This window comes from Polyodon spathula, chromosome 15 (genome assembly GCF_017654505.1).
Source record: "Polyodon spathula isolate WHYD16114869_AA chromosome 15, ASM1765450v1, whole genome shotgun sequence".
NCBI lineage: Eukaryota > Metazoa > Chordata > Actinopteri > Acipenseriformes > Polyodontidae > Polyodon > Polyodon spathula.
This window is the reverse complement of record NC_054548.1, coordinates 21,278,463-21,422,641: the sequence shown is the minus strand read 5'-3', so window position 1 is coordinate 21,422,641 and position 144,179 is coordinate 21,278,463. Positions and strand designations below refer to the sequence as shown.

Here is a 144,179-nt window from a genome sequence, read left to right as displayed (position 1 = left end):
GCCAATTATGATTCACTCCCTTTGACAATATGGAGATACATTCTTTCAAAATCTCCAGTGTATTGACAAATATAGATTTAAATACAAGTCCAAAAAAATGATAAAATAAAATAATTCCTGATTCAGGAACAGGTCATTCATTCTTAAACAACTTGAAGAGGCATGTTTGTCGAGACACAACTCTTGCTTGGTATATACTAATATGAAACTATATAGTAAGCCACGGTCTCTGCATGCTGTCTTTGTCACAAATATCCCCAGGGGATCACAAAGTCATGTGCTTCTCAGGTGCTTGCTTATGTGCTAGGTAGAGGAATAAGATACTGGAGAGTGCGCTGACCAGGAATATGACATCAAACCAGCGGTGATAGAAATTGAACTGCAGCTCCCCAAGCACCTCCGTAACGATAGTCCTATACTGCAGAGGCATGCTCATTCTCATCAGCAGAACAGAAGAAACAAAATACATCCCCTGCAGCAGAAAACAGGACAAAAATCGAACAAAGCATACCATACACTTACATCAGACTTGCCACACACTTGACTTTTACAGGTCACTGGCCAAACTAACCGTTCCTGTTTAGCAAAACTGTGCAATATTATATAGAAAGGGTCCCCTTTTTTAACATCATATAACTATATTATTTTCTATATTCACATTGTTGATTTTTTTCTTAATACAAAAGTTTACTGAATTACTCTCACTTGTTACATTTTCAAGTTAAAGAATTGTATTACTTTACCACAAGTTTTTAAAAGGTATTTAAGCTATATGATTTAAAAAAAAAATCTTGGTTCGACTTTGGGAATAAAAAAAGATGACAGACTAGTAGTTACTTCTCTGTCCTTTCAAAAAAATATATGCAATATATGTGTGTGTGTGTGTGTACATACATAAATACATAAGTAAAAATGCTCACTCACCATAATTTGTGCAAGAACAAGCACAATGACATTAGAGGATTTGCTGCTTGAGATGGCATAGAAGAACTGAAGAGTAAACACAACAATATTTCATTGCTTGGAGAAATAGGAGTCTATTACAAATCAAAAAAAGCCAACACCATTTAAATATAAACATAATGAACTAGGGTTAATGGAAATAGCACATTGTATTTTATTACTAAGACTGTTAGACTGCTAAGAAAGTGTTATTAGACTTGTAAGGGCAAATACAAAATTGTTATCTGATCTGGTTTTTCAGCTCATTTGATTATACTAATATATGCAAAAGTACACCTACCTTAGTGAGTGTTATTAACAAACCTCTAATTGATGTAACAATAATGATTCCAACTAGAATAAAAGAGATATGTTGGGACCAGAACGTTACCTAAAATAAAATTAAAAAAAAAAAAAGCATGATTGAGAAAAAAAAGCTTCATATATTCAGTCTGTTTAAATATACAGGTTTTATTATGTGCATTTTGGACACACCTGACTGCCTAACTTATACATGTTGGCTAATAAGACCCATAGTAAAGCTGAATTAATCAAGCTTGTATTATTATTATATTATTATTATTAAAAACTTGCAGCCGCTGTATTAAAAACTAAAAATAAATACGTATGGGCGCTTCCCCCACAGTATACAATCGTTAACTGCAATATTTATCTCCAGCCAGAGATAATAATGGTTTTCAGGTGTACAAGGTGCATTGACACGGTGGTTTTGTGATGCGGAGAACAATCAGCTGGAAACAGTATTAATATGATGACTATAATTGTCGCAGATACTCATTTTATCCACTAGTTTCAGACCACATTCCCACCCACATAGCTCAAAATATGTTTGCTCACATCAAACTGTATGCCTAGGTAGTTGACAGTGATCTCTATTCCACGAGTTACTGGGTCTGTCTTTCCAACTCGATCAAACACAATGTTAATAGTGGCCTGTAAACAGAAACAACACATGGTTACTTTTCATTCAGATTAGCATTTTTTTTTTTTTTTTTGCCACTACACTAGATTTTGAGTTACCAATCTCCCTTTGCTCCACATAGGGACAGTGGTGGATAACACATTACCACTGTATAACTAAACTGTATAGCAACAGGTTTTGAACTTATTAGAAGGATAGTAATGTGTGAATGCCATTACTTACATTCTGGAAAAGCAAATTACTACAAAGAATGTGTAGTACAGTGCAGAACCACAATCGTACTGTTAGTAATTAAAATCATGGGTGGGATCTACAGTAATACAGAGCCCTCTACTGTGATTCGTGACTTACACATCACAAACTGTGAAACACTGTAAAGTGTAAATTCGTGAAGGGCCCTTACACAGTCAAATATAGTGCATGTGCAAGTTACTGTCAACATGGACTAACATGGATTAACCACATTTGTGACTTATCTAACTGTGAAATATTGAGTGAGCATAGCTTAAATATTTCAAGAACTAAATTACCATAAAGATCTTCCAGACGCAGTAGATGGAGAAGAAGTAACCAAGAAAGTTGAAGTATTTTCCTTGAAATGTTTTGGAATATTCTATTCTTTCCTGGTAGAACAGTAAACAAGAAATGAGTAGCTTCTCTGACATTCGAACAACATGTTTTAAAACAAATCTAAAAGAAACTGTTGGCATTCCGAAGCTCTGGCACATTAAGTGTTAACAATAAGACAAGATTCAGAGGACTTCTGAACCCTTGCTTTCATGAGCCTGGTCAATAAAAACTAGCTTATGAATATACAGCAGTAAGAAAACCTGTCACCAGCCCACAGGTAAAACCAGGGCAATTCAATGTCAAAATGAACAAAACATTTGTTGGAAAACAGGATAAAGACTAACAAAATCTTTGGGTTCAAAATGTTTATCTTGAGCACCATTAGGATTGCAGTTGTGGTTCATTTCACATTTCAACAAATTAACATATTTTGAGAGTTCATTTTATTAATATGACTCACTACATACATTACATAGTACCAGAGAGACACAGGATGTGCTTTCAAACCACTGTACATATAAATGCAGCTGAATCTGAAAGCCTGCCAAACTAGGCAAACGCTGTGTTAACTGAACTTTCATTTCACTTCATTACACTAAATTACGGTTTTAATAAAAGTGATCTCTAAATACAAACTTGACATGCACCTGTAATCACCTTGGAGAACCTCCACACTGCATCAGTACCGAAGCTAATTACTGTTGCGGGTCACATCTCTGCTGTAAGTGCTGTTGAGTACTGTACTGTACCTTGGTCGCATGGAGGTCCACTGTTTCTAAGAAAAGCTGTCGACTCAGCTCCTCCAGAGCATCCACCTCCTGCTGAATAAGTGAGAGGTCTGGGTATGAAGTCAAGGAAAGAAATACATTTGGATGGGATGACAGAAGTCTTCAATGATTCTTATAGGGAAAGGTGGCTATTAGTTAGGAGGGTGCAGGACAGACACCCTGGTTTGAAAGCTACCAGGGAAACACATTTTTACTGCTGGGTCTAATAGATATTCTGCAGGAAGGATACTGGGAGAGGGAAGGCTAGAACCAATAGCAACATAAGCCTACTTATGCCACTGTGTGGTATATGATAATAAAAGTACTTGGTTCCAGCATAGTTCTGTACATTCACAGCTGTGGTTGAGATCATACTATCACATTCTGCTCTGTACGCTCCCCCGAACACACCATGTGTGCTAAAAAAAAAAAGAAATCAGCTCTGCAACCGGAAACTAATCTACTGGTTAAAGCTTTTATCTCAGCAACTATTATTTTCTCTATTGTGTGGCTACTTTGTGACATCCTATTTGTGCAAACATGAAACCTGAATGACAAAAACACTGAAAAAAAGTATGTCAGTACAAATTTTACTTTCTGTTCAGTATCAGTAGCATGCTTAAAAATGTCCTTAGCAGATTTCATCAATGTTTGTAAATAAATAAAATTATAAATACAAAGGATACTCTCACTGCCAGGGGGTGAAGACGTGACGCTCTTTATCATCCCCCAGAAACCTGTCTGCTTGTTTTGGTCGTCACCACGCTGGTACATCATTCTTCTTGTCATTGCGATCCTAGGTGAAGACACATTCGGTGTTACATGTAGACAACAACTGCAGAAAAAGGCCGGGGCGATACTCAGCAGGGCTGGGTTGGTAGGGCACCAGACAACAGTTTGACAAAAACTGTGAACAACATAAATTATAAATAAATGATAGCCTTTATGGGAAAAAAAGCACAAAGTAGCTACAAGTTATTTATTTACTTTGATAATTGATACAGAAATGTCTAGATCCTCCTGTCTTTATGATAATGTGCATGTACTGTATTTGTTATGATGTTACCTTGTCACCTCTCTTTTTTCTCTGTGTACTGGGTATTACTTAGACAATTACAATTGTACAGCAAGCTGAAAAGCAATTCTCAATAAAATATTTGTGAACCCTATGGTTATTTACAGCATGTAGGGTTATGCTTTATTATTTTTATGTTAAGTAATTGTAATAATACCATGCTTGCTGTGAATATTTTTTTTAAAGATCACTCCATTGAAAAAAAGGGAAATGGCTTCTGATTTTATACCCAGGTACCAATGGTATTGAATATTAGGACCTAAAAAATTATATACATTTCTAAACTAGATTGTCAGGCTACATAGTTTTTTTTTTAAAAAAATGATGGTTCCTTTTTTATATGGTGGGGTTTTCCATTTCAACTGCAAGTTAGAAAATAGGGCAAACTCACTGCCACTTACACCACCGACATATGCTACACCACATAATCATGTCCTTTAGTTTTTATTTGTTAACCACTGTACTCTTACATTTCTTTACAACAGTTTTACACAATAGCACAGAGCACTCAGCACTGAAAACCTTGTTTTCTCAGCCACAGGGCCACATTCAGACATCGTGTAAAGCCAAAGTTTCACAGTTTGGCTCCTATACAGCCCTGCAAGAATGCTGGGCCCTCACAGTTCATTTGTGTCAGCAGAAATAGGACAAATAAAAAAAAGGTTATTGGTGTTTTTGTGAACAAAACCATATTTAATCTAACTCATCAATAGTATTGTTTTAGTCTTATAATTTCATAAGATTTCAGTGTTTGAATTGACTTACCTTTTTTTAAAAAGGCTATGAATCAAACACTGCTGTGCATTGTAAAATATCCAAAACTTAAGCACCAAACATACAAACCACAGATTCATAGTTTTAAAAAAAGGTCATGAATTACAAACCACCTCCTGTTGCAACAGACAAACAAACAAAAAAAAAAAAAAAAAAAAAAAAACGAAGACTGCATGGTCATTTTCATATTGATCAGTAAAGCCTTGATTTGTCCTTACCAAATTCCAGTTTGAAAGTAATAGTGAAGCTTTCCTACTTTGGGCTATGTATCGTTACAACAAAAATAATTTACACATGCTCTACTCTGATAATAAAAAACCTGTACTAAAGAAGGTCCAACCATCCTATAGATGTAAAAGTATATCACAGTAGAACAACAGCAGTCCAGTGCAACAAGAGGTGTCAGCTTTCCATCATATCTATTTCTCTATCGTGTTCTCTGAGCCTACAATGAAGAAAAGCTGGACAAGAGACCAGTACGTACCTACCTGTCTAGTTTAAATTTAAGCAGACAAAGCACTCATATCCCTCCAGTTAAAAGCAGACACATATTCCTCTGGGTTCTCTTACCTCTTCTTTTTGCTGACAATCATGTCCATTGTCTGAAGCAGCCTCCTCTCCAGCGCAAGTATGTCACTGTCTGTTACGTTCCTAGAAGAGTTTGCAATGCAGCTGAATGTCTTTTAAATTTTAATCAGTGTTAAATATTCAATTTAGGAGAATATAATACCATACAAAAAAAGTTGAGGAAAAAGTCAGGTTCTAAACTGGAGCTCTTGATTACTGGCATACAATTAAATATGTATCTACATTACATTTTTGGGGATTGGAACATTTCAGTTAAGTAAAACTGAAGAATATTTATTCAGATGATGCTTATAAATGGTGACAAGCACCTGGGTTTTCACAATTATTTCCAGTAACACTACACAATGTATTTTTTCTTCTTTTGGAAACATTTCGCAATCTCATTCTATTGAAATCACCTTGAAAAGTTCAACACATTCATCAATCTTGTTTTCCCCCAAACAGTTTTAACTTTTATTTGTATTATTATTAATAAACGCACACTCAAAATAGCACGGTTTTGCAACTGACGAAGACAACTGAAATATGCTTGCGTGTATTTATGAAAATAAATACAAATAATAATTCACAAATAATTTCCACTGTCTGTTGTCATACATTAAAAGTACTGGGTGAAACCAGAAATGAATAAACCAGGAACATTTCTAAGGATGACCCATATCGTTTTGCAAAGGTGAGCAGCGACATACCTTAAAAAATACGACATATAGGTATAAGGGCAATTCACTGCACCAAAACCAGAGAGCAGAGCCATTAGTGTCACCCCGATAACTCCAACACGGCTGATCAGCTGTTCAATAGACAGGATTCCTAAGAGACATTAAAAAAGCACACATGCTATATTTATACCTTTAAAGACCCGGTTCCCTTCTGAGGTTATGTGACTTGGTCAGATCCACATACTTTATGTCACATGGTATGTAAAAACATTTTTGCCTCCATGAAGAATATTCTGTAGACAGCAGATCCAATATCTCTGTCCAAAAGTATCACATTTTCAACAATGTTACTCACCGTGCTTTGGACTAAGAATGGGAAATGGATCTCCAAGCTTCCAGAAGAAATACATGAAGGTAAACCAGACCACACAAGCAAACAGCAGCTTTTGTCTCTGTACTGAACTCAGTAAGATAAGAAGAAATGAAAGTAATTACTGCAAGAACTTGCAGGATGTGTGCCTACTACTTTAAAAGCAATTGTGTAAAAAGCCACCAAGTTTCTTCTCACTATTGGTTGGCTTTCAAAAATCTGTATCGCTTTCTTGTACTGTAATGGAAAAGGGGGATGAATGAACTGAATATTAGCATAAAATTACAGATTAAGAAAGCGTGTGGCATGCAATGTTGTGTTTCGTAACAGTAAATGAAAATAGCTCAAGAGGGTGTTTATTAACTGGTAAGAAACGTTCAAAGATCTTTCAAATGTAATAACTGTCATTACGCCTGAAATTAACATAAAACTCACGCAATCGGATGTTGCTGACCACAAAGTATCCAATGTAGAAAGGCACTACAAAGATGAGGACAAGCAGAATGACATACAGGTTCACTTTCCAGTGGAAATACCTAGAACTAAAAATAATAACATATTAATAATCACATGCATGTAAGGTAAGGTCATATCTGATATTTATGTGAAAGGTCTCAGAGCATGCAGGCTGCCATTAGATATACCTGCTCAGTGGGAGACAATAACCTACTGTAGTGATGGAGGCAGCTAACAGTTTACATCATGTTAGGTGAGGGAATTGAATAAGCACAGAGACCCACAGCCACCTCATAAAGAGTGTCAGGCCCTGGTTGGGGAACAGCGGCAGGTAGGCCTCATTGGACAGTATGGGCCATATTTTCAAAGTGTTTCCTCCATTCTTTATTTGTTGATGTTACAAAATCAAAAATACAACTTTTTGTGTTTTAGAGAACTTGACAAATATAACTTTGCGGTTTGGTTCTAGTTTTGTAAAATTAACAGGTGAAGACTGGAGTAACAGCTTTGAAAAACATATACCACGAATAAGTAAGTAAACACATAGATAATTTTAAGTCAGTTTGGACATATGTGTGAGGGGCTCAATCATTATGTAACATAACACATCCAACACAGCAATGCAGTTACTCACCTGCTGCTTAAAACTCCCAGTATCTCAAATATAATAAGTTCAAACATGGTACAGGAGAATGCAAAGGTCACAGAGAAGACAACTTGCACAACATACTGTCGAACCTGTGGGAAAGAAATGATAACCTTAATGCACGTAGAACAGCTACTGTAATACCAAGCAGATGTATGTCAATAATATTTATTGTAAAAAATCCCAATGTTCATTTTATGGAAATAGTTCTATGGAAATCAAATATCTTACTTATAATCATTACATGCATCTCTTTTTTTTTTTTAATGAATACGTGAATAAAGTGTCTTTCTAGTAAGCAAAGCAACATTTTGTTTGTGTTTGTGAAAGGTTGTCAACATTACAAATAAGCCTAGATCTCATGATCTGGTGTGATTAACAAGCCTTTAAATATCTGCCATGTAAACTACTGTGTGAGGAAGAGCAGTTTGAAATCATTTTAATTTGGAGCATTTTCTGCAGTTTTACCTCATAATCTTTGAATAACCGCCGCATAAAGAACAGCCACCCAAAACCAAAAAACAGCACCTGTGAAAGACAAGACATTCCCCCCCTGATAATCTTAACAGGACAAAAGTTTTCAAGTAACTAGCAAACTAACAAAGGTCTCAGAGACCTGCCTGGTTTGAGACTGTCAGTGTATTTTATTTTATTTTTATAATTTTCAGAAAACTTTTTGTTTTCAATCACTACCTGTAGTACACATGCACATTTACGGGTAAACCGAATCCTGGGTAATTCAATGCAATTCCAATCAGCATTTCTCCGGCTATTGTATTTTACACAACGACTTGGCAGAGAACTGTGTTTCTTTTCATATTTATGGCATTTTACAAGGTGGTATTTTCCACATGTGCATTTAATATCATCTGTAACACAAATGGATATTTGCAAATAATACGATGACGCATGTCATACCTTTTTTTTTTTTTATCACATATTTCCAATAATTGTCAGTTCAAAGCATATACTGCATAGATGATAAGTGTTAATTGATTAGCACGTTTGTTGTTTTATTTTTTGCTGTGTTACCCTGTACCGTTGTTTATCATGTATTACCTGGGAGGTGAACATAATTACGGAGTCAACAAGAAATGACATCTCGATGTGTGCACGACGAGTGGTGGAAGGGTTGTTTTTGTATCTACAGCAACTACGCTTCTGTTGTTATTTTTGTTATTGAATAAAAACACATTCAATTAAACAATTCAATTCTCCCTTCCCACTTTGCAAAGAATTACAGCTCAGGGTACACAACCAATGCGTCATTCCTAACCCGGATGTGCAAGGTGCGTCGCAGAGTGATGTAAAAACCATAGACGTTGTAGATTCCTGTTAACAGATTTGCCTTAAAGTTATTGTCTCTCTGTCCTGCCACCTAGCTGAATTTAAGAAAATAGTGTAGGCAGGCAACAGATTTTTCATTTGCAATATAATTCACAATCAAGTTAAGCACTTGACTTCACAGTTTACTGAATTCGTTAATAAGCACTGTGGGAAAAATAAACAAATAAATAATAAAATCTACGTCAGTCACACTTCGCCCTTGGTAAAAATAGACCTCCCTGGGATCGGCATATTAACTCAGATGCATGACGATCGTAACATTAATTGGGTGAAGCAGATAATAATAATAAAAACATATTTTTAAATACTTTTTTTTTTCTTTTAGAAGATGTGCTTAATTAAAGACACGGTTCCTAAAAAAACATTTGAAGAGCTATTACATTCTTCAGCATTAAATGAAATCCATTTTTGTTTCTTGCTAAACTGTCTTTAAACTTACATTTAAACTAAGAAAGTCGAGCAGACTGGACTTTCTTTAACCTAGTGTAGTATCAGACGTCTGTTTGAAGATTAAATACTTTAACCAGTATAATTGCTGAAACGTTAAGTGATCAATCAAATTCCTCTCATTTTGCTTTGTTTAAACATTGTTTGCTTTAGAATTAAAAAAAAAAAAAAAAATCAATACATGGAACAACATATATCTCTGGGGCTATATGAAAGCTACACATATATGTAACCACTAGGTGGCGATCTGCACAATGGACCTTTTTATTAGCACTGGCAAAAGCACATTTTCAAAGAGGATTAAAACAACACACTCGATATCAGAATAAAAATATACAAGATATTCTATAGTGATATTTGACAGACAACTAATATATTTCAAGAATAGCCTATGACCGGCAGCCACATTAAAATATTTTAAATAAATATAAAACAAAAAATAATATATACTGTATTGCAAAATGATATTCTATATTATACAAACAGCTGAAATTATTGCCCGAGGGATTCTTAAGAGTATTATAAAAACATGCCACTGTCAGTCATATTTTTTAATATTCTTTCTACTACAGTGTAATGTGAAAACGTAGGTTCATATTTTCTTTCAGTATTGCACCCCTCTGATTTCAGTTACTTATCAGTTATTTAAACATATTAGTGTAAAAATGAATAAGAATACCTTAACTATTGAACCTTAATGTTTCCACCCAGCCTTAAAATATTTGATAAAAATCAGCATGTATTGCATATAAAATGAATACTTATGGACCATTACTGTATACTGTACTGTAAAATCTCATCTGAACACTAATATTAACCCTATACATACAACCCATTATGTTGTTGTTGTTGGATAAACAGAGGACTTTCATTTAATGTTACTATCAAGGACAGCCCCAGTTTGATATAGGAACATGTTTTTGCAGACTGGTTTCATTGGGCAGATGGAGACGTGGCATCTTTCTATCTCATTCCAGGACCACTGAGCCCATTCTATTGTTGAAGGTCCAGGAATGAAGTACCTACATCATTAATAGATCTTATTGCAACTTGTTTTTATTATTATTATTATTATTTCCTCTTATAAAGGTGATGATGATTATTATTATTATTATTATTATTATTATTATTATTATTATTATTATTATTATTATTATTATTATTAATAATAATAATAATAATAATAATAATAATAATAATAATAATAATAATAATAATATCTGCTTCTGTGTATTCCAGCTTCCCCAGTGTATTTTTGGCATGGTTCAAATGAATGCAGTATGAAAATCAGATAAGCCTGTATTTAACCTAATAGTTTAGAATGGAGATATAACGAGAATAACACCATCTGTGATGTGTTTGTTTGACAAGGCTTGTGCAGCTTTTGATGCACAGAAAACAACAGTTTGACATATCTGAAGAAGCACAGAATTAGGAGTCAGTCCATCAAGTTGTTGTCTTTCGGTGTTAAAGCATTGCTTGTGGTTTTCCCTTCCACAAACTCCTCCCACAGTATCCCCTTTATTAAATGTGTTAAAAACAGACTGTAATCCTTGAGGAATGGCTTCATCTCTCTTTCTAATGCTATTAACAGTCAGGCTGCACATCAGTGGGGCACCTCTCTGTGGTAGGGAGGGGGGATGGGTAAGAATACAGGCAGGAATTTTAGGGAGGGGAAGCTGAGAAGGTCTTTGTTTGTCAGTGTAACTTTGATAAACCACGTTGAGGCTGCTGGGAGAAATCTTACTTTTAAAGGGGAAGCTCCCAGAAACTAAATATGCAAGTTTGTATGACACAAAGGATTCTTTCCCAATATGCACATTCCTTTGCTGTTCCTCCACCCGCCCATCCATCAATTCAACTATCTCTCTGTCTGTAGAATGTCACTTGATCTGCATTCATTCAGTTGATTGCTCACTGTGTTACTAATGTGCACAGTTTGTACAGTATACAGTCTAAACACAATAATCCGCGGCATGTTCTGAAAGGGTCCCATCAACCAAAAAATGTATAACTGAAAGGGGATTTCTACAGTGTGAAATGTGATCATTTGCTATTTCAATCTTCTTGCATCCTTTTATGTGAATTCTCTAATTGCTCTTGTATTTTTGTAAATTGTAATTTCTGTATTGTTTTATAACCTATTAACTTAGCTGCCTCCAAAATATTGCACGATTCCATAATTCATGAATTTGGTTAAAGAATAGAAGACATTATGAAACAACTGCTTTTGTGGCTTCAGTGTTCTAAACTATTGGAGTGCTGGAGCCAAAATAGCAGAAAAGCCATTTTCGCATGAGACGTAAAACCGGAGTGGCGACCATGATGGAAAGGATGGACACCATGTTCCTGGAGGCAAACCGGGGGAGGGAACTGGCGACTGAACCAACAGTGCCCTTTCCGAAGGTAAGGGTGATGAAGATGTTACTGTAGGATGATCCCGAGGCCTATCTGGTAACCTTCAAGAGGCAGGCAACTGCAGCACAGTGGCCTCGGGAGTGGTGAGCTACCCATCTGGGACCCAATTTGATCGGGGAAGACCAGGCAGCCTACCAAGCTCTGACTAATGAAGACTCCCTGGACTATGATCAGGAGAAGCAGGCCATTCTCAAGCAACTAGATATCATGGAAGAGACACACCGTCGCCGGTTCTTTGAATACCAATGACCCCCAGGACTGCGACCTTGCATGGTGGTGCAACAACTTGCGGACCATGTGACCTGGTGGCTCTGCCCCTGCACCAACAATGCTGAAAAGATTACAAAGCTCATAGCAATTGAGCAGTTCATAAAGGTGCTGGGGCCAGACACCTAGAACTGGGTCAGCCGCCACCGTCCCACCACGCTGAACGCAGCAGTCAGATTGGCTGAAGGGTTCGAGGATGCCCTGCCCACCCTACATCTGTCCCTGCCTCCAACAAGCCCGACTGGCAGGACCACCACCACGCCTCACCCCCACAACCCACGGATCAGCACTGCAACACAATGGAGATCGAGGGCAACCCCCAGCGGGGTAAGAGCTGAGCACCACTCCCCGCTGTCGAACCGGCAGTGGGACACGCAGGCTCCGTAGGCGCCCTTTCGCCCCACTTGTTACCGGTGCCAGGAGGTCGGCCATCTCACCAGGAATTGCCCGGCGGCTATGGAATGTGGTGTGACCTCCCATTATGTCCTGACAGCACCAGATAAGTCCAGGGGTAATGAACGGGAGGGGCCTTGTATTGTTAATGTATGGGTTGGTGATGCAAGTATCCACACATTAGTGGACTTAGGATGTGGGCAAACTTTAATTAGAAAAGCTCTATTGGCAGGGGTACCTTGGTGGTCACGTGGGGTTGTGGTCATTTCCTGTATCCATGGGGATAACAAGGACTACCCCCTCACTAGATTAGATTTGATTATTGGATGTCATACCCACCACGTAATCGTGGCTATGCCTGAAAAGTTGCCATATCCAGTTATTTTGAGTTGAGACTGGCCACATTTTGATACTATGATTAATAAAACGGTAAAGCCAATCTCCAGTAAGACCTTGGGAGCAGCAGGGGAAACTATTGGGGATATTTTTCCGCTGCACACTGATTTGTTCTATTCCCAATTTCGCCCAAGAAAAACAAAAAGAGAGTGAAGGGTTGAAAAATGGGAAGGAATGTTAATAAAACAAGGTTTTCAAATCAAATGTAATGGAAAGGGGATCGGGACTCAATGTGACCTGCAGGGGCGGGTTACTGTGGCCCCCAGTGATGAAGCTACTTTAGCTCCGCTCAATATCCCGAAATTCTGGGACCGAGATGTGGACCTAACGTTGGAGCAAAAGAACGACCCTTTGCTGGCACACATCTGGGGGGCAGGTTTGGTCTATCGAGGGGAAGGAAGTAGAGGATACCACCACATTATTGTCGGGCACTTACTGTATCCCAAGTCACGAGCACAAGTCAGATTGTAACACAATTGCTCATTCCACAGTCTGTTCGACGTGAGATCATGCGGTTGGCTCACAATGTCCAATGTTTGGGCCATTTAGGTAGCGATAAGACTCGGGAACGAACACTGGCTCGGTTTTATTGGATGGGAGTTTTTAGTGAGGTGACGCAATATGAAGCGGAGTGTCCGGAATGCCAGCAAGTAGTGCCAGGGCGGGTTCGCCCGGCCCCGCTGGTCCCACTGCCCCTGATCTCAGTTCCCTTTGAACGCATTGCTATAGATATAGTGGGTCCATTGAGCCAGTCTGACTTTGGATATATGCATATTTTAGTAGTGGTGGACTACGCGACCAGATATCCAGAGGCAGTACCATTGAGATCCACTAGTGCTGCAGCAATTGCTCGAGCGCTAGTACATATTATAGCGAGAGTAGGGATTCCAAAAGAAATCCTCACTGATCACAGAACAAAATTTGTCACAGTGTTTAAAAGAATTATACAAATTGTTGCAAATTAAGTCCATTCGAACCTCTGTTTATCACCCTCAGACGGGCGGTTTGGTGGAACATTTTAATCAGACTTTAAAACATGATGAAGAGGTTTGTCAACCAAGAGCAAAAACATTGGGCTAAACTCCTCCCCTACTTGATGTTTGCAGTGAGAGAGGTGCCTCAGAGCTTGACCGGGTTCTCTCCCTTTGAGCTGCTGTATGGGAGGTATCCTTGATCTTGTGAAAGAAGGGTGGAAGGAGCAAACAAAAACTTCCAAAAACAGTCAAGTATGTAATTATGTTGAGACTGCCTGGAATTGGCTGGTCGTTCAGCACAAGAAAATCTAAAACTAGCTCAGCCTCGCCAGGAGCAAGAGTACAACAAATAGCCACGAATTCTGACTTTTTGGCCAGGTAATAAAGTACTGTTGCTTCTTCCCACATTGGAATCTAAGTTGTATGCTAAGTGGCAGGGGCCATATGAGGTGATACGGGGAATTGGTAAAGTAAATTATGAAATCAGACAACCCAATCACCGAAATAAAACCCAAATTTATCATATTATGCCATTATTACTCCACCAGGTGTCAGGATTTGGCAGAGACTGTACCAGATCACGGAGAGTTGCATAGGGCCCGTTCACAAGTAGGTGGAGGATATGCTCGAGCTTGGAGTCATTGAACCTTCCCGGAGCGAGTGGAGCAGCCCGATTGTGATGGTGGGCAAGAAGGATGGCTCCACTCGGTTCTGTGTGGACTTTCAAAAAGTTAATGTCATCTTCAAGTTTGATGCGTATCCAGTGCCCCGAGTGGATGAACTCCTCGACCGTCTGGGTAAGGCGCGGCTAATCTCGACCCTGGATCTGATGAAGGGATACTGGCAGATTCCATTCATTCAGAGCTCGAGAGAGAAAACTGCTTTCTCTACCCCAGATGGCCAGTTCCATTTTCGGACCATGCCCTTCAGGTTGCATGGAGCCCCTGCCACCTTTCAGAGACTGATGGATCAGGTCTTGGCTCCCCATCATCAGTATGCAGCCACGTACATTGATGATGTGGTGATTTTTTTCTCCACCTGGAAGGAGCATATTATTAGACTTTCAGCCATCCTACAGTCCCTAAGGGAGGCAGGGCTAACAGCCAAGCTGGGCAAGTGTGCATTTGGCAAACAAGAGACCCAATATGTTGGCTACATTATGGGTAATGGCCGGGTAAAGCCAATCGCCTCCAAAGTCTAGGCGCCGGTGGTAGATCTGGCTTAGCGCTGGCTAACCCCAATAGATCACTATTGGGGTTAGCCAGCTATTATCACCGTTTTATCCCTGAGTATGCCACCATAGTCAACCCCCTGGTAGATCTCACCCGAAAGGTTGCTCCAAAATTAGTTAAATTGACAGGGCAGTGTCAGGAAGCATTTATTATGATTAAGAAGTGAATCTGTCAAGCCCGCACTCTGATTTCACCAGATTTCAGCAAAGGATTCATCCTGTAGACTGGTGCCTCATACATTGTTCTGGGGGCAGTCCTGTCCCAGCAAGTTGATGGGGTAGAACACCCTATTATTTATTTGAGCAAGAAAATCGCTCCTAGTGAGATTAACTACTCCATCATTGAGAAGGAGTTTTTAGCCATCAAATGGGCTACTCACGCTATTCGCTATTACTTATTTGGGTGTTCTTTCTCTCTTATCACTGATCATGCTCCTTTAAGGTTGTTACACACGATGAAGGAAAATAACACCAGGATAACTCAGTGGTATCTGGCGCTACAGCCCTTCCACTATACTGTGAAACATTGTGCGGTAAGGAGCATCAAAATACAAATTTTTTTCAAGGGAGGGGGGACCATTAGGGAATGTAGAATTAGCCGAGTGTTCCTTCGGCATCGCTCTGAGGGGTGAGATATGTGATAGAGAGCGAAAGAATCGATGTTGTAAATCTCCCTCCCAACGAGAAAGGACGGCGTGTAAGGACAGCAGTACACTGCCTCCTAGATGGACCGCCTTTATGGTAGGTGGAAACCGGAAGGTAACCATATTAGGAGAGGCGCGTAGTTGCAAGTACCTGGAACGACTACATTGCAAACAGCTGCGGGATGGCCCTCTATTGGAGGAACCATGGTGATGGGTTGTTTGCAGGGAGGAGTGTATGGGTAGAAAGGGGAAGCAGCTATGTCGGTACGCTGCCTTGCATTGAGAATATAACTACCGGCTGGAGGATTGTGTTAGTTTTGTTACGTGTTTGTTTTGTTATGTGTTCGTTTGTTGTCTGCAGAGGAGGAATATGGAGCCAGCGGCTGCAGCCACGGAGCCAGCCCGCATCACCAGAGCACTACCCTCACCACACGACACCAGCACCATCCAGCGGATTAAGAGCACACTTTCGGGCACAGGATTATTGTGGAGTGTTGTGTTTATTATTTTGGACTGAAAACCAGCCATGTTCCCCCCAATACCATTGCTGGTATAGTGGTGGTTCTTTGTCTTCTTTTATTAAAAACACAGATATTATTGGGAAAACGTAACTGTTTGGATATTGTTTTATTCACCACACCACTCACACAGATCACTCACATACATCAACAAACATCCACTTGGGTCCAACGGGGACAGGTTAATGGTTAATATAGCAGCTAAACTTAAGCCCCTTTCACACTGGCATTTCTATCTGGGTTCTGGCTACCCGGGTCACTATCCTGTGTAGTGTAAAACCACTTGGCTGGGTTAACCCAGGTCCCAGCAACCCACCACAGGATGTGGGTTGACACACTTTGACCTCTGTTGAGCAAGACAAAATAAATGCATGCCAGCCGTTCGTAAACTGACAAAATAACAAACAGCCACACCTGCGTGGAGGTTTCACTTCCTCAAGGAAAGTTTTTGTTTGTTCTGTTTAGCCATATTTTTGTTGCTTGAGACAGATTGTAGCAGGGATTAAGAAACATTTGGCGTAATAAAAATTTGAGAAGTTTGTGAGAACTTCCAGAAGTGCTCACAGCCAGCAATTTCAAACCTGGCGAGACGGTATAACCAGACAAACTCTGTCAATGACAGGCCACAAACTGGGAGACCAAGAGTAACAACACGTACCCAAGATTGACAGATCATTTTGTAGCATCTTCATGATTTCAATTGTTAATCAGCACAATAAAAGGTCACTGCACCTCTAAAACAGTCATTTTTCGATCAAGTGAATCTTATCCAAATATAAGTTTATTTTGATGCTCAGTGCGTATATACACTACCAGTCAAAAGTTTTAGAACACCCCCGTTTTTCCAGTTTTTATTGAAATTTAAGCAGTTCAAGTCCAGTGAATAACCTGAATGGTGGATTCAAATTCGCCATTTGACAAAAAAAAAAAGGTTAAAAAAAAAAAAAAAGTTTAGGTTACCAAAAACTGAAAAATAATGTACATTTCAGAGTTATACAAAAAAGCCTTTTTCAGTGAATAAGTAATGGGTTAACAACTTACAGCTGTTCTGCAGCAATGGAAGTAAATTAAGCCTTGAAAGTTGATGCTAACAATTCCTACAAGTGTCCCAACTTTTGTTGATTACTTACAAACCCTCTGTCTGTATAAAAGCAGTGTTAGAACAAACTGTGTTATTACACCCTCTTAAGCATTATTTAGACAGTATTGTACTGCAGGAAGTAGTATATTGCTATCATAATGGCGAGAAAAAGGCAATTAACAAAGGAAGACAGACAGACCATTATAACCCTTAAAAGTGTAGGTCTTTCCTTTAGAGAAGAAAGCCAAGGTGTCAGTGAGTATAGTTTCCTACACCATCAAAAGGCACTTGGAAACTGGAGGAAACTCTGACAGGAAGAGGTCTTGCAGACCCAAAGCCACAACAAAATCAGAAGACAATTTTCTGAGAGTCAACAGCTTGCGTGATAGGCGGCTCACAGGACAACAGCTTCAAGCACAGCTTAACACTGGCCGAAGTAAGCAAGTCTCAGTTTCAACTGTGAAGAGAAGACTTCAAGCTGCAGGTTTGACAGGTCGAGTGGCAGTAAGAAAGCCATTGCTAAGATGGCAAAATAAGAAAAAGAGGCTTGCCTGGGCCATGAAGCACCGCCAGTGGACTACTGAAGACTGGAAGAAGGTCTTATGGACCGATGAATCAAAATTTGAAATCTTCGGTTCATCACGCAGGGTTTTTGTACGCCGTCGAGCAGGCGAAAGGATGGTTCCTCAGTGTGTGACACCAACTGTCAAACATGGAGGAGGAAGCGTGATGGTCTGGGGCTCTTTTGCTGGATCAGAGTCGGTGACTTGCACAGAGTTAGTGGCACCCTGAACCAAAACGGCTACCACAGCATTTTGCAGTGCCTTGCAATACCCTCTGGTATACGTCTAGTTGGTCAGGTGTTCATCCTACAGCAAGATAATGACCCAAAACATACCTCCAGGCTATGTCAGAACTACCTTAGAAGAAAAGAACAAGACGGTAGGCTTCAAATCATGGAATGGCCAGCACAGTCTCCAGTCTTAAACCCCATCAAGCTGGTTTGGGATGAACTGGACAGAAGGGTGAAAGCAAAGCAACCTACAAGTGCAACACATTTGTGGGAACTTCTGCAACAGTGTTGGGAAGAACTTTCCAAGCAATATTTCATTTCCATTGTAGAAATAATGCCACGAGTGTGTTCAGCTGTTATATCTGCAAAAGGTGGCTACTTTGATGAGTCAAAAATATAGATTAAATTTTGTTAAACAAAACGATTCCATGATTTCTTTTTCATCTCATATTGTTTATTTGTTCTATGCTTTAATTTCAGAGTACATTGAGACATTAAACTACGTAAACTTCAATAAAAACTGGAAAAATGGAGGTGTTCTAAAATTTTTGACCAGTAGTTTGTATATATATATATATATATATATAGTAGCAATCCACACACAGACGAAGGATGGGCGCGAATCCAGGACCTCTCGCACTAATGCATAGTGCTGATACCGCTGTACAAAAGAGCCATCTCCTTTGCAAGAAGTGTATATTGGGCTTATGTCTTTGTATGTGATTACGTCACCTACCAGCCCTATATATATATATATATATATATATATATATATATATATATATATATATATATATATATATATATATATATATAAGCCAAGTTTGATATAATGGCTGCCATAAATAACTTGTACGTGCTTTTGGCGAACTATTCTCTCCACCTTACAAAACTGACATGCTGTTCGGTTTCAATTGAATAGCTAGTCACATACTTTCAAAGCTCAAAGCTCTTTCAAAAGTTTATTTATAGTAACTTAGCAGGATTTGCATGCAAATTAGCGAGTGGTGTATATTGTTCAAGTTCTACAATGGATTCCCTTAGGCACCATTAAATCTGCAACTGAAGCCAGCATTGCTATATTTTCATGATGAGCCAAATTCATAACTTACAAATGTACTTATAAATTGATATAGCACCTTTGATGGGCAGAGCTTGTATCATACAAGTGCCCTTTCCTGTATTCTCTATATACTGGTAATGTTTCATGGTCACTGACAATGCAATACAACAATTAGAAATCTCCTCGTATCGAATAGCTAACATCACTTAGCACAAATAAATATAAAGTATGCATTACATATATATTAAAAACAGGACAAAAATGTCACTGTGTAAACCTGCCACCTAATATAATGAAAACAATTAGTCTCAAATCAGAAAATGCTGTTTAAGGACATAATAATAATAATAATAATAATAATAATAATAATAATAATAATAATAATAATAATAATAATACATCTGTTTGCTCAAAGGGCACCATCAATTAGGGTGAATTTAAGAACTCTCTTTAGAAATTTGTAGAAAAACAAGCTTTTAGAGCTTGGAAAGCTTTCATTTGCTTTCACTGTCTGGAAATCCAGTCTCTCCACGTGAAATTGAACAGCACAGACACCATTTCAGCATGCTGGCTCACTTTTAAACAGATCCTTCTTGGAGAGTCCAAATATATCTTGTAAAGGAGAATGGGACTTGAGACTCAATTACGTTGCCTTTCTTCAGGAAGTGTTAGGGGTTGTGATACATGCAGCACCTTAGCTTCACATCTCACAGCACATTGCCTTCACATAATAAGCTTGGATACTAGTCAGTGGATTATGTCCAGGATATCCCTAAACTGGTTTCAAAGCAGTGACCTTCTGACCCAGAAGCATGCACTCTACAGACTGAGCTACCAGTATAAATACTATTTTCAAGAAACAGATTCCAGTGAAGAAGAGAGTCTTTAAACACTGTCACTATAAATGTTAATGTTACAGTTAAAGGAGTGATAGCCGAAATATACCCACCTTTCATGACATCACCACAACCTCCCTCCTTATGCAGTATGTGGTTACAATGTGTCTGCTAGCTATCAAGCTTACGTAAATGTTTAAATTCATACTACAAAATATTTAGCAATTTCAAGCAAAAACACTAAGTAAATATAATTATAATGCATTTGTTTGAGTAGTTATAAACCATAAGCTTATCACATTTAATTAGTAAATTTAGCATTTTAATTATACACCTGGTCTTAACACTTTCACAAAAAACAGACTTCAGCAAATTTCTTCAGAAACCCGCTTCTACTGAGCAAAGACTAAATAACGCCTTGACTGATAAAAATACAACATTTTGATTGATAAAAATACACTGCCTAGATGGCCATTACAGGGTATAAGTTAATTTTTCTGAGAAAATGGTTAGTTAGAAAAAGTCACCAGCTCTTGCTTAATTTATAAAAAATGGAAGTGTTGCTGCTTCCACAAAAAGGTGTTAAGAGAAAAGACAGCTACAGTTCATCTTTCAGAGAAACTAATGCTAGTGACCAGAAAGCATAGGTTTATTTTTAATTGTAGAAAATGGAATGTGGAACTATATGAGAAAACTATTTATCAACAAGCAAGCTCTTCTCTTCAGGTCAAGAGGGACCCCATCCTTTAATGTTCTCTTCTTCCTCAAACAGTAAAGCTCAACCCAGACATCCAGTATTTTTCATCATAGGTATGGTAATCTCTCTCTGGTTGGCACCTGTACTGCAACTCCCTCAGTAAGCTCCCTACATTGCAGGCATACTGTGCTTCCCATGGCTCTCCACTCTACTGGCTGTTTACACTTGAGGCAGGTTGCTCTTATTATTTCCTTTCCATTGAAATTAACCACTGGCTGTCCTGAACTAACCTTGGTATAAACATAACATCTTCTAGGGGAGCAAACTGTACAAACTGTCTTTTTAAATGGGCCCTGTCTTTGCTGGCACTTGTCAAAACTTGCTGGCACTTGTCAAAACTTCAATCTGGGTGTCTCGTTTATTCCTGGAATTTATTAGTCTAAAAGGCAAATCTTTTGGAATCCCCTGCAGGACAGTTATGGAAAGTCCCGTACTTGTCCATCTCATTCTGCTCACATACGTACACTAGTCTGGGAACACCATGGGCCATTTTAATGTCTCTAATATAATATGGACTTGCCTCTATATCTGCCACTTTCCACTCCTCTGTGCTGTTTTCAGTCAGTGGGTATTTGCAACAACAGATCAGGCAAGGACCCTACCTGAATACCAGTATTTATTATATATATTCTCCACACTTTGCCAGGCTCAAGGATTTTGATCAACTCCATGACAGGATGTTCCCTCCTCAAGACAAACACCTACTCTGTGTACAGTGCCTTGGCATGGAGCACACCTCCTCCACCTTAGGGGATGAGACGTCACGGCTCCCTTCCAGTGCTCCTACATGGGACAAGACGAGGCATTGTTGTTCACCCGTGACCTAAACGGTGACATGGCGGTCCTGATTACCATTGCGCCACGAGGCGACCTGAGGCATCACCTTCAGGCTTCCACAGCAGCTAACCAGAATCAACTGCAAAGATGGGAAAATGAGGGACGTGGGGCCCCAGTGCAGCAGCGCACAGGGAGACAGCCCCAACACCTCCATAGGCAGCTTCCAAAGTAGGCTCAGCAGCCCTCAGCCTCAGCAGCCCCAGCAGGTCCCCTGAAGACTTGTGGCCTCAGACCCACCCTTTTTCACAACACAAACTACAATTCTAGCGCACTTGCACCTCAGATACTTGGGTGCTCGCCAACATACACACCAGTTACGCACTGCAATTCCATGCAGGCCCTCTTCCCTTTGGAGGGATCACGGTCACATCCATGAGCAACCCTCTCTGGCAAGAAGTAAATACATTACTTCTAAAACAAGCCATCCGCCTCGTAGAACCCAACTCTCAAATGGAGTAGGGGTTCTAATCAAGGTAATTTCTAATGCCAAAAAAGGACGGCAGCCGCCGCCCCTCCTAGACCTGCGACACCTCAATGGGTTCTTGAGGGTGCATTCTGCAGTCTGTCCAGCAGTGCGACTGGTTTACCACTGTGGACTTAAAGGATGCATATATCACCGCTTCGCTTTTCAGGGAAGTGCTTCCCAGTTTTCCGAGCTGCCGTTCGTCCTCTCCTTAGCCTCCCTCATATTTTCAAAGTGCGTGGATACCATCCTAGCCCCTCAAAAGTAAAGAAGTCCTCTGTAGTATTGGCAAACATCAAAATTGAATGCAAATGTAAAAGGTTAACAGCCTATAGTCCAGGGACCACTTGTGGTCCTTAGGCAAACTCAAGAATTAGAATGGAATGGAATGACTGTTGGTCAGTGAAACTGTTCTTCTATCTGCAACTTTGTTGTTTCATAATGTATTGGAGTCCAAATATTCAGAACCAGGTTACTGTTAAGCATCAGGAACTTGGAGTACCAGAAGAGCAGGCATGAGGGCAGCACACATGATAGCACAATGCAACCTCATAAATGGGAGACTACAATTACATTTGTTTAAGTAAAACATTCAACCCCTTCCCTTAACAGAGCGCTTTGGAATTGCAGTTTTTAGTGCACAATGACAGCTTTCATACACGAAAATGACATCTGACAGCTGCTTATGTGTTATGTGTCTATTTTCTCGTTAAGGAGACAGGGTTAAGCAAATCACTCATCTGGAGTGTTCCAAGGTTTTTTTGTTTTTTTTTGTTGTTTTTTTTTAATGTATTTATTTATTTCTGCTGTAAGTTACAGCAAGAGCACGCTGCTGCCATTAGGAAAAATAAACAAACTGGACAATAAACAAACTAACTAAAGAATGTTTTTAAATTTGAACTAAGCTACATACCCAAGCTACTGTACATATTCCTAGTTTTGTAATATAATTAACGCAATTGGTCAAAATTGGGCAGAATTTAAGTATGTATTATTTATTTATTAAGTCTAAATCATAGTTTCCCTTAAAAACAAGTACTTTTTGGAGCTTTTAACATGGGTTTATAATATTCCCCAATAAAACATTTTGTTTTTCCTGACATCATATTTTTTACTTGTACAACTTTGAAATGGGGACAGTGCAGTTTGCAGTGTTTTATTTATTTATTTTTTATTGAACCATATATTACAATCTCTCAGTCTCCAGTTTGTATTGGGTTAACTTGTATATGCAAATGTGCCTGAGCTGTGTCTTCAAGCCAGGTTTAACAGCACATCAACAATAAAATATGAAACCCCCTGCTTCTCAGCACACAGTGGTTCAGCACAATCTCTGCCCCGCCTCCACCCTCCTCTCTATGTCAGGAAGGCAGGGAGCTGCTTTAATGCTTAACCCTTTCCTCTCTGGAGCCTAATTCATCTGCAGACCAGGAGCATCACTGGGATTTCATATCCATTACTGTGGGACATCTGTGCCATGATCATATTGATGTATGATTTGAGAGTCCTTATCCAGCATATTTTTTATGGTTAGATTTTTAGGGTTCACCCTCAATTTCAGATCACACAGACCTTTTAGATTTAACTCGAGTCATTTCAAGTCTTTTTCTGACATTCATTAATTAAAGGTATACTTTATACCATACATTTACCTACATTTCATTTGTTACCAGTTTATTATCCCATTGTTATTATCGAACATGCAAGGAATTAAATGTGATGCTATAAAGTGTCATGCACTTCCATAAACTCGAAATGTTAGAAAATCAATCTGCAATCAAAAAGTTATTTGAGGTAAAGTTTAAGAAAGTGGCCTTCTTTACATTAACACAACATGTGGACATAACTGTACTTTACAGATTCTCAATAAAATGTATAATACAGCATCATACATGTCGTGTATAAAAGTGAACGTTAATGAATAAAGATAATGAATTGTATATTACAATCTGGCTCCACTGTGAAGCTCGATCGGTTGTCCTAATTCAAAGAAAGAATTTGTAATATCTTTTTTTTCTTTTCAAGATACTGTCCCAGACCTTACCCCCCCCCCATTAAGAGGTCTATCTTATTCCCAATAAAGGAGGCCCCTCACCTATCCCTGGTCCTTGAATACTTAGGAAGGGTGGATCTAAACCTTATTTGCACCTCCAGTTCATTCCAAGTTTGGAGTCCTATAATTAATTTCAAAGAGCCAAACAGACACAAAGCATTGCGATTAGGAAGGTTCTGTTCCAGCTTTCCTGTTGTGTGTAAGGGTTGTTAATACTTTTGAATCATATTAGCATTGCACATACTTTAAACCCAAACAACAACACCGACTAATTTATTACACACGTACAGCTTTTCAAAGGGAATGGGAAGAACATCTTAACTTACATTAAGTGTGTCATATAATCTAAAGGTTAGTTTCTGTTCCATTAACACCTAGTCAGCTTGCCAATGACAGCTTTTATTTCAAAATGGTCATTTCACAACAGAAGCCAAATAAATTTACACAGGTTGATGTTTGTCATACTTATAAGTAGAAAGGTTATTCAGAATTAACACAAAAATGTCTCAATAAATAAACACAATCCACTAGACTAGCTTGATGTTTTATATTTAGACCACTACCTTAAGTGTGTGGTCACCAGTTCTGTTCCAGTTCAGTGATGCAGACTAGACAAAAGGCATTTGAAGCTGTTTTAGACCCTTTGAGAAGTCAGCTTCAGTGGTCTCACCAGAGCTACCTTCGCTTCTAAAATACACCTTTATCTCAAGGATTTTGTGTACAGTCACCATTTTTTAATCCTGGCTCTGTATGGTAGATGTAAAAACAATTGTTGTATGTGAAATACAAAAATAAATTATTTCCTTGAATGGTACAGGTGATATATGTTTCTCAGATAAACTTTAGCTAATTTATTGCATCAATTACTGTTGCGTTCAATGTGGTGCTGTGCTGTTGAAAGCAGAGTCCATTGCATGAGATGTATAATCAAGTCCCGTCTGCTGTGCGGATGGTAAAAATCCCACAGCTCAAAGAGGCTCACCACCCCCACTCCTCCCCAGAATGCAGAAGGAGAACAGGGCTTCTTTGTAAACAAGCATCCACGCTCAAAAAAGGCTGTCTGTATTTCTGTATTAATAGGCTGAACAACAGGAAATATGTTTAACTTAAAACTATAGTTGTTATCTCAAACAAAAACATTTAAACAAGAAGGTAAAGCAGTTGCAATAAGAAAGAGCTGGATTTGAGAAATTGTACAGTGCTTATTTGTTCTTGATTTAGATGATTTTTGTTAACTGTAATTTTCATTCTGAGTGAACACCCAGTTCTGTTTATCATTTAAAAAGAATGCATTCTAAACAGAATCTTCTTATGCAGTTAAATTCCATTCTCCTTCCCACAAAAGGAATTTAAGAAAGCGTTTGCTAGTATGAAAAACCTTTAAAAACTTTTTTTTTTTTTTTTTTAATTGGTATCAATTCCAAAATGTTACTCCTGCATTGATTTGCCAAAAAATGCTATTGTTTTAATGTACACAACAGCAATGGCAGCATAGATAATAAAAAAAAAAATCAGCAACCAAAAGGTTAAAACAAAATTACGCCGAGGAACATATATGTCTAAAGAGCCTCTGGTTTTATTGTTCACCAACCAGCACTACCACCCCCACCCCCTCCTTCGATCCCTCCCTCCCTCTCCACACACCCTGCTGTAGGAGCGTGACTGGAGAAACAGCTCCACCCAACCCCCCACTTCTCACCTCTCTTTTTTTTCAAAGGTCTGGCTTTAGTGAATATACAAGCTCTAGGCTGTGTATGTGGATCCCAAAGCTTTAGACAGGGGAGCTGTGGGCTCAAGCTAGTTGCCTGCCTGTCACAGGAGTTAGGGAGTCTCACATTCTGAAGGAGACCAAGGGAGGGAAAAGGGGGGAGGCTGTCTTGTTTGTGGCTTGTCAGCAATTGCCTGAGACAAGCTTCTCTTCCATGTGTGAAAGCTACTTGGCATGAATGCCTGGGCTGTACCAAGTGCAGCGGTACTGGGAGGGGGGAGGCACAAGAAAAACAGATCAGACCAGACCAGACAATAGGCCCCTCAAGTGTTCCCCCCAAGTTGCTTTGATGTTGCCCTAGTGTCTTGATGCTAAGGGGCCAGAGATTGCAGGGAAAAGGGTCTTTGTGTGGATGTGTGCACTTTTTTTAACCCCTCAGCACAAAAAAAAGATATATATTTATAGATGAAAAACAAAATGAGCCTGTAGAATTTTTGGAGCAGCATCAGCAGCAACAGAAAGGTAAGATATGCTATTCTTCATTGCTTTTCTATATCGGTGGGATAATGCTGAAGTTGGATTGACTGAAGGGGGGGTCCGGGGGGGGGGGGGGGGGGGGGGGGGGTGTCCTTACAAATCACTCCATCCCATGCTACTTTTTAGCCCTGTTTTGTTTTTTGTTTTTTTTGGTCTGAGGTTGGAAAGTCTCACTAATAGCTTAAGAATGGGATGGCCTCCTTTCATTTGGACCCCCATGCATTTTATTCTTAATAGGAGGGGGGCTGATTAGAAGGTTTGTGTTCTTATAAAGCTTCTCGGGACTAATGATAACCGCCCAATACAAGTCTTTCATTTCTGGATTTAAAAAATAAATAAATAAATTGTAAAGGAGTAGCTTTTTTGGCTGTTTTCATACAAAAGGCTACTGAAGAAAGCTGCAGTGAATACACCGTTTTTTTTTTTTTTCTTCTGCTGTTTTACGTCAAGGGCTGCCTGCCCCACTTAGCTCATAAGTGAAGAACTTAAAGTGATCTTTTCTTTTTTTTTTTTTAAAGCACACATGTTACATGTGACCTCTATGTATTATTCAGCTAGAATCTCGGAGTTGGTAGTAGCGATAATAGTTTGAATGCTAGAGCTCTGGTGTGCCTTTAGCCTGCTTTCGGCTTTAAAAAACTTGCATTTGGAGGTGTGTTTCTGTAAGGCAAAATTAGTGAATGTGAAAAACCTAAATATTTGACATTTCTGTTCAAACTTATGTTTTTTAATATTATTATTATTATTATTATTATTATTATTATTATTATGATATATTCTATATATATATATAAGACATATAAAATGTGCTGTGTAGGAAAAGCCCAGTTAAATTTTATATTTTAAACTGCTGGTTATCAAGATCACCTGTACTTTAGTTTTTATGCAAAAAGTAGACCTTGTTGACAGTCCATTTGTTTACATATCTCAACTCTTGAATGCTGTTTCCTACTACAGATCCACCAGATGTGTTTGCAGCAGTGTGAGTTATACATAATTTATATAAGCTCTGCTGTTGTTGAGAAAATACATTTATTTTGTTTAATCACTTTTTTTTATACTGATAACATTTAGCAGAAAACACATGGAGCTTTTTAAAAAATCTTTACACATCTTGAAACATACACTGTGTGTGTGTGTGTGTGTGTGTGTGTGTGTGTGTGTGTGTGTGTGTGTGTGTGTGTGTGTGTGTGTGTAACTGTTTGTACTTATTTACTGCTAACACTGCATAAAATGCTCCAAAACATACATAATCTTCATCACATTTGTTTTATTTTCTGTTATTGGGTACTTTTAAAGGCAGCAGGATAGTAGCTCCATCATTTAAATGTAATCCTAGGGTATAGTTTAGATACATAAAATAGCAATTAACTGGATAAAATAACACACACACACACACACACACACACACACACACACACACACACAAACATGGGATTTACATAACTATTTAACACGGCAAAATGGAACATCCTTGCTGGCTGAAGTAAAGTTAAAAATGACTGTGTAGTGATGTTCGGTAGTTCAATGTTTCTCAAAGCAGAGGTTTGAAGCAAACAATAACTATTTATTTGCCATATGATATGGTAGTTGCCTGTTTAAAATGAAAAGTACTGTATTAGCAAATGAGGAAATAACTACAGCAGTATTATTAAAAGTGTTGCAGCAAACCTACGGACACAGTTGCTATTGTACATCATCCTCTAGATACATATAGAAACCAGGAACATACTGTATACTGTATCCCCCTAATGTGCTGGTGATAGTCATAAAGGTCTGGTAGCACAGAGCATGAACAGTGTTTGTTGTCTGTGTTGCAAAGGCTTTGTTGTTCTTAGCCCTGTTGTTCCATGCACGTCATATACTCCCCCCCACCTATTCCTACATAGGCAGACTAGCAGCTGGCTGAACTAACCAGCACCCTGCTGTCCTGCTACCAGCCATTAGACAGCATGCTTTGCTCCAGGCCACTCTCTACCCTGCTGACAGACTTCTGCTTTCACATTCAGTGGTTGGCACGCTTGATGCATGACCCAGCACTCTAGCCAAAGGAGCTGCCCCGTGTTCTTCTGCTGATGCTGCCTTTACAGTTTCCTTTTCTTGGCTTACCTGGACGTGTCAAAAGTGGGTTACAGGCAGTCAGAAACAAGTTGTCTAGTCTAAGAATGTGTCAAATGCGCCAACACAAAATGTGCGTACAAACGCATGCAAAAGCGATGCACAACAGTAATTTTTTTTTTGTCTGACTCCCTTCCCCTTTAAAGGTTATTGCTGTTCACTATAATAAAAATGTAGAAAAGTGGAGTAGAGCGTACTAAAGAACAGTAAAACATGGTTTAAGCATATGGAATTATTGCAAAGTAATAAATTATTGTGCAAACTAATCACTGTAAACTTTTTTTTATAAGGGTTGCTTTCATTTTAAATGTACTTTGTTGAAAGTTTTTTTTTTTTTTTTTTTTTACCAGGGTACACCCATTGAGCCTATTGAAGGTTATTAATTTGAAAGTCTCTGCCCTATGTCAGGTGTTCTGCTTTATTAGTATTTTATCAGTATTTTTACATAAACTCAAAACACAGTCCTCTATTTAATTTCTGTTTTTTGGGTCTCAAGATATAACATGACTTGGAGATGTCATAGTTAACCTCTTATTTCTAAAAGCAGAAAGGGGAGCGTGTTTTTTTTTTTTTTTTTGACATAGTGGTAGTGACAAGGTTTCAACAGGGGAGGAAAATTGTGTCTCCCAGAGTCAAATCTGTGTAATATAAACAAACTGGACTGTCCCTAAAGTGCAGTGATAGAGAATGCAGAAGGCTAGACTATAGAACATTGTAATAAATAGACATATTTGGATGTTAAATTTAATACAGTTGTGAACACTACATCTTCTAAGTGATGCACCCCCAGTTTCTTTTTGGAAAATTCCAGATTTTGCAATATTATACACACTCTCTTAAACAGTGCGCCTGCAGAATAAAACAATGCCCAACACCACATCTAACAGCCACCCACTTCAACGAACTTTGCATGATGTGAAATCCACACTCACTTTGAAAAAGCTCCCAAATTGTTTTCTAGCATGCAGAAATAGCCAACTTATAATGGATTTCTGTTGTCTTTTAATTAACAACGGCAAGTACAATATGTTACAGCAGTCTGACCAAGGTTAGTGATGGAATTGGATCCTGGAACTAACATAGACCATGCATCAGGTTGTTTAGCTTTTTGATGTAATACTTGAAAGATACTGAATAATTTCATTTTGGTACTTATGAATAAAGTGATATTGGACTGTATAGTTCTTAGTGCCTAAAGCCACTCTCAAATCCACTATTAATGATTCTTTTAGTACATTCAATTTAGTTTTCACATTTAATTTCTCTTCTGGGAGTTTCTATATTCAGGAATTCAACCAAGTTGTTATCAATTAATGATGCATTCCATAATTACTCCTATGTCAACCCCTGCCTTTCAAAGCTGCCTCGATTGTAAAATGTGGTCCTAGACAAGTATATGCTGAGGCTTTTTTTATTATTATTATCATTACCTTCCAGCACAGGGCTACAACTGCTCTCCCACTGAATACATGGCGTACATTGCTGAGCTGTCAGCACGAATGCCTGATCCAAACTGGCAGTAAGGGACTTCTGATGAGAATGATTTTTTTGGATATAGGCTGTGCTGCTTTGGCATTCCTTTTCAATGATGGGGGATGTATTTATCATCCGGAATGTTGGATGTTACCATGTATTATTTAAGCCAGACCATATCAAGGTTTTCCAAAATCAGACGAGCCCTAGGTAGCACTGTTGTCGAACCTGCTTTTTCTCCAGACCTACTTAACCCAGATGTTATGATTTGGCAGGCCATGGGTACTGTATGTGCATGTTGCCTGACTTATTTAGCAAGGTTAGTCCACAGCAGGAATGTCTGCACTCAATTGCTTTAATTGGCAGACAGAAGAATCCCATGGCTACGTGTTCAATTTGTTTAAGATATCATGCTAAATATTGAATTAAATTAAAATTCAGTAACAGTTATACCAATGCCTTAAACTGTACTTCCCTCCAAGATGAAAATGAATAGCAGGGAAACCGTGTTCATTTGGGCTGAAGTCCATAGCTGTAACCACTAGGCCACAACACCCTTCCTGGAATAATATCAGTCTTTAGAAACAATTCAAATAAACTGTCACTACATTTCAGTTAATGGGAATAGTACATTAAGTGCTCCATCAGCATGACACATAGGTGCCTACACAAAGCAAGATTTTCATGTATTTTTTATACCACAGCATGTTTTATTTCAAGACCTTCAGTGCACATAAAGGCATCTTGTGGGAAGTTGGGAATCACACACAGGCATGCAACAGTCAATCAAATGTATATTTAATACATTGTGCTATATGCCTATATATTATTTAAAAACATATAACTCTTCTTGCAGGTTTGCCCTTGGATCAGTAGTGATTGGTTGATAACTGAGCTACAGCTCCAGTGAAATGTGTCCACTTTTCAAAAATTAACATTTTGAGATTTCTACACCAACATGTCATTTTTCATTGGTTTGTTTGTTAAACGTGGACTATTTGAAACCGCAGCAGTCACAAGTGTTGTGTCAGGGTGACAGCCCTGCCGGTGCACAGGTGTGTGCGTGTGTGGGGAATATTGGGTTGGCAGGGAAGGGGTTCAATTCCTCCCTGCAGAAACATGTGGGAATGTGGCTGGAGCTGTAAATTAAATAAGTGATGATTAATTAAGCTCCAGTCATAGGGTATAAATAGGGTGTAATGGTGTTAGGTAGAAAGTTAATGTGGAGAATTAATGTTGGTGCAGGTGAGGTTAGTGTATGGTGGAGTTCATGGGTATAGTTGGTGTTTAGGGAAACCACAGGGTGCATTTAAAAGTGTTTGTCTTGCTTTGTTCAGCTGTTTATTTTGCCCACCCGGCCTCTGCGTGTTTGTTGTTTTTCTTTGTGATTATTTGTTATTAAACGTGCACTCATGCACATAAACCTGCAGCTTCTGTGTCTGAGTCTCTCTTCCTGGCAGTAACAACTTGAGCCATGACGCTGCCATGTCACCAGCGTGCACAGCATTCCAAACCCACATGTCCTGCAGAAGCTGGGTATTTCAGTTTCTGACATTAAAATAGGTCATTCGTTGTAGTTTTTATACAAATAATTTAGACTAGGTCTCAATTACACTGCTGGAAAACTTATTATGCTGAGGTGTGCCTTACCTGCTGCCAAAAGCTATATGCCCTGAATCCATATTACCAATATCACCAATTACATGTAATACTTTAATTGACATTTGTAAAAATTCAGTTTTGCCAGTTCTAATAGTCCAGTCTTCATTATACAGTATCTACAGAGCATGATTTTAATTAGTCAGATATCCAAACCCGTACAATTATTTAACAGGTTGTCTGAAGTGGTTGTGCAGCAGCACAATTCCAATTTATTGCAAAGAAAGCATCTGAAGGCACAGTATGCTGTTCGACTTATACTGTTCTGTAGATTGCCCTGAACCTGTAGAACATTTGATAGCCACACACCTTCCCATGTGGAGGACAACTTGACCTACAAGAGGGAACATCTGAAACAGCACAAGATAAAAGAAGCAGCGCTGGAATACAGCTGTCAAAAGAACATCATGTGCTTTAACACTGAGTGCTATTGCTCTGAAGTGAAATAAGAGATAACACTGAGGAACTGCTTGAGTGACAGAATAGTAATAATGATAATAAAAACTTGTTTTAAATGACATGCTTCCATGCTCATGATTACATTTTTTTTTTAAGCAATGGGGTTCTCATTATTAAACAGCACAATTATTTTTGGTTTTGCCCCACATTAGAAAATGTGGGTTTTATTAATAAATATTTTGTCCATTTAATAAATGTATTGATTCCTGTAAGACAGAAAGCCTGAGACAAATCTATAGAAAGCTATTGTTATTGCTGTCTGACTTTTTGGGAGCAACAAGATGACATTCCAATGATTTCCCAGAGTTCAGTTCCGTGTCAGCAATCTTGTCTTTTTATGGAGATCAATGAGTGATTTATCTTGTTATTGTCAATTAACACATAATATTTCTCTCTGGATGGCCAAGACCTGTATAAGTATTTCCAAGGCCTAGCACGTCTGCCTTATATGTAGGCCTATTCTCTTTCAGTGTTTAACACTAAACTGGTAGAGATGGTTTTTTAACAGTAAGGCTACTGCTCCAGTATGTGACATCTGTCTTGCGGTTATCAATTTCAATGTTCCAGTCAAAATTGCAAACCCAGTTTGAGTTGTTGAGTTGTTCCATTGACTAGCAACCATAAAAAGGAATTGAAATGAAAGCAATTTTTTTTTTTCTGCTGGAATTGTACGTGTATATCCTTTCGACACCAAAGTGAATGACTAAGTTATTACATTTTGTGGCCTCTAAATAAGTAGTCTAAATTTATATTAAATCTGTTTTGTATTTAAGTTATGGGGATGCCGTCTCTACTTAAAGGAGGCATTATGTACAAAATATGTAAACCCGTTTTTTTTTGTTAATGGATTCAGGGTGCTAGGAGGAAACTTTGTTGTTTTTAGACATTTACCATGCTATAGAGTGACTCATATACAGCGGGGAGCTATGGTTTACAAAAAATATTCAATGTGGACAGTCTCTGTGAAACTAATGTTCTTAGAGTGTGAACAGGTTATCAAGGTCAACCATAACTTGGATAAAACCAAATCCCATGTGGTTTGTTTTATGTATTCCACATGCTTAGTTCTCAAGTAGAAGTAAAACCATTGAGATTTAAAAACCACAGGCATTCCATCCATGCGTGTGGTATAAATTCACTGTACACACAGTTAACATGCTTTGTATAGCCTGCTACTGCAGCTTAGTGACTTACTGGTCTCAAGATCATGAAATTAAACTTTCAAGAACAAACAAACACTATTCATTTAATATTAATTGAACTGGTGTTGTCAGCTTGCTTTAAACCCTCTACTTTTTGAGGTATTCAGGTATTCTTTAATGCAGTAGGCCATGATGAGGTCAATTGAAATTAGAAACATCATTAAAATTCTATTTGATATAAAGCATGAGAGGTTTTGAGGCAGGAAATCTATAGTACAAGTGCCTGGTACAGTCATTGGTTAATCTACAAGCCTGTTACCAGCAAGTTCCAATTAACCTGTACATGTATGTGTGTGCGTGTGTATGTATATATATATACCTATGTTTGCAAACTTGTCATACTTTCGAATTACCACCTCCTCCCCAACCACCACCACCTCACTCCCAGCCTCGTCCATAGGGGTGGAGTATACGATGCTCCGAGGGATGAGGCTGTGCTCCAATTATTTATTTTTTTATTCACCCATTGTTTGGCTTCAATGTTTTTAGAAATCTAATATTTTGTTTTATAATAAAGGTGGTTATTTAAGGCAAGAGTGTCCTGACTGAAAAGCTATTCACTGTAATAATCATCTGCAGACTGAAAATAAATTAAGTAAACTATATTAATCATAAATCAAAAAAACATTCCCAATGCATCAAAAGCATTCTAAAAGTTAGTTAAATGGAATTTCAATCGCAATTCCACAGTCCACACAAAAGCTGCAAATATGAAGGGCATGTTTCTATCCTGTTATGCGATGCAACCTTTTCTTGTAAGTAAAAGTAAGGATATACTGTCTGAAGGAGCATCAAAAGAAAGGGGTAATGTTTGAGAAGGAGACCACACAGACTCATTACATGCATACTAACTTTTGAAAAGTTCAAACAGAATAGTGAGGTGTGGGCTCCCTGTATTAAACTGGTACAAGGCTTTTAAAATTGACACACAGTAATACCCTATACCTGATATTCTCAGAGGAAGACTTCTACATATTCAAAACAGTGTCATTACATTTTTATCAGAATGTTTGGAATATTGCATTTCTCTTGGGTTTACAAAATTGAGCACACAAATTTTTTTCATCTTGCTTAACACCACTTTCAAATGGGGAGGCATTGTTGACACTGAACAAAATTGTTTTTGAATAAGCTGGTTTTCTGAAGTGAGTTTTGAGGAGCCATTTCAGGAAAAAAGAAAAGAAGAAGTTTTTTGCTGGAATAGTTAACAAGCATAGCAAATAACACTGAGAACACAAACAATAGACTATAAGAAAGTAAGAAACCATCTCTGTATTGACAAATGCTGTCATCAGGTAACACACCACACAATCTATCTATCTATCTGTCTATCTATACCGAAAATCAAAAAAGACATCTCTATTATAGCACATTTATTTCTAAAAAAGGTATATAAATGATGAACATTGACAAAATGTTTCTGGTTTCTTTTTAATCACTCGATCATTCATCCTTGACCATGACACGTCTGAGTGACTATGACTGAAGCATATGCACTTAATCACCTATTTAGTGAGATAGTTGATTGGACACTGGATAAGGAATGATTTCAGCTATTGAATTGCAAGCTTGAATAAAAGAAATAAAGAAAATGACAGAAAAAAAAACAGTATGCCACTATCTGTCAAGAAAGCAGCGTCTTCGACCAAATAGCTCGATTTTTGTTTCATCATTCCACAAAACCTTTGACCAGAACTCATGTCCATCAGAAATTGTCCTTGTGATGTTTTCCTAAGAGTGGCTTTTTCCTTGCCCTGTGACCATTGAGACCTTCACCACGCAATACTCGCCCTGTGATTGAAATGGAAACCCCAGTCACACTTGCAGTCAATTCACTTTGAATATCTTTGGCAGTCAATCTCAGATTGTTATTAACCTCCCTCACAATTTTTTGACTTGTTCTTGGCGAAAGAACCTTCTTACAGACTGAGGGAGCGTTGTGACAGTACCATGAGTTTATACTTCTTGATAATAGAATCAATAGTTGAAATTGGGATACTTAGATGCTTGGAAATCTTCTTGTATCCTTTTCCAGCTTTATGACAATAAATAATTTTCTGCCTAAGCTCTTCAGATAGCTCTTTACTTTTTCCCATATTGACTTATTGGTAATGACAGCAATCATCCTATGCCTAACCCTTTTATATTCTCTAACAATGTTCACCCACAATCCAGAATTTTCTAAAATTAGGTTTTGCATTATCATGTTGACATTTCTAGCACCTTGTAGACAATACTATCATAGCATCAAAGGGTTTGAATATCTTTGTATTAGCGTTTTTGGAGTTTTACAAACAAATTGCTGAAATAAATAATTGTAGGAACTAGTTCTTGTAACTTTTTTTCCTCATCACTTGAGGCGTTATAAACATTTGACTACAACTTTAATACAATTCCTTTGTAATGTAACATTTGACTATATATATATATATTTATATATATATATATATTATATTATATATATATATATAATATAATATATATATATATATATATATATATATAATTGTGTGTGTTTTATGCGCACACACACACACACAAATTTTTCCTCATTTTATAATTTAAAGCTGTCAATTATAACGAGGTGCTTTAGTAAAGTACTATTTTATTTAATTTGTTTTTTTTTTTTTTTTTTTTTAATTATACTTAATAAATAATAAAGTTCAATTGTCTAAGTAGCGGTTTAGATCTGTGATATCCCTAAGGACACAAACGTTGAGGTTCAGTTAGATGTGTTTTCCTATAAATATGTGTAATCAGTAAGAGTAATGTACTGTTTGTTTTGTAATTACATCACACACAACACTATTTACAGAATGATGTGGTACTAAAGTATATACATGGATGGAAATAAGACTGCCATTACATAGCAGTTTGATCCATTCCTGGTTTTACTATGAGTTTAATAACACACACCTGAGCATGTTACCTATCTACAGTAGCTAACCAGGCTTGTACTAAAACCTGGAATGAGTGAAACTGCTATGAAACAGGAGTCATATTCCCATCCGTAATGTATGTTCATAACATTTTTAAAAATGTTAAGGCTTAAAAGAAAATGCCTTAAAAATAGCTGATTACAACAACAACAAAAAAAAAAAAACAATTCTAATCATGTTCCTTTCTGTTAACAAAACAAACACAACATACATCTGATAAAGACACATTGTGAAGCATTTGTCACCTATGGGTTTTTTTTTTTTGTATATACATATACAGCTGATCAGTTGTTTGAGCAACATTTGAATTCAATGTTGATTCAGGGTAGCTCCAATTAGAATTTGGTGTAAGCTTCCTAGAGGCACATCACTAAATGTGTAGTTTATTTTTCCCTTTTTTAGAGACCCCTGAGATTATTTGTGTGCCATCTTAACCCTCCTATTATGTTTAGAAATTAGGTACATCTGTTATGTTTAGGTCATATTGACCCGATGCAATTTCAAACTAATTTAAACAGCCTTAAATTGATTAACTGTTTTTATTTGCAAAGGTTATACTCTTTTATGCTCTTTTAGTCCAGGAGCTGTGATAAAACTTATTTGACCTCCAACCTGGGCGCTCCTCGTTTTGAAGTGTCTTTACCAGTGAGATGCTGTTGCAATACTGACAGAGAAAATTAGGCTCTGCCTTGTAGACATATATTGTTTGTTTTTTGTTTATAAATATCCCCAGACAGGAGCAGCCATTTCCAGAGATAATAACACAAATATAATAATAATAATAAAATAACAAATTGCAGAAGTTTGTGTTATTCCTGCACACAAATCTACATAGATAAAAATAAACATCTTATTTGTGTAAATATCTCAAAGGTTCTATTTTCTGTGTATAAGTTCACCCCAACTTAGGAAAAGTCATAAAATATTATACAGAAAATGAAAAGAAAAACAGCATTTAAGCTAATTGGAAACTAGAGTCAGGTCAAATAGACTTGAAACTTAATAGGAGGGTTAAAAGCATATTCCTTTTAGAATGGAATTAAACCAGAAATGAAATAGCAATGTTGACATATTAAAACTCTTAAATAAACACAGTTAAATGTAGCTGAACTGCTGTCTAATCTGTATGAGTGTTTTAAAGTTATTTGGAAGAAAGCAGTAACACAGTAGATCTATGGATCAAAAACGGGCTCTTGCATCTGGTTGAGTCATCTGGTTCAGTTGATCATCTTTTTGTCTCCTTCAAGACATTATTATTATTACAACATTTACTATAATAAGGATGGCTTAGCTAATTTACTTGTGAGAAACCAGCATCCAAGAAACTGTAAACTACAGTCCAAGGGAATTAAGGCTTTTTAAATAATTAAGTGTTGCACGTTGTGCTTTTAATCTCCATTTGCCATTCTGTTTGAAAAGCAGGCCACTGAGTATTTCAGCAGGGAAGGATTCAGTGGGGTTTGTTCTCCATCGAAGTCCTTAATGCCAGTTGGGCAGCATCAGACACATTGTTCTCATCAGGTCCCTCTAAAGATGCTTGCAATACAAACAGCAGGAACTAATACATTTTAAAAACATTTTCAGGAAGAGTTTTTATTATACAGCTGTTCTTTTTCGTTTGAAAGGAACTATGTTTTTTTTTTTTTAAGTCAATGAATTTCAAAAACAGTTTCTTAATCCCCACCACCACTGCCCTCCTTAACCTGTCTTTGATAAATGGTTTCCCCAGGTTTATGTTTGTGGAAGTAGATAGCTGAATAAAGATTGTATTTACAGCATTACATACACAAAGGGAGATAAACTCATACATGGACAAAACATATAAAACTTTTGGAATAAACACGGTTAAGGCTGAGAGTTTACGAGCAGTTGAATTGTTGTATAGATATTACACGAAAAGGGGGGTTGATTTTTTAGGAGCGGTATACACACATTTTCTTTGACCTACAAATTGTAGGTTAAATTTCGGAGTTGCAAGTGATGCATCCTTCTACTGTAGTGTAATACAAAAAAGGCCAGAGTGGGAGAGGCAGCTGTGGGTTACTCTTCCAGTTCAGCAACCAGGCAATGCCTTATCTAAAGGTTGTTTTCCCATTGCCCTGTGATACCAGATTTAACCGTCAAACAACTGAGATCCTGAAGCTCTTTACATTCTTGTTATGTTTTTTTTTTTTTTTTTTTTAATTTAGTCATGGCTAACCATGCAGCCACCTCAGAGCTACAGTGTCAGAGGACAACGCAGCCCTGGGCAGCTTACAGGAAAGCCTGCAGGTGCCTGGCCAGACCACAGGGGTTGCTGGTGTGCGATGAGCTGAGGACATCCTGGCCGACCTAGCCCTCCCTCCCCCCGGGTGGTGATCGGCTAATTGAGCACCACCCCCTAGGAATGCTCAGTCACGGTTGGCAGTGACATAGCCTGGTTTTTAACTTGTGATCTCCAGGGTATAGGGCACATCTGCGCAGATCGCTTTTACTGGATGCATCATTTGGGAGGCCCTCGTCATGGTTTTAAAAACCGCATCTCAGCCTTGAGCTTGTAGTTCAAGAGTGTAGAGTAGATGCGCTCCTGTATCCTGAAATTATGTTTTCTAAAGACCTTGGCAAAAGAGCAACTGGAAAGTGTACCCAAAATTTCACAAATCTCAGAATGAAGACAAAAAGACAGTAACTGGCAACATTTGCTCATCAGTGCATTCCTTTCAAGGCAGTATTACAAGTTTATCGTATCATCTTAGTCACAAGATTTATCTTGTTATTCAGCATAAGTTACCTTTGTTAGTCTGAAACTTGAAGCCTTACGGTATACAAAAAATTGATTTGTTAAATACAGTATTCTAGTTTGTAGTGCAACTGGTAATTTACAGTAATGCGCTCTTGATTAATTTTCAATTTTTTTCTTTTAGACATGGCATTTGGCTGAATGACACACAAAAGGGCAGTGCCAGCGCAATAGAAAATCAGATTGATTGACGATATATTGGATGATTAATCTACCATTGGAAAATGGCAAGATTAAAACCCCTAATAGATAGATAGATAGATATTTGGATTGTTAAAAAAAATCAAACCTGTTTGCATTTTTCCTTGACAATCATCAAATGTTCTGATGAAATTTATTCCAAAAGCAGTTGTTACCGTGCTTTCTCAGCCAATAATAAAATAGTCCAACAGTTGTTTTTATTTTTATTTTACTACACCGCAAATTTGTGTTAATCTGAGACCAAAAAGGTGTTTAAAAAGCAACAACAACAAACAACACACACAGATGCAATGTATGTATATAGAGAGAGAGAAATGAGAAGACTCCCTTTCAATAAGACAAGAGTCTGGTTGCTGAACTGGAAGCACAGTAGCCATTGACATATATTGTCTACCTCTCCCAGTCTGGACTTAATATATTATTTTTGTAGGAGTTTGACAAGAACATAGCTTTGGGTTGTTACTTTATAATTGTTGTTTGTCATATTATGTCGTTGTGTTAAAAATCGATGCTGCAAATTCTTGTATTGTAATGGCTGATGCTATTGAATTTTCATTAAGTCAATGAACTCAGCCCATGAACTGTCTAGATAAGCATTGCACTGTGCTACATAATTCACTGCCCTCTGCAAACCTTCAGTCAGACAGTATGGATGGCTAATCACTTGAATCTATTCCTCTTTCGATACAAGGATTGTGAACAAAAAAAAATTCCAAGTGAGGGCACAGAAGTAGTTCAGATGCCCCTTGCATTTGAACAGGGCCCCTTACAGTACTGAGTTTCCTTTGGAAGTCTAGAGGCTAAAAAAAACAACTGAACAAGGCAAAGAAATGATGTACACATTGCACCAGTACCCATTGTACTAGAACAGGGGTAACTGTTTTCTGATTGAAAGGAGTCTTTGTTGATACAGCTAGAATTAATGATGTAGAATTAATTTCTTGTACACCAGATTGTCCATTACAGTCATTAAACAAATCCAATTGTTGACTATTCATGTCTACATGGTGGATGGGAGGCAGGTAATCTCAGTGTTTAAAAACAGTGGGTTGCTGAGCACAGTGCTACAATTTTTCTTAGTGTTTCTAAATAATAAAAAAGTTCTTGTTTATAGCATTTATATCAAGGATTACACACGGTTCAGTTTCTGAGCCCAAAAGAGAACGCTTATGAGGCATTGTAAGATTCGTTCAATATGCTGTATTACCAGTATTCAAACATACTGAGAACCTGAGAAACAAATCTCTGTCATATTTAAATTACTCAGGAGGAATATGTGACCATTCCTTCAGGGAAGTTGGAAATGGAAATCTCTTTTGAAGCCTGAGAAGCTCATTTTGAAAACCACGTCCTGCAGGGAATGTTCTTCGATTCAGCAGTGCTACAGGAGAAAGAGAAGGAGGCGAAACAAGGGACTGGACACTGCTAGACTGCAGCTATTAAACTATGAGAGATTTATAGACAAAGTATACCTTTGTTTCCACAGTAATCCAATAATTGATGTTTGGGTTTAAAGAGCTTAGGTTGGACTATTGTGTTTGCTTCCCTTATTGTTCTGATCCCGAGTAGACTTGCATGAAATTTGAAACCGAGCAGCTATTCCAATGCTGCAGATCAAACACCACCACGATCCAAGCGCAGTAAAAGATCCTGTGTCTCTGTATTGCTGAAGAAAACCAAAAATTTAAATGTGGGAGAAATTCTAAACAGAATAAATAAAAGGGAAATTGGATTGATATCTTTATTTCTTTCACCCCAGTTAATGTAATTATACTAGAGCCTAGAAAAAGTAAGTGTGTCCACTTTCATCTGGGTTAGTGTATGCAGTGTTTGTGAAAAATAGAAGGTTAAATACAGAATAGATTATTTCACATGAATGAGACAACTCTTCCTCTCATGATAGGCAGTGTGGTCTTTTTTGTTCTTTTATGAGCCAGTAGCAAAACATGTCAGCTTTTTAGGTACTGGTAAACCAAGCAGACCAATAGATTCAAAATGGCTGGCTTGACAAATGATGTGCAGGGAAACCCCACTGGTGGCTGAATGTGGTGTGAATAGGTGCACAGAGTGATTTACAGACTGAAGCTCTGAACTTGTGAACAGAGCCTTTTACAGAGTGATGAATAGGTGTGATGATCAATCAGAATATGTTCTGAGGATACCGTAGGACTGGGCCCAAATATTTAGTGCATATTTACTGCATTTTTCACAAAAAAGATGTTTTTACATTTTAGGAGAGAAAAATGGTTCCTTATAGACAACATCAACATGCACACAATACCCTAAGTGAAATTTGTCCAAACCTGTGAAACCCTGGCTGAGAAAAGTGTGCAATGAATCAAAACACACAACTTCTTACTCTGTATTAGTAACAGCTGGTCTGCATTTTGTATGAATGTTTTTCTTTTAAAAGATTATTTATTTGAAATTGAAATATTCAAGCCATCTGTGATGTGTAGCTGTAGAGTTTCACAAAATGACTCATCCCCCAGTGTGGTGAGATCTGCAGAGGAAAAGCAAACAAGGATAGAAAGAGATGGGGATGCAGCCCATCCATATTGAGGCTTAGGATTGTGTGCTGAAAACTTGCACAGGAAGCATCATTCAGCAGCTGGTGGATAAGAGCCCATGAAAGTCTTTTCAGGAAACGAGTAGTGAAGCAGTGAGTGTGGCCTTGGAAGCACATGTTGGTGTTTTTAAACAGGCTCATGTGAAGCTATCTAAACTGAACTATTGTGTCTGCAGACTTTATTTATTTTTGTGGCTTGGGACCATGTTCAGAAAGTGTCTGAACAAGTTAGTAGCAGAGAAATTGTTTTGGGTTGTATGCTTTAAGATTTATTTTGTGTGTTTTTAGATATGCTTGCATGTATCATTTTTAAAATGATTTTTTTCTCTGTGCTAGCTTTGCATGCACAGCAAGTACTATCTCCTGAGTGCTGAAGTCACAAGTAGGTTTTACTTCCTAACTAAAAAAATCTAATATAATGCTGTCTATCTAATAAATCAGCTATTGGTGGTCATATTTGTTAGAATTATTTTGAGTGTTTTAGCTAGGTCTTTGCTATTCTTTCTACAGAACTGAAATCTATACATTGAAGTCATGTAATACTGACAAGTTTAAATTCTTCAGTGTTTTTTGTTGTTGTTTTATTTTATGATCATACTTTCATAGATACTGTATGGCACGCTAGTGTTTATATCATTTTCGAAAGTATTGTAGCGAAATAGGTCAACGCAGGCAGGCGCATCACACAGGGCGAGGCGCGAACCTGTGGCCTCTCACCTTAAAACATAGTGCCGATACCGCTGTACAAAGGAGCAGGCTATCAGGCTTATGTCTTTGTATGTGATTACGTCACCTACCAGCCCTGCTGCTGCCTTCCCCCGTGCACGCTACACTCTCACCTACCAGCCTCAAGTCCGGCCTGGACTTGTTCACCAGGAAACAGTCCGACTAGTGCGTGCTGGGGTACCCACATCCCACTACTAACACCAATGTAGCGTACCTCACTTCCCGCAGTCAGGCGCATTACACAGAGCGAGGCAATCCACACACACACACACACAAACACACACAGACATAGGGTGGGCACAAACCCGGGACCTCTCGCACTACAGCATAGAGCCGATACCACTATACAAAGGAGTCTGCTCCTTTGCAAAGAGCGTATATCGGGATTATGTCCCTGTGTGTGATTACGTCACCTACCAGCCCTGCTGCTGCCTTCCCCTGTTACAGAATGTACAAATTTGAAGAATAACTGATTTCAATATATAGTACACACTAGTTTGCATAATGTTCACAAAGAACCTTAAGGGAATAGTGTTACTCAAAAAGGGGTAAGGCAACAGCTGAATCCACGTATATGATTTCAGCAAAGCCATTTCACCATTATTTCCCACAGCGACACTAAATCAAATATGAGTGCAGACATGCTGAGAATAAAATAAATTCTGATATATGGCTTGACTCTCGACTAAACTGACTAACCTTCCAAATCCTGGATGCTACGTACAGGAGTCTGCTGCCAGCAGGCAGTGTGTCTCTAATCTAGACTGAGGATATTGTGTGTCATCATGATTGCTGGCTGGTAGTATCATCACACCTTGGGGACTATTTTAATCTCAATAAATTTAGCAAGAGTCAGTTATATATAGGGCTTGCACTGGGGTTACTGAGATTAATATACTGACCACTATCTTGGACTTGCAGTGTAGGGTCCATTCATCATATGAATACTTTAAAGTCAATGTTACAGATAAGATGGTTTAGAACTCTAAACAAAAAAGATGGAAAATCTGGATCTCAGTCATTATCAAGCCTAGGTCTGGGAGGGCTATGAAAACTAAATGCTATAAAAGTATGGTCTCAGAAACAGCAAGCCTGGAAGTAGCACACAGTAAACAACAGAACCAGGTGTACAAAATATTCCCAGCCAGGAGATGTTGCTATGTTTATTTGGCTCTTTAAATAGTAAAATATATAGCCCAGCTCTGCTAGGAGGCTGACTCGAGACATGCAGGATCTCTATGGTTAATAACAATGTTCTGTTTTCTTTATCTCTATACCGTCACCCGTCCATGGATGTTTTTCCTCATTGTATTAACACATGTATGAATGTCTCTAAATAAAATAGAAATACAATGAAAAGTGGTCAGTGATGGAGCAAGATCATCAGTTTTAGAGTATCGTTGGAGATCCACCACTGTTTAGACCCCTGACTAATAAAAGCAAAAAGAACTCTCCCAATACAATTGAGGATTTAAAGCCAGTGACAACTGCTTTGCATTCAAACATAAGAACATAAGAAATTTTACAAACAAGAGGAGGCCGTTCAGCCCATCTTGGTCATTTGGTTGTTAGTAGCTTATTGATCCCAGAATCTCATCAAGCAGTTTCTTGAAGTATCCCAGGGTGTCATCTTCAACAACGTTACTGAGGAGGTGGTTCCAGACCTTCACAATTCTATGTGTAAAAAACTGTCTCCTATTTTCTGTTCTGAATGCCCCTTTATCTAATCTCCATTTGTGACCCCTGGTCCTTGTTTCTTTTTTCAGGTCAAAGAAGTCCCTTGGGTTGACATTGTCAATATCTTTTAGAATTTTGAATGCTTGAATCAGATCGCCGCGTTGTCTTCTTTGTTCAAGACTGAATAGACACGATTCTTTTAGTCTGTCTGCATAGGACATTCCTTTTAAACCCGGAATAATTCTGGTTGCTCTTCTTTGCACTCTTTCTAAAGCAGCAATGTACTTTTGTAGCGAGGTGAGCAGTACTGAACACAATATTCTAAATGAGGTCTTACTAATGCATTGTACAGTTTTAACATTACTTCCCTTGATTTAAATTCAACACTTTTCATAATATATCCAAGCATCTTCTTGGCTTGGAGTAATTAATCTTTCTTTAATAGCTTCCCCACATTGTCTAGATGAAGACATTTTTGAGTCAACTTAAACGCCTAGGTCTTTTTCATAGATTCCTTCTTCAATTTCAGTATCTCCCATATTGTATTTATAATGCACATTTTTATTGCCTGCGTGCAGTACCTTACACTTTTCTCTATTAAATGTCATTTGCCATGTGTCTGCCCAGTTCTGAATCTTTTCTAGATTATTTTGAATGACCTTTGCTGCTGCAACAGTGTTTGCCACTCCTCCTATTTTTGTGTCGCCTGCAAATTTAACAAGTATGCTTACTATACCAGAATCTAAATCATTAATGTAGATTAGGAATAGCAGAGGATCTAATATTGATCCCTGTGGTACTCCACTAGTTACTCTCCTCTAAACATGCATATCTAGCTTGCATCCAGGTACAACGTGAGTGTCTTGCAGTACCAGTGTCATCATTTCACTGTCATCCCAGGTTTGACACTTAGTCCAATGTGAGCAGTGCATATTAGCATAAGTGATACTTAGTCCCTGTACAAAACACAGATTTATTTATGATCTACATACCTAACCTTTGAAAAATGTAATTTATCATAGAGGGATTTCGCTCCCTATGATTTTCATGATTTTGTCAAAACCAATTAGTTGGACTGATGCTTCATTGCGAAAGAATAAATACATTTAAAAAATGAGGCAAGCGGGTACCCTCCAGCATGGGAAAGGGTAGCCATAAAGTTGGAATCTCTCCAAGACAGCAGATCTACAGACTTTTTGTAGTTATATCATTTTCCAGCAGACATTGGAAATATTACCTTTTAAAAGTTTATAAAGCTAATAAAGTATTTACATATATCTCTTTAAACATGTAAACCAGAAACTACCATTTCAAAATGCCAAGACAATGTGTGTTATTTGCTTGATTGGAGGTTAAACCAGATGTGATCATTCAAACATAAATTGTCCATTTGTGCCTTACTGCTATCAAGCCCCATGTAATGTCTACTACACAGAGGATATGTAATGGTTCTGGGAGGAACAATCATATTTTTGGTTTATCCCATGTGTAGTTCATAATGTACTTTTGATGATTTAGTAAGATAATTCATTTTTTGTTTTCTGACTTGCTGTTGTGATGGGCTTTGAATTCAAGCCCGGCAAAGCCGTTTTTGTGACGTCACTGTTACAAGCTGGCCATTGCAATATGAAAATTACATACGCTTAGGAACACCTACAATCATAGTAGAAATATGTTAAACAAACTGTACAAGGATAACAAAAAGTCATTCACGTGGATTGTAGGAATAGGCAAAAACAGTGCTTTCATATTATTTTTAAAAAATGCACTCAGGCACATGCAATATAACCTTATAGAAAATCTTGGAGCCTTCTGAAATATCATTCTGCTCTCACATTTAGCTTTAAGTACTTTTGTTTACTGCACCAACAGTGTTGCTAAGGTAACTGCACCCACTGCCTACCTAAATACCCAGATTTTCTTCTATAAATAGATGAAAATTGCTGGTTTCTTTTGTGAGCCCTTTCCAACTAAAGCACAAGCCACTAGCTTTTCACAGATCCTCAGAATAGATTAGAAGTAAAAATCTAGGAAGTGAAAGCTAACATGTAAACCCAATACCTCCCTGTTTTTGCATGTTGAATGTGGAAATGTACCAGGATTATTGACATTTATGTGCAATTGATAGCAGTTTGTCAGATACTCCTATAGAAAGTGATGTGCAGACCCAACAACTAAAACAAGATAGAGCATTTTAAAAGCTTTAAAATAGTGGAGATGGCAGACCAATCAATACTCTCTCTCACCGCAGGTAAAAACCTTGCTGGAATATTGGACTGTCAGCAGAAGGCATCACAGCAATACAATTTTTATTTTTATTTTTATTTTTTACAAACAAACAGCAATCGTGAATAAATAATTGTTCATCTGTAGACACTGCAGCTTCCAAAACAGATTTTAAATGTTTTTCTATTCCATGCACCATATTGGTGCCTGCAAATAATTGCCCATCATTTGGTGTATCCACTTGTTTCGTAGCCCTCTTGTGATTATTTTTAAACAAATTAAAATCAAGGCTTGTAAAGAGATTTGTTTGTTATTTCATGACTCTGGTTGTAATGGGACAAATAGTAGCACTTTGCTTTACAATGACCTGTCTGTTTAACCCAACTTCCTGGTGGGCTAGAGGACAGAAAGCAATTTGGTTAAAAGGCAGTTGCCTGGGAAGGGGATGAGCAGACTAGCGAGTAGACCTCATACAATAAAGTGATATTGTCATGTTCTTTGTAGCAGTAGCAGATGGTTCCTGATATTCCATACTAACTGAAGGGATTATAGCATGCATCTATATATTAATTATTTAACCAAGTTATGCACTTGAGATTATCTTGTTTCCTACTGGCTTCAGGAAGAGTGCACTGTTCTTGGCTCTCTGTCAAGAAAGCAGACCAAAGATTAGGCATTTGGTTGTATTTGTTGGGTGCATGTAACAGGGGGTCCTGTCACAGTATGGGTACTCACTGAGATATTAGAGAGACACAGAGGGTTTGCAACTGAAACGTTGCTCAGGCATCCAGGTTTTATTTACAAACAGGCAGCTGCAGTGATTGGTGGCCGCCACTAGGGTACAAGTAATGGTATTCCTAGTGCAGGAGAACATACACACACACACACACATACATAATTACAAAATAAAACACTGTACAAAAACAAAGCTAGTAAAGAAAAGGTGGCAAAGATCATGCCAAGCGTTACTCCCACTAAAAAGGAGGTCTCACTTCAAGAGCCTTCACCCTACTTAAACTTGGGACAGATTAAAATGTATCCCTACCCTAAAGTTGCAGGTATCCCAGTCCACACACAGTGATAACCCGTAGCTCACCCTGGTTAAGCACGCAGTTGTGAGTTTTCTCCTCCTTCACCTCCAGGCTTGCCCACGCCCACGCCCACGCCCACGCCCACGCCCACGCCCACGCCCACGCCCACGCCACGCAAACAAAGAAGAACAAAGGGCTTGACTTTCCAGGCCTTTTTTAAAGGTAGATGACCAGTGTTAATTGATCATCAATTATGCAATTGATACCTGGCCACCTGCTGCACATTTCTTTCCAATTAAACAGGGAGGGAAGTTTAATCTCCCTGCCCTGCCATATCTAGCACACACTATTTTACAAATGAAATACATATTATTTATATTTATAATATAAACCACCATCAAATATGCATTATTTATAGGGGCATGTCTCAGCCTTGCCACAGTGCAACCTTGGGTATTTTTGTTGTTTTATTAAAGGACTAGAGCTATATATCTGTACAATGTATGTACAAATTACTGGGAACTATTAGGAGCATTACAGAAAGGCGCTTGGTCACATGATAAGTCACATGATCGACTGTGCTGTATGTACAGTATATTAGGGCTACTTTATCATAACCATTATTATTTTCAGCATAGTCATTTACATTGAGCATCTCTTTTTGAATGCATGAGGAAATTCATAAGTCTTTTTGGTTTGGAGTAATTAATAAAAGTTGGTATTCATTAAAACTTTCTCGGTCGTTTCTGAAAAGGGGGCTGGAATTCATTCACATTCTTTATACACATTTATTGAATATTAATCCTTTACAAATATTTATGCTAAATGGTCAAATCTTCATAATTCTTAAATAGTATTAGTACTTATGATTTGTGTATTCACTATGAACCACTGACTGCACAGGTAATTGGCACCTAAAGAGGGAACAGAGACATGCATGAAAAAAATGTTTTGAGAGTGATTAGCATTCCACCACTGATGCTTACTAAAGTTTATAATGTTAATGAATCGGGTAATGAATCATTAATTATTGATCCTCACTGCCTTCCTGATTGAATAGCACATCGCTGTGTCTAATCAGACTGACTGAATTCCTAATTATGAATTCCTAATTAAAGGAGAGTTTGTGTAGAAAATGAATTGTTGGATTTATTTTTTAAATACACTGTTTTCTTCTTGTAAGAGGTACAACAACATGTAACTGCATGTTACTAAATACAGTACGTGAGGTCTCAGTGTCATCATGGTCATTTACCCATATTGGATCTTTAGAAAAACAATACATCAGTGAAATTAAATATATTTCATTTGGCACTGGACATTGAAATAGGAAGAGATAAACAAAACAAAACAAAAAAGTTTTAGCTGTTATATATTCTAGCTGTTGTTAGCACAGCCATTCAACCAAAACAGCTGGTCAGGTAGCTCAATAACTGCAATATTTATAATATTGTGCTTATATTTTGTATGCAGACCACATTGATTGGCCAGTAATTCTGAATAAAAAAGGAGCTGTGTCATAGTATATGGGTACTACGTCATTAGAAGAACTTAGACGACTATTGATTGAAGGTAGTTTGCAACAGTTTACTTATTACTGCCGCTTAGGTTTGTGTCATTTGGTTGAAGTGGGAGCAATTCATGAATGTGCTTGCAGCTGGATTTTGTGATAGAATCTAGAGTGAATATTGATATTGCTTAATAGCAAATAACTATATTAATAACAGCAAACAGTCCTATAACTCTGAAAAACAGTATAGCAAAGGAGATACACAGTACAAGTATTCATTCTGCATTCAGTTTTTTATGTTAGAAAATATAATAATAAAATAATAATAATAATAATAATAATAATAATAAAAACAGCAAAGTTAAAAAGATAACAAAAAAGCAGTTATACTGTATAATAAAAAATTATGATAAGAAGGCTAGTTTGTAAAAATACATTTTCAGTCTTGATTTAAAGGTAGTAAGAGTTGCTCTGACAGAATAAGGCAGAGTTCCATAGTGCTGGAGCCTTACAAGAAAAGGTCCTTCCTCCCATACTATGTTTGTTCACCCTCGGAATAACCAGCAGCCCTGCATTCTGTGATCTAAGAGTGCGACTAGGAGTGTACAGGGTCAACAACTCCTGGAAAGAACTGGCTGCTAATCCTTTGAGAGCGTCATAAATTAAAAGCAAAGTCTTAAAAGTAATTCTAAACTGCACAGGGAGCCAATGCAAAGAGGCCAAGATAGGGGTAACATGTTCACTTCTTCTGGTTTTAGTTAATATTCTTGCGCTGGCATTTTGGACGAGCTGTAAGTGAGATACCAAACGTTCTGGAATCCCAGAAAAAGGGCATTACAGTAGTCAGTTCTTGATGAAACAAAGGCATACATTCGCCTCTCAGCATCAGGTAGAGAGAAATGATCATCAGACATAATTTCCAGTTCTAGAAACTGCTAAGGTCTAACTTAAGTAAATCAACATTTTTTAGTTGGTGCTGTGAGTCCACAAGCGTAACCTCTGTTTTATCAGAACTCAACATTAAGTTCTGTGACATCCACCAGCTAATAGCACCCTAGTAGAAGGATTACCTGGATTTAAAGACAAATAGAGCTGTGTGTCATCTACATAACAATGGAAGTTTACTCCATGCCTGTGGATAATTTCACCTAATGGCAGCATATATAATGAAAACAACAAAGGACCTAAGAAAGAACCCTACAGAACACTGCAGGCAGCTTCTGAGAAATCAGACTTCATCTCCCCGATACAGACAAACTGGAACCTTTCGGAAAGATAAGATCTAAACCAAGATAGGACACCTCCTGACAAACCCACTAAACTTTCAAGATGATTCAATAGAGTGGAATGGTCCGCAATATTAAAAACAGCATTAGATCTAGGAGAATTAAAACTGAAGGAAAGCCCACGTCACAGCTTATCAAAAGATAATTTACTACCCTAACAAGGGCTGTCTCGGTGCTATGTGCAGCACGAAATCCAGACTGAAATTTCTCAAATACGGTATTGCATGCTAGAAATTTGTGTAATTGGTTGGCAACAACTCTCTCTAGAACATTTGATAAAAATGGCAGATTGGAGCTTGGCCTATAGTTAATAAAGGCTTTTGGTTTTTTTGTTTTGTTTTGTTTTTTTGCTTTTTTTAGCAAAGGCTTTACCAACACAACCTTAAATGCAGAGGGAACTATTCCAGAGAAAAGTGATTCATATATAATTGTTAAAATGTGTGTGTTAATAACGCAGAATACTTAATAATTTAGCTGGGATAGGATCAAGGGAATAAGTAATAGGTTTTATATGCTGAACTAATGCTATCAGGTCTTGTAAGGTAATCAAAGAAAAAGCCTCCATTATAGCTCTATCAGGTCTAGTTGGTTCAGGTAAGGAACAATGGTCCATAATAAAAGAAGTCTGAAAAATCTGATCTCTAGTGTCAAGTATTTTATTTTGAAAATACTTTAAGAAGCCACTGAAGCTAAAAGAGGAGCGAGTGGTGGTTGTAGAAGTATTAGAAGGTGGATTTTCTAATGTATCTATGGACGCAAAAATAAATCTAGGATTATTTGTATTGTTTCGATCGGGTTAGAATAGTATGAAGATCTAGCCTGGGAAAGAGCTTTCCTATATTTAGCTTGATGGCTTTTCCGTGCACAGTAATGATCATGCAGATTAGAACCCTTCCATCTGAGTTCTAACTTACGACCCTCACATTTTAGTTTACGAGTTGGAGCATTAAACCCTGGTCTGCTTCTTTTGTAAAACACTGTCAGAGTTTTAACAGGTGCTGCAGTATCTAAAATGTTAGTCATGGAGGTGTTGTAGTTGTTAACCAACTCAATTTCATGGCAGCCCACTTTAGACTTCCTCCCCTCACCAGTTCCTAGTTTAAATTGTTTAATAAATGATTTTCAATATTAGTAGCTAATCTACTTGCCCCTGACGTATTTAGGTATAATCCATCTTTCTTGTGGTATTTCAATGTTCCATGAAAGCAGTCCCAGTTATTTATGAATCCCAGCTCTTCTTACATACACCAGTCAGTCCAAAGAAGTAAAGTGGCTTGCCTGATGTAATACCTTCTCTCATTATTGTAAGTATCTTAAAACGAACCAGTGTTTTTTTGTTTCTTTTTTCTTTTTTTTTACCCTTGGTTAAAATAAAGTCTGAAGCTCTCTCTCTCTCTCTCTCTCTCTCTCTCTCTCTCTCTCTCTCTCTCTCTCTCTCTCTCTCTCTCTCTCTCTCTCTCTCCCATTTCCTCCCTCTCTCTCTCTCTCTCTCTTTCACTTGCACCCAAAGCAACTACAGGTGAGCGTTAATAATAACAGGAGTATTTAAGACTGCAATTTTGACAGGCAGGATTTTAACAGGAGCCTGGTATCACATAATTTTCCTATTCAAACAGCTTTATTTATCCATTAATTGCTATGTATTTATTTTTGCTAAAGTCAATTTAAGCTTTATTTTGGCTATCACCACAAAATGCCAAGGAGCTCAGGGTTATTCTAAGTAAACTTTCTCTGTGTAAATGCAGAATACATGGTTAGTAATCTGTGACTGGAGTCTGTGAGCTGTCTGCAAACCTTGTTATCTGGGCTCTGAAAATGAGCAGACTTCTTCTCAAGATGCTTATCCTGGTAAATCATTTCAAAATACAAAAATAAAGCAAGAAAATGAGTTTGACATTAGACAGGCTGGTGAGGTTCCTTTGTGGCTGTGTGGAGCTCAAAAAAGAGAGATGGAGATACTTTAACCAAATTAGCTCAGAGTATAATTAAAAGCAATCATCGCAACATGTCAGTAATACGGGTACAGGAAGCATTTTCCTCCTATATTTAGATCTCGTGCTCCAGTTGTCTCTAGTAAAAATGTAATTACTTAATGTTTGGGATCAGGGCCGAGCTTGCTAAGCTATTTATTTGGTTTGTGAGGCTGTAGAAAATGCTGAGAGGCCTGAGGATGATATAGCTTTACTTAAACTGCTTGATTTAAGTATTCCCTGATGAGACAATCAAAATTTTCTTTAATCAGTGAATATTAACAGAGCAAGCAGGAAGCATTTAATTGTAGCTGTGTATGATAGAAAGCGATGTCTTATTAAATACATGTTGTTTTTCTTTTGTCTGAGATCACAGAATTGCAGCACAAACAATGTATGTATGTTTTCTGCATACTGATGGAACTATCGGAAATACCAGGAAGGTGTGTTGGCACTAAATGAGTGAGAGGAAGATCAATGGCTTTAACTGTCAGTAACTTATAGCTGAATGCGGTCAGTCAAACAGAGTCCCAAGTAGGATTTTTTATGTTTGAAGTTATACCTGTTTCCTTTCTTATTATTTCTTATCAATTTGAAAATAAGAAAAAATATATATAACTGTGTACTTGAATGCGAAGGAAACTTTGTATACATAGGTTACAAGGAATATAACTCAAGGTTGCTCAGTCATGCGTGTTATACACAGCGTATGTGTTAGACACGATTAGTACATATCCTGTGTACAGATGTCATCCCGTGCATAGAACCCAGTTCCAATGTTGAAAAAAACACACACACACATACCTGGTTCCTTTTGTAAAATGGATCGAACTCCTTCTTTAATTTTTGATGAACTTGACACTAGTTTCTCCAAAGAAAATATGACTGAAATTGCAAATAGAAAAGCACTTTTATTTATAATAAATAGTCTCACCCACGACACAGCACCTGGCCTGCACACAGTTTGTGCAGCCAGAACCGCTCAGCCCAATCTGCATTAAAGAGACCCTATACAGCCTATTCACTCATAGCATTGCTGTGAAGTAGGGGTCAAACATTGAGAGATTGTGGTACCACTTTACATTTAAAACAACATGAACAAACTGGAAAGCCAATTGTCAGTTTTCTGATTAACCACAGTGCACAGAAGATTAAATTCTGAAATTCTGTAGCTTTAAATCATAACTCTGGAGTCATCAGCTAATGAAGGTTTGATCAAATTGATTTAGATTTTCTTCAATTTATTTTAACTGAACAACTGACAGGACAAAGACTTATTATGAATTCAGAAACCTGCAAAAGAGATGAACCTGTTTCTGGCTGTTCCTATGGTTACTTGGGAGCACAGTGCTCTTGTGCAGTGCAGCTCCTGAATGCTTATGTATTATTATTTGCTGCAGGCTACTGAACTATAAGAAATCCATTGCAGGGCTCAGTAGGAAAGTCATGTGGGAGAATTGTGACAGCCAGTTGACCTAATTTGTTTGGCCTATTGACTCAAAAGTATAGAAAAGAAAGAAGGACAATATAGCCACACAAGACAAAAAATTGCCCAGCACCACAATAGTTTACTGAATATGAGGTCCAGTCCAATGTTGTTGCCAGAATGTTTAGGTTCACCTGTAATGAGCAAACAGTGGCACCCGTATGAATTGTTTAGTAACACAGTAGAAAAGTGGGCCTTGCTGTCCCAAGGGTTGACACCTCCATTTGTTTCACTTTTTTTTCAGTCATTTTATAGGGTTGGTATGTAAGGCAGTAGTGTGCCATTGGCTTGTATGTAAACACTTTGAAGCACACAGGGGAGTTGTGGTCGCTGTTACATCCCAGATACAGCCTACTGATGTGGGCCTTACATTCTATAATGTCAAAGTAAGTGGAAGAACTAGAACGTCTTGTCTGTGGGCAAAGAATTTACGCTCAGCATGGTATTGGTTTTAATCCAAGGAGACATTTGTTTCAGAGCTTTGTTTTGAGTCCCTGGCTTGGTAAATGTGTAGATCTTTTTAAGATGACAGTGAAAGGTATTTTCAGTAAAAGTTCAGTAGCTTCACCTCTATTTAGGGTATTACTACCAGGGCTGTTCATTCTTTTTGTCCTACTTATCAGTAGCACTTATGGTTATCAGCAGCAAGTTTGTTAAATTGTAGCTCTATGCACAATTAGCAGGTCATTTGTGTGTTAAAATAAATCTAAATATTCCCATAGCAATAATTTAGAACAGATTTGTTTTAACTGTGACAGACAGGATAATACAATTATGCAACCTTGATTTCAGTATTTCCCGTTTACTGCACAAGTGCAGGTGTCATATCCAGAAGGCCTCAACCCTGGCAATGTCAGTGATACTTGACTGTCAGTCAATTGCTGTCGTTCTTACTTCTCCAGTACTTTAATTGAAATGTGAATGTGAGAGAGACCCTGCATATTTGTCAATTAAATCAGCACATCTACAGTACTTCACTGGCAGAAAACATGAAACAAACTGATTGAGACACCCAGTGTCAAGAAAGCTCTTTACTTCCATCGTCACATCTTGCCAACATAAGTGAAGCCCTCTGAATTAAAACATGCCATTCCTCCTGACACAGGAGCACAGAAAAATATCAAAAGATAAAAGAAACTGTAAGATTTCTTTTCTTTTTTTTTTTTTTTTGGGGGGGGGGGGGGGGGGGGGGTCATTTGTAATATATCAAAGCAAATACAAGTACAGTATAAAGGAACCTATACAGTATAAAAGAGCCATAACAAATATGTAAGTGACTTTTATCTGTTCATTGCTTGTGTTAAAGTGACTGAAGAGTTTTATCCTACCAATGTTCCACATTAACCATCACATGTGCACGCACACGCACACACGCACACGCCACACACTGCCAGTCAGGTCCTCTAAACACTGAACGATGGCTTGATGCATGTAATGGTAGGTTGGTTAGCTGTCTGCGTTTTCATTTCCAACCCCACCCACCAGGAGTTGGGATGTCGGAAACACCAAATTTCATGTTACGTCTTAATTGACAGCAGAACAAAAAGAAGGGCTGCTGTGCCACAGCTTTCAGAAGAGTTCTGCAGTAGCTTGTTGTAATTAAGAGCACCCAGTGCATTGAGACACAGGAACTATTCCAGTGCGGTTGGTTTTGAACTTGTGACAGCCAATCAGCAGCCCATTATAATCTCGGCTTTGATTAATCAAAGGCTATATCTTGGGAGCTGGACATTTTTTAAAACTTTTCAAGAATATTTGTTAAATAAACATGTAAGCACTTTGTTGTGAGATGGGGTCCTGTGGGATGCTTTGCTTTTGTTCACCAGTGAACTCATTTCTTATTAAATGACCCTTTCTTTGTTGCAAGATTAAATAAATTATTACTTGCTGTACTTGTAGTCCCTTTGAGGGTCACGGCTATGAAACGTTAATAGATAAAGATTTAATCTTTTATCATGACCTGTTCTTGTGTCTATAGAGATGTACAATTCACCACTGTTTTAGGGAGTGGAATATTTAATAAAGTGTATGTTATAATAAAGGTGATTTTAAGACGAATTAAATGCACTCATTATCAGGTTCTCTGTTAATAAAATGTCTGTGGGAAGCTGGCTCCTGCCTACATTACATCTTGTTGCAATTACCTTCATTCTAACACACATCTTATTATACACACAATGCAGCACTCTTAAGGATTGTGTGAATGTATATATTAAATAATGATGAAGCATATTCACCAGTAAGAACTGTTGCATACATCCATCTCTAACAGTGATTGAGAGTATGAAGTGCATGTTTGTCTTTTAATTTAATATTTAAACAGTGGTGGTATTTAGATTCACTACTATATAGATCAGCCCACTGTCTCTTAACAGTAATGCTTTTGTTGTTGCATTATGATACAGCTATAAAAAATATGTAACTTGCTTTTATCTGTTCAAAACAATCTTAGTTTTTTCAGCATATACACAGACTCTGTATATACTGTAGCAAGGCCCATTTTACCTAGAATTATTAGTCACCTGGTAACACTTATAATTAACCTGCCCAACCCATACTTTTGGTAGCCACTGGGTATCTGTTCATTCGGGTTCCTGTGAATTAAGATAGTGGAGAAAGTAGACTGCATTTGGCTCACTGCCTGGTTTTCAGGGAAGGAAAAAATCTCTCTGGCAAGACTGCCAGGACAAAGCCTTACGCCTATATCTAGGCCAAAGGGCACCCAGCACCATGGAACATGTTAAATATAGCCAGACATGCACAGTTCTTTCTTTCGTTACAAATCAATAGCTTCATTTAGGCTGCTCAGAGGATAAAGTAACTTGAGTGTAGTCAGCTCTGCCAGTGAAAGAATGCAGGGAGGCCAGTGAAAGAATGTAAAATGGGTCCCGGGAGGCGGGGGGGTGAGTGCTGTAAGTAAACATGCAGCTTCAGTGGTGGAACAGGCCAGCAGGCCTCCTGACCCAAGAGCTGGACCCAAGTAAGGCCTTGTCAGCAGTTGCTAGGGCTGGTTAGGTGGTGACAGTTACCTTTGGCCTTAGCTGTACGGCAGCCCTTTAAGTCAGACATGGTGCCTGATGCCTTTTTCATACAGAGTCTGATTTATTCATGCACACAGACAGGAGGTCGGCGGCACTTGCACCGTATGCCTGCAGGCTCAGGGGAGGCCTACGTTTTGTAAGTCACTGAATTGAATAGGTTTTACTGTATGGGCAATGACTGAAAATGATTCCTTCTTTCCTTTTTTTTTTTCATTGGGCTTTATTTAAATTGAAGCTAGAGTCCTTTTTTGAAAAGTTCAGATCTTTTAAATATGACTTTTACCATAACTTAAAATAATAGGAATTTTACACACAGATCAGCGAAATATTTTATTTGCACCAGGCACAAGTTGATGAGAGAGACTATAATGGCCTGAACAGTTTAATAATGGTTTTTGATCATTATTTGAACAAGACTTGCCAGTAAGATTATACAATAGTCCACTGAGCTATAGTGGGGTACCATTCACAGAGTGCAATAAGCAGTCATCATTGGCAAAGCTATATTAAAATAAATAACTTAAAAAGCACACAGCCTCCAGGGAAACATTAGTGAATTTTATTTTTTAGCAAACTAATATCAAATCAAATATATATATATATATATATATATATATATATATATATATATATATATATATATATATATATATATATATATATATATATATATATATATATATATATATATATAGATATATATATATATTGATATGTGGTGTATATTTGTTATGCATTTACAATATGTCTTGATCTGTGTACAACAACCTATAATTTAAATAAATGAATGAAATATATTAATGATATCTTCTTTAAAGACATATTTTCTTCATGCATACAATATAAATACACATCAGTTCCTCTGGAGTCTAAACTGATCATTTCTTACACTGGTTTTTAGTCAGGGGTGGTGTGGAATTAGTGAACATGCTATTCAACAATTTTTAAACACAAGAAGCCTTTGAAGCATCGTCACTGATAATGAAAGGGATTCAAGTGGGTTTGAAAATCCAGATACTATAAACAGGTTACCAGTAGAAATCAACTGGTTGTGGTCAACTGGACTTCCCCTCAGGGCAAAAAGCAGCCTCGATATTAAACGTCCTTCAGGCTAGCAGTCTCTCCTGATTTTCTACATCAAATAATGATGATACTATGAATGCACCCTACGAAAAATAACTTTGTCAAAAGATAAACAACATCATTACAGTGATGGTGTTATTAAAACCATGCATTTCTCTTATTCTTATTCGTATTCCTGAACTGGATCTGACTTCTGTATTAGCTTGAAACTATGTCTGCCATGGTGGGCTCACATTCTGGCTCGTTGAAATTCAGGCAAAGCCAAAGTTCTGGAGCTTACACCATGACATACTTTGTTCCAATTAACCTCAGTAAAAACTATATTTGCATTGCAATTTTGCTCATGCATTATGCTAGTCATTAGTATTCTAATATCTGTTGCATGATGAATGCAGTTTTGAGTCCTACAAGTCATTGGCACTGCACTAAAGCAAGCTGTACTACCTAAAGAGGGTAGTATTCAGATAAGCCAAGCTGATGAGGAAATAACATTGTGTTATTTCTGTGTTAACCTTGAACAGATGTCTTATAACACTGCAACAATCATTTATCCTGCTAAATTAACCTACATTTAACTATTTAAAAATAAGAAACCATTAGTCATATTCACGGTCAAAATAATTCCTCTGGCATCATTCAGAATTCAGTTTGAATATTAGATGAATCTAAACAACATTTGAATCTAAAGAGCTTTGTTATGTAGACAGGCAAGTGGATTGGCAATGTGTTCTTGAGATCTTTAAAGTTTGACATTGGAGTGCTGGAAATGGAATTCAGGTATACGAGGACCTGAAATACTGAAAGAGCACCAACAGTGTGTATCACCCCCTATCAACGGCCCGGCCGTGGAAAACGATATTGATTTACTAATTACACTTAGAAAAATCCAATGTCACAAAACATCCAAGCAAGTTTTAAAATTGAACAAGTTAGGCATTGACTTGCAGATACTGCTAGGAGGGGGTCGAATGTCTTTGATTCAAATCCGAGCTCAAATCTTGCCTCTTCCAATTTATTTGGAATTCATCCAGTTCAGGCTGGCTTGCATTCATTTGAAATCTGGGCTGGACAGGGAATTTTTGTACTTGTGTTTCCTGGAGAGGGGACATTTTGATGTAATATATATACAGTGGCTTGCAAAAGTATTCAGACCCCTGAACAATTTTCTCATATTACTGAATTACAAATGGTACATTGAAATTTCGTTCTGTTCGATATTTTATTTGAAAACACTGAAACTCAGAATCAGTTATTGTAAGGTGACATTGGTTTTATGTTGGGAAATATTTTTAAGAAAAATAAAAACTGAAATATCTTGCTTGCATAAGTATTCAACCCCCACACATTAATATTTGGTAGAGCCACCTTTCGCTGCAATAACAACTTTAAGTCTTTTGGGGTAAGAATGTACCAGCTTTGCACACAGTGTCGGTGTGATTTTGACCCATTCTTCTTGGCAGATTTGCTCCAGATTGTTCAGGTTGGTTGGACGATGCTTGTGGACCACAATTTTCAAGTAGTGCCACAGATTCTCAATGGGATTGAGGTCAGGACTTTGACTGGGCCACTGTAGGACATTCACCTTTTTGTTCTTGAGCCACTCCAATGTTGCTTTGGCCTTGTGCTTGGGATCATTGTCCTGCTTAATGGTGAATTTCTTACCAAGCTTCAGTTTTTTAGCGGACTGAAGCAGATTCTCTTGCAGTATTTTCCTGTATTTTATTCCATCCATTCTTCCTTCAATTGTAACAAGATGCCCAGTCCCTGCTGATGAGAAGCATCCCCACAGCATGATGCTGCCACCACCGTACTTTACTGTAGGGATGGTGTGTCTTGAGGCTTGGGCAGGGTTAGGTTTGTGCCACACATAGCGCTTTGAGTTTTGGCCAAAAAGCTCTGTCTTGGTCTCATCTGACCACAAAGCCTTTTCCCACATCGTAGCTGGGTCACTCTCATGCTTTCTGGCAAACTCCAGACGTGCTTCCAGATGGTACTTTTTGAGTGAAGGCTTCTTTCTTGCCACCCTCCCATACAGGCCAGTGTTATGCAGCGCTCTTGATATGGTTGACTGGTGCACCATTACTCCACTCCCAGCCACTGAACTCTGTAACTCCTTCAAAGTGATTGTTGGCCTCTCCGTGGCTTCTCTCACAAGTCTCTTTCTTGTTTGAGAGGACGGCCTTTTCTTGGCAGTGCCTGGGTGGTGTGATGCAGCTTCCACTTCCTGATTATTGATCCAACTGTGCTCACTGGGATATCCAAACACTTGGATATTATTTTGTACCCTTTCCCTAATCTATGCATTTGTATTACTTTATCTCTAACTTCTGCAGAATGCGCTTTGGTCTTCATTTTCCTTCAGATTCACAGCCTTACCAATGATCCTTCAACAGTGGGGTTTTTATTCAGAAAATGTGACAGCAACTATAATGGTTCACAGCTGGAGGCCAATGGTAATGTAATTGTGTCCTTGTTAGGGCAATTTCTTTCATCGGTGCAAACTGGGAGCTTCCACAGCGCAGGGGTTGAATACCTATGCAAGCAAGATATTTCAGTTTTTTATTTTTCTTAAAAATATTTCCCAACATAAAACCAATGCCACCTTACAATAATTGATTCTGAGTTTCAGTGTTTAAAAATAAAATATCAAACAGAATGAAATTTCAGTGTACCATTTGCAATTCATTAATATGAGAGACTTGGTCAGGGGTCTGAATACTTTTGCAAGCCACTGTGTGTGTGTGTGTGTGTGTGTGTGTGTGTGTGTGTGTATTGTGTATATATATATATATATATATATATTATATATATATATATATATATATATATATATATATATTGTACATATATATATATATATATATATATATATATATATATATATATATATATATATATATATATATATATATATATATATATATATATATATATATATATATAAAAGTATATATATGATATATATAATCTATATAATATAGAAATATATTTTTAAAAAGGAGTACCTGTATATATTATAGATAACATACCATTTTTTAATTACCTGTACATTATATAAAGACATGTTTTCAAACAGTGAGGAATTGGTTTGAAATGGAGAGGCTTTACAGGCTTCCTTTGGTTTGTAAACATCTGAGATCATTTTTAAAAGAAAAAATAAAGCACACTAAAATAAAAGGGGGGCATTGTAACATTGGACATTTAATTTTAAAACAATGAGTAGTCGATCTGTACAATTACTTTAACAGACAAAGGGCTACATTCTCAAAGCTATTTACTCCAATTAGTCATTAGCACATTGTTACTTTAGAAACTAGAAACACATTCAATAGAGTTACCAAACCAGCAATAAACAACTAAGGGGTAGATGTACTAAAGTGTTGCATCTGTCGCAATCGTTGCAAACCACATGCAAACTAGTCGGAAGTGTAGCGGGAAATGTACTAAACATTAGCATCACTGTTAGCATTATTTTAACTAATGCTTTGCAGCTGCAGTTCTTATCTGCACTTTAGCCTTAAATGAATATGAAATTCTGGGCGTTTCTGCAGAAATTCCTAAAAACGAAGATATATGCAAATGAGGTATCATTTGTACTAAAGCTGTGGGCAATTGCGACACTTATAATTGCATCAGTTTGTTAAGAACTTTTGAGAGCATGTTTTAAACAGTCACAATTGTTGCTGGCATTTCCCAGTCTGCCTTTTCTTGAGTGTTGCCAGTTGTGCTCAGTGTATTTTTGAGACAAACGCCAAAGCATCTAATTTTTACTAAAGTCAGGGTGTACTTACAAGCCTTGAAAAGAAATTTCTGTGATATTTCTGGTTTTCCCAGCATGTTGGGAGCAATAGTTTGCACACATGTGCCACTAACCCATACTTTCAAAAGTATTCACCCTCCCCTGGACTTTTTCGCATTTTATTGTGTTACAACATGGAATGAAAATGGATTTAATTAGGAGTTTTTGCCACTGATCAACACAAAAAAAATCCATAATGTCAAAGTGAAAAATAAAATCTACAAATTGTTTTAAATTAATTACCAATACAAACCAGAAAATAATTGATTGCATAAGTATTCACCCCCTTGAGTCAATATTTGGTAAAGGCACATTTGGCAGTAATTACAGCCATGAATTATTGGATAAGTCTCTACCAGCTTTGCACATCTGGACAATGCAATTTTTGCCAATTCTTCTTTGCCAAATTGCTCAAGCTAAGTCAAGTTTGATGGAGACCTTTGGTGAAGAGCAATTCTCAACTCTTTCCACATATTCTCAATTGAATTGAGGTCCAGGCTTTGACTGGGAAACTCCAGGACATTGACCTTTTTATTTTTAAGTCACTCCAGTGTGGCTTTGGCTGTATGTTTTGGGTCATTATCCCACTGGAAGATGAAACTTCTTCCAAGTCCCAGGTCTCTTGCAGATATCAGCAGGTTTTCCTCCAGTATTTCTCTGTACTTTCCTGCATCCATTTTGCCCTCTATCTTCACAAGCTTTCCGGGCCCTCACGCAGACATCCATCCCCATAGGATGATGCTGCCACAACCATGCTTCATGGTAGGGATGGTGTTCTCAGGATGATATGCAGTGTTAGGCTTGTGCCAAAAAATTCTGTTTTGGTCTCATCAGACCATAGAATCTTCTTCCACTCAGTCTCTCACATGCCTTCTGGCAAACTCTAGCCGAGATTTGATGTGAGTTTTTTTCAACAATGGCTTTCTTTTTGTCACTGTCCCATAAAGGCCAGTTTTGTGAAGCACCCCGGCTATTGTTGCCATATGCATAGAGTCTCTCAGCTCAGCCGTGGAAGACTGAATCTCCGTTAAAGTTGCCATTGGTGGCCTCCCAGACTACTGCCTTTCTCGCCCGGATACTCAGTTTTTCAATTATTTTCTGTTTTATATTTGTAATTAAATTAGAACAATTTGTAGATTTTATTTTTCACTTTGACATTATGGACTTTTTTGTGTTGATCAGTGTCAAAAACTGTTAATTAAATCCATTTTGATTCCATGTTGTAACACAATAAAAAGTGGAGAAAAGAACTTTGAAAGAGGGGTGATTGTTGGGGTGCGTTTGGCAGGAGCTTCAGCGACCAAGACAGCTCAACTTGTTTATGTTTCACAAGCAGCGGTGTCTAAGGTGATGTTGGCATGGAACTCCGAGGGAAAGACATCATCAGCAAAGGGCAACAGTGGGCGGACTACCATGGACCACAGAGCAGTGGAAAAGTGTGATATCATTAGATGAATCATCCTTCACCATGTTCTCGACAAATGGACGAGTGCACATGTGCCGCCAACCTAAAGAACTCTACAGCCCTGAGTGCTTGGTTCCAACAGTGAAGGGTTCTGGTGGTTCCATAATGTGGGGCGCATTTTCCTGGCATGGTTAGGGTGCACTCATTCCCTTAGAAGTCAAGGTCAATGCTAATTGTTACTTAATGATACTCCTGCAGAATTCCAGACGCTGGTAGACTCTGTTCCACGATGCATACAGGCTGTACTGGCCGCACTGGCTGCACGTGGTGGCCCAACTTCTTATAAAGTGACTTTACATTGGTGTTTCCATTTTTTTGTCCACTACCTGTGTATGTGTTAAATACTGTATGTATGTGTGTCTATATATATATATATATATATATATATATATATATATATATATATATATATATATATACACACAACTGTAATCTGGGGATATTTTGGACGTCGTTGAACATTGGACAGAAATGAAAAAAAGTTATTTTTTGCAATAAAACACTATGTTTTACTTTTTAAATAAAAACAATCTATACCATTTAAAAGCCCTGGTTCTTAGCTTTCTAATAAAACTATATAATAAAACTTTCTAGTTTTATTCTATTCTTGGGTTTACCTACTTTTTTTGTATGATTTGTGCAAGGAGTGAAAATGACTATCCAAACAACATGGTCAAAAGCCCAGTCTGAAGGTTGCAGGCAGATCCATATTGTCAGAATCTGAACAAACCACTGATTTGGGGACATATTGTTTTTAATCTGTAGCCCTTTCCATGGCCAAGAAAATGACCAGTATTATCTCCAAGTACTGCAATTTCTTTGGGGTAACTCTTGCCAGAAATAGTTCTGCATATGTACCAAGGATAATATCAAATTGCTATTATCCTTGATAATATATGTGCTAATGTTACTATAGTGCATTCTACTTTACCGCATAGCATGTGATTTTCATCTCTTCACTGATCATGTGAGGGTGTTAACATGAAATCTTGCGATAAGAATTTCAGACTAGGAAATCCTCATAGCTGAAGAGCATTAGATTGCAAAGACGGTAGAAATGGTTCAAAGTATAAAAGAAAACTTGGTGCTCGAAGCTACCATGATCGTATGGAAGTCGCCGAAGAGGTGCTGTCCAGTTTGAAGAAGGCCTGTTGTTGGACTCAATGTTCAGTGAAACTTAAAAAAAAGGGGGAACCCAAATACTTTTAGTATTTTTTGCTTTTACGTTTGCAGGTTAACATTACTCAGTTTATGTTTGTTCTCTACAGCTTTTTGACTAATGAAAGCAAAAAAAAAAAAAAAAAAAAAAGTAGTTCATTAAAGTTCTGCCTGCACAGCAAAATTGTTTTGATTTTTTTGGCCAAAACTTTTTTTCTCCACTCCATATTTTTTTTTTTTTTTTTTTTTAACTTTCTCAGGTGTCCAATGTTAAAATCAGGAAGGTTTCACGTGGTTCAGTCACAGTTTTGAAGGGGTGTCCAAAGACTCCACAAAGCCCTGGAACATTGGACTAATTTTAAATAAAAAAAGGGTGTTTAAGTCACTTGTTACAAAAATGTTTCAACTCTCTTATATAGCCCCAAGGTATACCTGTAAATATATCACAAACTTAGTTCCAAAAAATTATTTATAAAAAAAATAAATACAAAAAATGTGGTCAAATACAAACAACAAAATTATGTCAATCTAAACGATATAAAATAACCCCAGATTTATATATATATATATATATATATATATATATATATATATATATATATATATATATATATATACAGTATGATGTTTACACTGAACAAAAATAATGTTATTTTGATTCTTGCACCCTTGCATGTATAGACGGACGCTCTCTGCTGCAGCAAACATATTGCACAACTGACGCTAGAGATCTCGCTAAGATGACGCAAATAATACTTAAATTAGTATATTGCGGCTCTCTTCATTAACATACTTTTTCTTAGTACATACAACAAAATGTGCACTTTGTGGCACATTGTGAATTATCGATAAGAAAATACAAATGCAGTATATTTTGCACTGCGACTTGGGACCATCTTAGTACTATCTACTCCTAAAACTTCTAATCCAGAGGGGCTTGGATGGAATATTCATAGGTTGTTTCTGATTGCTTAATTAGTTGGTTTTCTTTTTCCTTTCAGCACAAAATTGCGCTAATGAGGATTTGGAAAAATAGTTTTGACAATCTAGCCCAAAATACACCAAGACTCTCAGATATATTCAGTTTAATATATGAATATATAGTCAATATATAGATATATATATATATATATATATATATATATATATATAGGACTGAGTGGTTCACTCTAGCTGTCTGCTTCTCTGTCAGGGCAAATTGTTATTTTAAACGTTATTGTAAATAGCTTTAATCAAGGATACTTTTATCTTTAAATCAGATTCTGCCCTACTTTTGGAATACTTGAGGGAAATACTGGCTACCATAAGTGAAAAAGAATTTGCTTGAATTTGCAGTCACCCTCACTTTTGGTTTGTTCCTTCATTAAAATGTGAACTAGTTGACATATGTTGCTGTAATTGTAACACTATCTTTCATTCCGATAAATACTTTGACTATATTGTTACACGGGTGCCCTGATACAATAAGTGTACTATAGGCTATATGTTCAAGGCTAGTAAAAATAAACAAAATCTTTATAACAGTTGCACGCTCTTTGTACACTTGAACACTGCCCTCACCAGAAGTGACTTAGACCTTCCCTTGAGTGACATTTTCACAGATGCAAGGCCTTCGATCGTTAAGAATCTCAAGGCATTCCGCTGGCAATGGATATCAAGCATCTGGCACATATTACCACTTGACTCTATCCACTTCATCACTGAATCAATGAAAGGTCAGGAGACCCTCAAGGCAGGGGTGGGCAGTTTTGAATGGAACAGCATGCCACCACACAATGCTGTAGTAAACCTCATTGCGTATTATACCCGGAATTGAGATCTTCAAAACCTGAAGACCCCTGCTCATCACTTTGAGGAGAGAACATTGCTAGATCTTTTCTTCTCCAAGGAGACAGGTTCTCTTCTGAACCAATCCCTCCGCCCCAAAGTTCTACATAAAGTACAAGTAGAAAGGTATGTGTGTTCTGCATGTTATTTGCCATGCGAATTCACTTTTCAAGCAAAACATGCTTCTCAAAAGGCTTATCAAGGTTGATTGTAAGGAAATGATGTGGTTATTAGGAACATAAGTGTAGCACAGGCTTCAGTACACATTGATACACTTATGAGCTTCAGTGCATAGCGCAACAATAATATCCTTCCCCTTCCTCATAATTAACCTTGATGAGTCTTTTCAGAATGTTTAGGCTATCATTGCAAATATTAATCTAAGCAGATAGAACATTAGATAATTATAGGAAAATGTGTGTTGCAGAAACGGGAGAAAAAAGGGAAAGCAGCGGACAACCAGCTTGTGGAGATTGTGCCATTCCTGAAAAAATCTATCTAACAGTAGACGTTGACAGTCAGATTTACATGAACGTTATTGTCATGATTTGTTATGTTACATGAAAATTTGAACAGCTAGACTGTATTGTACAACATGTATAAATAAATGTGACTATGTTTAAGAGGAAAATAAATAACATGTAAACCCTAACCTCACTGGTTTGAGTCCACTATGCACTCACTGGCATGCTAATCTTTATCTTAGATACTAGAATATGTTTTTATATAACTTAATGGCCACATTCTAGTATCTGAGATAAGAACAGGCAGAGAGAGTCCACCCTTTAGTCAATCTTGATGATAAGTGTGGGTTAATTAGAACATTAAACTGCTGTAAATTGACAGAAACATTTCAGATAGGAATACACTGTAATATTTCAGCTGGCCTGGAGAATGTGTGATTGCATGTGTTGCATGTGCATGCGATTTTGAGATTTTTTTACATTATCAATGAAACAGAATTCTAGTCTCACTCAAGTTATGGGAGAGAACATTTAATTGATCTTGTTTTACAATCGATCACTTTTCCAAGAGTTTAATTAAGTCGGCTCTGTAACTTTAAAGGGAAAGTGATAAAAAAAAAAAAGAAAACAAAGAGCCCTATGTGTATTGTATTGACTTCTGTGTTTAGCTTTGTATTACTGGCTGCATATATGCTAAGGTGAGCCTTATCTGTAGCTTTACAGAAAGAATAGTGACAGAGGTTTAGTGCTTTATAGAAAAATAATCTTCATCCATTTAATTTCAAACAGTGACAGACATCTTTTCAACAAGAGAGGCTATTTTCTTGCAGACGCAGATAGACTTCTCCTCTGCTGTATTGGTGCGTTTAGATTTCTTAGCATGCCCAAGCTGGTAGCTATGTAGCCATTTCTAGTTATTAGCAGTGACTGCTCTTAGAAAAGAGATTTACATGCAATTGCGCCATGCAAATTGTGCACTGCTACACCCCCACCCATATATTGCTATTCTTTGAGATGCTTTTTAAATCTTCAGCTTCAGTTTAAAGATTTGGGGCTCAGCTGAGTAACTCCTCAGGAAAGGACTTATTGTGTCACCCATGTCGACCTGCAGCTTCGTCACTTTGAGATTTAACTCGAACAAGCAAAGACAGGGGATGCGTCTGACAGTCACTATGATGGACTGCATTCCTAACACGCCCATCTGAAAACAAAGCTGTGGAATTCCAGGAAAAATATGATGGCTCTGTAATACGCTATTTTCGTTTCTGTTTAGGTTAAGGGTTGGGTAAATGTCCTACCCTACTGTATCAATGGCATACTCAATCAACTCTTTCCATTAGCACTAGCACAGAAGTAGAACCGGCTTGGTAGAACCTTCAAAAAAAAGTTAGTCCAGATGACATTTTATGTCATCTTACCTGGCAATGACAAGATTGCGTATGGCAGAGCGTTATATGATATTGCAGAATATAACAACAACCAAAAGAAAAAACTTGGGATATTCTGCCTAACCTCAGAAGATGAACCTTGCTTTTATTGCACATTACACATTCTGTAACTAAGCAGAATAAATACTGTAAATATATATGTATAATTCTTTTGGATTCCATAGTCTGAATTAAAAAATAAAAAAATAACAATAATCAAATTCTCCCAGTCTGCCACCTTTCTCTCTTGTTAAATATGAAGAGAAACATCTACATCAAAAGACTAGAAGCATAAAACTCTACTGTGCCAGTGCCACCCCTTTCCTTGCTGCTACCATGAAGCTGGTCTGTTATGTCTTTCATTTACTATAGGGGTGTTTATTGGGAATGTATTGGACCGACATTAAAAAGTAGTTGGGATTAAAAAGGTGGAAACTCCTCATCCTGGGGTACGGCTATAGAATCTGCAACAGCAGGCTTTATTACGCTGTCAGCCCACTTCTAGACAAAATAGCCTGCCTTATCAGAGTACATCCTCACTCACATGTACACTCAGTCACTATCAATCAGCAGTACAGGATGGTTTCAAAAGCTGTTGATCACAAATTGGAAACCATTAAGGGTTTCAGGATGGATACTGAAACTTCCAGGACTCTTTAATTGCGTTTCCCTTACTGATCCTTGAACTCTTAATTATGTATCACAAAAGGTAACAGTAACACAGTTCGAGAGTGTCCCAACTCCAAACCTTTCTCAATCATAGGCCTACAGTTACTCTAGCTACCAGTAGCCTACCCTGCGAAGTGTGGGGTGCCATGATGTTAGAGGTTGTGTATTTATTTTAAAAAATAAATAAATAAATGCCTCCCTGACTGATTTGCACGTTGCCAGACAGATACCCCTGAGAATGTTTACTTCACCATGTCACCATGGAGAAAGAGCCCTTTTAGAAATAAGCATGAATGCTGAAAGAGTTGCCCTGTATAAAGAGTTTCACATATCAGACATGTCTGTTAGTTTGTAGCAGATGGCTTGTGTCACATAATTTGTATCGGGTGGAAATGACGTTGCTTGAAGATGTACCTGTACTATTTAATTATTCTTATAAAACTAATTATTATAAAATATGTAGCATAGGGTGCAGTGAGATACAAGCTGAAGCAACCAAGGAGCTCATTTGTGGGCAGCCCTCTGTAAATATAATCTTGTATCGTACAGAACTCTAAATCACATTCTATATATGCACTGTTCTGCCTAATACATTGGGACAGTCTTGAAAAAGAACAACTTTTGGGAGTATGGGTGTGTGTGTGTGATGCAGATATAAAGAACTCAAAGGGAGAAAGTAGTGTAGAAGTCTAAAAAAAGCCTTTAATAATGACTGGCTAACTAGTGGCAGAGCCTGGAGGGCAGCATTCTTGGGTGGGTGGGGGCTGCAAGGTCCTTTCCTGAAATAAGTTCTTCTAGAAACAATAGAGGAAGAACGTCCTCATTCATCCGCAACCAAACATGTGCTTGACTTGATTTAAGGAGTAAACCAAAGATAAACATCCAGTGGTTACCAATGGAGAACTTCGGAGTGAGTTGGTCACTCTGCTGCTTTCTGCACGGGGGTCCTGGAATCTCACAGTGCACTGTGCTGCCCTGTGCTTACCTTCATTATAATTCAGGGATGAAAATAAGACTCCCATTGCATAGCAGTCTGATCCATTCCTGGTTTTGCTATGAGTTTAATAAGACACATCTGAGCTTGTTACCTACCATATACAATGTGGATAATCTAGCTCATCTGCAAGGGGGGAAACCTCTATGCAATAGCAGTCTTATTTCCATCCCTCTAATTTGTGTCAGATTGACTGGACTGGTAGACTTTACTGAAACTCCTCCACTTTCATGCTGTAAATTCTTGATTATTTCCATTTACTCAGTAGTTTTGAAACTATTTCTCCACAAAGCATGCAATGTTACCCACAGTGCCCTACTGTCAAATTAACAGTGGAAGGTAAAAAATACAGTACTTCACTCAAGAGTGTGACACAGTAGAACTAGAGGTTGTCATCTTTTAGAGAAGGTCCCCTTTGGGTTTTGTGGTGAAGGCGCCAAATGACTCAGCTGAGTAAATAACGTACCACTATCCATATTGTCAGGTTAAGAAAAAATCTTTATCCCTACTGACCAGAGTTATAATAAGAATATTGACCTAGAGGTGAAAAGGTTGTGTTCTATCCCAGTGCACTGATTTATTTCAGCACATGCTTGCACTGTCTCTGTCAGCCTTTTCACTTTAAAGATAATAGTGCAATTATAATATTTTAATCCACCAAATAAAAAAAAATGTCCCTGTAATCTTTTGGCTGTCATTGTAAATAGCATTAAAACTGCTTCTTTACCTCTTGCAAGCTCACAATTACCCAGTGTGTTCAAAACAGAACCCTCAGTAATCAGGAGGCAGTGTTTTCTTAAAGACCCCACACTTTCGAACTTGGCATGCGGTTATGACTGTGGCTATTTGTATCAAGACAAGGCCTGTTGAGGTCTAATATTATTGCCACTTTTGGCACTAAAAATGTAGAATATTTGTCCTGTCACAATACCAGGATCCTACTTTACCTAGGTCTTGTGTTGTATTACATGTGGATAGTGAACAAGAACAGGAAACAGTGTTTTCAAGAAGCTTAGTTAAATGTGGCTCAGCCATTTCAATGATAATTTAATTTCAGGGAAACTAAAACATTCAGTAACATAAAATTCTAACTAATTCGGCAAACTGTCTGATAGCGGCAGATGCCAAATTATTTTAAATTTTATGTTATTTCGTCAACTGCCCACAGCCACCCAGACTGATGGCGAAGAAAGACTTTAGTGCGCCCTGTTGTAAGAAATGAAAGGCTAATGGAAAGTAACACAGCAGTGTTCATCCTCTGGGTACCTACTACAATTCTCAATAATAGTTCATCAGTCGAATAACTTTATTTATTCATTAGACCGACTGAATCTTTTATATTTATATTTATTTTAATGTAAACTGAGGCAAATGTCTAATTGTCTGAGATCCGATGTCAACGAATGTTAGACATGAAATAATATTGTTTTAATGTGTAAAAAATATTTTCTACAGAACGAGAACTCAACTTTTTATAAAAAATATTTTCTTCTGAGTCATTCCTATTTCTAAATAAGAAAAATACTAACTGTATGCTGTTGATTAATGATTAATTACTATTGCTATGATAAATTAGTTTTGGCACTGCATTCTTCCAGCGTTTCAAATAACTATATTTAACTGGGTGGCTTTCACAGTTTTAAAATTAAACTGTGATTATTAGTCTCTTGCTGATATTGAATGATCTCACATTCAAACAACACAACTCTGCTCAGAAATGTGTACTGTATTACTGCAATAAAAATAAAATAAAACAATGTTGCATTTACTTCTGGACTCGTTCAATCGTTCTGGATTGTTTTGTTTTTTTTGTTTAGTTTTTTTTTCTAAAACATCCTTGTTGAATATATTGTATATCCCTGAAAACAAGGTAAACAATAATTTAAATATATATTTTTGTAAATGTAAATGTGACATACTGTAAAACAGTACATTTCAAGGTTTGAATCTGAAGTAAGCTTAAATTAAATAGAAGCAGATTAGCAATGATACTGAGTTTATTATTCTTACTATTGCATAAGTTCACTTACGGAATGTGGTCTGTGATTCCTAAACAAAATGTAAAACTGGATCTATATCTGCAATTACCAGATGATAACCTGATGATTCCTTACTAATTACTTCATATCTTCCACCCTGGTTGCTCTGCTCAGGTCTACACCCCACAGAAAATTAGATATATCTTGTTAACTGCTTGACACCTGGCTCAAATTAAGCTATAGCTTTTACATCTAGGTTTATAAGAGTGAAAATGCTGTAATAACCGACACATTTATTAACATCTCCCCTGATTAACTGACAACATTTTGCTATAAAATGAATCACCTCCTTGTATAATCCCTGTAAATACAGCTAATGAGTGTCATTTCCATATTAAGTGTTATATGTTTAATACACTTATATTAATGGCACTACAGTCTCAGTTAGGTAATTCAGACGACTCAACTCTTAATTGAGCATGTAGCAAACCAAATTTTGCCTTTTATTTTAATTTTTTTAATCATAGAGGATTTAGTTTCAACCCCAATTCTGCTGCCAATAGTTGCAAACAGTATTCATTTGCAGGAGATTTTTTTATTTTATTTTTATTTTTTGGATGTGATTGTTTTATTCATTTTAAACTTTTCAAGGAGACTAATTTCAGATTGTAGACTAGGCACCAGTGACAAAGAGACGATTGTTTCCTGGCAGTTAAAATAAGGTCTGAATACTTGCCTGAGCTGTGCAGCCTGTTTAATCCACAGCTTGACTACAGTAGCATTTTAGGCGTTCTCTTTATTGGAATGTGACTAAAATTGTGAAACTCTTTTATCCAAGATTCAAGTTGCATTTAGTCATTCTTTTGGAAATGAGCAGCACATTTAGTTATCACTCTCAAATGTAGGGTAAGAATGATAGCTTTTGCAAAATAAGCTAATAAATGTTCACCCCCAGCAAACTGCATGTCATTCTAAAAACTGTGTTTTGGAAATTTAAAATGGTTTTGTAGAAGCCAATTTACAAGAAAATGTTTCAAAGAAAAGGGGTCCTTGTACAATTAGATATTAGAAAGTCTTAACTGCTTGAATGTCTAAACAACTTTATTTACAATCAAGTAAGTCAAACAAAATAAGTTATTATTTTCTTTGTGTTGAATTTCTGTTAGTGGAGGGTGTTGCCTGGCTGCTTTGGTTTTGCATTTCATTGGTTGTTCGAGTGGTTGGTTCTCTATGGTTTGCTTGCTTTTACCTAAAGTAAAGATATTATTGTCAACTGGATTTGACATTACCAGATAGCACCTCCTGCAGTGATTTTTGACACCTGCAAACACTCAAGTCACACTGATAGATACTGCTGGTTACAGTTTACTGTAAACAGCTGTTATTTCAAAGACCATGGCTTGTTTTGTTGCAGTACTCACAGAATGGTGAAACATAATCAATATGTCTTTTATAACAGCATGAGGTGCAAATATACTTTAAATAAAATGTGCTTGTGTAGTGGCAGAGTACACTTGATATCAAATGTATAATATTCAGGAATATACAGTTTATACTTTTTATATCGAGGGACACATTAGTTCGACATCATTGCTGTTAGATGTAAATAAATAAATAAATAAATAAATAAAAGCATTCCCAGGAAAACACATTTTCTAACCCCGCACAAGGAATTTCCACCATTATAAGCAGTTTACTTACTGTACTTAACTTTTTCACACATGATGTCTTCAGAAGGCATCCTCCTTCATGAAAACAACCACCAACCAACAAATGAATCTAACAGTTTAGCTTGAAACTGCACAGCTCGAAACAGTTGTTATTTATAAAACCCTCTGTTTTGTAGCTGTTCTTGGCAGACTGGCTGAAAACAATGACTGGGTTACATAAACTGCAGGCAGAAATGCCTGTGAGGAAAAAAAAAATAAAACAAGTGCATCCAACTAGCTCAGGGGATTGCTGTTCAAAGCAAATGTGTGCTGTAGAAGGTTTTGTTTTCCTTTTGTTAGTACTCACCATAGTATAGAGTAGGCAGATAGAGAGGATTATACAGAAACCTGATTGTTTAATCCCTTGTATTACCAAATACATTTTGTATGCAGGTGAGGGAACAGCAAACAAACAGGAATCACATTTCTGTGGTTTGTTTATCTGCAACATGAAGCAAAAACCTAGAAGGGGGAATTAATTGGAATTGTTTCATATTTATAAAACGGGGGAAAGGTGGAACACAGATAACAACAAATACGTTTATTTGGATCCCTAACAAGAGGGGTAAGTGAGTTACAGCTGTAAAATTAGACCTTAGGCTCCACCCACACACAGAGAAAACAAAAGGTGTTCTTCATAATTGTTTGGTTACCATATTTTGAAGAAAATTCTACGACTGTGATTCAGAGCTGAGTGGAGATGATGCATTTTCAATAAGGCCCTTTGTGATGACACTTTCTCTTTGTGTGTCAAACTGTGCTCTTTCTTTAAACACTCAGTTAAGGCTATAGACACAATGGTTAGGCTATGTTGATTTATTTGCCTGTCAATAAATTAATGGAAGGGAAAAAAACCAGAAACTCTTCAATTTGGGCTAAATTCATATCATGGAAAACGTGTATGGTTTGCAGACACTGAAATCTGTCCTATGCTGTTCTCTCCTGCTGCATATGTATTTGTTGATGAGCAGGCCTGACAAGGGCAGACAAAAGATGTGGCAGAAACTTTATTTAAGACAGCCAGGGCCTGAGCTCATTCATTTTTTTTTCTATGTTGCCACTGGGTTTGAGGCCTAAATTCCCCAATATAATTTGCTCAAGTACAAAGTGTTGGCTACACTGTTGTATATTAAGGGTTTATTAACCTTACATTTCCTTCCCCACCCTTTGTAGCAAATTATTTTTTTGGAATTCAAAAATAAAGTTCCATTAGTAAATCTGAGGAACTACACAAGGCTGTATTTATAAAGCAGACACATACCAGTAATGTTACATATTTATCCAACAGAGTGGTTAAAACAGAGCAGAGGAGGCTGATACAAAAACCTCAGAACAGCAGTGTACTACGAAGTTATTTGTGAGCAAAATGCAGTTTTGTTGGCTTTACTGTTTACTCCAATGAGCAATTTGCTGTATTTTTGTTAAAGGGAAACACTAGAGTAAACTTAATAAAATAGGAAAAAACAAACCAAAACAAAAAAACAAAAACAAAAAAAAAAACGTGTCATGAAATATAACCTACTGTGTTCTTTCCCAATTTTTTAACATGGACTCTTTTTTTTTTTCTTTCATAAAACAATTTTGAAATGGAATAAATTAAATAAGGAGGCCTGGGGGTTCTGAAATTCCTCAAACACACAACCATATCCCATCCTACTACAAATATGTAAACGTTTGGAGTAATTACTATTGCAGTGTGTCTGAAAATGTAGCGCCTGCAGCTTTCCTGACGTCTGGGTCGCTACTAGCTGCCCTTATGATTGTAACACTCATGCATTGATTCCAAGCTTTAATATATTCAATGGCACACCGACCCGACCTAGAAACGCTGTTTGGAATCGGACTTTTCCATCTGCTCCGAGCAAGCGGGGGTGCGTATGCCAGCAAATTGTCTCTAATGGCAACTGAATATGTTTCTGTTCACTGTGTTGATATGATATACACAACTGCAAATATACAGTTAACCGCGTGACCTGTAGAGATGTGCTGTAAAAGACAGAGGTGTAAAGATAGTAAATAATACAATAAGTTTTTTTTTTTTTTTTTACTTTGTTGTTTAGGCGGAAGGACTTGTAAGCGTATTGTAGCAAACGGTATGTTTATGTATCTATGTGTAGCAACGGTGCAAGGAGACAGCTGTCGGCTACTCGGTATCACTATTGACATAAAACATATCAAAAAGGTGATTTTATCAAATTTAAATTATACCAAAGGATGAATCCAGAACCATTATGTACTACTATTTCCAACTTGAATGTCATGCCAAGAGTTATTTTCTTTTTAATATTTTAAAATATTATTTAACACAATTTAGCTACACACAGAATTCTAGAAAGGTATTATATTAGAATATTTTTCTTAAAAAGAATACAGAAGGTATAAAGATTCGCCGCAGCCCTATTTATAATAATAATAATAATAATAATAATAATAATAATAATAATAATAATAATTTAAAAAGAACAAATGTATTAATACATGCCCAAGTATACATTGCACGTCGTAGTTTTAAAAAAAAAAAAAAAAATAAACTCCATGAACAAATTATAAAAAAAAAAAAAAAAAAAAACATTCTTGCACAAGGCATTTTATGTAGGAAAACTCCCGACCATTGGTTTACCCCGGTGAGTCGGTAGTACTGCAGTCTTCCCTCCTCACTGAGAAACTTTTGTCTTAAATGTTAGAACTGAGCTTGTTTGAACTCCCCTCCCCCAAGTATGGCGAAACAGGAACAACTTCTTTGAAAAAAAAAAAAAAAAAAAAAAAAGTTGCACAAGTTTGAAACTATCTTCTTCGGGAGACTTTTTGTGTTTGTTTGGCGTACGGAGGAGTCCAGCGTTGTGTTTTTTTAATCCAACGTCAACGTGTGTACATTTTGTATTTTTATTAACCACCGTGGATCTTTTTTTGGCGGAATTTGTCGTCTGAGGAGGAGTGTTTTTAAAAAGGAAAGATGATAATCGAGAGATACTCTTACTGATGTTTGTGTGAAATTTGTTTGGCATGGATGTACCTCATTACTGTGGAATGTGGTCGCTATATATTAAACACGGGGTGAGTCTAAATTGATATTGTGTCTAAAATATAAAAGTAACTATTAAGTACCATTTTCAGTCTTTATTCGTAGTTATTTGTTTTGAAAAAAAAAAAACTTTTGGCCTTACTCTAATTTATAGTTCGGGAGTAATATATATATATATATATATAGAGAGAGAGAGAGAGAGAGAGAGAGAGGCCTTAATCGATGTAAACGTACTAGTGTATTTATCACTGTTTTGTAAACATTTTAATCGATTGTTTTGTTTTTGTTTCTGGACATTTAGTTACCGGTATCGGTCGTTTAGGAGAACATTTAGAATTGGTAGATTATTTAAATATTACCATATTTCCCCCTGCTGTTTTGTGTTGGAAATGATTGCTAGAAAACGTGGTGCAGGACTCCGCATTCTTCTAATACTCTTTATGATTTACCATTTGATTTCTTTGTCTGCAGGCTGCGTATTTGGTTCTTGCCCTTTAAGGTTTAAAGAGATACTGAGCAATGTTTGTGCACGTGGGTGAAATCAATGCAGTCGACTGATTGCAACTTTTTGTTTGTAGTTTCACGAGCTTTTGTTCTGTGCATTTTGTTGTGTTATAAGAGGGTCTTAAATTTAACATCGACTGGAATTAGTCATTGCAGGAATTAGTTTCAGGTTTCGCCTTTTCCAGTTTACTGGTCCTATAGGTGCTACGGTATTTGTGACAACTTGTTGCAAATCAGTAGTACTGCATAATGATGTGCATCACAATTATTGTGTCAAATACCAGGAGTACTTAATTTTAAAGTAAGGCAAATGCACGATTCATTTACAAGCATTGTGTGTATTTTCTTTTTTTTGGTGGGGGTGGGGGGGGGCGTCGTCGTCAATTTAAAATAAATAAGTCTTCGTTTACTTGCTTGATACTGCTGTAGGCTATTTAAAAAAAAGTGTAAGGAGTTATGTTTTGTGTCTATTTAAACCCACTGAATTGTGTGTCTTATTTAAATGGTGGTCAGGAGGCATTGCTGTATGTACAGGATCTAAACACACAGTTTGGAAGACCTCAACACATTTTCATTCAGAGTAATCAGTTCCAATCGCATTATAGAGACTATGGTAAGGTAAAAAAAGGTCTGTGAAATCAGTCATAAGTGTTGCAAAGTGGATCATGTAATTGAAGTATTTATATCAAGGAATCAAGTTAGTATGACGTTATTTTCACATAAACCATTCCAAATAAATGTAAGGAAAGTAAAGCTATGCAGTAACACCATAAAAAAGAAAGAAAGTTTAAATTTGTTTTTAAATGTTTCAAGTTCTGGCTGAACAGCCTGGTATGTACAAAACTCCTGCAAGGCATCATGAACTGAGTACAAAGAGCGTGGCTTTTTATTGATTCCACTCAATAACAGTGACAGAGATCACAGTCAACAGAGTTTCCACCAAGACCCACAGAAGCAATCTGAGGTTGTCTCAATGGGTTGGGTTAGTGCAGTGGAGGACTAACTGTTTCCATATTGGGGCAACACTTGCAGGGCAAATATCTCAAGTGGACTGGACACGGACACAGGAATTTGAAAGGAAGAGTAGTTTAAATCTGTAGTGAAATCAGAAGATTGAACACTGTCATTCCATGAACACCTAGGGCAGGCTGGTGAATGCATTGCAGTGTTGAAGGATCAGCTGTTTACACAGGCAGATGCTAGATAAATTTTAGTGTTTTTACCTCTGGCTTAAAAAAAAGAACGACTCAAACTTGGGTGCACATTTTTACTTGATTACACAAGGTAGACCTGAATGAAACTAAAAGCAGCACTCGCAGTCCCCATTGGTCAACACATAATGAGCAACTTTACTTAAAGGATAGCATTTTTCATTTATTGCCTCTAAGTGGTTAAATACACATTTCTTTGCCTGCAGTAAGACACAGCCTCTGAATAAACTCTCCATTTTTTTTTTTTGTTTGTTTTTTTCTTTTAGGTTTGTGGATGGATTATTTAAAGCAGAGAACCTGGATTTGGGGTAGTTGCTGTTTTTGGATCTGAAAGGGGTTACGCTTGAAGTTTGCAATCTGTTAGCAGGAGTCCAGTTGTTCCCAGAGGGCTCTACCTGCAAGTACTTCCGATGAGGAAGTGCCACCGCTATTAGGATCTGGGGGCTTTTCAAGGTAATGATGCTAAGAGCCTGGTCATTTATGGATCAAGACCACACTGGTGGTAGTAAGTGGTGCCTTCATGATCCCTTTTGGTTGACAAGGATTAGGAGGCTGTGTGGTCCAGTTGTTAAAGAAAAGGGCTTGTAAACAGGAGGTCCTCGGTTCAAATCCTGGCTCGCTCACTAACTTGCTGCGTTTCTGGTGAGACGTTGTTGTAGTAATGCTTTTACACTGGCCTTTTTTAGGACGGCATTGGGCCATCTAGAATCTATTTTTCTGCAGTGTAAACGAACACAGCTTACTATCAGGTGTCCTAAAAAAGGCCAACTAAAGACGTGGCTCGGCGCCAGCTTAGGTCTTTCCGAAAAGCAGTGTAAACCGACTTTATGACGGCTCACACACAACGTGAGTGCCGCTCGGCTCCGCCCCCGTGGCAGTGCCGTTGCAGCGTCACAAAGAGAAGAACGACTTGATACACAAGCGTCCTGAATATTGGAATTTGTTAACTGTTTATATTGGGGTATTTGTAAATATCTTTTGTTTTATTATTAAGTTGTCTTCAAAAGTGTACATACCCCAAATATCCATACATAGCGCTATGTGAACTTTTGACGGTGTCTTTTTTGCTTCATTAAACAGGTGCACAATGTTTGAGTGTGTCTGAAAATTATTAAAAAAAAAAAAAAAAAACTCTTATCAAATAATTTTATACAAAAACTATCCTGGATTGTGTTTTTCCCAGTTATTTTATTGTAAACCATTTAGTTATTGGTTTAGTTTCACACACGCTTTAACACACTGTCTGTTTGTTGTGTGTTTTTATTGTTATTTAAATGAATATTTTGATTGTAACCTTGATTAGCTTAAAAAAAGGAATATATATACACACACACACACACACACACACAAATATTAGTTTTTTGTTTATTTGCTTCTGACAACTGCCTTGTGAACTGGGGAGAGCAAAAAAGCAGAGCTGTCAGAGCATTGTGGGTGCACCCTAAGCGGAAACACAAAATAAATACATATACCATGAATAAGCGGCAGGTCTGGCGAAAGATCTGTGCAACCCCGTCTCTGCACTTTTTGATTATAGTTGATCTGTTACACAGTTGCGTTTTACATGTTACGATCTAAGTTTTAAATTAATATTGTTTTAATATTTTGCGGTCTCTGTTTTCGTTTTTTTTAAAAGAACGAAATGTTTTGAATAATTACAAACAATTTAGATAGTGTACTGATGTTGTTGTTGCTGTTATTATATTTATTATTATTATTATTATTATTATATTATTATTATTCATTCATTCCTTCATTCATTTGCAGTAGTAGTATTTGTAACAAGGCAAATTTAACCGTCTCAAGGCACAACCGCAGTGTAAATGCTACGTGAAAAATGAAAAGAATCTCCGCAACCAGTTGGACCTGAGTCTGCTTAGGTAGGAGGTGGCAGTGTAAACACAGCATATGTGACTCTGCAGAAGATGCATAGTTCACACACCCTAGTATCTGTAAGTCGCCATGGATAAAGGCATCTGCTAAATAAAGAAATAATAATAAGATTAAAATTAGTATTCTGCTGTTGTGAAGAAGAGTACTGAATTTGCTTGATTTCCTCCCTGCCATATACTTTCATTAGAAAGCAACATGTTGTTGTAGTAAAGGTAGGGTTAACATACAAGGCTGCCAATTCCATTCGGTAGTTAAGGGGTGGAGATTGATGTCTTCCCCTCCTCTCGACAGACATCTCTGTCCATACGAGAGAGTGCTGTGTGGCTGTTAACAGCGTGTGTGTCCTTTGGATAGACAGAAGGCCTCGGTCTGCAGTGCTGGTAATCCCATATATTCATGTGCAGTCAATTTATTACTGATAATGAATGGCGAGACAGATTTACAGGAAGAAGAAACTTAGATAATGACCCTAGAACCGACAAGATCCTATGGAAAGTAAAAGGGGCTGAGCAAATCAGACTGGTGTGTGTGAGATCACCATTTTGTGGGAGATCATATTACCAGCAACAGGCTTATAGTGGAAGTGTCTGTGCATACTTGATGTGAGCTTTCCTGTACAATATTTAGACAGACATTTTAATTGGTTTAGGATACAATTCTGTACTTGTTGGTTACATGTGGACTATTATACCCTGTTTGGGGAATGGATGCATGGGGGTGTAGTGGAAATGTATGCCCATATGTTACACATTATAGAGTTGTGTATCAGATTATAGAGAATTGGTTATCCAAATATGATAAAACTTGGTTAGGGCATTATTTAGCAGAAGTTCATGGTACTATTTCAGAATCAGTGTATACTATATGAGCAGAAGTGTGTCCATCTCTATGTGTTTAAGTCGCGCTGTTATTTTATATATATATATATATATATAGAGAGAGAGAGAGAGAGAGAGAGAGAGAGAGAGAGAGAGAGAGAGAGAGAGAGATTAAGGAACCAATTCAGACAGTTATTTGTTTGCCAAGTTCTTCCGTTGCTCAAAGTCACTAAATTGACTGAAATGTATTTGGCCATATCCAGAGTTTTTGTAAATTTTACTTTTGGAAGAATATTGCTATGATTAATTTAGACTTGGTTAACTCAAGCCACTTTAACGTAATATTTTATAATCAACTTGCTATTCCATTGTGAATGTATCACTAAAACCCCTATGCTGTGTGAAATGTTTGAATATCTTGTGTGCCTGCTGCACCCGGTCATTATGCCTTTGGGCCATTCCACATCAAATGGACCAGTGTTACCTTCGTCTCGCTCAGATTCTTTTGATCTCATATGTGAATGTACATGAAGAGTTTTAAGATGAATTCCAAAATATTACCTCTCAAGTCGCCTTATTTTTTAAGTTAGGGGCCTATACTGAGGGTGTGCATGTAACAGATGAAAACAAGCATTGAAAAGGGGATAAGTCTGAGACGGCAGATCTTTTAAAGTATTCAAAAATCAGTGTCCCATTCCCTTTAATTCAGTCCAACACATCATTGATCAAAACTGCTGTTAGCAGTATTCTGTTAACCACAAGCATTTAAAGTGATATAAAAAAAAAAACCTGAGACAGTAGTGAAAATGTGTGTGTGTGTGTGTGTGTGTGTGTCTACATATATTCAGACCCTTGCCAGAAAAGGTAGGGAGGGGAGGGGGTCAGGGTATCTCCCCTTTCCTCAAGAAAATGTGGGGCAATGATCTGACCTAAATTATTAATTATATTTTGACTCAATAAAAGAAAACAACAGCATTGGTTAATTAAAATTTATGTAATTTGCAGCTTGAATTAAGGACCCGTCAATGAATGGAGTGTACATACAATCATATGTTGAATGACAAACTTCCATTTTTTTTACATCACCCAAATAGTGAGTTTTATTTTGCAAGTTGCCCAATAACTGTTGCGGGTCTGGAGGTTTTAATATCAATTTGCAGGTCACTTGTGTGGTCTGAAATATCAGTTGATTTTAAAAAGGAACTGGAAATGGAATTGAAAAACAGACATTGACCCCAAGCCTGTTGGGGACCATGGATGTTAATGTGATGGAGGCAAATACTGTACAGAACATAAGTGAGGCGACACCAGTAAAAATGACCTTGTACAAAATTAGGTTTTTGTGGCAATTATCACCTAAACTGTGTACAGCATGTACAGTATGCAGTTTTGCAACATTTTATTTGTATCCCTCTCTTGAAGAGAGTGGTCCCTATGGCAGAGGAGAAAGGTGTTTATAGGTCAGTGTGTCAGCCTTTTTTTTTTTTTTTTTTTTTTTTTTAAATAGAATTTAAAAGATCATGTGTCAATGTGAGCATCAAACCCATGCTAAATATGCTGTGAACTGGCAAAAGTAAACTGCAATAGGTAATTTTTTTTTTTTCCTTTTTTGCTGTACATGGGGGCTTATCTTAAACAGAAATGTGACAAAGTAGGCTGTTGAACAGGGAGGGCTCTTCCTGTCAACTGTCTGAAGTCAAAGGGACCTGTATCTGTTAATTATCCCCCACTGTCAGCACAGGAAAACCTTAAAACAATTAAAGCCAGACCAGGCCTGATAGCATCACTTCACTAGCTAAACCAATATACACAATACCAGCACAAATTATGGCAACAACAAATGATTTATAGCATGACTAGGGATGGGTATTTTATTGTCCATTTTCCCCACTTAGACTCCTTATTTATTAAATACCCTGATGTATCTAACTAGATAATCATCTCCTCTTTATAAATATGCTAAATATTTTAATGAGCAAGATGTCTCACAAGTAGAATGGCCACCTGGAATCTTCTCTTTTTTTCTAGGAAAGCCATACAACTGGGGAATGGGAGTTTGTTGTCAGATAATTTCACTCGGACTGTTTTCTCACTTGGTATCCCTGAGTAGAAAATGTACATTTTCTTCTCAGTTTTCGAGGCCATGCATTGCTTAAAACACAAATGATGGATGCACAAACAATTTTTTTGGTTGCATATGCAACAAAATTGTATTTCTGACCACTGGAAGGTTTAAGTCCTTGATTGAAACTTGTTTTTGAATGCCAAAATATGGTATTCTGATAAATTGTCTCTTTGCCGATAATTGTTGCTACACACTTGCACTGTAAACTCTTTTTAAACGTTTAGCAATGCAGCTTAATACGTTGCATACTATTGGTGCAGGTTATGTGGAATCCCTTTATATGATACTAATATTGGGGGGGGGGGGGGTAAACCTTTGCTAATTTCTGGCAATTGTCTTGTGTCGCCCACCACATTAATCAGGTTTTCAGTGTAAATGCCCAATATCCCCCAGGCAGTTAATAATGTGCTGCAGCTGGCACAGTTTTAAGGCATATTTTGCAAATGGTCAAAACTCTTTATTGCCAAGACAGTATAATGCAATGCCAACATATCCTGCCAGTTTTTTCAGTGCCAGACTAATAAAGATTTATGCCAGAATATCAGCATGCCAGTTTAGCGCTTTTCCAATGTCATACCATGCCAGTGTTGAGTCGTGCCGGAAAAATATCACGGCCATTTAATACTGTGACATAACAATGGAATTCAAGTACATTAGGAACTGGGGTAATCCAAGGACAGGATATAGCTAAAGTGTGGTCTGTGAAGGCTATGTTTGTTTTGGGTGCATAGAGCAGAGAGAGCATTTGCTTTGCTTTTGGAGGATCTGGTCTACTTGCATCTGAAATTACTCCTCGGACCCAAGGGGAAGGAGTCAGCTGTACATATTAACTTAAGATTTATCTTCAGATAATATAGGTATATATTTTGCTGACAATTTCAAAGTTTTTTGCTTTAATTCTGGTTAGTTATATGGGGATCAACTGGTAGACTAACAAAGGGAAATAGTATTTGTGTAGGAACATTAGCAAGTGTGGTCGAACACAATTTTAATTAGAGACATCCATCAAAGTATTTGGTCAAATACTTTGTTCCCCTTCAAGTCGCCATAGGGTTGGTTTGTTGCACATTATGGAATTAAGTGTTATTTGGCGCTTTTCAAACGGCATTCAGAAAATACATTGTTTTTATTCATTTTTCCATTTTTTCTCCCAATTTTGGAACATACAATTATTATTCAACATGGCTGTCCGCTGCAACCCCCGAACAAACTCAGGAGAGACGAAGAACACTTGCGTCCTCCAAAATGAATGCCGTCAGCCATCTGCTTTTTTTCACTCTGAAACTCTGCCGTGCAGCCATATTCAGAACTTAGTGTCAGAGGACCATGCAGTTCTGAACTGTGTATAGGCCAACCTGCAGGTGCCCGGCCAGCCACAGGGGTTGCTGGTGTGTGGTGAGCTAAGGACTCCCAAGCCGACCTAACCCCTACTCCGTCTGTGCAATGCTTGGACAATTCTGCGCAGTCCCCTAGGAACTCTCATCCATGGTCAGCAGTGACATGGCTTGGATTGGAACCGGTGATCTCCAAGCTATAGGGTGCATCCTGCACTCCAGGCAAAGTGCCTTTACCGGATGCGCCACTCAGGAGCCCCAGTCATTTTGTTTTTGAACATATAAGGCTGTAGACATTTGTGAACTGTAATGATTCATAACCATAACACCTGTATTTCTTTTCACAGGTAGCTGGATTTCATTTTATTGTACCGTTGAAGTGAGGCTACAAAGATGGCCACGGCTATATCATGACACAAAGGGACATGGTGAGTCACATTTCCTGCCACAGAACCATATTCTGGTTTATAAGAGGTCCATGTGGGTACATGTGAAGCCATCTTGAGGCAGGGAATGCAATTAAGTTTAAAGAAAGTGGTCAAAATGGTAAAAAAAAAAAATGAAAACAATACACACACCCTACGGAAACAGTTGTAGCAACTCATGGGAATATGTAACACAACAAAATAAAAAGGTCCTTATGTACCCTTTTAAAGAACGGCCTTGCACCACAGTATAGTTTCTAGTACACAACTGTCTTGCTCCTTCTTGCATGTTCAGAAAAATACATTATTTCACATGTGAAGACTGCACCATAGATTTAAGTAATTGTGTTTCTGAAGAGTTGCACCTTCCCTGAAAAGGGTCTTTCTCTCTTCTTGGAAGGGCTTTTGGTCAGTTTCATAAAACCCCTCAATTTCCCCTTATTTTTTTCCCTTTTAAGTGTATGGGTTTAAGGTTGTTAACGCTGCCTTTTCTTTCTAATGCATGAGCCCTTGAAAGTCATCACTGTTTACCACAAGAAAAAGTTTACACTAAGCATTTGTGGATTCATTAAATCCCTTGTTCATTATCATGAGTAATTTGGTACCTGGAACACCTCCTAAGTATTGCAATTATTTGTTATGTCTAGCAAGCAGTTTGCTGTATTACAGTTAAGGATCACTGAGGAGCTGAGTCCAGGAAAGACTTGCACAGCAGTTATGTAGTGTATTAGATTGTGTAATGTATCGATCCAAAGAAAGCAAGTGCTGATAGAGAGGCAGAACGGAACACAGTGCACTGTTCAGGGTGGCTGAGGTACTTAAAATGTACTGTGCTGGAAGCAAGGTATTTCTTGAAATCTGTCAAGGTCAACATGGATATTTTGAAATAATGTTTCAGCAAGTCTGCAGCAACTGAATAAGGATTCTGTAGGTTCACTGTTGAGCTAATCGTGTAGCTACTGTAAAAGACGGGAACGTGTTTTACATATAAGGTGGCTGGTATTATTTAGTATACATGTTTTTGTGACTATCATATTGTGGAGATATATGGTTGTATCTCTGTCTGTACATCACTCCATCTATGCCACTTTCATTTTAAAACATCTCTAAGACAATCAGTTATTCCACATACTGTACATCAGTCAATTAGCATGCCTGTAAAGGGAACTTGTGTGAGTTTGTGAACCTGCTACCACACCTCCTCCTGCTAATGTTTCATAATCCAAATGTTTTGTGTTGTGGAAACTCTGCAGGCAACATCTAAAGGCATCCTTCACTTTCTGTCGGTCACAGTCAATTGTGGGAATAATTTTCCTATAAAAATGAACACTTTCACTGCTGCATTGCTTTAAACTCTGACCATATGAATGATACAGACCACATGCATTGACATAGAGTACACAGTTTTACTTCTTGTTTTACAAATCATTTAATTGCGTATTAGAGTGTGCTCCCAGGCTTTTATTTTTGTTCACAGCCATCCATTTCTAGTTTTAAATCGCTTAACCGTGGTACTAACATATCAGTTGCATAACTAATGATGTTAGATACCACTCATTCAGTTTTCATTCACTTGTGTACATTTCAAACACTTTTGAGATGTGGGTAATCATTAGATGATCAATCATTAGAAATTATGACATTTTTACTTGGGCCAAGTATGTCAATCAATTAGAAATAATTTGTCCACCTTTCTTGATAATGCTCATATAATACTATGATGTGGGACATACTCAGACTAAGTGACTTTTTCATGATGATCTTTATTTTTATATGTTGCCTTTCATAGTGGACCACCATCACAAAGCGATTTACAAGATTAGGGTGTGTGAACTATGCATCAGCTGCAGACAACTTACAACAACGTTTCACCTGAAAAACGGAGCATAAGGAGGTTAAGTGACTTGTTCAAGGTCACGCCATGTGTCAGTGGCTGAGCTGCCACTGAAAACATTTGGTCTCCTTTAGTATTAAGAGCAGTGGGGGATGCCTGGTTGAATAGAATGGTTGGTTGTCCTTTGATCTTTATGGATCTTCGTGGATTCTATTGCTATGCCTTTTTGTTCTTCGTTTTCTTAGACAGAAAAAAAGTTCTGTTTGTAAATTTTAGTGTTAGTTTCTTGTTGTTAAATATTCAAAACTTTAATAAAATATTTTTTTTGTGTGTACCTTAACATTAAGCCCTGTAGACAATTACCTTCGTAATTAATATGACACTCTTGAGCTTGTTGCCTATGCACCGAGACTAATAAACCTGGAATGGGTTTACTTCTGTGCAATAGGAGTCTTTTTTTCCATCCCTGGTGTTGGATATTCTAATTAGTGTGTTTTATTATCTTTAAGTTTTGTAAATGGTTTCTGTTTTTGCAGCTGAAAACAGTCTATCTGAATGATCAAGTGGATTTTGATGTTTATTATTTTGGCAGATTCAAGCTGCAGGGAACTGTAACCTTAATAAAGCCAATGAACAGCACATCGGGAACGCTAATGTTCTGTGGCTACTGGATTATTTTGAGATTGGTCTAGGCATAGGCGCTGAGTTTTCAAATTCCCGGGGGGGGGGGGGGGGGGGGTGTTGCTGGGGCTGAGTTACTTCATCATACCCCCCCGTGACCACTGTCAGATAAAATCACATACATAAACACCGCCGCTTCTATTTTATAGCTACATTCTATAGGCTATGACAAAATAAATAAGTGTAAGAAGTAGTAAAATTATGTTGCTGTTGTTGAATTCAATCTTATTTCAAATGTCTGCAGCTAATTTATGAAGAAGATATTGAGATTTAGTCTGGAGTACACATCAGACACATTTATTAGTCATTAAAAACTGAGCACCAGAATGGGATAAATCAAACAAACGGGACTAATAAACAAATGACACTAATATGCAAATTGATAAGATTATAAAGTGTGGTTATTATATATATATATATATATATATATATATATATATATATATATATATATATATATATATATATATTAGTGTTTGTTTATTAGTCCCGTTTGTTTGATTTATCCCATTCTGGTGCTCAGCTTTTAATGACTAATAAATGTGTCTGATCGTGTAGCTATATATATATATAAGCACACCTGTTTGAGAACAAAGTAAGTGCACTTTTTAAAATAGTGCACTTTTTTCTTTTTTATTAACAATAAATTAAAGTAAAACATTTGTCTATACACATTAAATATAAACTTGAGATCAAATCATATTTAACTACAATCCTACAAATTAGCATAATCCCATATCCCACACATTCAGATAATGACACCGCTTTCTTCATCATTGTAAAGCAATACCATGAATGAATAAAAATGTAACACTTACCATGATGTAGGATCTAAATTTTCAATTTTGTAAGTCAATCTCCTGGATGCTGATCGCTGGATGAATTAATTTGCCACTGCGTTGAGATCCATCTCCATAGAAAGCCATTTGTGACCATGTTGTAAAGTCACATGGTTAAGTCTGGCTTGTCCCATGGTAGATCGAAGGTAGGGCTATCCAAATCCAACAATTCAGCCCCTCCACCCACCCCCCCCCGCCCGAATGGCTTTCTCACAGAACTGTTTAAATCCGTTGCTAAGTTGACTTTTACTACTCTTAAGTGAATTAACAGTTAGTTCTGCTTGATGGAACGGCATGTGACTGCTCTACAAGGCAGTATCGACAGTTTCAACACATGCAAAAATGAGCAAAAGCAACTGGAGAGTGAAGTATGTGCCAAACTTTCGGAGACGTGCAGCGAATCCACTTGCTTTCCCTCCAGTCACTTTTGTCGTTAATTGATAGATCTTCAAGAAACTCACTTAATTCACTGTAGTTGGAGAACACTGACTGCAGTGAAGATGCTCTAAGTGTCCATCTTGTTGGACAAAATGGGCGCAGACTCACTTTGTCTTGATCCCCTGTCTGAAACCTTTCAAAGCAAGCAAGTCGTTTTAGAGAATTCTTTACAAAGATAATCAAGATTTACTGTCATCAGATTTCAACAAATGTCAACACAGTGCACATATAAAGCACAAGGCTCCTCTTGCTGTACTAGTGCCTGTAACCCCTGATGCTTTCCGGCAACATTAGTGGCTCGATCATATCGGAGAAGTAAGTCTTTAAGCATGGCAAAAAGAGCATCAGCTCTAGTTGAAGATGCTGTGTTAAAGCCAAAGAAAAGCTCATGCACTTCAAGATTCTCCTTAACTATTCGAAAACAAAATGACACCTGCTCTCTGACAGAGATATCTGCTGTCTCGTCCACAATACCAGCATAAAATCCAGCTTTGTGTACATCCTGTGTCAATGCACAAAGGATATGTGCCATTATTGAAATAATTTCACTTGTAACGTCATGAGAAAGCCATTTGTATCCAGAGTGATTTTCCTCTTATTGCGAGACCCTGACAAGCCAGATACCTCAGTGATGACAGAGCTTCTCTTGCTTCTTTCATTTGTTATAGTTTGCCTTGTGAACAGGCTGCAGCTACATTTACACCTCCTTTAATTGCTGCTACTGCACCAGCAGAGTCTTGATGCAAACTTGATTTCTCAAGACTATTAAACCTGTTAAAGCCTTTTTACAATTTCTGAACCCCTCTTGAATAAAAGTCATGTATGAATCTTTTTCTCGATGTGGCTGGGATTGGGACTTTCATTTTAGCCGCAGAACAGCAAGTTGCAAAAAAACAATTTACTGGTCGTACGTAAGCCAGCAAAAACTACTCTTCCAACTTGATCTTCCTGTTTTTTTGTGGGACAAGTCAGCACTAACCTTACTGGAATTTGTTGTAGATCCTGAGTCCGATTTTGTGGTATTTTTCCCACTCTGTTCCGTTTCCCCCTCACTCTGGCTAGATATTTCTGGTTCACTTGTGCTGGGCCCAGCAGCAACTGACAAAGCTGATTCAGTCCTGAACCCAGTTCTTCCTTCAGAAACTGCAGAACCTCAGTTTGTCTTCTTAATTAGAAATGTATCCATGATTTCAGTAAATAGAATGAACAAACTGCTATTTTAACGCTATGTCCGACCCTTTCACTGCTTCACTTTATTTCTGCCACGCAATGTCACTACGTCACCCTTTTGTCACATGATAATGTTATGAAGCAGGAAACCAGTGGAATTTCCCAGACCAACGCAACTAACGGGGAGGGGAATTAAATCTGTTGTAACTAGTGCAGTGTAAAAGACAACCTAATTGGAATCGCAGGTTTTTTTATTTTTTCTTCCTTGAATGATTAAGTAACTTATCAAAATTCCAGGGGGGGGCTGAGCCCACCTTTTTACTATTCAGCAGGGGCTGAAGCCCTGGAGTCCCCGCGTAGTCGGCGCCTATGGGTCTAGGGACAGTGTGGAACATCTAGAATGTAATTGTCAACCGCAGGACGTTATGCAGATTTTGTTTTGCATTTCTTTTCCTGCCCAGTGAAAGTGTAGGATGCCGACTCACATGGCAATCAGTTCTTCAGTTAAGGATGTGGACACTCCTTTTGTTTTGTCTCAAAGGGGAAAATGTTAGCATGCACTCTTTAATTGCCGTAGCATCTACTTGTCTGTAATTTACAATTAAAAAGGTCAAGTACATCTGAATTTCCAGTAAATTTATTTATTTTTTAATCTGTATTATGCACGTAGCATTGTTGTTTAGTCTGCCCAAAAAACCTCCTTTTATAACTAATTGATGTGTAGGAGGAAAGCACTGCCTTTTGAAACCTGCTTTTTTAGAGATCAAACTAGAGGACTTTGCTCAGGTTGGTACCTTAACTACTGTTGAAGGTACAGTATTTTATTTTTCTTTTCTTTTTCTTACAAGTATTAAACAGTGCTTTACCATGGCTGAAATGTGTTTACTGGTGTCATTATTAACTGGTTATTGTTTCAGGTACTTCTAACAAGCATATAAAACCAACCAGTGCTTCCTATAGTCAACTGTACAGGATGCTGTAAAATACAAATAACATTGGTGCATGTTACATAATGATGGCTGAACACATTTGCTCATCGTTTCTTTGTTTTCTGTTTTTTTTCGCTAGCGGTGGAAGGCAGTCATCCTGGTCCAGTGGTTTGTGTTGGATTCTGTGTGGGGTGTGTGTGAGCCTTTGTCCCTGCCGTCAGTCTGGGAAAGGGTTTCTCACAGATTAGCCAGCACTACACTTTAGAATAGGATTTGCATAATACTAACAACAAATGGATGATTTTTTTTTATTTATTTTTTTTAAAAAGCTATAGACACGAATGGTTTAGCAGGAGACAATGCCAAAGAGCTGTGGCTGTTTTGCTAGCTCAATGACAAAATATGGAACCATTTTCACTTGAAAAATATGAATCTGCGCTTGTTAAGTAGCCAGTGTATCTTGTGCTAAAAGACTGAATGACTGAACTCAAGCCTGAAATCGTTTTCGGTAGATACTGGTTCAGTTGGAAACTGGGTAAAATATGTTTCAAACATATTAATCTTGCAGTGTTAGTTAGGGGTGTAAATCAGTTAGTTTAAACGTGTCAATGAAAGGATGACACACACACCTGCGAATGAAGTTCACTGGCTGCGTTTACTTGTTTTTCTTGTTTATGGCATATACAGGACTGTCTTGTTTTACAATCCCGGTACTCCATGATTCAAATCAGTCAATCTTTATTTTATACATCGCCTTTCATAGTGGACCGCCATTACAAAGCTCTTTACAAGATGCAGTAACAACAAGAAAACCCATAATACTTTTAACATCAATTTAGCAATATAGAATATTAAACTCACTGTAGAACCCAACTAGTAAATAAACTAATAACAGTTACAGTGGAAGGTGAGCTCCGTTCTCTTTCCAGTCCTCCTCCTACTGTGCCCCCACTGTGTCAAAAAGCATGCATACTTCACTGATAGCAAAATGCGTAATTGAAAACTACAGGTCAGAAACGTGTCAGCTATAACTTACTGTTATTATTAATATCCCACACAAAGTATGTATTTTAATGGAATGTCGGAGGTGGTATGGTCTGGCTGCTATGGTCAGCTCCTGGATGTAAACAAACCTGGGATTTATATATATATATATATATATATATATATATATATATATATATATATATATATATATATATATATATATATATATATATATATATATATATATTTTAGCTCAAAGAGCCAGCTGCCCTATATATAAAAATATAGACAATGTCACATAATCATTTTTGACAAATCTTGAGATGTTTTCGTTTTGATTTGAGAGAAATTAGAAGCTGCTCTGGCAAAGAGGGCAACAAGGAGGTGCTGCTGTTTTCCACAGAAGCGCTGTGCTGCAGGGTCACTCAATAGAAAAGGGAAGATTTATTATTATTATTATTATGCTTCCGAGCCAAAGTCTGGGAAGCCTATTGTTATTGTTAAAGTGTTTTATTTAATTTTTTTATTATGATTTTTTTCTTCCTAAAACTTTAAACTGCTGCTGCTTGGAAGCTGTGTGACTGATCAGATTTTGACTTGGCAGGTAACAAGCTGGATACATTGGCTGTCAGAGGCTGAAATTTTTGCTGCTGCGTCCTTGCAATTGGCGCCATGACGCATTTTCGATAAAACCTATTGAAGTCTTCTTCTTGGGAACCAGTTGATCTGACAGTTGGCATATATCATCAGCATCCAAATCTGCATCAAGTTTGTGAAGCAGAAGTTTCTGCGATAAATTTTAATGTCGAAATGGCTGCCTCAAACTTTAACGAAACGCTCGCTTAACAGCAAACTGCTCGTATCTGAACACAGTTTGACTAACAAACTCCAAACTTGGTACTTATCGTCCCAGTAACAATGGGATACAAATATGTGAAAATGGTGATGTTTTATAAAACAAGATGGCCATCAGTTATACTTTACATTTGAAATTTAAACCCCCGTCAGTTGACAAACAATGTACTTGACTTAACACTGTAGCAATTCAACTGACTTTTAAAAAAACGGTGTTGACCTGAAACCAAATGGCTGTTTGATGCATTTTAAAAATTTTTTTTTTTTAACTAAACTTGCTTCTTCCAGTAATTGCTTAAGTGTTTGGTATTGGTACTGGGGTTGGAAGCTGTAAAATTGCGTGGCAGTTCTAGTTATTATTATTATTATTATTATTATTATTATTATTATTATTATTATTATTATTATTACCTGTCAACTTTTGAAAATACAAAATGGGGAGTGTAGAGCGACAACGGTGGTGGTGCAGCAGGTGCGTGGTAAAGTACTGTACAGGTGTCTATAGAAAGCCTACACCCCCTTAAACATTTTTTCACATTTTGTTGTGTCAGCGCCTCAGTTTCATCCATTTAAATGAGGTTTTTTTTCCCACTTATCTACACACCATACTCCACACTGTTAAGGGGAAAAAAGTTTTTTATATAGTTATATAGTTTTATATAGTAAAAGTACAAAACTGAAAGATCATAATTGGATAAGTCTCCACCCCCCTGAGTTAGTACTTAGTGGAAGCACCTTTGGTAGCAACTACAGCTGTGAGTCTGTTGGTGTTGGTCTCTACGAACTTTGCATACCTAGATTTGGCAATACTTGACCATTCATCTTTACAAAACTGTTCAAGCTTTGTCAAGTTCCTTGGGGAGCATTGATGGACAGCAATCTTCAAGTCTTGCCACAAATTCAGTTGGATTTAGGTTGGGGCTCTGACTGGGGCCACTCAAGGACATTTACCTTTTTGTTCCTTAGCCACTCCAATGTGGCTTTGGCTGCATGCTTTGGGTCGTTGTCATGCTGAAAGGTGAACTTCCGTCCCAGTTTCAGCTTTCTTGCAGAGAGTGTGACATTACTGTATGCTCCCAGGTATGCTTTGTTTTTGTTCACAGACATCCATTTCTAGTTTTAAAACTTGTAACCATGATATTAACATCTCAGTTGCTTAACTAATGATATTAGTGCCCTAGTCCCTGCCGATGAGAAACATCCCCATAACATAATGCTGCCACCACCACCATCCTTCACAGTAGGGATGATGTTCTCTGGGTGATGTGTTGGGTTTGCTCCAAACATAACACTTTGCATTTAGGCCAAAAAGTTCCATTTTAGTTTCGTCAGACTACAAAACCTTTTGCCACGTGGCTACAGAATCTCCTGAGTGTTTTTTTGCATACTTCAAATGGGGTTCAAGGTGGGCTTTCTGAGTAACGGCTTCCTTCTTGCCACCCTACCATACAGGCCAGATTTGTGGAGTGCTTGGGATATTGTTGTCACATGCACACTTTGACCAGTCTTGGCCATAAAAGCCTGTAGCTTTTGTAAAGTTCCTATTGGCCTCTTAGCAGCCTCTCTGATCAGTCTCCTTCTTGCTTGGTCATCCAGTTAGGAGGGACGGGTCTTGGTGGTGCCATACACCTTCCACTTCTTGATAATCATCTTCATCTTGCTCCAAGGGATATTCAAGGCCTTTTGATATTTTTTCATATCCATCCCCTGATCTGTGCCTTGCAACAACTTTGTCCCGGAGTTCTTTTGAAAGCGCCTTGGTACTCATGGTTTAATCTTTGCTTTGAAATGCACTACCCAGCAGAGGGAACCTACAGGAACTGCTGAATTTGAGAAATGGGGGGGGAAAAAAATGAATTCATTTTAATTACAGGCTATAAGGCAACAAAAGGTGAACATTTTGAAATGAAGTGTTCTATAGGCACTGTATGTAAACTTGCCTTGCGCACCGAATTCACATCTGCCACAGGACTCCCCTGGGTCTTAAACCCTGCTAGGTACAGACGGGGATTGTAGTAACCACACACCAGCCATGACTTGCAGACTAAATTTCCAAACACTGTTACTGAACGTCTATATTTCCAAACAACTGTTCCCCTCAGTTTTGCTCCCCCCCCCCCCCCCCCCCCCCCAACTTCAGGATTGTGTTTTGGGTTAAATTTCTAGACTATACTTGAGCAAGTACGGTAAATTAAATTTTTTTTACTATTAACGTGTTTTTCAGTTGTGATACACGAGTGGATTAACAGCTATCAATTGCATTTAAGGAGAGTAGAAAAGCCCATGTAAAATACCTGCAATTCCCCCAAGATGGCCAACTTCCAGTTTCCTTGTTAATTCTTTTTTAACTAATGACTGCTACAGATTTGTGTTGTTGTCTTTTTCATAGTAGTAAATTATTTTAAGTTAAGATAGATATATAGCTCAGCTCACCGCTACCACCCCTGCGCTGACTTGGGAGCAGCGAAGATGAACGCACGCTGTCCTCCGAAGCATGTGCCGTCAGCCGACCGCTTCTTTACACACTGCGGATTCACCGTGCATCCATCCAGGAGCTGCAGCGTCGGAGGACAATGCAGCTCCCAGGCAGCTAACAGGCAAATCTGCAGGCGCCTGGCCAGACTACAGGGGTCCCTGGTGCGCAGTGAACCGAGGACACCCTTGCCGACCTAAACCCCCCCCCCCCCCCCCCTTGACTAAAGGGTTCAGAAGCATGTTAAAATACTCTGCTTACTGTAGAACAGATGGGTGAGAATAGACAAACTGGCTTGGATGTGAGAACATTGCCTGTTGAACCTTAATACTGATCAACAAATGCATTGCAGTGGTGAGGAGAGATTTGATTCAGGAGTTTAATTGGTGGTAAAAGTTGATTTTGGTTTAACTGGCCTAAAAGCCAAGGTTTTTTATTAAAAAAAAATTATATATGTGTTTTTAGATGCCTCTGGTCTTTTGTGATATGCTAAACAGTGACAAGAGTCTGTTGAAAGCAAGTAGCTGTTGCTATAGTGATAGTTGTCCACCTTTCCTTTGTCAGCTTTAAAACAAAAAAACATTCAATCGCCTTTTAAGAACCCAGTGTTGCTGGTTTATTTTTTCTGGCTACTGAAAATTCAAAATAATTTTAAATGAGTTCAATTTGGCATGAATTCCCTGGGTTAATCTCCCCCTGAAGAAGGAGGAGGAGAGGATGAATCATGCTGATACAGACTGACAGTATCTCCTACTGCGCTGTTACAGACTTCATTTTACAGCATGAAGAAACACTGCTAGTGGATGTTGTTTAATACTAGTCTGCTTTGATAATGATCAACCCTTTACTTCCATGCTACAGGGTTATTAGTCGCCAAAGTAGGAGTGCGAGTGAGGGTCTCTTGAGACTGATATTTGAGTGCAAACATTTCATAGAAAAGGGTTTATTGCGAGTTTTCTGCTTTCAGCTTCGTGATCACTGAGTGTGTGTGTGCGCGTGTGCTGAATTTCCATAAGGACATAAAGCATTGGTTAAGATTTCAGAAGAACTTGGTTTCTAATGGCAGCTACTGTATGCACTTGTACTGTAAGTAACTGGTTTTACATGTTAATGGGGGAGAGATGGTGGTCAGGGATGGGGTGCTGAATTATTATTCAAACTGTTCTTCCATTTATTTTATTTTCTCGTGTTCAGTTATTCCTTTGCCCCGTCTGATCACAAAAGCAAAGTTAGGTATCGGTGTAGCACAGCTGAATGGTTTCATAGTCACGTGATGGAGTCCCGGACCTATGTTGTTCTCAGAGTGTCCAATGCCTATAGAAAGTCTACACCCCCTTGAACTTTTTTCACATTTTGTTGTGTCAGTGCCTCGGAGTTTCATGCATTTTTAAATGAGAATTTTTTTTTTTTCCACTTATCTACACCATACTCCACATTATGGGGAAAAAGTTATATATTAAAAGATCATAATTGGATAAGTCTCCGACCCCCTGACGTAATACTTGGTGGAAGCACCTTTGGCAGCAGTTACAGCAGAGTCTGTTGGGATAGGTCTCTACCAACTTTGCACACCTAGATATGGCAATATTTGTCCATTCTTTATAAAACTGTACAAATCTTCTTTACAGAAGTCAAGTCAAGTTCCTTGGGGAGCGTTGATGGACAGCAACCTTCAAGTAATGCAACAAATTTTCAATTGGATTTAGGTCGGGGCTCTGACTGGGCCACTCAAGGACATTTACCTTTTTATTCCTTAGCCACTCCAGTGTAGCTTTGGCTGTGTTCTTTGGGTCATTCTCATACTGAAAGGTAAACTTACGTCCCAGTTTCAGCTTTCTTGCAGAGGGCAGCAGGTTTTCCTCAAGGACTTATCTGTACTTTGCTCCATTCATTTTCCCTTCTATCCTGACAAGTGCCCCAGTCCCTGCCGATAAGAAACATCCCCATAACATGATGCTGCCACCACCTTCCTTCAGTGTTGGCCACACCTACATTTTTGATAGTACTATGTAGGGGTGCGCGATAGTACAGATATACCACTACGTTGCAATATTAATCAGGCAGTACAATAACCAGTATTTGAACAACCAGTGTTTTTGGTTTAACTCATTCAGGGAAACGTCTGCTGGAAAATGTCGGCTATTATCTTGTGAGATAGTCAGTCACTTCCTGCGAGCAGCGCTAACGCAAAAGAAAATATGGTAGAATCACACAGAGATTTTGAGCTGCTTAAATTCTGCAAAGCAAAGTCTCATGTGTGGAATAATTTCCTAATAAAAAAAATCTAAAAAGGATGGCTGCATAGCATCAAACATTGCAGTATTTTGTTTTTGTGAGGCTGAAGTAAAATATGCTGCCGGTACCACCAACCTTACACGCAGTGGTGTAATCCTACATCTTAAAGTACCAGAACGCCAAATAAAATTTTTCTGAAACAGTTTATACAAATTCACATTTTATTTGTTACGTGAGGTAACATTTAATAGGTAGTGCATGCGACTTTTAGGCTATTCCCCCTGATCAGCGCTGCCAGATTTGGTTTGTTCTGAAAGCATCTAGTGGGTAAATGTTGTCTTTGGTGGTTTGATTATTTTTTGAATATTTTTATCATGCATGTTTTTTTTTCTATTCCTTTTGATTTTATGAGGTTATCTCCAGTGCAGAATTTCAATCAGTCTTTATTTTATATAGCGCCTTTCATAGTGGCCCACCATCACAAAGCGCTTTACAAGATGCAGTAACAACAAGAAAATCCATAATACTTTAACTGCAGAGAAATGCATAATACATGATATACAGTAAAAAAAAAGCAGCATAATACATTAAATACAGTGGAAAGTGCAAATACATGATGGCAGCATAAGGCATGAAATAGTACATTAAATACAGTGGAAAGTGCAAATACATGATAGTCACCACAGTGCCCTGTATAGTGTATCCCCCCCAACCCCCGGTCCTTTATCTGGTGCTCTGCATCCAGTGAATTTACGAATTAGACAGATGCTCATTTCTTTTTTTATTTGTCGCCAATTTAAGAACCGTGTCGGTGCAATGAATCGTTTTAACATGTATTTTTAAAGACTTATCCGCTGATAGTTCTGGACAATGTAATGTTCTACTATATTCTGAATATCTTTTATTTATTTTACTTGCCACTATTTTTTTTTTTTTTTAATTTTAAATAAATGTGTAGCACTTATTCATGCTTTTGTGATATATATATTGGTCCTAAATCTTAAAAGCAAGGTCAGTCGTTATTCCAAACTCTGGGGCTTTGCACTGACCGATTTTATATAAGCAGCATCAAACTTGTGTTTATGGCCACAATGCACTTTTTTGACCTTTTTTTCAAATGAAAATAAAGGTTATTAGTAGATTAAAAAACATTTTAAATCAATGTTTACAGATAATTTTAAATAGCTTTCAAGCCAAATTGGGAGCACATGCACATACTTCAGAGGATCCAACAACAATATGTTACTGGGCGTGTGATAGAGTTGGCTGAGTGGTGGCATCAGGCCAGGTGCAGGAAGAAAATACACAGGCAGTACTGCAGGGCAAAAGACACCGTGGCGCAGTTTATTTTAGAACAAAACAAAAAAAAAAAAAAACTATGTTTTAACAAAAATCAGTGCTCACAGAGCAAAATAAATGTTCAAACAAAAACAAATCTCGAGCACAAAACACACTCCTAAGGTCTGGCTGGGCAGTAGCCTTCACGGATCCTTACGCTCGTTTTTCTTTTCACTTTTGGTTTTGTTATGCTTCTCTCGCTCTTGTTCCTCCTCTGTACACCCACCCCGAGCAGGAAGAGCTTCAGGCTTTTATGCAGGTGACCATCTCCTGTTTTAGCAACAAGTGAATCACTTAATTTGGGAGATGACCACCTTCTGCACAAGGTTTTTATTTACAGACTGGCAGAGGAAGAGCAGCCTAATCTCACCTCTGCCAGAAACGCAACACAGCTACGCCATCACATAAATACAATAAAAAGTAAATACAAAATATGCACAATATTGCAGTATAGATTTTCAGTCCCAGGACCGACCCCTAGTACTATGGGCATTATACTGTAGTTCCTGGTGATTGTGGATTATTAGACAATTATCTAATTAACTTACATTCAACAGAATATGTGTTTATAAAGATGTGATTTATTACCACCATAATTCATCTCTGGTACCAATAACTTACCTCATACATGTTTTTTGATGAGGGTACATCTGTTCATGATATTTATTATCCTATCTTCAGCATGATTCTCACGGGACTACAAATCAGGTGTTCTGAGAGCCGGTCAAAAGCAGAAGATGTCTAGTAACCTCCCAGACGTAGATTAGTTTTCATGAAGGAAGGTCAGTAAATTCAAAATAAAATGCGATGTGCATGATTTGTAAACAGTGAACTAAAACCCATTTCTAAACTCATTTTGTTGTACCTTCTTTTCCAAAGGCTTGAATAACCATGTAGCCCCTTGAGTGATATATATTTGCATGCATATCTTCAAATGCACCGTTCAAAGCATCCATTTTAAGTCGCCAATAAGCTAAAAGGATTATTTTGACTTCTCTTTATAATGCATCACTACAGGGGAGAAAGTGATGCATCTTAATAGACTTTACCCCCTTTAATATAGTTTTGGCCATCAAATTCACATTCCTTCTAGGGCTGGAGGCAGTTTTTACATGAAATTGCTTCAGTTTTCAGTTAACCCTTTCTCACACCACAGATGTCTGGAGAAGGCTAGATAAACATGGAAACCTCTGGGAGATTCTTGCAATGCAAACAGCCTGCAGAGACTGCTCTTACCTTTTCCAATCCCTTCTTTCTTTCTCTGCCGTTTGTGCCCCTGTAGGCAGACTCTATGTACTCTGGGATTGTTTACCATGTCTGTTGGGCCAGGCCCTGTGTGTTTCATGTCTGGCTGACTAATTGATAATGAAGGTTGTTGGCTCTTCGGCAGTCAGGAACCGCTGCAAGCAAGAGTCCTGTAAAAAGCTGTGTGTCTTTATTGTAATGTATTGCTAGTTCTGATCTTACTGCTGGTGGTGCTTCTACTACTACTTAGGAAGCCAAACAGTCCAGGAGGGTGTGCCAGTTATTCAGATTTACAACTTTCCTATTGGATTTTGATCGTAATTTATACAGTTATGGTTTCAACTATATGGGCACAGTTGTTTGTTGTGATTTATTAAAATCTGATTCCCTTGAATCCATTTATTTCTACCAGTTGGGAAGGTGGTTGGCTAAATGCAATGTAAATCAATACCTTTGTCCATGCCTGAGACAACTAGTATAAATAGGCTTTTTGGATCTGAATGTAATTGCTGCCACAAAACCCCACTAGTGGTGGTAATGTTACAAAGGAGCCGCTGTCACATTCTCACAGCCTCGCATTTTACAGACTATTAGTTGTGGCTTCATATTTGCAGGGTTATTTATGTGGTGCATGCATAACGTAACTTTGACACTGACCTCTCCACCAATACGGTTTTCATGTTGGGTGTTGTTTGTTTTGTGTGATAGACTGTTCATTTTGAGATGCTGTCCTAATTTTTGGTATGTCTTCCATGATTCTCTCTGTCAAGTTCAATTACATCATTTTGCCCTCTACCCATATCAGTGCCTTTTCACAAATTCTCTGCTATGGGTGTACCAAAAGTGTAACCACAAGTATTTTGAAAATAACATGTGAAGTAGCTGTTTATTTATAAAACATGTTGAGGTACCATAAATTAGGCCTGCACCAATTGTGGGTTTTGGGGCCAATTTCAGATACCGATATTCCATATCAATGGTGAAAGATATAAATTCTGATAGTGTTTAAAAAAGAAAAAAAAAACAGTTAATACAATTGCGAACCATCACGTGAAACTGTTTCTACTTATTTTATGTATTTTGTAAGATTATACATTCTGCCTAGACTACAGAGCTTCCACCATCCACCACAGTACGATGTAACTGCAAGATTTTGTAAATGTAATGACATTATAGTTTAGTTTCACGTTTAGTGAAGTGATTGTTTCTAAAATTAAGTAGGCTTCTGTTGCCTCATGCCTCGCTCGTGTGGAGTTGCCTGAAAACATCCAGGCTGGTTTAGCACGGACATGGTTGTTGGCACTTGGTGATTTATGTTTCAACAAGGTATTTCTGAAAATCAGAATTCCTTCAACTCATTCCATTTCTTTACAATACAGTTTTTGGGGATAGTAAGTGCAGATTCTAGTGAATTATTATCTGCCTTTGTGGATTTCAACATTGCAAAATCAAGTGTCTTTGTACGCGAGAAAAGGTACTGTCGTCATAAGGACTTCAAGCAAGATTTCTAGTGCATTCTTTTCAATGCATTGTTTTTAAGTTCTTGTTTTGCTAATTGTACTTGTTTAAATTTTTTAAATCTAGAATTGAAAACCTATATAACAATGACTTATGTAGAATAGAGTATCATCAGAATGAGCTAATTATTGTGTGGAAAAATACATGATTCCCAGGGGTTAATCTTACACACAACACATGGAGACACTCATGAGAGACCTTGAAGCACTAACACAAAAAATACACACATAGTTTGATTAATTCTTATGTTGGATGTACAGTAGCACAATGGGAGTATGGAATCCCATTTCTGGGAAAGGGAAGAGAACGCCATTTTAAAGAAATAAAAACTAGAAAACCACACCTGTTCCGCAGTGTGCTATATGTTCCATCAGATGCAGATCTAGCAGTAATCCCAGCAATTTAAACCTATCAGAATGTGAGGAGCTCTGGGTCACTTCTTGCTGCAGTAGCACAGAATGTGCCACTGTATCTTATATTGCTGACAGAATGCGAAAATGTGCTGCCCTGTCCTGACCTTTTTCTTGAGGGCTGTCGCCAGCCCAAAATCTATAGGTGTTTGAGAAAGAAAAACTACTGTATATCCACATGTAAGAGGAGAACGCTGACCATGCAGAGCTAGTGCAAAACATTTATTTTAACTCTTAGCATGCTGTCCTTTGTCTAAATCCAACATGATCTGTTGCCTTAGCCATTTAGCATGCTGATTGTTAGGTAACATTTAATTGGTGTATTTAATTGTCTTTTTACTTTGTAGTGTGCCCGAGGTATGTAAGGGCTCCTGGGGAGAGACCAGGCACACATACAAAGAATGCTGGAAGTGCAAGAAGAGAGATCAGCACACTTCAACAAGAAAGAGCGAGTGAAAAAGGAGCACGACGAGGTGAAGGACGGCCGCGAGAGCCGCAGTGTTTCCCAGAGGAACCCCCGGACTGTGCAGAAAGCCCACGCCAGCCCACACCAGCACTTGAGTCACTCCTCTGTCTCCTCGGGATCTCCGTCAATGCATTCCAGTAACCCCAAAGTGAGGAACTCCCCATCAGCAAACACTCAGAGGTAAATAGCTCCACACTGACTTTTTGTGCTTTTTTTCCTTTAAAATATTATTGTTTATTACATTTTTCTCTCAACTAAAGTAGCTTAAATGTATATAAACTTTTACTGATAATAGAAGTAGTAAGAGTATGCTTATTTGGGCTACAGAAAAAAAAAAAAAAGTGGAAATGAAGTTTGTACCCCTATATAATGATGGCCAAAGTTTTGCATCCCCCTATGGAATTAACAAATTTTGCTTCATAAAGTCGAATGAAACCTGTTGAAAAATATTACGTTAACATATTGAATTACACATCACATAAAATACTATTATGGCTTCCGGTAGGCTTTTTAGAGAATCATTTTGTAGTTTCTTTGATTGCATGATGTTAAATAAAACATCTAAATCATGTTCATATAGTGTTTTTTTTTGTTGTTTTTTTTTTTAATTATTATTTATTATGTCTCAATCCTTAAATTCAAGGTGTTGCAAAACGTTTGGCCATAGATGTAGATTAAACCTTGGGAGTGTAAATATACTGATCTAACGAGATGATCTGCTTCCTGATTGCGCGGAGCGCACACAAAGCTAATCACACACTGTTTCACTTGCCTGTCATCTGGTGGAAATATTTCAAGCTCAGAAATGTATTTCTAAACCCTAGTGAGTGTGTGTTGGGCCTCAGTGTGAACTGAGCTGTACATGTAGGAACTGCTTTCACACCCTTCAACACAGTGCTAGATTTCTGCAGCCTCAGTTGTATCTCTGCTCTCAAAGGATTAAAAAATAAATAAAAATTAAAAGTGGGATATCATGTGTATTTCCTTTACCTTGAACTGTCATATCTCATGGATCTGTTCATCTACAGTATGTTGCTGTATGTGTATGCAGATGCATCTGTTTTCCATGCATTTGTTGGGAGTAGAGATGTGTTGCTGACAACATACAGGCGTAGAAAAGATAACCTTCCCTGAAACAGACTGCTATTGTCATTAAAGTCCCTAGGTTATCCTTCTGTACAATTACCAATTCTAGGACCCTACACACAATGCAGTTTATGCACACTAATCTGTGTGTATATAATAGTGGTTGATTTCAAATAAATATTTTGTATAGCTTTAAAAAACAACATTCTGTTGGGTGTTATCTTTTTGCATGAATGAAATTCTGCCCCCGCCCTCCCGTCCCCATGCCCCACCACCCTGAATGCTATATCTTTGTGTGTGGAGTTTACATCATGTTGTATTTGCAGAGTGCCTCTGTACATAGAAACTGAGTTTCATCACTGTGGATAGGTGTGCCTGCCAATAGTTGGTTGCTGCTTCTGTGAATCAGATAAATCCTGACAGCATGGGCTGTTTGTGTAAGACTGAGCCAGGCATGCATTTTAACCTGTACTGTGTCAACAATATGTTTTTTCTTTTTTCTTTTTTTTTTATCTAGTTCAGCAGGGAGTGTAGATTGGGGGGTGGGGGGGGAGTTTTATATTGTGTAAAAGCTGTGTGTAGGCAGTGTTGAGATATGATTTATGGCAGGGTTTCCCATTTTATTGTCACGGGGGGCAGGTGAAGGTGGAGGCTTTATTTCATTATTCTTTGAAAATGCTTTACCACAATCAGTAAACTGACAACAAATGAAAAATAATAAAAAAAAAGGTAATACAATCATGACAAACAAACAAACAAACAATAATGTCATTGTTAAACTTGAACATTTACTTAAAGCGACCCCGGGTTGCTGCATCTTTTATTGGTTCTCCAAAGGACATCCTGAGTGGTTATTTACTGTGCTGATTTGTAATTCCTTTCTCGCATTTCCATAAAATAATTTGCTGGAGTAATCGCAGACAAGGGTAGAAATTCATTAATCTCTTGATAAGCAGCTGGGCTGCCGAACAGTAAGTTTTCTGGCACGCTACCAGAAATTAGACAGGACTGCCTTGATGTTTAACTGCATAGCAGGGCTTGCAATAATTAAGCGTCCAACAGAATGAAGCTTGTTCTAGAAAGTATTTACTTAGCTAATTAGAAAGCTAATTATCTTTGTTGTGTAAACCTTTTATAACAGCTCTATTTTGGTATATCCACCAGGGTAACACTGGTATTACATACCATCACATGCTTTCGGAAAGCTCATTGGCCCATGCTTGTTTATGGATTGGAAGATTTTTAATTTTGTGGGAGCACAGCATAGTTGAACCCCAAAGTTGAATCCACCTTGCTGGATATGTCGGGGTTATTCGCAGTCAGGAGTCAGATGTGACCTTATTGCTAGAGGGGACTGTGCTTCCTATTGTCCCACAAACACTGCAACCAGCCTTGAGACCACAATTTAGCATTTAACTGTGGCCAGTTGTAACAAATGTGGATTCAAATATAGTAATATTATATTTAGTTTTTTAAAATCTTTTGTTTATCTTTTTTGCAGCAGCAGCAGCAGCAGCAGCAGTCCAAAATCGAAACAGGAGGCCATGGTGCGCTCACCCCCTGTGATGTCCCCTTCCAGCGCCGCTCAGATGGACTCCAAACTGCCCAATCAGGGAAAGCAGGGTGGTACTGGGGGCCAGTCTCAACCTTCTCCCTGTGATCCCAAAACCTTGAGTGGGGGCCATGCTCCCAAGGGGCCCCAAGGTGCGACGGGAAGCATGGGGCTTAAAAATGGACAGGGCCTCAACACGGGTAACGGGGCAAAGGGCAAAGTCAAGAGAGAGAGGAGCACTTCGGCTGACTCGTGTGAGCAGCGGGACACCGGAACACCCAACAACCAATCCGAACTGAAAGGTAAGCCCCATAGTTGAGTTCTTCATTTGTGTTATTATTGTGCTGTGGTTAGACGTTTAGCCATTTCTGAAAATAAGTGAATTTGAAGCGACATAAGCCTGTCTTCCAGTAAGAGGCATAGAGAAATATAGAGTCTACCGAAGGGTGTGCTGGACTTCAAGGGAATAGAGATCACTGATCATTTAAATAATAGTAGTCACAATATAGCTATGTGTAATGGGCATTGCCAAGACTAGCATGACATTCAATGGGCTGCCTGACTTTGCAATCGCCACTGCAGAAAAGTGTGCCATGTGGGCACAGTATACTGGTCAGAAGTTAAGAACTTGCCTGGAATGCAAGGAGGCTTAAGTTGGTCTTCAATTTTGCTTTAACAGTGCATCCCGACTTATGTAGCCCTGTTGTATGAGTTTACCAATACATTGATGTACATTTAAATGTGCTTGTATGTTCTTCATAGGTCTTGGATCTTTATAGTGGACAGGTTTGACATACAGACAGTTCTCTAAAGCAGGTTGTGTGTAATAAATAACCCTTAGAGAAAAAGTGAGGATCATTCTAGAGCACAACAATAACATTTCATAGGGAAGGAAAAAGATAGCGAATACACAAGATGTGTTTTTTTTATTTTTTTTATTTTTAGAAACAATGCTGACACATTGCACAACATTAAAACACTTCAGTCTGGTTTAGTGGTTCAAAAGGAAAGCTTTTGTAAGTTAACACCGGACATTTCTTTTTTCTTGAAACACTGTGTAGACACAGAAAGAGGTGGGCAGTACAAGGAAAACCAGGAGAGCCTGTTCCCATCTAAAGTACGATTACAGATCATTAGCATACTGATAGAGTTTGAGGGGCCGGCAATACAAAGCGGAGCCCTCTGAACAATTAGCCACAGCAGTTGCTTTGCTGTTCAGAGTAAATTGTCTGTGTCTGTGTCCTGCACAGCTGTTTGACTGGGGGGGGTGCTGGGGGCTGGAAGGGCTGAACTGAAACTTGTATAATGTAATTGGTTGTAGTAGATTGTCTGGAAGGGGGAAATTAAAAACCGCTTGACTCTGTGGCAGTAGTTCTTTTAATTACCACAATGAGTTTTAATTATGTGTGGTGCATGGTTAACCACACAGCTAGAAAAAGGAACATGTTTTTTGCCTTGATGTAGCTCTGGAGGCAGGCAGCTTCCTCTTTTGGCGCTGTTTCATTAAGGTCACCTCCCTCTGGGGAGGCCATCAATAACAATGATGAATCAAAATCAGTAGTTGTAATTTCTGGTATCATTTTCCTAATTTTGGAATAACCCTGAACTGCGTGTGTCATTTCTATTAGGCAGCACAGAAGTAGCATTTATAACAAGATTTTACCTTAATGCATTTTTTGGTTATAAAATCAACACATTAAAATTGAATCTTTTAAGCACTATTAATCTTGCATTCTTTTTTTTTTTTTTTTTTTTTTTTTATCAAATCTGAAATACACATCTCGTATTTATATATTTATTTTGATGTGAGTCTGCAAACCTGCCACCCCCACTACTATTAATCTCTTATGAATCAAATAAGCTGTCACTTCACATTTTCAGGGTTATGAAATCTATGCAGGCAAAATCTAACTGCACCCTTCATTTTCACCTGTGATCTAAGTCCCTTCTTCCCGCTAGCGAGTTGGTTAAGTACCATTACCAGTGCTTTCCATTAAAATTACATTTTCACTGCCGAATCATTTTAAACTTTGGCCACATTGTGTTATAACTGGTACACGCTTGTATTCTGTGATTCTCTCAATAAAGTTATATTAGAGGTGGCGTCCAGTAGAAATTAACCTTTTCACTGTCTTAACCTCTGGACATTTCAATAATGTGTTTTCCGTATTCCTTTGTGTTTACAAATCATTCCATTTGATATGGCATGCCCATTTATGTATCTGTTTATGAGGACGTGGACACTGAACACCAGAGTGTTTTATTTCAATTGTGTGTTGCATGTTCAACATCTGTATCCATCAATTTCTTGTTGATCTCCCATTAGGAGAATTGATTAAACCTTGACCAAAATTGAATACTGTAGGTGGAATTTTATATATTATATATTTAGCTTTATTACCATAATGGTAATATTAAAAATAAATAAATAAATAAAATAGGGCAAACACACAACAGCCGCAGTCATTCACGGCATTTTTGGTGTATTCCCTAAAAGTGATACCATTCTTCACTAACGATAAAGCCAGCTTTTGATCCCAGTTAGTAATAATATTGTCTGTGACACCAGAACAATGTTACAGCTTGATTTGTTGCACTTCTCTGCTTGTTCTAAGGGATGTGCGATAAAATGACAAGCAAACCATTAAACCATGTCTTCTGTTACTTTTGAGTCACTGTAGTCCGCCCCAGTCTCTCAAAAGGGGGTTACCCAACACTTCATTTTTGTTGTACTGCGGAACCACAGTGTGTCTACAAATCCAGTCAAGTCCCGAAGGTCACCAATGCATTCCCATGCTCACTGCACATTTGGTTTTATTTTTCACCCAAACTAAGCACTAATTCATTATATAGGCCAACTCGCCTTTCTATTACAGCTGCTGATCAGCGTTTCTAGTCTGCTAATCCCAGATATTTCTTTTCTCTGGCACACTTTCTGCAAACAGAAATAAATGGATTTTATTTGTATACCTACTAGCAGAGCACAGTAGCACTGTGTTTCATTAAATGCTGCCAAGAGTCTGCAGGGGCCAGCTTGAGAATCACTGCAGAGTGGTTGGATAAGTGGTTAGCCTTCTGTGGCACTGGATTGTTTGGATAGCCCATGCCTTGGCCACTGGCAATCTGAGCTGCATGCCATGTTTGTGGTTTTCTGTTCTACCACATCCTACCACCCATTATGGGGCTGGCACCTCTAAATATACCCCTTTTGGATAGAACTTTGGGAGTTCGTAGTAGGTTAATGTTAAACCGGGATGTGAAGAATTGATGCAAAAATGTATTTTGTGTTGTATCATTTAGTACATATCAGTGTTTTTTAAGGTTGATTTTGTGAACATGATAGATACTGTAAAATAAATTCGGAGCATGTCTAATTTTTCGTTGCAATGTTTTTAAATTATACATAAACATAACTGCTTGATGTATCACCATTACAACAGTTTACTATTTTCTTTTTTTTTTTTTAATGAAACAAGTAAACTGCAAACCACCAGTTTTTAAAAACCAAATGTTTGGGCAGCACAACTAAAATGACAACTATCTAAATTACCTGTTCTATGCACAGTTTTGCATTTAGCCCTTGAAAAAAAGAAAGCAATACTCGCAGGGAAAGTCAGATTGGACAAGGTGCAGTTTAACCAACATTAGCTGCCTCTCGTCTGTTCTTGCTTTAGCAGCACGTGCTGGCCTAATGAAGCAGGAAATCTTAGTCTTCCTTAGAAGTTAGTCTTCCTCTCCCTGCATTATTGTTATGGATTTAACACTCGTGTCAGGAGTCTTGCAGCAATCAAATTATTTTACTCACAGAAGTGCATAAAGCCAACCACATTGTCCTGTAAGTAAGCTGCCACCTTAAAAAAAAAAAAAAAAGAACCCTGCCTTTTTCTTTTCCCAGATGTAGTAAGCCGAAGTAAAAGGATGTGTGTAGCAGAGAGGAGGCAGCCATATAGTGGCACAGATTGGTGTTCTGGAGGCGAGAGTGATGAAGATGAACAAGGCTTCTTCAGTAAGTCTGTCATTATGGTCTTGTGTGGAGTTCTAAGTGGGATACCAAAAAAAAATCATATTTAAGAAATAATAGATTCATGATGTAACTGTATATATTTTTTTAAGTTTCTTGCCTGCCTGTGTGTTTTTTACAGACTGTAATTCCAACGATGTGAAGCCCCAAGACTCTCACTCCCTTCCCCCTTCCAATGCAGGAATAAGTAGATCTTCCACGCCGTCCCATAATTCTGTTGGTGGACAGAATGCCACCTCTGAGACAACAGGCAGTCAGAAGGCTCCAACTAAAGTTGTTTACGTCTTTTCCACAGAGATGGCCAACAAGTAAAAATATATAGATTTTTTTTTTTTTTTGTGTGGGAGTGGGGGTTATGTTTATACAGCCTGCTCATGCCTAAAACTGGCTTTTAGCACAGTATTTTCTTTATGAAGGGTTGTGTTTGGGTCATATAACCATTAGTAACGTTAAGTAGTAAAAAGTGATTTCACATTGTACAAGACAAGTAATCAAGGCTGCTCATCTTATTCCAAAAATAGTTTTGTTTTTTTACATGTAGTAGAAATTGAATCTCAATGCTTGGAGGGGCCAATTATGTTTGAATGTCTTTTGCTTAAAGGCTGCAAAAGGAATACAAGGGCTGGAAGAGATGACAGTTTTATTTATTTTTATTTTATTTTAATTATTTAATTTTATTTCACTTAGCCAGGAGATTCAGATTTGCATTCACCGGTATGGAACTTCACTTGAGAGAAATAGTTGCAGGACATTTAAGTTGTTTGGAAATGTAACACAGACACTTTATTACATCTAGTGAAAAAAATAGATTTAATTTTAATGGCATTTGGTAGAGGGGGGTGGGGTGTGTCAATAATGAAAGCTTAAACAACTAAAACACACCAGTATAGTTCCTCACAAGGTCATAAAGCTTCCCATAGAAGCTGTATGAATCGTGAAACAGAAGAGAGCCCTGTCTAGGTCAGCTAACTGTTACTTTGTGTTATTTTTAAAGTTATTCGATCCCAAAAATTATTTAAACTAACTGAAATTCCGACAGTTTATTACATAAACTGTTTTTATTATTAAAAAAAAAAAAAAGAATTAAAGTAAAACTTTGGTATGAAAATAAATAAAACCCAAATATATTATTTGTTCTGCTTTCAGGGCTGCAGATGCTGTTATCAAAGGCCGTTCCGATTCCATTGTTGCCTACCACATGCAGAATATATCCAGCAACAAGACAGAAAAAAGTCATCTCCCTGTGGTAAGTAGAAAGTCTAGCAAATCTCTCCTCTGGCACTTGGAACTATGAGATATTCCCTCCAGTTCCCATTACAGTTCTCGTGTAAACCCGCCTTAGTTCTCCTAGTTTGGAAATAATAAGCATCCGTTCAATTAACACATTTTATATTGTCTGCTGAGGTACTATACTATTTTACCTATGATTTGCTTTATATTTGAATCTGTCAATATTGCTAGCATTTTTTAAATGCTCTAATTGGATTTTACTTGTTTCAGAACAACCAACGAAATGAGTCCAAACCCCAGCTGCAGCAGCAATCGTCTCATCCACCGGAACGAAATCAACAGGTATCCAAAGTACAGCCCAGCCAGCAGCAGCAGCAACCCCAACCTCAACCGCAGCAGCAGCAAGGACCGAAGTCTGGAAACCTGCCGCAGGACAGTGCAGGAGGCATGGACAATAAAAGCCTGCCAGTCAGTAGCCCCAGGAACACAACTCCTCATGAGGGAGCTAATTCCAACAGTACAACCGGCAACCAATCGGCCTCCACCCCGGGTCCTCAAACTGGGTTCCTTCTTCCAGAAATGAAAGGGGATTTGAAAATAACACAACAGCAGCACCACCAGCAACTAGCTAATGAAATTCTGTCCAGCATGGGGGAGAACCCAGAGGGTCTTTCCCAGGAGCAGCTTGAGCACCGGGAGCGCTCTTTGCAGACCCTGCGGGATATCCAGCGCATGCTCTTTCCCGATGACAAGGACTTTGCCCTTAAAGACCTGTCAGCCATGGGACAAGGCAATGCTGGGGCTCCACCCCAGAATGTAGGCATGATGGAAGGATTACCTAGTAAGTCTGATCAAGGACCCCTCCAGGCTATGATGGCCCAGTCCCAAAGCCTTGGCAAGCCTCCTGGCCCTAGGCAGGAAGGACCTCCATTTGGGCAGCCTGGTATTCGCGATATGCCCTTCTCTCCGGATGACCTGGGACCCCCACCTGGACCTCCCATGAACACACAACCAGGATCTGGGTCTGAGCACTCAGACCACATGACCCCAGAGCAAATAGCGTGGTTGAAGTTGCAGCAGGAGTTCTATGAGGAGAAGAAGAGGAAGCAGGAGCAAATCCAGCACAGACCAATGGCTGATATGATGCTTCATCAGCATGGCCCCAGGGGCATGATAAGAGGGCCCCCGCCCCCTTATCAGATGAACCCTGGTGAGGTTTGGGGACCTGGTGGGCCTGAACCCTATGGTGACCAGATGAACCTTCCCCCAAGAGGCATGCCTCCCCATCCCATGCAGAGAATGCCTGGCTTCCCTGGCATGATGAATCCAGACATGGATGGTGGCCCCAATGCCGTGACAAGACCAGGCATGAACTGGCCAGAGGACATGCCCAAGATGGGGGATGGTAGAGGGTTCCCTCCTGGCCAAGGAGTCTTTGGTGGTCCAGGAGGCCGGATTGAGAGATTCACTAACCCACAGACAGTACAGGAAGGAATATTCCAGCAGCAAATGGCAGAAAAGCAGCAGCTTGGCTTACCTCCAGGAATGGGCATGGACAACGTGCGTGCACCGCCCATGGACATTAATCGAATGATGGCTAACCAAAGGCCCATGGATTCTGGAAGTAATGGTGGTGGAGTCTTGTTTCCCAGGATGCCAGGGGATGGCCCTATGAGCCCCTCCAGGATGGATTTTGTGAAAGGATCTGGGAGGGACATGGAATTTGGCATGGGCCCTGGAGGCATGAACATGAACATGAAGGTGGATATGAACCTAAATGTCAGCATGAGCTCCAACTTGCAGATGATGGGCAAAATGCGAGAAGCACCCATGAACATGAGTCCTGAAGAAATTATGAAACTGCGTCAAGGTGGCGGCCCACCTGAACATGTGGGGCCACAGCAAAAGATGCTTCAATCACACCAGTTCCCAGACCAACCACAGGAATTCCACATGGGCCCCAACCGACAGTTTCCTGGCATGCCTCAAGGGCCAGGCGGCATGAGGGGCCCCCGGGGAGAACATCCGTTTGGGCCTGAGCACAGGACTAACATGGGAGGCAATGCCAGGCTTAGTCATATGCCACCACTACCTCTAAACCAACCCCCAAACTCTTCCAGTCTTAATGCAGGCCCCTCTGGTAATCCGCGAAACCTGGGTCGCAAGCCCTCAGATCTTGGTGTTTCTGCTAGCCAGGTCAACTCGCCCAATGTTAACCCCCTCAAGTCTCCTACGCTGAGGCAAGTCCACTCACCTATGCTGGGCTCCCCCTCCACAAACCTGAAGTCACCCCAGACGCCCTCCCAGCTGGCCGGGATGCTGTCTGGCGCGGCGTCTGTTGCAGCTGCTGCAGCTGCCGCAGCAGCTGCTTCCATCAAGTCCCCTCCTGTGATGGGATCAGCAGCAGCTTCCCCCGTCCACCTAAAGTCGCCATCCATCTCTGCTCCTTCTCCAGGCTGGACGTCCTCTCCCAAACCTCTGATGCAGAGCCCTGGGATCCCCCAGACCAGCAAGCCCTCGCTTAGCATGACATCGCCAAGCATGATGGGAAATGTAGAGCAAGGTAACAAATTTTTACATAATATAAAAAACAAAACATGGCTCTGATCTTGGAAAAACCTTACGTAATTTAGTCCAAGATCCGTAATAATCGAGGCTTTTTAAGGTATATTTTGATTGGCTCTTTACTTACTTTATTAAATCGTCCATTTGCTTTTCTTAAAAGGAAAGAAATCAGGTCAAATCCTGTGTTTAGGTATTCGGCTTTTTCTTCTGGTTCCAAATTAGCCACTCGATGCATTTCTCTTATTACACCCTCTACCATTGTGTCAAGAATTACTGGAAAACAGCTCCACCTGGTGGTCTCCTGCATAGATGTAGCCTTTTTAAATGTAATGACACAAAAATGTCAGAAACCATCTAGTTATAGTAAACTAATTAGGAGAGAGCATTGTTTTGTTTTTGTTTTTTTTGTTTTTTTTCCAGCTCCTTCAACAGTGGTGTGAATGGTGAATTAGTCTTTGTTAGTCTTCTTTCCAAAGATCTCCCTTTTGGTTGTCGTAATGTAGGAATTTTACTGTGTATTCTATTTGTTTTTGTAAGGCATGTTATAACTTATTTTTCATATTTTCATTTAAGATGGTTTAAAATTCCAAATTCATTTAAGCTATTTCTTTAGACCAGTGCCTCTTCTGTTGTGCGGTGGAAAATGCGTGTTTTATAAGAATCTTTGTTAAACCACCAAGTAACGTTAAATTCTAGATATAATCTGTCGTTAAAACAATTTACAGATTTTTCTATGGGGTATCCGAAATCTGAAACATCGCTTAAAACTGTATACTATAACAAATTGTGGTACGAATGAAGATTTATAACATTTGATTTGTACATTTCATGTTATACTTGCATATTTTTAAAGCAGATTGTTAAAAAAACAACCTGAGATCTTACCCATCTACACCCTAGTTGCATTAGATTTATTATGACATCTCACAAGATTACAGCTTTCCTACGAGATAAAAAGAGGATCCCACAGACCCAAAGTTTTTGTAGATAACACTGGCAGCCTTTTTTTGTTTTTGTTTTTTGTCTCTGCAATGAATGCAAAACGTACTGTTATTTTTGGCTTCATTTCTAATAGCTAGAGCTTTTAAAGACATGTCCTTTACCAGTGGTTTTGAATGATATAAACTTAAAAAGGACATTGTACAATACAAATAGCTGTCAGACTTCTCACCTGAACAATATTAAAAACAAAATATTACAATTTTTTTCACCCAGGTGGTCCACCTCCTGCCCCTCCCTCCAGTGGCTCTTATGCCATGCCCCCTGAGCCCACACTATCCCAGAACCCCCTCTCCATTATGATGTCCCGTATGTCAAAGTTTGCTATGCCTAGCTCCACCCCCCTCTACCATGATGCCATCAAGACAGTTGCAAGCTCGGACGATGACTCGCCGCCTGCCCGCTCACCTAACCTCCCGCCCATGAACAACATGCCTGGTAGAGAATATGTTTCAAACATTAAGTCCATGTTTTTATTTGTTTGTTTATTTTATTTATATATATTTTATTTGAAGCAATAAATACGTTTTACTACATAACTTTGTGTAGTTCTGCTGATTTTATATAGCTTTTAACTCAAGCTATTTGTCTTTATTTTGGTTTAGATATGACTTTATTTAGTTGGTTCATGTGGATAAAAAATGGTCAATTGAAACCGAGAAGCACTGTGTATCAGTATGCAAAACTTTCATATTCATGTAGCTTTATTCTAGACTAGTGCTAATACCAAGGTCTTCAATTGATACATAATTTTTCATAATGTATTCATTTTTTCTTCTTACTTTCTTTCAGGCATGGGTGGCAATCACCACCCAAACCACCCTCGCATGATGGCTCCGAACTCTACGGGACATATGCCATCCCTCAGCCCCATGGGGATGAACACTATTGGGTCCCAGCCTCTCTCGCATGGACTCCCAAACCAGATGCACTCTCCAAACCCAATGGGGCCCAATATCCCTCCACACGGTGGCCCAATGGGGCCAGGAATGATGCCCCATAACATGATGATGCATCCTGGCCCTCAAGATCCAGGGCTTGGCAACCCCCATATGTTACCTCAAGGTCGAATGGGATTTCCTCACGGGCAACAGGGTTTTCCACCAGTGCAATCTCCACCACAGCACATTCCCTTCCCCCACAATGGCCCTGGTCCTGGTGGGGTTCAGGGCGGTTTCCATCATGGAATGGGTTTCCCAGGGGAAGGGGGGCCCCGTCTTGTCAATATGCCGCAAGGCCCAGGTGGTGACCCTGGGCTCTGTAAGCCCAATGCACCTGGTGGCCCAGATTCTTTCAACTCTATGGGTAATCACATGCCATCCGTCTACACTGACCCTAATCTGCAGGAGGTCATTCGTCCTGGTGCTTCAGGGATTCCAGAGTTTGATTTATCCCGGATCATGCCTTCTGAGAAACCCAGCCAGACACTGTCATACTTCCCTCGTGGAGATGGCCCTGGCCGCAAAATGCCCCATCCATCAGGCCCAGTCCCTGGTTTTCCTCAAATGCAAGGAATGATGGGGGAGCAAAACCCTCGAATGGGACTTCCCATGCCAGCTATGGGTGGACCAGGTCACATGGGCCCTCAGGACATAGTCATGGGAAACCCAGCCCATAACCCTATGCGACCCCCAGGCTTTATGCCACAAGGCATGATGGGACCTCAGCATCGGATCTTGTCACCTGGACAAAGTGGAATGTCTGGGCAACCTGGCATGATGGGTAACCCAGCTATGATGCAAGGCAAAGAGCGAGGACCAGTGGGTCTTTATAATCACCCGGGACCGGTTGGGTCACCAAACATGATGATGTCGTTACACGGGATGGGTGGCCCGCAACAAACTATGATGATGCCGTCTCAGATGAGGCCTAGAGGCATGGCAGCAGATGTGGGAATGGTATTCAACCAGGGGCCTGGAAACCCAGGGAATATAATGTTCTAAGCTGCTAAAAAGACTTGTACTCACAAGCACATGTATTGTAGATTGGAACTACTGGAAATGGGCATCACTTACACAAGTGTACAATTGGGGGGGAACCTCAAACAAACAAAGTGACTTGCATGTGTAACAGTCATACTGTGACATGGAGAACGAACGCCAAGAGGGGTATAGAAAAACAAGAAAGCAGAAGTTGTGTTTTTTGGAAAGTCCAGAATGTATGAGATTAACCTACAGTGAATTTTTACAACATTAGTTCAACAGTTCCTAGTTTTTTTTTTTTTTTTTTTTATCCATTTTTTGTGGATGTGGGGGGGGGGGTGGGGGGGGGGGGGGGGGGGGGGGGGGGGGGGGGAGCTCCAGGTTTAGCAGTCTGTAGCTGTACTTTTTTTTACAAATAATAAAAACAAAGGATCGCCATTTCGTTACAAGTTGCTGTATGTTTACGTCATGGATCTGTTTCCTCTGGAAATAAAATAATCTTTGTATTTGTGTACTGTACTTGTATTGTAAAAGGGATTTTAGCAGTGACTCATTAAATCTATTTTTTTGGGGGGAGCAATTTGGCGAATAATATGCTGCACCAGTCACTAAACATGTCTGTTTACTACGGGAGGGGTCAACCATTATCACTTTTGTTTTTTTTTAATTCCAGTGTATAACAAACCGAACTATGACCTCATACAGATAATAGTATTAAAAGCACAACAATGGATTAACTGTAAAAGTGTTTTGTTATTGTTAAAGTTGTCATTAAGGGCAAAGTAATTGTAGAAACAGTGGAATCTTGTAAAATGCTGAGTTTGTCCTCCGTTTCTTGCGATATCTTTTTTTGTTTAAGGGGGGCGGGGGGTTAGAGATTAAGAAACTACGCACCTCATTTTTCAAATCATTGATCCTGTTTTCTGCGGCTTGTCACAACCTTTGTGGTGACAGTGCAGGATTCTTTTTTTCTTTCTTTTTTTAATTGCTGCAGTGTGTATCATTTTGTTCAAGAATTTCCCAAGACCGCTGTTGCATTGGGAGTGGATCTGGATGTCCAGTAATCCAGGTTATTGTAAGAGTTCTGTGTTTGTGTTTTTCTATCTTATCTCCCTCTCCCCCATGTAAAACTGTCATGTGTAACTCCATTAAATTTGGTACAGAACCACTTGCCAGGGCTGTGGTGTTGGAAGAAAAATAAAATATATTGTTTCGTATAAAATGGCCAGTACCGTGTTTTTCTTAGGGGCACCTCGTGGATTATGTCAACTAAAATGTCTCTAATTTCCCTGCCTTGTGCAGTTGATAGCTGTTGTATATTGAAATTGAATAGTGTTGAAATTGTGAACAATGACTTCTTGATATCCTTAATCTAATCATAAAATAGTATATCTTATGAATACATGTGGCCTCAGCAGCTAGAAAGGGATAATGCTTTCAGATTTTTAGATGAGTCAAATCTAAACCCAATCCTCGATACTTTACAATAAACCGCATTTGACTCCAGATTAGTAATTTGACCCTAACAATTAAATCCATGGGTGCAGGTGGAGACAGAGATATCTTAATGGGGGATTTACTAAATTCTGGTCCTCGTGCACTTCTATTGCATTGTATTTGAGTAAGCTGAAGCGTTCATGTAGGAAACCTGCACCATTCCAATCACGCGCTTCATTAATAAATGTATTAAACCCCTGACCAAGACACTACGGTAACTAATCACATTGTCATATACTGTATTTACAGTATAATCGTAAATCTCGAAAAACTACTCGCTTCTAAATCTTTTGTGGTCATTTTTGTATTACTTTAGTATAAGTACATGTTAATTTGGATTCATATGTTGTTTTTTTCTGACTTTATGTGAATATAAAGACACACATTTGCCTGTTTTCCCATTGGAAATAGTGATATTTTGAAATATCACTGTCCTGGTCACAAAAGCAAAGTTTGTGGGGAATAATAGCCATTTTCTACACTTTTGAGGCATAAGCAATTAGGAAATAACATTTACTACCCAGGAACAAAAAAACACAATGTATCACTAATGAAACATTTATCTCCGGGGTTACTTACTTACTGTCGAGAAGAGTCTGTTTTTTTTTTTTTTAACAAATTCTAAAAAGATATTATATATATATATATATATATATATATATATATATATATATATATATATATATATATATATATATATATATATATATATATATATATATATATATATAATATGTTTAGTGTTTCTTTTCAGAGACTAAGTATAATAAACGTCCTCATCTCTGCATGGTATTAAGGTTAATATTCCCACCACAGAGCCAGGCAGCTGTAAATCTAATTAACCCATCTACAGTACTGACAGAGATCTTCAAACTAAGACAGCACCATCTGGTGGATGGCTACGCTAGTATTCTCTGTAACACTGATGTTCACTAAAAGATCTTTGTGGACAAAGTTACTGCTAACTGCTTGGAAGTCCTGCTACAAAAATGTCAGTACTTGGTATACCATCTCGGACTGTTTACAGAAAACAAACGGGATACTTTAAAGACTTCTTTCCCTGTATGCTGGGTTTTACTGCTTAACTGGGACAGAGACAAACAAAACAATGTAACTGTAAAAAAATGAAGATTGCTGTTGAATAATTAAACAGTTGTTTTTATCTGGCACGGCTTTACGTTTTCTACATTTTGCAGCTGTTCCACGGTGATCAATTTTTACTTGTTAACACCAGTCGACATGCTTCCAAATTAACTACAACCATGATAGCTGCCAAATTCCCTTTCTTATCCTCCAGTACGTCACATGAAGGCTACAAGACTTCCCATTTTCTTGGGGTGGAACATTAGTGCAGACAACTCCATAAAGGAACTGCATAAATGTTCTTCATTTTGAGGTGTTTCACTAAATTAAGAGAATTTGATACTGCTTCCTTCAGATATTAATAGCAGGATACATGTTTTCACCATGTTTTCTCTTCACTATTATGAGTGGAATTTAGAAAACAAGTGAATAAAAGCATTGGTTCTTTATAGCAATCAACCAGATTTTTCACCTTATATTTCCTTCAGAGTCCATTATCAAACGGCAATCTATTTGCATGAAACATGCAACTGTAAATATGGTAGCCTCTATTCACTGTGAAAACCTGAACTCTTGGTCAACTTTGAACAACAAACAGGAATTTAAGCAACAATTTTATTGTTTAATAGGGGCAATCATGATTTTCAAAAAACAATTCGACATTTATAGCTATGTTTTTAATTTGTGCAGTGCAATAAAATTTTAAATGATTGCTATGGACAGCTTTTCATAATCTATACAGGCGATCTTCGCCTTACGACGCTTCGACTTACGACTCTTGCTTTACTACCCTTCGACTTTACGACGTCGGTATGGCATTTACGACATGGCGAGCCCTGAGCCATGCATCATATGTGCAGCGTGCAACCTTTTTTTTGTTTTGTTTTTTTTGCAGTTAACAATGTCTGATAAGAGCAATTGACATTTAAAAAGAAAAAAACTTAAAAAACTTTAAAAACTGTCAAATCTGCCATGTGATGAGGGGCTTAACTTCAGGTGATCGTAGTTCCGGCTAGGAGTACCACATAGACACACTGAATATGTCATTGGAAAGCCCATAATCTATACTTAAACAAGTCAGGTAGGAATCTGAATAATATGTGCGTAATCACCGGGCTGAGTGTAAAGAGTTAAATAAATATTTGCATGAGTACAATATAACGGGTCATTTTTGTAAAACTATATTACCTGGCTGAAGAGTCAGGAACGTAACACTGATTTATAACCTTGTTCCTATGGGAAAATGTGCTTTGACTTACGACGTGACTTTCAGGAACCAATTGCGTCGTAAGTGTGAGGACTGCCTGTGTATGGGTTCTGTGCTTACAGGACCCATATTCAAGATATCTTGATGTAATTGTGCATGCTTTTAGCAAACACACAAACAATATACATGCATTGCAATAGTCAGACTGGAGCAGTAGTGTTGACAAGAAAAAACATACTCCACTATCCCCAGGTAAAGGACAAGGAGCTGCCAGATGGGAATTGTGTAACTGCTAATCATGACATAGTGACCATGGATTCTGTTTACATTTGCATAAATTAACTTGCCTACTGACATTCTTATGTCATCCATGTGTATCCAAGCCTACATAGTCCCACTTGTGAAGTGTGGCTAATGTTTCCTACTTTGCATCCATCTTTTTCATTTAAGCGCTGTCTTAAACAATATAATCTTTTAATGCTGATCACATCTTACAATGCTTAAAAAAATACTGAAGACTAAAGTTGCTTAAATATATAGGCCTACACAGGATTCAGTTACATATAGGGAAAAAAGAATAATGTCGCAACAGACCATTTAATTTCTGGAAATCTGCCCTAAGTCGCTCCACAGCAAATATTCAATTTTTGGTCACTTGCAAAATACCCATTGTGCTATCAAGCACATCACATAAAGTGACACTACAGTCTTCAGGTTTTTGAACTGGATCATTATTTGTATAGCATACATTTTTAACTGAAAACAATACTTATATTGTATGTACTGCATACATAAATGTCAATCGTGTAAAATTATAAGAATCTAATTCAAGTTATTAGTTGCTTTAACTGACACCTTAATCAATGTAAAATAGATTTGCATTTATGCCACAAATACAAATGATTAACGTAATAACTTCCTGGGATGTTACATAAAAAAGGTCATAACATTACAATCCAGATAGAAACCTAGTTCTAGCACGTGGTTTTAATTCAGTTTCCATCACATGGATTACTATATTATGCATTTATTATTAAGGGTAATTGTTTATTACTCTATAAAATGGGTTGAGAGATATCTGCGTTCTGATTGGTTGATAGGCATTCCAAGCCATTGAGTTACTACAGTACAACCAACGTGTAAAAACAAGTCCCGGCAAGCATTTAAGAACCTCTATTTTTTCCCTAATAAAAACAAAATAACAATACGCTGTCAGACTTCCTCCATGTAAATTTTATCTCCACACATTGCTGGAGGATTTAGACCGCAGCAGTTTTTATTTAAAAATATTCAAAATACTCTAATAATTTATTTAATTTATTTGAATTAATGTAGTATTAAAAAACAATTTGTTTATATCTGTTAAATTCATTGGAACTATTACATTTATTGGAACTATTTTTCCTAGCATAGTAAAATATTTAGGAAAAAATATTTATTCTTTATTTCTAAAAACTACTAACCCATTTTATAAGCGCAATAAGACAATCCAGGCTGGGTGGTGCGGTTATTCTACCACAACCAACACCCTGCCGTGTCTTACTGCTTATGCACTGTATAGCAAGGTCGATTTACAATCTTTAAAACTGTACAGTAAGCAGGTAACCAGGCAACAGGCAAAACACCACAGTAAAGTGATCTCATTGAGTGTTTTAAGTTATACTTTTTAAATCAAACTCAAAGTAAACACTCAAGCCCTATATGTGCTACTGAAAATATCACCCAGTGTATTTGTTATTTCAGTGCAAGATGCCAAAAATTATGAAAAGAAAAATACTGACATGGATGCACACACCCTGACTTGCACTACCGTTGTCTTCCCAAGTCCAAGATCTGGTATTGTCTGAAAATGAATAAATACTAAATTTCAAATAAACCACTATTCATTTAGTAATATTTTCAGTTTGGTTACAGAGCGCACCATGTCCCTTGGAATCCAGCATGTAGGGTAAAAGAGCTTTTCTGAATTCATTCAGTGGGCAGAAGACATCACTGCAGCCTCTGACAAGCTGATCCTAATTTGGAGGAAAAAACAGTGAAAAATAAAAAAAAAAAGTTTTTTTTTTTTTTTTTTTTTTTTTTTTTTTTTTTTTTTTTTTACTAGCTCAATGTCACTGCAACAACCAAACAATGCACATTCTTGTTTGCAGGTTTTTTTCAGGTGCCTAGTGAAGTTCTACTGAACACTGAGCCTGTCATTATTTGATATCTAATTTTAATGACTGTCTATGTCTCTGCTGTAACATTTTATTTATCAATAAAATAAAATATTATTGTCAGTTTATGACCTCAGTACAGCTGTAAAAATGCCAGCATCCTTCATAAGAGGAAAATTAATTCCGATTGGCTGTTTAGACTCAATGTGGAAATTCATTGCCATTCACTGGAACTCAATTGTAACAGTGAGGAAAGGACAGCTTTTTTTTGTTTTAAAATCAACACATTAATTAATTTATTTAGTACCTGCCAAAACTTATTAAAGACAATTAAGGTACGAGTATCCGCACACCCCTAATCATGCCTAATCGTGCATTGATAAATCTTTCCACTTACCTGACCGATATAAGACACTTTGATGTAGACCTCCTTGGAAAAGTGGTGCTCATACAGTTCCAGGGCGATGTCCGCACCGTATGGAGGCCATTTCATGTCAAAGATGCCGAGCGCCATCAGACAGGGCATCAGAGTTGTGTCGTGTACTGAATACAAGTACAGCTTTCTACCAGGGGACAAAATCAACAAGAAAACTTCACACCGCAGCTAGTTCTAGGAGGCAACATCATTCTGTTGTGTTTTGTGTCTGAAACATAGGGTTTGAGGAGTCAGGGATGAATAGAGACATTTTATTTACATGATGTATATATCGTGTAAATTACTATTGTTCCCTTAGGCCTTAACCTTAACTTTATTTCAAGCCCCTAGTACCAAAACTCAATTGTCATTTTGTTAATTAAATATTAGCTTCAGAATAAAATATATAATTTAATTGCTTGGGGGGGGGGGGTTCATCCTTAATTCCTATATAAGACAGTTAATTCCGATTTTTAAATGTACATATATATATATATATATATATATATATATATTTTAGCCATATTTCTTACATGTATGTACATAGCAGTAATTCGTTACCATTTTTTTTATGGTACTCTAATAAAATTATCACATTCAACAGTGTACTGACTTTTATGAGCACATACTCGTGTACTAAAATATATATTTATATATATATATATATATATATATATATATATATATATATATATATATATATATATATATATATTTTTTTTTTTTTTTCTTCACGTGCTCGTACAAGTCAAATTTATTACCGGGAATCATCTGAAGACTTCTCAATTTTCTTCTCAATATTGGTCATCAAGGTGTGAAGCAATGGTCCAACAGACAACTGAAGGTTTTCACTGGCAGAGAAAAAAAATAAATCAAATAAACGCACATCCTCTAGAGTCATTCTGATTCACTAATAAACAATATTTAGGAATAGTCACAAATGTACATGTACTGATGCATATACTTAACAGTAGCATTTTGTTTATGTCAGTTTTTTTTAAATGTTTTTATTTCAAGCCAGTCAGTGTACTTAGTTTCGGTCTCAATCTTGATAATCCATACAGTGATCTTGGAGAAGATAACAATGTGATAGGTAGGGCATGTACCTTATATCTTGATCTGTGCTTAACATTCTTCCCCTGGTGTCATCATCACATGACATGCCTACCATTCAGTTCAAAGTCTATATTTGAAATGTTTTTTGTGACCTAACTTTTTGTGACCTAATCTGGCATCAGAATACCAAGGTGGCGCCAGACCTGGCATCTGAGATTTTGTCGAAATAAGAATACTTAGGAAATACAAGGTACATTTACAAAAATAGCTTTAAAATGAATTCCCTTCTCCGTGGCAGAACTTGAGATGTAGTATTAAAAGCTACAGGAAAAGTGGTGATTGCCCACATTTACCTTTTACTTGGCTCATAGATGTAATATACCATTTCCACAGCTCGCTCTTCAATGGTCTTCTGCCAGTTCTTCAGCATGGTGGGACATGGTAAACCATGGGCCTGAAACAGGCAGTAGTCTTAGATTGTACTATGATGCCTTCCAAGAAGTACTATGAAGTCTGTTAATTGCCAATGGTTATAACGCTGCAGTGCACTTTCGTCATTTAGTTGCATAACATATAACTGCTTGGCTTGAGGTATATCCATACTGTGGATTAGCTAGTTGATGTAGAGGGCTTAATTTTTGCAATGGCAAAAAGGGAGTGCTGTTGAAGCCTGTGTGTGTGTCATATAGATTACTAACAAACAGATAACTGCTTTTAAGGCTTGATTCATTCATTCAGCATCAGTGATGTCAAATATCACACATCATATGATCTGGGCTTTAACTGAACCCCACATGGGCACTTATTGTTACGTCACTGAGTTCCCCATGGTTTGTTCTGTGCCAGTACCATAATTCTGTGCTTGGTGCATAGCCAGGCATGTTGTGCAAGCCACAGCATACATGGATATACGCCAAGCGACTTAATGCGAGCACTGTAAAAAAAAAATTAAAAAAATTAAAAAATGCTGTGTTACAGTATTTGAATACAAGCTTATTGCTGTTGTCTTTTTAAACCATTATCTAGGGCCAAAAAAAAACCAAACAAACCCCACAGCTGCTGTATTACCTCTCTGGCCACCAGGTCATCCCGTATTTGAATGAAATCTACATGTTTGTGCCCAACGATCCCCAATAAGCTCTGTATCCGTTTCAGATCCTCAGCAATGTCAGGGAGTAGAACAGACTCAGTCCACCTGTGTCTAAATAAAAAGGATGCTTTAAAGTGTTCAAGAACACCCTGCAGCGTTACTTTCCTTTGCTGTATTATGTGCTGTTCACATCGCAGCAATTTTATTTCAACATATTCCTGATAGTTTAGTTTTTAGGTTTTTTTTTTTTTTTTTTTGTATAAAATAAATAAATACATGCATTAAAAAGGGAATTACATTTTTTCAGCTTTTACTTGGGAACATTCACCACGAGAAAGAGATTTTTTTTCTAAACATTGCAGTGTATCCGGCTCCTGTTCCCTGCTGCTATAATGCTGGTGCTTGATTGAAATGAGTGAGGTATTGTGGGAACAGAAAACCAGCATTGTTACAGGAGGGAGCGTGTTTTGGGTACATCCTTTCAAGACATTTGTTTTCTCATGGCAAACGCTCCTGAGTAAATGTTGAGAACTATATTACCCATTTGATTTAAATTATGATCCATGATGTACAATTAACATTTTTAAAAGAGTCTGCAATATGTTTAAAATGATAACACTGCGATTCAGACCCCGATGGGGCTCAGCAAACATAAGCACTGCAGGGTGTTCTGTAACACTTGAACCCTGTAATGCCACATTTTGACATCCTCTGTAGTATATAGTCTTTACAATCAAAGTAGAAAAGCTAACATTTTCGCATAAAATACATCCATATTTTAAGGAACCTAGTGGTCTGGTTTCATAGAAAAACTTTTCTCTGTACAAAAATACTTGGGATTCACAGGGTTAACTTTCACTCCTGAACATTTTTATGCAAAAGCGAGTGCAAAAACACAATTCTCTGCCACGCTATATAATCTAGGCTGTTCTTTTAACCACACGTTTAAACGAACAGTCCAGATTCTCAAATGCAGAGACTCTTTGTATCTGTAATCTGTATACCACAATTCTATTTCAACAAAGCGCGCAGCTCATGGTACAAGTCTGCTTTGAAGAATTACCTGCTCAGTAGGTTCAACAGTTTACAGCCATGGTAGTTGGGGTATAAAATCTCTGTCTCTGCTTCAGAAGTTAGGATTTTCACTACTCCTGTTGAGATAATTGAACTGTATCAATTAAAACACTCTTTCACACGTCACATCACAGAATAAGGATGTGCAAGGTAACCATGCTATGTTATTATTTGGTATTAGAAAGTTCAACACAATGTATAACTTGTATTTAGTCTATTTATCAGTATTGGAAGGTTCTGGAAACTGTTTGAATTCTCACAGCAATTGCCATATTTGGAAATTCACCAAAAAGCTTTTCTACAATTGAGGAAAGCTGGATAACTGATCCGCCCCCAAAGTGGAAGGGTGTGTTCTTTACAGCCATCCGCGTGAGGGAAATAAACACAGCAACTGGTTTACTGGAGCTCAGGGTCCATGGAAGGGAAACGGACGGCCGAGAAAGAGCACTGTCCAGTCTGACTGCACATTGAAAAATAGACTCCAATCGTTTTGTCGGCGTGGTGTGATGAACATATACACAGACTTCATAATTCTGCTTTGTTTCGTATTGGTTTGGGCAGGTTATGTACAGAAATATTATGTTTCAAGTAAATATGACAGATGTATGCAAATGCTCAACATAATAAAACAATTAGATGTAGTTTTGATGCTGGTTTTTATGTGACAGAGCCCTTTCTTAGTCCTGTGATTGAAGGAAATGTCTTACTCCCAGATTCTGATAGATTACTAAATTCCATTGCAATAAGATAAACGGGGCAAACTCTTTGGTGTGACATTATATATATATATATATATATATATATATATATATATATATATATAGTGAATGATCCACTCACTTTTCACGTTCGTTGCCCCCTTAAGATAGACCCAGGACACAGAAATGGAATTGCTTTAGCGCTGACGCGCACTTTAATAAACATAAAACAAAACAGAAATAAACACCTAACTCCGTTTTGGAGCTCTCACTATACACCAGCCGATCCCTGACTCACACACAGGACGGCTAAGCCGTTTACCTGACAAACACAAAAGACAAACTCATATTAACACTCAGCACTTCACTTTGTAACGACTGCTCACACACACAGTCGGGCTCTTTACTCAGCAGCAGCCCCGAACAAACTGCCTATCTCTCTTAAATACCCTGCACCTGGCTCTAATTTACAACTACCACCAGGTGCAGGGGATTACTAAACAATTAAGAAATTAAACCCAAATGTGCATTCTTATAAGTTTTAGCAGGGAAGGATTTTAACCCCCTCCCTGCTACCTTACACATATATATATACACACACACACACACACACACACACACACACACACACACACACACACACACACACACACACACACACACACACACACACACACACACACACACACACACACACACACACACACACACACACACACACACACACACACACACACACAGTTTACACCCCCGACACCCCCGTGCAGGAGAATAAAACTCACCTTCCTGCTTCTGGTGAAATAACCCAGCCAGCAAGCACATTGCAGATTCAATGGTTCGTACAATGTTAGTGGAACGGACACTGGGTGATAAAATGCACATAACTGAATTAGCAGAAGGGCAATTAAAAAAGATTAACAATCTCACAATCGGACAGTCTATATTTTTACTTACTAGACTTCTGAAGACCTGAAGATCGGGGAGAGAAAGTTGAACTCCTCTATGTACGTTTTTCTTATTCGCTCTCCCAGATCGTACAGCTGCTGCTTTCCTAAAGTGGTAAGCTGACCAGGAAATGTCCCTCCCTTCAGTAGATAGGAAACAGGCTATATGGCTCACATGTACTGTACATGAGAAAATCATATATTTGAAAGCAAAGCTCAAGCAATAATTATAGTTTAAATTGGAGGGTTAATTTACAACTTTACCAGCAATTATTTCTGATCATAACTGTTTTATTCGCCACCAAGGCTGTTGCAGCGTCAGCAATTCTCATCCACTGTACTGATGATAGTGGCAGTAAAAAAGAAAACTAGCATGAGGGGATATACACTGTTTACTGGCCTCATTTTCAGTGTGTTTCTTCTAGTTTTTAACTCTTATTTTTTGAAAGAGGTAAAGTGCCTGTTAATTGTACAAAATTGGAACCTAAAAACTAAGTACTATAATCCAAGTTCTGTTAAATATTTTGAATGTGTTTGTTTCTTTTTTATAACATTTACATGATTTTTTCTCCTTTCAGATTTTATGTGAATTCAATGGTGATTAAGACATTACTGATCCAAAGACATTATTTATAGTAATACCAATTCATAGTTTGTATGCAACTATGTTATCTAAAAACAAAAACAAAGGTCTGTGCAACATACAGAGGTTTCAAACACCAAATTCAACCCAGGGTAGATCCACCCTACCGTAAGTGTGTGCGCTCTGTAGCTGTCCTCAATCAGGGAGGGTGGTTTGGGGCCACCACTCAGGTCAGTGACTACATAATTCATAGATGTGTGAGAAGGATCCTTCAAAAGGTTTGGAACCCATTGGGCCTGTGGTAGAACAAACAGTGGGTGCATTAAGTTGAACACACACAGTACTTACAAGATGTACTTTTTTGTTATCTCTCATTAATCTTTTTTGTTTGTTTTTCAGTCTCAACTGTCTGGGTTTTCAGCAAAGCATATGGGGCTTTGTGTTGCCTGGCAACAGCAACCTTTTTAGTATGACCAAATGCTGACTGCTGCAGTCCAAATCACTTTATTCATCTCCATCAAGGAGATTGTACACACAGCTTTGGAACCAGCCAAGCGCAAAATGATTATTTTTAGTTCACACAATGACCCAATTAAAATGACATTTCTCAGTCTGTACAGTATATCAAACTAAGAAACGTATACTTTAGAATCAGCTAAAAAGACATTGCTCAAGAACCAATACAGTGCAATTACTCTGTAATAAATATAGGTAAAAAAAATATAATTTATGAATATAAAAATATTTGTGAAATAACAAACACAACTTCTGTCGTTTCTTACCTCTTGTACGTCCGGTATCGATTTCAACGGAGTCCTGGCCCCATGTCTGAACAAAACCTGAACCAGTTTGAGTTCATACGGAGAAGGGTGTGCACGACCAACATCTGCCTGTACTACCGTCTTCTTCTGTAGCCAGTACAAAACAGCACCGCACCCTGCTGTGTTTATAGCACCCACTCTAGCCCAAATACCCATGCTCAATGAAATGTCTACTGTTTGGGACTATAAATATTAATTTCCTATAAAACTAATATACACGATTACAAAATGCGATTTTGTAAAATAAACATAACCTATGTGCATATAAAACACGCTTTCAAAGAAAATAACTGTAAACAAAAATACGAACAAAATAAGTGGATTGATGATATTCATCTAAACACTACAAGAAAGTACTATACTGTATTATTAATATTATACCAAATGTAAATATTAAATAACACGTATACAATTGAATTCATATCAAATTACATAGCCTTAAAATATACACACTGATCGCGACTGTCATTTTTACTCTATATTTGCAACCTGGCAAACAACTCACTTCCTTCCTAAAGCTACCAGTAACTAAGTTTCTACCGCTTACGTTAAATTATATTTGCTTAATGCCCTTGAAATACTCGTGACATATGTCAAGCTGCACATCTATTTTGTAGGCGTTTGAACTCTCAAACGTACGCGAAGCTTTATACGCTAAATATGTATAACATTGTTTAAAATACCCAGGAATACAAACTGGTAGATATGTACTTCGAAGTCATCCACCCTTCTGCATTCTGTTCCTTCCCTTACTGTATATTACAAAGCTCGTTACATTCTGGGGTTTGTAGTTCTTTAAGATAATGTTGAAGTCGAAGCACATTAAATTATTGGTAACCGAACTACATTACCCATAGTACATTAGAAAACGCATCATATCTTGTGCTTTTTATAGATTTATTTTTTATTGTGCTCGCTTTGTGTGTTTTCGTTTGATAAGGTGTCAGGTGGTGATGGCTATGTCGGTATTTGCTTACACAGTAGGACGATAATGTTCCGGGGGTGAAGACAACACGAGGAAGACACAAATCTAGTGACGTGTTACAAAAGGGGAACGTCTTATTTGAGCATGCGGTTCATCTTCAGAACCAAAAGGTTTTTAATATTATAAAATACATTGATGTTACCAAACAATAAATACGAAGGACAGTCAATGGATGAAATTAATTACGAAATTAATATATTCAGACTTGTAAAATGTATTGAAAAAATCTGAAACAGGAAACTAGTAATTTGTAGTATTTAAATGTTGTTACAACGACGAATCGCAAGATGTCAGCAAAAGTCTAATTTTGGCTCAGTCAAACGAAACTCTAGTATGCGCAAATATGGGTGACAGCCATTTATATTAAACTGTACATGACAAGTGTCATCTTACCATTTATTAGAAGAAAAAAAACGTTTCCTTTTTTCAAAAGTTTCTATTTCCAACACTAATTCACTATATGTAATCTTCATGTTTTCTGGTATTGCATAATTATATACCTATAATAGTCTGTACATTGACCTAGTCAGTGTCATATATTATTTACTAATAATTTGAAGGTATCTGTGGTTTTAAAACTTTAATTTCTAATAATTTCTACGTATATTAGAAATGTAAAGAAAAATACAAAAACTTGGTAATTTAAGGTTTGCATACGATTTATTGATTTAAAGGCAGCAAAATATGGAAATTAAACGTTCCTTTTCAATGGTATGTCAACATCATTTTAAAAGGTTTACAGAACTTAAAAATGTCGCTGAATTTGTCACTCAAGGTTGTTCTATTGTTCTAGAATCTATTTTTGTCTGCTTGTTACGTTTTTGTTTTTTGTTTTTTTTCAGCCAACACATTTATATAACATTGATACATTTTTAACGATTGTTTCAATAGCGTCTCGAGCTTCAATATTTGTATGCCTTTTGACCTTTCACGAAGTGCAAGTACTTTCCAATGTTAATAGAATAGAAATAAATAGAATATGTTTTGGTTAGCTGTACCTGAGAAAATGCAGTGAAAACGAGCAGCCGTATTTAGCTGGAATCGAGGTATTCTCAGCACAGTAATCTTTTAGTTTTGGTTTGAAGGCATCAGGAGCACAACATGAATTTTATTTGTTTATTGTATTTGCTTGACAGACGCCCTTATGCACTGTGACTTAGAGGTAACGTTATTACAATAAGCTAAGAAAGAAGCGAAACAGCTTTTTTTGTTTGTGTTTTTTGTTTGTTTTGTTTTTTTAAGTTTCTGTTTGGCTTTTGTTTTGTAAAATGAAACTGTGCAATTATTTCTGTAGGTTGTATACGCATATTTGCTTTGTATCTGTAGTGTATAGGCTGCGTGCAACCACTGTTAAAATATAAACTTCTAAAAATGTTCGCCATGACGCTGCGCTCAATACATTTTACGTCATGGCACTCTTCCCCCACTCCATTGCGCTAGAGGGCTGCTGTGGTTAAGGGTTATGATGAACGCATTAGTTATGGTGCATGTGATATTATAATATATATATATATATATATATATATATATATATATATATATATATATATATATATATATATATAATATTCATTTCGATATTTGGACAAATGGTATTGTTACTATTTTGAGCAGTTAAAATAATAATATACTTTACTGGGTCTCATGAAAATGAAATACATTTTTTTATCGGAACATTCTCTGTGCAAGCTTTAAATAACGTTCTTTCTTAAAAGTGTTAGCATATCCGTTGTCCTGGTGTATTTTAGGCATGACCTCAGGGACATACATGGACTTTTAAAAATATTCAGCAACAGTGTGAAGTAAAATATTTTTATATTAAATTTTCTACTAAACATATTGGCTATGTGTAGAGATCATCTTATAATCTGTCTCTACTTGTTAATACATGTTCATATTTTTTAATACATTGTTAGCACATAGAGCTAGATCTTGAGAAATCCCCCACAAAAATAGAGTAGATTAATAACAGTAATTCATACTGTTCTGGTCTGCACCACATTGATCAAGTTTGTCCTGGTTTACTTTCTTCAGATTGGTAGGGCATTAATTGGTTTCTGGGTACCCTTATTAAAGTTTGCCACGGTATATTTGCACTGCATTTTTGCACATGCTTTTCCCATGGTTGTACTATGCATTTACTGTAGTTTACTCTGCTTTGCCATATGTGTTAATATACTTTACCGTGTCTCGCTATTTTTTACAATGCTTACCTATGTTTTACCAGGCTCTCACTATAATTTATTACACTTTGCTTTGCTTTTACTATGATACGCTTTTAAAAGGGCACAACTGTGAGTATATTAGATTTGTTCTTAAAAATTCTGTGTCTGTTATTGTAATTGGCAACATCGCACCCATCAACAAAATGTCAGATGTTGTACTATTTCTTCTTATCCATTACGGTAATCTTTCAGAACAGATTGAGTAGGCGCTAATCGTTTTACATTTATGTATACTCTGCTGCAGAGTTTTGGTACTTTTTGATAGGTTGACTATTTTAACCCATCTCACAGAAAAAAAAAAAAAAAATTGTTCTGTCACTGTATTTGTAAACCATCTGAGATAAAAATAGTATGTTCCTATCTGTGTCAACCTAAAATAGGCCACCGCCACTCCTCCCCACTTGAAAGGATGTGGCTACTGCAACTGTAGCTCTCTACAGGATTTAAAAACAACAAAAAAAAGAGTCACTCATAAATTTGAATACGTTTTCCCAGTAGTGATTAGGATAGGATTGTGATAAGCTAAAATGAAATGTTATTTGATGACCAGCTTGAATTGTTCAATTAAATAACAACAAACACTCACAGATAAACTGTTCTGGAACTTTATTCATTTTTAGAATAATATACAGGATGTACAGTATCACACATTTTAAACTTGCATATATACGATATATAATATATAATATATATATAATATATATATATATATATATATATATATATATATATATATATATATATATATATATATATATATTTTTTTTTTTTTTTAATGAAGATTCAAGTTTGCAGTCAACATAATATTGAAAACAACAACAAAAAAGCATTGTAGCTAAACAAGGCAGAGTACATGGTTTACACACAAGTCTACTTCAGCAATTAGTAAACAAAACTGTGTACAAAATATAGTGCAAAATGGATTTTTCCTCACTTTTACCATCGTTAAAAAGACTTTCAAATATCTGAACTCAAATCAGATTGTAAAATATCGAAAAATCAAACAAGCAATTGTAAAAAACAAAAAGCTAAATGGGGGGGAAATGCAGTCCAGTAATAGCTGGCAAAATGAGTTTTGTAGTTTTAATATAACAGAAGCCAAGAAGGAGCCTTTCCTGCATCTGGTCTCAACAATCAGTAAGAAAAGATATACTATATTCACATATAAAATGCATGGAAAGAACTCATCTGAGTAGTAAAAATGTAGTCATGCATTCAAGAACATTGAGCTCAATGTACACCACCACATGCACTTTACCAATCAATCATCATACAGTAACATCATTCATTTGAACTGATAAACTTTTAATAAAAAAAAAAGATTACATCTTTAAACATGTACTTAGATTCAGATTTTAGATACCACAGTGCAAAACATATTTATTAATAATGATTATTATAATAATAATATTATAATAATATATTAATATAAGTAATAGTTAAATTATTTTATAAAATACAGCTACTTTTCTATTGAAAAATACGAACCTTAGGAAAAATGCTTTGTTTCCTTTAACAAGGTAAACAAACAAAAAAAGTCTCCATCTAGTGCTAATTCAAGTCTATTTCTCATCAAAATTCAGTAACCAAGTCAATTGGAATCATATATATATATATATATATATATATATATATATATATATAGAGAGAGAGAGAGAGAGAGAGAGAGAGAGAGAGAGAGAGAGAGAGAGAGAGAGAGAGAGAGAGAGAGAGAGAGAGGGAGTGAGTAGGTGGGGATGAGACTCTTTGAACGATGACACTGTGACAACCCACTGATAAAATTACATTAAAACGTATCAAGTACAAAAACCTCATGTTTTTGGAGTAGTTGGCTTCAGTAATTTATAATTGAAAAATTACATGGGTTACTATATATATATATATATATATATATATATATATATATATATATATGGATATATATATATATATATATATATATGGACATACCTGTATTGATCCAATATAAATGACATCTGAAGCCAATTACTATATATCCAGCTGAACACCAAACATGTGTCAACCTTAAACTGGTACAAATACAACCCCCCACACCCCCACACCCCCAACCATCATACTTTTATATTATTACAAAACGTTAATTAGTCGGTATAATTTTACCTTATTTATGTTCATATGTTTATGAAGAATATAGAAAACATTAAAAAGGATTCTGCAATTCTGCAATGGTTGTACATTTGTATTTGGTTTTTGATCATGGTGTTTTGGATTTTATTTTATGGGGTTTTTTTAACAAAAAGAATACGATAATGATTTATTAATGTGTCAAAAATGATCCCTACTCTGAACGTCCCTTGACTGTAATATTGTATTGATACTATAATATACACTAGTGCAGCAGTGGTACTATTTCTGAACAGTTTAATTATCTCTGCTTTTAGAACTTATTTAATGAAGTTTGATATTTTCACAAATTTGAAATGAAAATCAGATGTTGTGTTTAAAAAAAAACAACATTTCTATGGCATCATTAGGCTTTAAATTAATTTTTACAATTCAACTTAAAACAATAGAATTGTTGAAACTGGAATCACTAACCAAAGTAACCAGAGGAAAAAAAAAAAGTTATTTTTAGTATCCAAATAAACACCCACTTTGAATGAGTTTCACCTAATTTACAAATGTTAGAAATTAGGCATGCAACTTTTCGTATTCATCAACTACTTCTTTGTAATGTTCTGAGAACATGAATAGAACCAAATTGTATCTTTAACAAAACTGGAACACGTCACAAAAATGATTCCGAAGAAAGAAAAAAAAAAGAATCAAAGCTTTTAGAAGAATAACGCATATAGGCAGGTGTGGGGATGACTTGCTTAACCAATGTGATTGTATTGTTTCTGTCCATTAGGTTGAAATGTGCAAGAACATGTCATTTTACTTGTGCTTACTGATGGTGATTGCTGCATATTACAACACTAAGACAGAACACACAAGGAAGAAGTGTTAAATGTATTGCAAGCAAACCGATTATGTGTTCTGTTCTGCAGTGCATGCATTCAGTATTTAAAGAATAATGCATACCTTCATTTATTAGTAATAGCACTGAGCTTACAGCTGTTGAGAACTGGGGCCATGAAAGGCAAATTAATATAAATGGATCCAGGGCAATTATTAACAAACATTTAAAGACCAAAAACAAATACACATTTCATATTCAATAAAATAATCACAGTAAAAAGGTGATGTTTGTAGCCAGCGCTGAGTCCAGGTAAGGTTTTGGGCCTGTGAGTAGCTTACACTGTAATTTTAACACAGCGAATAAAATGTATTTTCAGTGGGTAAAATGCAACATTACCTTAAAGTCATGAGTAACCTCAATAAATGCTGTACAATCTTTAATGGTTATGGGGTAGGCGTTTAAAAAGAGCCTTCCATTTTAACTGCAATATTACTTTATACTATATTGTACAACCATGTGTAGGTATCACACTAACTTTAAATTAATTATGTTACTTATATAAATTCTTAAATATAAAGCCATACAGAAATGCATTAATAAGTTATTAAAACAGTTTAATGTTATAGGCACCTTTTTGTAGCAGTTGTCTCTGACGTTGGTTCCAGTTGGATTTGTAGCTGGACTGGGGTGTTTACGCTTCAACCTATGTAGCTTGCTGGCAAATTGTTCTTATTCTTACTGTGACTGGCTACAAAGACAACAGGGCTAGACAAAATTGGATGATGTTGTTGGGTTGGTCTTTCTTGCATAAAGTTTCCTAGTAATGGAAGGCATTGTATTGTGGGAGATGCAGTTGTTAGTGGGAGTTTTAGGGGAGGCAGACAAGCTGTGCAGCAAAATTGCTATGCGTATTTTTAAGCATTACATTTAAATTTGTGTGAATTTCAGATTTTTTAATGTGTAAAAAACGCAGGTAAGGAGTTTATTTGGACCACTGTTTGTAGCTAATGATGAAAACTGAGTTGATAATCTTACTGGGGGATGTGGTTTATTATGTGGTTAAATATAAAAAGAGAAAAAAAAAAAACAAGAAGAAGAAATCCAGAATGTTCCAACTTGTTTGGACCCAGCTCTACAGGTTTAATGCTCGGATTCAAACTACAGTTTGAATGATTGGGTCCATATTACAGTTTAAATGATTATAAATAACCATTAATAAAGAACCGCTTGGTAGAGCTTCGTTTGGAGTGTCTTAGTTTTAATACAGTAGCTGAAGTTAATCTCCCACCTTCACTATCTTATCATTAGGAGTGTGGGGATACGCTAGATAGTTATACACACTCTAGAAAAAGAACAGTTCACATATTTGTAGTTCCCTGTATATTCTGTTTAAGGACAGTGTTCAAATCTACCAACAAAAAGTTGCATCTGTGTATGTCTGTTTTTTTATGTGGGTTGAGTTATTATGCAAGGTAACCAATCTTTGTAATGTATTAAATAACAATTGATAAGGGCTTTTCATCTGGCTTTAAGTTCATTTTGAGGATGAGAATATATCAAACTGAAATTGCTGTATTTAGAATGTATCCCTGATTTGGAAAGTAAAGTAGAATTTAGGCATCCCTGTAAGGGGAGAATATATATGTTTTGTAATAGTTAGTGCCTCATCAGCCCATTGTTAATTAATATATAGATGCTGGTAGGTCGTAAAGAGAAGATAGTTTTGTATTAATAATGTGTTTCTCCTCGTTACAATGTATTAGTTCTACACTGTGAACCACTGCACATCTCAGAAAGGCTATCTATGATCCTTATTTTAAAAGGGTTACATTAAATGCCTGTCTTTATTGGTTAAATCCATAGCTATTGTTGACATACAGTAATATTTGATTCCAAATTTGAGTTTTCTCTTGTAGACCGACCAGCACTCTAATAGGAAGGGAAAGTTGACAATATTACAGTGCAATAAATCAATCCAGAGGGATAAATGGGTTGGCTTCAGCATTTAGGATTATACTGCTAGGTCATCAGATCTCACTCTGCTACTGTACCCGCTGGCCTTGCTTAGTCTACGTTTATCCTTAAAAAGGTTCTCATGCCCAGGAGGGGCAGCTGAACTATTGGAGGTCTCACTTTCTTGCAGGTAGTGCATTTGGAGAAAATCTTCACCCTCCAAGTTGTCACAACTATGGTGACGCTCTGTGGCCATATTGGCAGAGTTCTGCTGGTGGGCCAGCTTGTTATTGAAAGGGTTGTAACGGCCATTGGTCGCCACCAAACACTGGCTAAAATCTGGTGGAGGTGTGCAAGCCTGGGATGGTCTGGCTGGTGTGTCAGGTTCCTTGGAAATAGGGGCAGCTGCAGCAGGGTTAGGGGAGGAGTTGTAGGTTCTCAAACACTGCTTCAACTTCTTCCATCCAAGATGGTAAAGCTCCACCACACTCAGAAAAAGTGAGAACACTGCCACAGTAAGCATGAACACTATGAAGACGTTCTTCTCAGTTGGCCTGGACATGTAGCAGTTCACAGAATTAGGGCAAGGCCAATTATGGCAGTGATAGAGGGGTTTCATGAAGATCCCATAAATAAGATACTGACCCACAATGAAAGCCACCTCAATAACAGTCCTGATGAGGATACTGAAGACATATGTTTGGAGTAAAGTCCCCTTGAGCTTGATCTTGACAGTGGCTTCTTCTTTCATTGATACATCCACCTTGTCTTCTAGATACTGTTTGCCACCTATTTGGGCCCTGTCTTCATGCTCTCGCAGTCTCTTTTTCTCCTCCATGCGGACTGTATGCATAGCATGTCCCATGTAGATGAGGGAGGGGGTTGAAACAAATATAATCTGAAGAACCCAATAGCGGATGTGCGAGATGGGGAAAGCCTTGTCATAGCACACATTCGTGCAACCAGGCTGCAGGGTGTCGCATTGAAAATCGCTTTGCTCATCTCCCCAGGAGGACTCGGCTGCAGTGCCCAGGACCAGGATACGGAAAATAAATACCACAGTGAGCCAGACCTTTCCCACTATCGTTGAGTGCTCCTGTACTTCTTCAAGGATGTTTCCCAAAAGACTCCAGTCACCCATTACTGCTCACACCTATCTGAGAAGAGGCCTAACAAAAACAAAGCAGAAAAAAAAGATTTTATTATCATTAATTATGTATTCATCCAGTACACATATTTACCTGGATAGGTTATTAAGAGGCATCCTACCTAAATAGCTGTAAAAATAAAAACAAATTGAGTCTCAGTTGCGGGCAAAGTAAGAAAAATTGCAGAAAACTAACTAGCTCTAATAATTGCGGTAATTTACAAAATCCAAGCCTATTTATTTATTTATTTATTTATTTATTTATTTATTTTTAAAATCAAAATGATGTGCTTAAATGATAAAAACACTAGCATTATGCTGTATGACAAATAATGTATTTGTGTAACCAGAAATGTTTTTACTCTAACTATGCATTCATTCAAAACAGAACGAACAAATAAAAAAGATGTCGATAATCTCACCAGTACATTTAGTTGTAACAAAAGTGATGGACAAAATCAAGTCTAGTTATCTTAAACCTTTACATTTTAGAAGCATTGAAGGTCAGTGCCGAACACCCACTGGCAGTCTTCTTGTGCATGCCCTGTTAGCTTGTGCATGTTTGTTAGCTTGGGAAACCATGATTGACATCTTAGTATAGTGATTTCACAGGGAGAGTTTGTTACTGTTGTAGAAGTGGCAGCTGGGAGATCCAGAGGTAACTAAATTGTCTAGTGATAAATAATTATAATAATTTTTTCAGTTATAAGATTATTATTATTTTTTTTTTTTTTTTTTGGTACTTTATTTTCTGTGTGTCTTTGCTTGTTTGGGGCCGTAGTTAAAAAATTGAATCAGCGTGCTGCTGTTTTGACAATTTAAAATACAAAAAAAAAAAAAGTTCAAATTATTGTGTATATTATATGTAAAATGTTGTGAAATATTGTTAAGAGTTTGGGTTCAAAGTGCATGTCACCGTTTGGAAACTGCAATACTATTTCCAAAAAATGAAAAAATTCCAAAAAATCGAATGGCAGGAACTGGGGTATATTGTTTAAATACCAAAAACATTTCAGGTAAGAAACACTAAAAAGGAGGTTTAATTAAGTTCAGATGATTAGTGTGTGTTGTGAAATATGTATGTGTTCACGGAGTGTTTTGTGTGCAGTTAGCTGATGATGCTGTGTCTTATTTTTGTGATTTTCACAGAGCACTTTTTTAAGAATCTTGTTCCCCTTGTTCCATTGTAATAACATCATTGCGCCTTCTTGATCCGTACATAAAGGGGGAAATTAGTCAAATCTACACCCCAGCAAAAATGTCCACTTTGGCCCAGCAATGGCCCAGCACAGGTTGAAATATTGGCCCACAACTGGCAGACGTTGTGGGCCCTGTATGGATTTGCCAGAATTGGCCACAAGTCATTGGCCCAGTGCTAGTTGCTCACATTGGCCCAGTGCTGGTTGCTCACATTGGGCCCATGTGGATTTGCACATCGGGGGCATTGTGGCCCCAAGTCATTGGCTCAATGTGGGCAGCCAGCACTGGGCCAATAGCTTGGAGGCACAATGGTCCCAATGTGCAAATCCACATGGGGCTCACACCGGCTGCCAGTTATGGGCCAATATTTCAGCCCATGTTGGGCCATTGTTGAGCCAACGTGGACATTTTTGCTGGGGAGGGAAATCCAGGAGAATAATCAGGCTACATTGCAAATTCCAGCAGCTGATTGTGCGTGCCATGAAGTAAAAATTAAGTCCCGAGATTTTGTAACTTGCAGAGGTACCGCTTGCTGAGGTTCTGCGTTTTGCAACGCTGCTCTGGTGCACTGCTAGACTTTGTGGTAGAAGCTGGATATTGTGGGATCCACAATTTACACAATATTGCAAATTAAGTAGGGCCCTACTTATACCCCTATTCACTTACTATAATAAGCAATTTCAGATCATTATTCAGTTCAGCATACTTTGTTGTAGATATTTACTAAAACTGGCAATGTATGTACACCAAGCTACACAGCCTTCCACTCTAAGGCAGTTGCTCTCTGATACAAGATTACTGACAGTTATTGGACAGTAGTGCAATCCAGTATATTGAAAATTCCTAGTGATAGTTGAGAGGGGTTTCCCTGTCATTATATACCCCAGGGCCATTGACAGTAATAAAACTCCCAAGCATCTCCTTCAATCATGCCAAGGAGGTAGCCAATATGGGAGACAGTCTACATCAGACTGACCATCTAACAAGCTCACTGAATCCACATATTTCCATAGCAAAATAGACTACCTGGTCCTTCAGAACTTTCAAAGGATTTTTTTTTTTCAGCTCAGAAAACCACATCTAATACATACTGTTCTTTTATCTGGAAGGGAGTATCAATGTTTATACTCTCCTCGGAAATTCTACTAGAGTTCCCTTGAGAGGTTTTCGCGACATTCTGGTTCTAGAGAATGGAAAGTTCAGCATCGTTCCCTGGGGAAGTTCTGACAACATGTCAGCAGTTTATAAATAGCAGCCTTACGCTGTGAAAACCAAAGAACTGGGCAGGCAGCAACAACCTTTCTCATAACGTAGACTGCTGTACTTTAGAGAAGGGTCAGTGAGAATTGGTTTCCAGCAAGGGGGGGTACTGAGAACTGCAGTTATATATTTTTATTACATCAATCATAATGAGACAAAGTAAGAATTGTTTTTTTAACTATGTTGAACTGTTTTTGTTTTTTTGTTTTTTTAATTATGTTGAAGCTATACACAGGTGTATTAACCAAGTTCTTAAAGTCCCTTTCATGAGTTTAATTGGCTTCAGTTATGTTTCAACAACTTTTAAGCCTTTAAGGGTAAACATATTTTACTAATGGAATTAGTTTGGCTAATATACAGTCAAAAACATACACACAATAAATGAAATACAAATGTAATTAAAGACTTAGCACCTCCCTCCTGTTAAAGTTAGTGAGGGTACATTAAAATAACTGATAGCAGTTTTTGTGATTGCACTATTTGTGATGTTCGTTTAAAAAAAAAACCAAGAAATTCTCTATGTTGCTTATACCCTAGCTGCCCCGTCAATGACATTTAAATCAACGTAAGAATATAATTCACAGAAAGGCCCCAAAACATTTCTGAAATATCTGAGACATTCTGAATAACAGGAACACGTTGAGAAGAGTTTTGACAAGACACCATCTTGTAATGACTGACTGGAGCATGAACGACGCCAGCCCTCTTCTCCAGTATGGTTGAGAGTTACAAGACTCCAGATTAGTCAGCATGCCACCTGTTTGCCAAATGCGTCCCCTGTAAGGGCTGAGCTTGGCAGCCACAACTTAAGACAAAATCCAGAAATCTTCACCAACGGCACTGTCCAGTTTGAACTGAACGTGTAAATATATTGAAAACCCTGCAGCTGCACTGACTGTACTGCAACCTTCATATACAATTAGACAAGCACAATATTTAGGAAAAAGAAAAAAAGTAATTCTGATATAGTAAAGATATATCAGAATATTGTATTTGAATAACTGATCTAAGTGCAGTTTTAAAACAGTACACTTCAGACAACTTGAACTCTCGTTCACACAACAGTAGCAGCCAGTCATAGGGGTAGCATTCTTGTTTGTTCTTCTAAAAACAAAACTCACCCCACAAAAATCCCAATTGATGCATCCCAGGGGTATATTACTTATACCCTCTGTAGTTTATTGTCTGTACAATACAGCCTCAAAAGCCAACCTCATATGCAGTACATTATGTGTTGGCCATCTACTTAGAAGATACATAAATATGGTTGCGTTTTTCTGCATACAAAAATACAGGGTTAAGACATTTGTGGATTTGCTAATTTAAATAACCTATAATGAAAGATTTTGGAAACTGGCAGTTCAGTACCCAGCACCTAAAAAACATGACAAATTCTTACCGGCTCCAATGGAAGTAGGAACAGTGCTGAGACAGTATTAAACTGCAGTAGTCGTTGGATTCTCTCAGCTCATACATGGACAGAGGCAGCACTTGTGTTTAAAGAGTTCCCGGAGCAGGGGGCAAGGCTTCATATAATCTATGCATGTTTGGGGGGGGGGGGGGGGGGGGGTCAGGAAATCTGTTTTTTTTTTTTTAACTCTGGAGGAGCCTAAACAACAAGATACAGACACAAACTGAAATAAATCAATAAAACAAACCAAGCTCTACTAATAATGGCTCAGTATGGGATCAGACACATCAACCACCAAAGTATGTTCATACATAGTCTGTTTTATTCAAATTAAAAACTTTTTTTTTATTTAAAGAATACATTTTAAATCTGTAACGCGGCACAGTTGGGCTTGTGGTTAGCTTACAAGAGTAAAAAATGTCAGTATTGGGGTGTGTGTCAGTCACTCAGTGCCACACTGTAGGTCATCGTGTTAAGATGGGGTTCCTGAGTTATATTAGTCCATTACAACTGATCATGCAAACTGTCACTGAACCAATGCTAAAAGTTACAGCAAAGGAATCGCTTTTGGAGCATTACTTCGTGTAATAAAATGAGTAAGCAAGGCATTATACAACAAGAAAGGCTTAATTACAATTCTTTTTATTTATGTCCCAGTACTGACATGCACACCTTAAACGTTAAGAATTTGCAGGTACAGAACTCAAAAACATTTTTTACAAAATTGTAATTGGTCCGTAGCCACTATTCCTTGAAAGGGTAGATTCTGCCATTGTCAAGCAATTGTTAAGATTCAAGAAGTTGAAGTCGTAGATCTTAAAAAATATAGATTTAGAAACACTTTATAACACTGCCCACTGGGTGACTGAACCTGGTATGACTATGTGACATGTTAGCATTGTGGAAAGAGAACATGATACTCGGTTATCAGGGAAGTAGGAAATACCAATCTGTTCAAAGCCGAGATGTTTATTTGGTAATGTGTTTTTTCAGAAGTCATTTTAAACAATATAGTTTCCTAGTGCTCTGGCTACCAAAGGATATCGGTTGAAAGAGTCGATTACAACAGAAGGCAAAGGACAGGAAGAGGGTCGATGAGCAACTGATATTTTAAACTTCCAAAGCAATGCACCTAACGGGACTCTGGCAGGGCTCACTGTCCAGAATGATTTACACCAGCTTTATTTGACGTTTGTTTAAAGATCATGAACAACACAGAGGTTTATAGCTTTGTCACATCAAGTCACAGCAGAAGTATTTAAAATGCTTACAGCTGAATCAACCCATTAGCAAACTGAAAGCACCAGCTTTACAGGGAATTGAAAAGGACAAATTCTTTATATGCTCAAAAATATGGCTGGACTAAATGGGAAATGGAGCAGAATATACATGCAGAGTGGCCTGCAGTAGTTCAGGATATTCTTATATGTACATATATTATTAACTTATTAAGGAGTTCTGTAGCTCTGTAAAAGTTAGCTTTAAAAAATGTGAACAATTTTAAGCGTGTGTTGCCACATGCTGTCAGAATTATTGGTCAGTGATAAAACTCAAAGTGAGCACACCTGCCAGATATAGTAAATAAAGAACAGGTTCTGTTTCCTGGAATAAATGACTTCCTACTTTAGAATATAGGGTAGGGCACAGTGTGAGTCAAGACGGTATGGCACCAGGAGAGAGCAGAGCAGCTGTCTACACTTATAGGCTGCCTTATCCTCGAGTGGTGTTATAGCGCCATATTCACCACCCTATCCTTTTGGTTGTGGGTTTACCATTTAGTTCTTTTTAAATATTTTACAATACATTTTCAAATGACATACATGTGATATTGTAATACAGTCATGTACTCATATACATTCAAAACAGATACAGTATAAAAATCTAAACCACACATCTATACTGGAGGATACTTAATACATAACAGGGATACTATTCTATATAGAGATAGCAAATAATTTAAATATATATCAGAAATCACTCTACAGCATGAAGTTATTAAGATTAAAAGTATTGTTTTTGTTGAATCAGTATTTTGATGTACTTTTTTTTATCTAACATAAGCTGTGTGATACAGGATTGTTGATTAAATCTGTGAAAGTTTTAATGACAGCTATCTACTGTATTAACACTAAAAGAAACATAAGTTTTGTCTAGAAGTCTTTATAAGCCATTGGGAAAGACTAGTCAAATAATCTTGGTTTTATTTATCTATAATTATAGGCATCTGTTACCTCCATTCCTCTTACCTTGTTTTGTTTGCATTATGGTACATCTCAAATATGAAAATAAATAACTATGACATATGTTGTAATTTTTTTGGAACTCTATTTATCTTGATGTACCTCGTAATCAATAAATCAGATTTTGTTTTTAAAGCCAGTATTGGTGTATTTCCAATATTGAAAATATTCTAATACAATCCAACAAAAATTGCAATGTAAGCAACACAAACCCCAAGCCTTCTCTATATCCAGTCAGTGTGAACATGTTGCTATCACTGTGCGGATGTGTTTCAAGGCACAGCCTGCTATATATCTGCCACTGGTATTTCTATTGCACCTGGGGTCTAAAGATTGCATGAGATGCAGAGATGGTACTTGTTTGGTTTGTGCTTCTAAACCTAGCTTTCAAGTTAATTGCTTAATGTTACATTAAATAACAGGGTGCTACTTGTTTAAAGTCCACCTTATGCTTGACGCATGACCTGCCAGTTGGAAACTGCAAAGAATCCCAGCTCCAACATTGAGATCTCGTGTGACATTCTGTTCACATCAGACAAGCTGTAGGCTAAAATATCTAATTTGGGTGACCCAATGGAAAATAATTATAATGACACATCTAAAAAAA

The 144,179-nt window shown here is 37.6% G+C and overlaps 4 protein-coding genes across 9 annotated transcripts in view; 1 reads left to right on the top strand and 3 right to left on the bottom strand.

The window, feature by feature from the left end:
• The window catches only part of LOC121327548 (Golgi pH regulator), a 9,302-nt gene extending 239 nt beyond the window's left edge, over positions 1-9,063 (bottom strand). Inside the window, exons 1-14 of the mRNA XM_041271621.1 lie at positions 8,850-9,063; positions 8,259-8,318; positions 7,779-7,882; positions 7,124-7,230; positions 6,674-6,775; positions 6,349-6,469; positions 5,642-5,722; positions 3,909-4,018; positions 3,205-3,293; positions 2,416-2,508; positions 1,801-1,896; positions 1,244-1,333; positions 925-990; positions 1-472 (exon numbers count right to left, since the gene is read on the bottom strand). The exon at positions 1-472 is cut by the window's left edge and continues 239 nt beyond it. Coding sequence (XP_041127555.1) covers positions 266-472; positions 925-990; positions 1,244-1,333; positions 1,801-1,896; positions 2,416-2,508; positions 3,205-3,293; positions 3,909-4,018; positions 5,642-5,722; positions 6,349-6,469; positions 6,674-6,775; positions 7,124-7,230; positions 7,779-7,882; positions 8,259-8,318; positions 8,850-8,891 — 1,368 coding nt within the window. The 5' untranslated portion in view covers positions 8,892-9,063 and the 3' untranslated portion in view covers positions 1-265. The remainder of the gene's footprint in view (positions 473-924; positions 991-1,243; positions 1,334-1,800; positions 1,897-2,415; positions 2,509-3,204; positions 3,294-3,908; positions 4,019-5,641; positions 5,723-6,348; positions 6,470-6,673; positions 6,776-7,123; positions 7,231-7,778; positions 7,883-8,258; positions 8,319-8,849) is intronic.
• Positions 9,064-26,318: 17,255 nt separating this feature from the next.
• On the top strand, positions 26,319-115,923 carry LOC121327732 (B-cell CLL/lymphoma 9 protein-like). Of its 5 annotated transcripts, none has more exons than XM_041271912.1 (11): positions 26,319-26,538; positions 78,483-78,669; positions 84,734-84,814; positions 102,111-102,409; positions 104,814-105,169; positions 108,763-108,873; positions 109,010-109,196; positions 110,035-110,134; positions 110,389-112,681; positions 113,899-114,120; positions 114,475-115,923. In XM_041271912.1, exons 4-11 carry the CDS (start codon positions 102,165-102,167, stop codon positions 115,623-115,625), a joined length of 4,665 nt encoding a protein of 1,554 aa, XP_041127846.1. In that variant the 5' UTR covers positions 26,319-26,538; positions 78,483-78,669; positions 84,734-84,814; positions 102,111-102,164; the 3' UTR covers positions 115,626-115,923. The 5 variants fall into 5 exon arrangements, with proteins under 5 accessions (XP_041127846.1, XP_041127849.1, XP_041127848.1 ...); XM_041271915.1 differs by lacking the exon at positions 26,319-26,538 and adding an exon at positions 76,074-76,533 and having other exon boundaries at positions 104,829-105,169; XM_041271914.1 differs by lacking the exon at positions 26,319-26,538 and adding an exon at positions 76,074-76,533 and having other exon boundaries at positions 104,823-105,169.
• A 3,468-nt stretch (positions 115,924-119,391) lies between these two features.
• LOC121328065 (lysophosphatidic acid phosphatase type 6-like) lies at positions 119,392-128,985 on the bottom strand. 2 transcript variants are annotated; one of them, XM_041272543.1, is made up of 10 exons: positions 128,190-128,985; positions 127,575-127,703; positions 126,835-126,965; positions 126,663-126,742; positions 125,172-125,259; positions 124,087-124,219; positions 123,372-123,472; positions 122,724-122,813; positions 121,945-122,110; positions 119,392-121,406 (listed from the first exon to the last, which is right to left on the bottom strand). In XM_041272543.1, the coding sequence occupies exons 1-10, from the start codon at positions 128,382-128,384 to the stop codon at positions 121,275-121,277; spliced, it is 1,245 nt and encodes a 414-aa protein (XP_041128477.1). In that variant the 5' UTR covers positions 128,385-128,985; the 3' UTR covers positions 119,392-121,274. The 2 variants fall into 2 exon arrangements, with proteins under 2 accessions (XP_041128477.1, XP_041128478.1); XM_041272544.1 differs by having other exon boundaries at positions 121,314-121,424.
• Positions 128,986-135,409: 6,424 nt separating this feature from the next.
• Positions 135,410-141,405, bottom strand: LOC121328130 (gap junction alpha-5 protein-like). The gene is made up of 2 exons (XM_041272641.1): positions 141,321-141,405; positions 135,410-137,483 (listed from the first exon to the last, which is right to left on the bottom strand). The coding sequence occupies exon 2, from the start codon at positions 137,453-137,455 to the stop codon at positions 136,373-136,375; it is 1,083 nt and encodes a 360-aa protein (XP_041128575.1). The 5' UTR covers positions 137,456-137,483; positions 141,321-141,405; the 3' UTR covers positions 135,410-136,372.
• Positions 141,406-144,179: the final 2,774 nt, after the last annotated feature.

Bases quoted from the DNA above. Each gene is read 5' to 3' on its own strand.
- LOC121327732 (XM_041271912.1), top strand. From the start codon at position 102,165: ATGCTGGAAGTGCAAGAAGAGAGATCAGCACACTTCAACAAGAAAGAG. The intron at 110,135-110,388 runs GTAAGTAGAAAG...TACTTGTTTCAG, and splicing joins AAAAAAGTCATCTCCCTGTG to AACAACCAACGAAATGAGTC. The intron at 114,121-114,474 runs GTAGAGAATATG...ACTTTCTTTCAG, and splicing joins GCCCATGAACAACATGCCTG to GCATGGGTGGCAATCACCAC.
- LOC121328065 (XM_041272543.1), bottom strand. From the start codon at position 128,384: ATGGGTATTTGGGCTAGAGTGGGTGCTATAAACACAGCAGGGTGCGGT. The intron at 124,220-125,171 runs GTAATTCTTCAA...CTTTTTATTTAG, and splicing joins CTGTTGAACCTACTGAGCAG to ACACAGGTGGACTGAGTCTG. The intron at 121,407-121,944 runs GTAAGTGGAAAG...CCTCCAAATTAG, and splicing joins AAGTGTCTTATATCGGTCAG to GATCAGCTTGTCAGAGGCTG.
- LOC121328130 (XM_041272641.1), bottom strand. From the start codon at position 137,455: ATGGGTGACTGGAGTCTTTTGGGAAACATCCTTGAAGAAGTACAGGAG.